We start from the raw sequence: 144,179 nt of genomic DNA on the forward strand, positions 1-144,179 counted from the left end.
CTAAGGTTCAAGTAGTGGAACATCACATTGAGCATCAACAACAAGTTCTCCAACTCTTAAAGGATAACCTTGTGTTGGTGCAAAATAGAATGAAACAATAGGTTGATCAACATCAGAGTGAAAGAAATTTTGATGTAGGTGACTAGGTATTCCTACGACTACAACCATATAAACAAATGTCCCTCAAGCAAGCTAAGAAGGATAATAAATTATCACCAAAGTGTTATGGTCCGTACAAGGTGTTGCAAAATATTGGTACTATGGCATACAAATTGGAGCTTCCTGCAACTTCTCGAGTGCACCCAATTTTCCATGTTTCATGTTTAAAGAAGGTTATAGGTGACAAGCTCCCAATTCAAACAATATTGACAAAACTTGACGCGGAAAAAAAAATTATATTGGAACCGAAAGCAGTCACCAAAACAAGAACTTGATAGCTATGAAATCAATCAATTTTAGAGTATCTCATCAAGTGGAAGAAGTTATCCACTAAATATTCCACATGGGAGGATGAAAATTTTATACAGAAGCATCCAGAACTACTCAAGCATTGAAGACAAAACTTTTTTTGAAGGAGAGGGGCATGATAGGTCACTGTAATACTAGTGATTACCCCATTAGTATTGTGGTTGTACCCCTATTGTCCCCATATTGTTATTACTGTGCCCCATAGAATCCCTTTATTGTTATTTTTGTACCTTTATATTATTATTGTTAGGTCTGCTTGGTTATATTGTGACCCCTTAGACTCCTAGATATAGAAAGTAGGTTTTGTCATTTCTATCATCCAAGAATTGTTCATTTGTGTAATGTAAAGGAGGTTTCCCCCTCAAAGAGGCTGAATTATAAGGCATTGATCATCCTTTTGTGAGCTGGTTTCATAACATGTAAACATCGAGGTGGACTGCTACAACCGATTATGATTCTAGAATGGAAATGGGAGGTCATTTTCATGGACTTCGTCATAGGGTTTCCAAGGATAGTGAAGTAACATGATTCCATCATAGTCATTGTGGATGTTGCACACTTCATTCTAGTGAAGTCTACATAATCAACTATTGATGTGGCACATGTGTTCATCATAGATGTGGTTAGAATACGTGGTGTTTCAAAGAATAACAATGTAAACTTTGAAAGGAGAACTATAAACTCAAAACGGAACTCAGGCCAAAAAACCCCGAAAAAACATCAAAAACAGTGCTAAAAACGAAAAGTGTTGATGCTGGAATAACACCTTTTTTTTTCCCTGGGTAAATTTTCAACATGTTTTAAAAATGGCAGTGAAAACCAATTTTTTGGGCAAAAATTGTACAAAAAACACCCTCAAAACGATGTCTTGATGCTCGAATAACATTTTTTTTTCTCAATGGTAAACTTTGTGCAAAAAACACCATCAAAACGAAAAGTATTGATGCTGCGATAACAAAAAAAATTTCAAGGGTGAAATTTCAACATTTCGAAATAATAGCATAAAATATTTTATCATGACCCCGAAAAACATTAAAATTTCAAAAAAAAATAATAATCAAAATTAAAATTAAAACAATGAAAACACAGAAAAAAACAAATAAAAAATAACAAAACACAAATAAAAATATATACTAAAAACAAAACATAAAATAAAAATAAAAATAAACAAAAATCAATCATAAAAATGTAAGTAAAAAAATAAAAATAAAAAAATTAACCTATAAAAAATAAGAATTAAAAAACTAGAAAAAAATTAGAAATTATAAACAAATAAATAGTAAAAAAACATATTTAAAAAAAAAATGGAAGAAAAAAAACAAATATGTAAACCATAAAATAAATTGGGAAAAGAGAAAAAAACACATTAAAAAAAACAATAAAATTAAGTAGGTAAAAATAGAAAAATAAAAAAATTATTAACCAAAAAAAAATGAAAATTAAAAACAAACTAGATTTAAAAAAAAAAATGGAAAATTAACAAAAAAAATCTAAAAGCTAGTGAAACTAAGATTAAAATGATGATTACTTAAAAAAATAAATGTATATATATATATATATATATATATATATATATATATATATATATATGAATGAGACAAAAAAAAAAAAAATGTATGTATATATATATATATATATATATATATATATATATATATATATATATATAGATGAGACAAAAAATAAATAAAAATTGTTTCAAAAACCATAAAAGAATTTGAAAAGAAATTAAAAAAATTTATATATATAAAATTAAGTAAAAATAGAAAGATTAAAAAAATCATTAACGAAAACTAGCCAAAAAAAAAAAAAAATTTAAACAAACTAGATTAAACAAAAATAGAAAAATTAATAAAAAAAATTAAAATTAAAAACTAGTAAAATTAATATTAAAAACATTTAGAAAAACTAAAAAGACATAAATAAGCTCAAATTATTAAAAAAAAAAAAACTAACAAAATATCGAAATTTTAAAAATATAGGTCTTTTCGAATTAAAAAAATAAAAAACATTTTCAACTTACAAGAAAAATGTGTTTTTGATTTAAAAAATATAACTAAATAATTTGTTTTTTTAAATTTTCATTATTTATTTGAAAAACAAAAAAAAAATTAATATAATTTTTTTTTAAACGTATTTTTTTTTATTTGAAAAAATAAATTCATTAAATAGTTTTAATAAAAATTATTAAATTTTAAGATTAAACAATTTTAAAAATTAAATTATTAAGAAAATTTATTAAAATATTTTAATAAAAATTAAATTAATTTTTTTTATTAATTTTGTTTTTATTAAATAAAAATAAAAAATTCCCCCCGGCCATGCCACCATCATGCAGCGGGTGGGTCGTGGGGCAATTCCCGGAATCGCCCCACGGCGCTCCCGCCGGCCGGTGGTGGCACAATCAGGGCCCGAGGGGCTGCGTGCCGGGGCCCCAAGGTCTGCGTGCAGGTCCTGGCCCCCGGCCGCGCCACCACCGGGCAGCGGGAGGGCCGTGGGGCAATTCCGAGAATCGCCCCACGACCCTCCCGCTGCCTGGTGGTGGTGCGGCCGAGGACCAATTTTTTATTTTTATTTTTATTTTTTAATAAAAGCAAAATTAAAAAAAAAAAAAAAAATTGATTTTTATTAAAAACATTTAATAAATTTTTTTAATAATGTAATTTTTATTAAAATGGTTTAATTTTTTTTTTATTATTAAAATTGTTTAATAAATTAAAATTTAATAATTTTTATTAAAATTGCTTAATGTATTCTTTTTTTCAAATAAAAAATAAAAAATTCGTTTAATAGATAAAAAAAAATAAAAATTATTTAATAATTTTTTTTTTAATTATTAATAGATTATTTAATAAAAACATTTTTAATAAACATATTTATAATTAAAAAATAAAATTGTTTACTTCGGGCAGAGGGCCACCAAATTTTTTTTTTTTTTTACATTAACTTTTAAAAAAAAATTAAAGACTTTTTAAATTTTAAATTAAAAATTTAAATTTGTTTTAAGAGAATTAAAATATTTTTTATGATTTTTATTTTGAAATAAATAAATAATTGTTAGTAATTTAAAAAAAAAAAAAAGATTGTTTAAAAAAAAAATGTAAATTTTAAATATTTTTTTTTAAATATAAAATGTAGGTTTAATTTTATTTTTTTTGAAAATATAGAATGTAGTTTTAATAATTTGTATTTTTAAATTAAAAAATATAATAATAAAAATGGTTTAAAAAAATATTTTTTTTTACTAAAAGAAAAGATTGTTTAAATTTTTTATTTTATTTTTTATTTTTTTTATTTTTAAATAAAATATGTATGTTTAATAAAAAATAATTACATTTTTTCTTTATTTAATAAAAACTAAGCATTTTTTTGGTTTTCTTTTGATAATTTAATTTTTTTTTTTTTTTTTTTTTTAATATTAATTTTACTAGTTTTTAAATTTTTTTAGTTAATTTTCCTCTTTTTTTAAACTAGTTTGTTTTTATTTTTATTTTTTTATTTTTTTCCCGAGTTTTTGCTAATGTTTTTTTTTTTTTTAATTTCTCTATTTTTACTTTTATATATATATATATATATATATATATATATATATATATATATATATATATATATATATATATATTGTTTCTTTTTTCCAAATTCTTTTATGGTTTGTGAGTTAATTCTTTTTTTACGTTTTTTGTTTTTTTTTAAATATTAATTTTACTAGTTTGCTTTTTAATTGTTTTACTAGTTTTTGCTAATATATTTTTTTAATTTCTCAATATTTAATTACTTATATATATATATATATATATATATAATTTTTTTTTATATATATTTTTATATTTGTTTTTTTACAGACAATTATTTCATGTGGATTGAAAATTTAAGTAACGATGTATAAATATGTAGAATATCAAAAATGCAAAATATCGACCTTCTTCTTTAAATATGCAAATCAATAAAAACCCCACTACAAAAAAAAATAAGAAAAATAAAAATAAAAACTAGAAAATATGAAGAAGAAGACCACTTCCAAAATTATTCAATTTACGAAATAACTGTTTACATTTCATACATTAGAAAATTTAAAGTCAAAGAATAGGTCTTAAGGGTTACGAAATAATTATTTTCATTTCATACAAAGAAAATTTAAAGCCAAAAAACAGGGCTTTTAAAAAAAGGGGGGTGATGCAGAATACTCACTTTTTTAAATCAGCATGAAAGTCGCTACCATTCTAAAATGATTCTAAAATGTAATGTACATAGAAAAAATTAAAGTGCCAAAAACTATGCTCTAAAAAAACATGTTCGTTCTGCATCACCCCTTTTCAAAATCAGGCCACTTTTTTTCTATCTCTACGAAACGGGCAACAGTATCAATTCCTGTTTCAAAGTTTACATTGTTGAATATTGTGTGAGACATGGAAGTGAAGTTCACTTCCAATTTTTGCAAGGAGATATTTGCAGATTTAGGCACATAGTTATCCTTCAGTACAACTTATCATCCACAGACAGATGGGTAGATAGAGAGAGTCAACAAGATATTGATGGACATGTTAAGGATGTATGTGATGCATCAGCAATGGAAGTGGGAAGAGTATATACCTTTGGTAGAGTTCACATACAAAAATGGTTATCACGAGTCTTTAAGGATGAGTCCTTTTGAGGCATTGTATGAGCAGAGTTTTAACACTCCCATTAGTTGGAGTGATCCAATTAGAAGATTATTGATTGGAACAGATATGTTGGGAGACATGGAACAAGAGATGCAGGTGATTAAGAATAATCTAAAGGCATCACAAGATAGGCAGAAGAGTTATTCAGACAGAGCCGGTTGTTCAAGGTATTCTAGGTTGGGGAACAGGTGTACTTGTGTATCAAACTGAAGAAGAGCTCCTTGTGGCTAGGATCATGTGACAAATTGGGACCATGGTTTTTTGGACCCTACAATATCATTGAGAGGATTGGGCCAGTAGCCTATCGACTTGGACTCCCTTCGATAGTGAAAGTCCACTTTGTTTTCCATGTATCTCTGCTTAAGAAGTATGGTAAGCATGTTGATCATTTGATTTACTACTCAGTATTGTAGGTGGAACCATATGGAGAACTCCAGCCACAGCCTCAGTGTATATTACAGAAAAGGTGCTGATGCTCTCGAACTGAGCAATCGATCAAGTTAAATTGAAATTGAAGCACTTTGGGCTCGACGAAACTACATGGAATATGGAGGATTAGATGTAGGTGATGTATCCTTCATTGTTTTTTGGTTGAGGCAAAGGAGCTTGACATGGTGGTTTGGTATTTTCTTATGGTGGTTTTGCATTTTCTTATGGTCATTTGTTATTTGCTTATGGTGGTTTGGTATATGCTTTATGGTGATTCAATATATGCTTTATGATAGTTTGATATATTTTATATGATGTTTTGATATGTGCTTAGATATGATGACTAGTCTATGTTTTTTATATGTTTTATTATTTAGCATATGCTTTGGTATCTATATTTATGGTGATCTTGTTATATATACCCATGTGTATGGATGTAAATACCATAACAAGTTGTGTTATAAAGATCCACCATGCGGTATGTGTGTCATGTCATTATGGTTAGGTTATCATGTTATTATTTTATCATGTGGTTATGTTATCAAGGTGTTATGATGTCATGTGGATTGGCACTCAGAGGGATGATCGTTGTAAATACCATAATGAGCTATGATATGAAGCTCCATTATGCGGTATGTTTTTATGTTGCCATGATCTTCTCTTGAGGATACATTTCATTGTAAATACTACATCGAGTTGTGTTATAAATCTCCATGATCAGTATGTTTTCTTTTAATAGGTTTCTAAGCTATATGTGTGATTGAACACTCAGGACGGTGTCCCCAAAGGGGGAGGGTTTTGTAACAGCCCTAGTGAAAATTTCATGTAACAAAAGTTAAAAAATTAACCATGGATGAATGGGTCACTTATTGCAAGCTAAATGTTTGGCACGACATCCTAGCGGGTGTTCATTTGGTCGTTTATGGCTAAGGAAATTGGAAAAGGAAATGGCTAAGACTTTACAAAGGAAAAATGGCATTTTTGGCACAATTATTTATGAAAATAATGGAAATTAGGAGAAAAAGGAGGTGAAAGGTCACATGTTTCATGTGAGGAGGAAAATGAAAGAAAATAATGGAAAATGGAGAAACTAAATGCATTATCCATAAAAAGGCTACTAAGGATCAATTGGTAACCTTTTGTTAGTTTAATGATGAGCCTCATCATTGAGTAATTATATGGGCCTTAATTGTCCTTAACTGACCTCCTAGCTTAGTCAAACCAACTATGAGTTAGAATTGGATATTTTCCTTTGTGGTCTAATGTGCATATAATGCAAGAATAAAGGATACAAGCAAGGAAAAATGTAGGCATAAAGGATAAAAGCAAGGAACTATGGCAAAGACCTTGGTCAAAACTGGAATGGGACAAGGGAGAGTAATTATAGGAGGTAAATCCTCCACATTTAATACCCCTCCATTCGAATATTACTCCATTAGCTTGGAGTACAAACAACCATCACTTGAAGGACTAGAAGACAACTGAGAAAGCAAAAGGATAGAACGCAGTTTATCAAATGTATAAGTAGAGAGGGTTAGGACCTCATTAGGATTTAGACTTTCATTGTAAAAATCTACTGTATTTCTTAGCCGCAAGAGACTTGTGATAGTTGTTCTATAATCCATAGTTCTCATAATGATAATGAGTTATATTTAAGCCATCTCTGAGTTAACTCAGAGGGCTGAAGCTCTTGGGTTAGGGCCCAACCCAAGCAGCCAATGATCCTCTTTATTGTACTGCTATGCTAGCATAGATTCTTAGTTTCAATTATTCATTTGCTTAAGTAGCATAGATTTCTATTTTTGTTCATTTTCTTAAGTAGTTGCACTTTCGTTACAACAGTATAGCATAGATTGTTCATGGTTTTTCTGTTCAGTTGCTTTAGTATCTTCATTTGCTTTAGTTTACCTCCATTTGTGCCTTCTTTCAGTTGACATGTTAGTTAGAGGAAAAATATCATTATCAGGTTGTGTGCAGGTGTCTCGGCCTCATCTCCTCCCTCTGGGACCATGAACTAAGGAAGGGACCCTTCAGCGACCCCAAAAAGACAGGTTTCTAGTTCTCACATGAGCTAGGCAGTTAGATGTTTGATGCAGTTATTTTTTCACCCACACTAGTTCTCTCTATCATTTTCATTAAAAACCGCCTTCAGCACATTCCTCATGCATCACTTTCTCACCCTCCGATCACCAAAAAACCTTCACAATCACCATCTGATTCATTATTTTCTCCAACTACTGCCTTGCATGGAGTCCACCACTTGCTTTATAAGGTTTAATCTCTGTCGCCAATCTGTCTCTTGATCTGATGGCTATCGCATCACCCGATCACTTTATGCACTTTAAACCCCCACCATTGATCTGCCTCGCATGATCTGATGGCTATCGCTTCACTCGATCGCCAACTAGCTTGGTCGATCTCCACCATTGATCAGCCTCATCTGATCCAATGGTTATCACGCAATCTCACGTGGATTAGTGCATGAGCATTATCTGTCCGAGAGCACGCAAGAAAAGTGGTTTTCTCATGCTATGTGTCGTGCAGTAAGGCTAAACGCGTGAAATTTTAGAATTCCACTTACGGCCTTCAGGGCACGGGAGAAACTACTTACCGTCTTAGAAACCCTCTCCATCATTTCCGCACATTCCCTTTTCACGTGATATGATCTCCGTTGTCCATCTCTTTATTTCACCTGCGCGATAAGATCTCAGTCGTACATCACTCCTATTAACGTCATCCATCCATCTCTTGACTTAATCTCTGCGATTAGATCTCGACCATTCATCTCGTATTAACCTCGTTCATCCACCCATTCACTTAATCCCTCATGATACGATATCCGTCGTTCATTTGCTTTGTTACATTGTTTGTCCATCCATTCACTTAATTCTTCGCAATACGATCTCTGCCATTCATCTTGTTCATTAACCCAGTTCATCCGTTTATTTTCTTAAATCCCTGCGATAAGGTCTCCACCATCCATCTTCTATTCATTGATGAATCCAATGGTCCCTATACAGTACTACTTCCTTACATCCTCCTCTCACCAATTTTGATCGCCGACTACTTTTTCAGCTTGAAACCCGATTTAGCGTATGCTTCCTTGCTACACTGTAGTATAGTTTAATGCTATTTTCTTCTATAACTTAGATAGAAACATTAGGTTAGTGATTAATTTAGCAATTATGGTTAGCATAACTATTTAATTGGTTAATTAGGGTATGGTGTGGTTTATCATTACATGTTGTTTTCTTCAATACTACAGTAGAAGTAGCTCTCCCTTACAATAGATTTGCTCCTTTTCCATCAAAGAGTTAAGCGTCTTTTGACCCTATATAAGTCTGGCTTAAAACCCCTGGGGTCCCTTTCCAGATGAGTAGTGACAACAGGCAATCCTTCACTTTTACTTGTACATATAGCATTGTCACCTCGAAGTTTGTATGAACCCCAGGTTGATAAGTAAAGCTAGTAGCCTTGGGAGTTGCAGCATTCTTGTTGCAATACCTAGGCTCATCATTTAGCTTTGGAGCTCTTTCATTATTCTCTCTATCGCTCACACTATTGGACACATAGATTTTTCCTAGAGAACTTTGGCATTGTAGCAAGAAAACAAAAGAAGGCAAGAGGAAGAAAAGATCTATAAGGGAAAGGCATGATCAAGCATCTACAACATGCTCCATTACAGGTATCGACTTGCATGCATATTTTCCTTTCTATAGGTTACATGCTTTTGTTTCTTTTCTACCATGGCATGGGATTTTCTAGATATGACAATAGTTTCATCTTAGCCTTTCCATTTCCTAATAGATTTGATGAGATGGGTTCTCCCATTCGGTTTGTGTGGGATGACTAGATTGGATTCGAAGATCAGTGAGGTGTATCTCCAAATTGACAAACACATGGTGTAGTGGTCCTTGAACATGACTGAGGACACACACAGCCACTAGAATATTAACCTATGAACCCAAATGTGGGTTGCAATAAAGCCAAATTGTGTGCCACGGTGGGCCAAGGAATCCTTACTGGTGAATCGCAGGATATATGGGAAAGCCAAGAGGTGGATTTTATCTCTATTGGGCCTAGTGATTCTGGGATGAAATGCACAATAAAGCCTGGAGAGTATGTCCCGGTGTAGGGCCCACTCATTCATGGATCAGACTATGCATGCATGGTAAATCCTGAGAGACTAGGAGGCACTGAAATTCCTCACGGTGTAGGAAGAGAACTTTGGTGCGAAAATTTTGGGTGCTAAAAGGTGTCTTTTAAAACTCCTAATTGCCTCACATTAATTATCAACATGGGTAAGTCTTTTTACTCCAAGAGTGTACACAATATGTGAAAGCTATAAATCCAGAGAGTAATACTTTAAAAAATGTTATTAAATTCAATACAAGAGTAAACGGATCAAGCCATAAATCTCAAGCTTGTAACTTCAAGGAAATTAACCTATTCAAGTATCAAAACTAAATCTTAATCTAAACCAAACTCAATCTTAATCAAGAGATTCTAATTGCAATTACATCAACCAAGTGCACCGTAGTAATAACGGAGCTCTTTCAGCTGAATCTAAACTACTGCATATAAATAAAGCATCTAATCTAATCAATAACACTTTGTATTTTTAATGAACAAGAAATAATTCTCATCTAATGATTAATTCATTCCACAACATAAATAAATGAAATCAATTGAAATAATTATGAATTAATAAAATTAATACACGAAATCCACACCAGTGAAAGTAAATCAACTGTAAAATTGTAAAACAAAATAATTAAACTTGCAGTAAATGAAAAGTAAAAGTATAAAATAGGAAATAGCAGTGAAATCCACCAGTGACCAGGCCCAACCTGCCAGCGAATACTGCTTAACTACTTCAGAATATCGCGAGTGAACAACAACTCAAATTATATATTATTCATCAAATCCAAATCTCATTACAACATAATGTCTTTCAAAATAACGCTCTGTATATTAGAATTACAATTGAAGTAAATAGTGGAAAAGTTCTCTCCCTATTATCTTCCATCTTACCCTTCATATTCCCCTCCTCTTTATGATATCTATTTTCATTTAAATAAACAGAGAGCAAAGAGGAGTTACAACAAAACTGATCACAAAATGATTTCCATTACAAATTTGGATTTTAAAAAACAAATTGATCCACAAGATCATATCTGAAATATCTTTCCATCAACATTCAATAGGAACAAGTCAAATTTGGTATTGCAACTGGAAGAATTTGGAAAATGGCCGCAACAACAAATCTAGGAAAATTGTCTTTGAAGAACCTTCCGTTTCTCATAATACAAACCGAATTTTGGAAAAATTCTCATTAAAAAATAACTCGATCCATTCTAGACAACACCCACGTTTTGGATTTTCCAGATTCGCTTTCATTTGTCCGAAACGTCCAATGAAAAACCGTCACTTTTTATTCCATCAAATTTCTGAGTTGGAATATTTAATTTCCAGTTGGAGATCAAATTTGCAATCTGGAAAAGATATTGGAGGCTAAAATCATGAGTGATGTTATAAAAAATCCATTAGTAAACCATCATTGGTAAAATCATGCATAATAATCATCAATTTATTAAAAATAAAGGAGAAGAAATAATATTTATCCATGAGAGCATAAATAATTATAAAATGAAATTGTATGATAAATTATGATAAATGACGTGATAAAGAATGATAGAAATGGGTGAAATAGGCGTTAAAAAGTGATAATAATAATGACAAATTAGCGGCCCGACATACAACCAGAGTGAATATGTTGCGTGTCCTCATGCAACCCCAAAGCCTTTGTATTAACCAAGCTATAAGAAATGTTCATCCCAAGTAATGAAAGCGATGGAACAAATGTGTTCTTCCTCAAATAATGAATATTCAATTTTAGCAATGTTGATGAAGGTGTAACAATTTTCACATTGACCTTCAACCATATGTATATGAAGTTGCGGAAAAATATGATATAAGTAACAACAAACTTCATTAACCAAAAAACTACAAATCAAATCGTTTTGATGCACAAATCATGAGATATAAGAAAAATGGTTGTAGGTGGCAGTGCATGATTTCTGAAATTTTACAATCTAATTTAACTTGAAATTTTATAGGTTTGTGTATTTTAATGGTACCTCTTTACTGTCCAAAAATTATAAGAATTCAGTTCACAATTTTAGAGATATACGCAAATCAATTTCTGGACTGTATAAAATTGAAATTTTATGCCTTAAATAAGAAATAAAGTACAAAACATCTATTATGTGTAGCAATTCCTCCTACAAACTGGATAATTAGCGTGCCCTCATGCAATACTAGAAAACAAATTGTAGTAGTTGCTACAATTGTGGCTGAAATCTATGCTTGGTGTAAAACAACATGGAATAAGAAAGGTTTCAAGAATTAATAAGGAGATCGATGGATGATGGCATGATCATAATAAAGAAATAAATGAAAGTAACACTCCCCAAAACTGAAAGCTTCTATGTCCGAAAAATGGGAAGTGGTAAAGATGTGGAGTGAACGATGATAAATAATGCTCAATAGACTTTTACAAAATTCTCCTAAAATTTTATTAAATTAGAAACTTATGCTATTTTACCTCAAGTTTTACCACTAGAAAAATGTGGAACAACATTTATGGACTGGTATTTGTTGAAGTTGATGTTGGCTGAGATGATGGTGAAAGTGATGCAAAAGGTGGAATCCATGCAAGCACATCCTATCTACGAGTTGCACGAGCTTCTTCTATTAGTTGCAATAGTGTGGACTCACTACGAATAGAGTTTCCCCCCATACTTGTTTTTCTCCTGTAAACAATTCGCTACTCTGCATGCAATTTTCTTGAATCCACAGTTTTAATTTTGAACAACAACATATAAGCTACATGCAAAGATTTCAATTAGAAAAAAAACTTTTGGATAAATGCAATATTTTTTCAAATCAGAAATTATGGCAGAGTTAGGTAATTATTATGCATGTTATCCCATAATGCATACCTTCCCCCCTCAAATCACAAAAGGGTGTCCATGATCATAAATCATAGGAAAAAAAAGGAAAGGGCGTTGAGGATTCATAAATGCAGCAGGAAAATCAATCAAAGCGGTGTAAATATAGCAAAGAAATTAGAGGAGTACAGGTCAAAAGATGTGAAATGCCCATAAAATAAAATATGGATTTAGATCATTATGTAAATAGATATTTACCATAGGTGGAAAAATATAACAAAAGCATGACCCGTGATAAATGTTAATGACTGGTGGTAGAGTGATTGGACAATAATGATATAATGCGTATAAGGATATATTTTACCATGCATGTGGGCTAACTGATCTAGAAATGTTGTTCAAATGGTAAATTGTCCTTTAGAAATGAATCCATAGGGGGTAATAGGATAGAGATTATTTGGCAGTGTAACATAGTACTTCAATACCACAAACAGAGCCACTGCTGCTAGTAGGCGTTCATAGCCTCGACATGGTCGCTTCTAAACCCAAAAATGAGCCAGAGTCCTCCATTTAGTATGTAGATGGTTTTGTGTTTTTTATAAAGAGACCACTATGATGGCATGGTAACCAGATAATCAAAGTGTCATTCATCAAGATATAACAAAGTGACCAGGCTGGCTTGTGATGAGACCCCCTATCCTTCTGATAGTTTTAACTATCAATAAGGTCATTACCTTGGTGTGGTGGCCATAATGGAATGTCGCCTGTTACACCCTTATGATCATGGTAGGCTGGCTCGTGATGAGACCGCCTGTCCTCTTTAAGACAATGCTTGTTACATTTTCGTATTTTTATCTTTTAATGCTTTTATTGTAAAGAGAGGGAGGCTCATTTACTCCTCAAGAGTCAGGGATGGCATAAGAAATAAGAAAAAAAGCCAGTGAAAGTTATGCTTTCCCCCCATATCATCATATCAAAGGGATTTATCCTTTTGAAAGTGTAAAATATAACCTAGCACGGTATTAGAATAATAAATGATTTTATGATGTGTCCAAAGAGAAGATATTCAACCATTCATTATATAGGTGCACCATGTCAACTTCAGAGTATAGATGACCATGAAAATATTTTGTAAGTCATAATGGTATTAATATTACTGTTTTTATTTATCTTAGGCACAAACCAAACCAGATGGTTTTTTTACTCAAAAAATAAGAGAGAGAAAAAATAAAAAATAAAATGACAAAATGACTAGCGATGAAAAAGTAAAGAGAAATCACAGTTATTCCTATAAAAACACAAAAAAATGTTGTTTAATCGATTGGACAATCGTTCAATCATTTGAACAACAAAAATAAAACACGCAAAGGTGTTCTTCTAAAGTTGAAACAACAAACACGGAAAAAGTGTTGTTCCAAAGTTGGAACAACAAAAATGCGAAAAGTGTTGTTCCAAAGTTGGAACATAATTAATGCAAAAAAGTGTTGTTCCAAAGTTGGAACAATAGAAAGAACGCAAAAAGTGTGTTCCAAAGTGGGAATAGCAAAAACAAAAAATTGTTGATCCAAAGTAGGAACAACAAAAAAGCAAAAAAATATTGTTCCAAAGTGGGAATAACAGGAATGAAAAAGTGTTATTCCAAACTGGGAACAACAAAAACGAAAAAATGTTGTTCCAAAGTGGGAATAAAAAAAACGAAAAAGTGTTGTTCCGAAGTGGGATCAACAAAAACAAAAAAGTGTTGTTCCAAAGTGGGAACAACAAAAATGAAAAAGTGTTGTTCCGAAGTGGAAACAACAAAAACAAAAAAGTGTTGTTCAAAAGTGGGAACAACAAAAATGAAAAAGGTCATGTTCTGAAGTGGGAACAACAAAAATGAAAAACTTTTGTTCCGAAATGGGAACAAAAAAACAAAAAAGTGTTGCTCCAAAGTGGAAACAACAAAAACAAAAAATTGTTGTTCCAAAGTGGGAAAAACAAAAATGAAAAATTGTTGTTCCTAAGTGGGAACAACAAAAATGAAAAAGTGTTGTTCCAAAGTGGAAACAGTAAAAACAAAAAAGTGTTGTTCCAAAGTGGAAACAACAAAAACGAAAAAGTGTTGTTCCGAAGTGGGAACAACAAAAATGAAAAACTATTGTTCCAAAGTGCGAACAACAAAAATGAAAAAGTACTATTCTGAAGAGGGAACATCGAAAACGAAAAAATGATGTTCCAAAGTGGGAACAACAAAAACAAAAAAATGTTTTTCCGAAGTGGGAACAACAAAAAAGAAAAAGTGTTGTTCCGAAGTGGGAACAAAAAAAACGAAAAAAGTGTTGCTTCGAAGTGGGAACAACAAAAATGAAAAAGTTTTGTTCCAAAGTGGGAAAAACAAAAGTGAAAAGGTGTTGTTCCAAAGTGAGAACAACAAAAACGAAAAAGTGGTGTTCCGAAGTGGGAACAACAAAAATGAAAAAGCGGTGTTCCGAAGTGAAAACAACAAAAACAAAAAAGTGTTGTTTTGAAGTGGGAACAACAAAAACGAGAAATGTTGTTCTGAAGTGAGAACAAAAAAAACGAAAAAGTGTTGTTCTCAAGTGGGAACAATGAAAATGAAAAAGTGTTGTTCTGAAGTGGGAACAACAAAAATGAAAAAGTGTTGTTTTGAAGTGGGAACAACAAAAACGAAAAGAATTATGTTGTTCCAAAGTGGGAACAACAAAAACGAAAAAATGTTGTTCTGAAGTGCGAACAACAAAAATGAGAAAGTGATTTTCCAAAGTGGGAACAACCAAAAAAAAAAAGTGATGTTCGAAAGTGGGAACAACAAAAACGAAAAAGTGTTTTTCCAAAGTGGGAACAACAAAAACGAAAAAGTGGTATTCCGAACTGGGAACAACAAAAACGAAAAAGTGTTTTTACAAAGCGGAAACAATGAAAAGGAAAAAATGATGTTCTAAATCTTGAACAACAAAAAAAGAAGTGTTGTTCCGAAGTGGGAATAGTAAAAACCAAAAAATGTTGTTCCGAAGTGGGAACAACAAAAACAAAAAAGTGTTGTTCCAAAATGGGAACAGAAAAAACAAAAAAGTGTTGTTTCATCGCCAATGGAGTGGAAACTACAACTTTGAAGGAAGAAACACCTAAAACACAAAAGCGTAAGAAAAATTATAAAAGAAACAGCACCTTATTTAAAAACGGTAAATAAATAAATAAATAAAGTTACAACAGCTATGATGTTATTTTCTAAGGGAATATCAATTTGTCAATTTAAACAAAAATGATCGCTTGGAAAAATGGTTTCACAGTAGTGACATGAATCTTCAAATGGAAATCAATTCTTAATTTCTTTTGTTATGAATCCATTAGGTAATGAATTGGATGAGATACCCTTATTTCATTAAATTTCTTTCAAGAATCACTCGTTCATAAATTGGCCTTCTTTATTCGCCTACGACTTGCAAAAAACGAGTGTATACCTGTAATAAAACATTATATTGTGGAGAAAGAGAGGTGATCGAGCTCCCCTAATCCAAGAATTATGCAAACAAATAACAAGTAGTTACTCTGTAAAACAAATCCATGGAGAAAATAAAAAAGTAAACTTAATGTATTACCTACGGGACAGTAGTGACCAATCATGCTAACCTGCAATGTTTTAATCATAAATTTTTTGTTTTTCATCCAATTTGAGTTATCCCAAAGCCAAATGAAAGTTAATTCAAAGATATATCTCTGATAAAAACATTTTTTAAAAATTCCATGATATGATATGTCAATGCTAGATAGAACAACCTGCGTAACATAGTCATTTTTGATTTCCCATCTTAGACCAATAGAGGATATATTAAGCTTACCTTTTTCGTTTCATGACGGATTGAGCTTATTCAAATTGGAAATGAAAGTAGATTCATTTATCTATCTCCAATAGAAATAGGTTTTGAAAAAAATAAGAATTTATGGGTCAAATACTTTAATGAACAACTAGAAAAACAAAGTTTTAAGAGTGTTGCTTTATGATAGACAGTCAGTATTTGGGTCATAACTTTCTCATACGATATCAAAATCAAGTGATTCAGATTGCTCTATAAACTAGATTCATAGAGGAATATGCAATAGAAACAGGATTTGAAAATATAGTCATTTAGGCCTCCAAAAATAGATTGTCCCAACTTCGTTCCTGAGCTGCCTAGTAGACGCCCTATCAATGTTTTAGTTATAATTTTTTCGTTTCAAATCAAAATGGAGTGATTCAAATCGGGTGGAAATTAGACATCAAGGGATGCTTAGGATAGAAATGGGGTTTTAAAATATTCACTTTTGGTCACTCAAAACATGACTATCCTGACCGTGTTTTTAGAATTTTCATCAAGCCTGCAAGCCAAAAAAATATGATATTCAAGCAATTTTTCCATATTAGTGATAAAAATGAATATGAGTGTTTTTAGAATAGGTATTTTCAATATAATACATCTACATATACAAATAAATTAAAATATTTATCACCGACGTTGATTTCCACAGTGTGTTGCAACAAAAACAACTATTTTTACATAATAAAAATTGTATTTATTTATGTCCTTATTTATTTTATTTTCTACACTAACCTACTCTGCTTTAAAAAATGAATATTATTACGTAAAATAGTACTTCTAGTGGAGCCATTTCTGAAATAAGGCCTCAAGTATGTACATACCCAAATTTGAAAAATACATGCTAATAAATAGTAGGGTATGAGAAGCCAGGTTCCCTTGAAAAGATGGTGTCAAAAATTGTTGAAGTATAGAGTGAGACTGTAAGCAAATGATGGAGTGAAACCAATCTTCAATATACCCCTTACTTTCTTGATTTTGCTCGAAGATTTCATCTTCTCCTTGTATCATATTGAAAATATCTTCATCGGCCTTGCAATAGTTTTGGTACTTCTTCAAGAATACGTTCTTCATGTCCTCTCATGTTTGGATGTAGTTCCCACCAAGGCTCATGAACCATTGGAGAGTTGCTCCTTTCAGAGTAAGAGGAAAAACTTTCAACCTTTGATCATTAGTATAATAATTGTATCCTCTAAAAAGTACTCCAAACTCAAATAAAAATGTATCTTGGTCTTCGTTTGCCAAACCATGAAAATTTGGTAGAGAAGATGGGGGGAATTATGTGGATTTGTGTTACTCCTCCTAGATCTTTGATAGGGAATTAAAAAGTATAAATGCAAGCCATTTCTTACCATAATAGAATATGTTCTTCATGTGTTTCTTTGAGGCTCCTCCTTCAAATGTTCCTGTCAATTGGCTAGTCAAATGGGTGTTGCTTACATCACCACTTAAGTGAAATCATGAGATTTGTTTTTCAAAATTTCTACCTTTTTTTCTTAGTCATTCATAAAAAAATACAAATGTTCATTTCTACCTTAAATTCATACACAACTTTGCTAGAAAGCAGGCGGAGGAGTCATCATTTTACTTGCTCATTACATAGGTTCTTACCTCCCATTTTTAATATCCAATTCTCTCTCAGCAGACAAACATCGAATATACATCACTTTTTGTAAAATAACAATACTCTCCTTGGCAATAGCGCCAAAATGTTGGGTGCTAAAAGGTGGCTTTTAAAACTCGTAATTGCCTCACATTAATTATCAACTTGGGCAAGTCTTTTTATTCCAAGAGTGTACACAATATGTGCAAGCTATAAATCTAGAGAGTAATGCTTTAAAATAAGTTATTAAATTCAATACGAGAGTAAACGGATCAAACCATAAATCTAAAACTTGTAACTTCAAGGAAATTAACCTATTCAAGCATCAAAACTAAATCTTAATTTAAACCAAACTCAATCTTAATCAAGAGATTTTAATTGCAATTACTTCAACCGAGCACACTGTAGCAATAACAAATCTCTTTCAGCTGAATCTAAACTACTGCACAGAGATAAAGAATCTATTCTAATCAATAACACTCTTTCTTTTTAATGAACAAGAAATAATTCTCATCTAATGATTAACTCATTGCACAACATAAATAAATGAAATCGATTGACAGAATTAAAAATTAATGAAATGAATACACGAAATCCACACCAATGAAAGTAAATCAACTGTAAAATTGTAAAATATAATATTAAACTTGTAGTAAAGCAAAAGTAAAAGTATAACACAGGAAATAGCAGCGAAATCCACCAGCGACCGGGCCCAACCCGCCAACGAATACTGCTTAACTACCTCAGAATATCGCGAGTGAAAAACAAGTCAAATTATATATTATTCATCAAATCCAAATGTCATTACAGCACAATGCCTTTTAGAATAACGCTCTGTATATTAAAATTACAACTGAAGTAAATGGTGAAAACGTTCTCTCTCTATTATCCTCCACCTTACCCTTCATATTCCCCTCCTCTTTCTGATATCCGTTTTCATTTAAATACATAGAGAGCAAAGAGGAGTTACAACAAATCTGATAGCAAAACGATTTCCATTACAAATTTGGATTTTACAAAGAAAATTGATCAACATGATCATATGTGAAATATCTTTCTATCAAAATTCAACAGGAACCAGTCGAATTTGGTATTGCAACTGGAATAATTTCAAAAACAGACGCAACATCAAATCTGGGAAAGATGCCTTCGAAGAACCTTCCATTTCTCATAATACAAACCAAATTTTGGAAAACTTCTCATCACAAAACTAATTCGGTCCATTCTAGACAACACCCATGTTTCAAATTTTCTGGATTCTCTTTCATTTGTTTGAAACGTCTAGTGCAAAACCGTCACTTCTTATTCCAGTGAATTTCTAAGTTGGAAAATTTAATTGTCAGTTGGAGATCAAATTTGCAATTTGGAAAAGGTATTGGAGGCTAAAATCATGAGTGATGTTACAAAAAATCCATTAGTAAACCATCATTGGTAAAATCGTGCATAATAATCATCAATTTATTAAAAATAAAGGAGAAGAAGTATTATTTATCCATGAGAGAATAAATAATTATAAAATGGAATTGTATGATAAATTATGATAAATGACGTGGTAAAGAATGATATAAATGGGTGAAATATGCATCAAAAAGTGATAATAATAATGACAAATTAGCGCCCCAACAACATCCATATTTATTGGTGTCTTTGATGTGTTTTTATGAGTCCCACATTCATGCTTGGAATATGGCACGGGGGTGATTGTTTTAAGAGAGACTTGGCTCAGCCAATCTATTGTCGGGTGGAACGTGGTAGTCCCATCACTAGTTAGTTTATTGCATTGATTAATGAGAACTTCATTCAATTGATTTTCATGTGTAAATTTACCGATGTATATATGGATTTTGATGGCTGATATGTTTATTGTATTTTTTTTCCTATTATGCTGGTTATATTCAAATTTTATGACAAAAGCTATGGATGGCTCTTAGCATGTTTTTACTTGTATTTGAATGGATATGGTATCTATGACCTAATATGTGAATATGTAGCAAATTTCATGAGGAAACAATGGTTTATAGTGATTCTCAGATAAGAATGAGATCCCTACACTTAATTCTGTTGTTTACACCTGTAGGTTACATGTTGACAATATGTTTCATGAAATGCCCTGTCATGGCTAGTAGGCGTCTAGTTAAGGTCTTAAAAAATTATTTAATATTACATCATTGTTTCCCTGTACTTTACTTGATTCTCAGCTTTCATTACATTATGGGTAGTGGCTTGGGATTGAAAAAATGGCTTACATCCCATGGTCACTAGCATATAACTGGTAACTTTGGTCCATAGTCACCTATAGGCAAGCCTATGAGAGCAACTTTGAGTTGTAGGTCACTCCCTTGCCCATAACATGAGAGAGACTATGGCCTAAGAGACTCAGAATAACAATAGGACCCAGGGACAGGTTGTCTGAGTGGCTAAATTGTCTTGTGAGGGATCTGTTGATGATGTTGAATGATTGTTTGTGATGTTCAGTTCATTCCACATCTTTAAGGTCACATAGGAGGTCGAATTTGATCATAGTAGCCTCTCGTCTCATTTTTACCATGGTTGGCATGGTTACTTGGGAAAATGTGGGAGGAGGTTGTTAGAGTAGTGGTCACAAATTAGCGTTAATACTAGGCATACCATTCCAGAAACATGTAGAGGACATTGGAAATTACACATCTCCCATTGCGTGGGGACATGAGCATACCACCTTCATTGCCTCATGCCCCACTAGTTGCGTTACATGATGATTCATATCTTGAGAGACTAGGTATGACCAAATTTTGTCATATGCATGTATGTGTAATGAGACCATCTATGACACTTGGAGGTTGTACGTCCTATGTGACATAGACAAAGTCATACATATGAAACTTTTGACTCTTGTCATCAAATTTTACATTATTTATATTAATACGTTTGTATCAGTTTGCATGTAGATTAATAATTTCATGATAACATGCATGTATAGACCAACTATATAGATGAGCTTCTGAGGTCATTTGAGGAGGGCAATTGATCAGCTAGAGTAGCCTCCTCTAGTTCATGTTTCGATGGCTCAACCCCCTCCATGTCCACCTCCACCTCATAACACTCATGGACTAAAGGTGATTTTTTTTTTCCTTAATATTTCAACATTTCCTTTTTTATTTTTTATTTTTTTCTAAGGCAAGAGTGGATCCTTATATTCAATTGAAAAAAAAAGAAATAGTGCACAAAAGGCTTAATGCCAAACAAGCCGTTAGATCCTAAGCTAAAGATCCAACAGATGAGAAACATTTCGGGTGGCCAACAAGTGCACCATTCAACAAGAAAATTGGACCCGATGAACTTAGTAGACCATAATTGATAATTCAATCGGGTCCATTTTTAACATAACCTTCATTCATTTTCACCTTCTGAAATCTTCCATATGCACGCGAATCTAGATAGGTCGTGTGAACAGCTCGAAACTTAACCTCAGTTTTGGACCCACCAACAAGCACGATTAATCTTGGCCATAGATTGACCACGATTTCTCCAATAGTTACGAATCATATCACTCGGTCTTAACTCATCGATCTTTACCACACAATGAGGGTGGTATTATCTCCCCACTTTGATCCACGTGTTGCGTGGTGAGTGGAATCGCTTCCAAATGACAAAAGTTTCTTCCGGCATGAAGGGGGTGTGATACACCGGAAACCACTTCGAGGGCAGTAAAGCTACCGCAGGCAAAAAAATTGGGGTTTTGCAGCTGCCGAAAAAGTCTGGATTTTGGCTCCTGGGCCAAAGGAAGATGAAGATCCCTTCTTCCAGCCATCCCCCTGAAAATTCTGGTTCACTGTTTCCAATCATAGACCCACATACCAAAAGCAACCTTACTTGTGTCATAACTCTGGATAAAAGTCAGCAAGATCCCATCTCTGTACCTCTGTTTTAGAATACCTTATTGTCCTCTTCCACTTGACTAAAACATTGTTCCCTTAATCTGTTCGAGGCATTTCTCGCCAGCTCAACTTGACCCTGTTTTTAGTGCAAACCACTCCGTGATTGGACAGAATGTCCGCCAATTTATTGGTCATCCTTCGCACATGAGTGAAACTCACTGTGCGTAAGTCTAGGAAGTGAAATTGGATCCTTTGAAAGACCTAGATCAGCCTCCAATGAATTGATACTTTTTATGGCTCTGTTCCATAGCAGATTCTTTTAACCGAGTTAATGATCAACTCATAGTCAGATTCAATAATAATATTCTGGAGATTATCCTGCTTCAGGAAATATAAACACTATTCAAGAGCCATTAATTCAGCCATATTGTTTATAGCTCTTCCTAGATGGCAATGAAAAATAAAAATAATACAGCCATTATCATCTCGTAACATTCCTCCAAAACCAGCAAGACCTGGGTTACCTTTTGAGGCGCCATCAATGTTGAATTTCATAAAACATTGAGGGGGAGGATGCTAATAATCTGGCTTATTTTCCGGATTCATAACCTTCCTATCCATTCCCTATGGTATAAGACCCTACATACCCAATTGACAAAGTATCCACATCTCATTTTCTGAAGGTGGATTTTTTGGGGAGTTTTGCACAATAGTGTCAACCGTCTCCTTGAGCTGTCTTAAGATCCACTCAAAAATTTGTTGGGTGGTGTTGTGAAAATTTTTGAAGATTCTATTGTTCCTTTCTTTCTAAACTTTCCAAATTATGAAGCCTGGAATTAAAAGCCAAGCCAAGAGAAGAAACTCATACTCAGAGAAGTTTTGTCTCCTGTTATTTAGGGTGTTGATAATGCTTTCTTTGTCCCTGTCCATCTGTTGGAAAATTGTGGCAAAAGTGTCCCGCAACCTTGAGGTGTAGATGCAGTCATTGAGAAGGTGCTCCATTGTGTCCTCTTGGGCTTCACAGAGTTGGCATATAGAAGGTCCCAGAACACCCCTCTTCCGCATATTTTCCCAAGTTAGAATTTTCTTATGATGAACCAACCACACGCAGAGTTTAATTTTCATCCAACCTTGATGCCTCCAAAGGTTCTACCAAACCCTATCCAGTATGTAGGAATCTAGCTCAAGGAATATCTTCTTTGATTCCTTAATATTGAAGGTACCTTCTTTATTGTTGCCCCATCTAAGTTGGTCATGCCCCTCTGAAACAAGAATCTTCCTTTGGTCCAAAATTGTCAGTAGTGCATCTGATTTTGCTTTCAAGGTGTTGTCATCCCAAAATTCTATATTCTTCCAGGTTCTCCACTTTTCTACAATACTATTTTGTTCCAAAAAATATTTAACCATGAAAACCCCTTTGGTATTCGTTTCTTTCTTGATGTCCAGAAAGTCCTCTCTTAATAGTATAGGTTCTTGTTGCCATTTATCCTCCCAAAACAGAGCAAGGTCTCCTTCTCTGATTTCCCAGAAACTATTATTCTACACCAAGCCCTATTCTCCCAGGCCTTATTCCAAATGTGGGATCCTTTTATGATTCCCATCATCCTTATGTGATCATTATCTTGCCAAGTGCTGGCATATTTTTCTTTCCATATACTAGCCCATTGAGCCTTTGGATATTTAACCCAACGCCACCATAATTTTCCTCCTAAAACCTTGCTGAGTACATTTGGATCATCCAATCCAAGACCCCCTTCAGTTTTTGGTTTGCAAATCTTATCGTAGGCTACCAAGGCCCATTTCTTTCTCTCCTCCCCTTTACCCCAAAGAAAGTCTCTTTGAATGGTTCTAAATTGTTGTAAAACTTGGAGCTGGAAGTGCTGAGAGCATGAAAATGGTCATTGATTGCAAAACAACTTTTGTAAGCACCAACCAACCTGCCAAGTTTAAAGATCTGATAGTCCATTTTCTGATTTTATCCTGCATCTTATTAATTACTGGTTCCCAGATGCTTTTGTGCAAAGATTTATCAGTCAGAGGAACTCCCAGGTACTTGGAAGGAAGGACCTCCCTTTGAAAGCCCAAAATTCTGGAGATATTTCTCTAAATAGAGATATTAGTATTAAAGAAAAAAAATCTTAGATTTGGATAGATTTACCTCCATACCTGTGGCCATGGCAAAGTCACACACGATTTGTTTATAAGCAAGAGCCTCTTTTACCATGGGGACTCCTTGAAACATAGTGTCATCAACAAATTGTTGATGGGACAAAGGCTGTCCAGTTTCAAAAAGTTGGGTACCCTTGATGTTACCCTCTTCTTTCGCATGCTTGATAGATCGCCAAAGTCCTTCCATCATGAGGATAAAGAGAAAGGGAGAGAGAGGATCTCCCTGTCTCAGACCTCTTGGAGTAAAGGTGTTGGAAGGAGAACCACTGACCAAAATTGAAAAGCTAGAAGAAGTGACTAGTGCCATAACCCATCTTACCCAATGATGATGAAAGCCAAAGGATAGAAGGAACCTCCTAATATAATTCCAATTAAACTTATCATAGGCTTTGGAAAGTTCCAATTACATAATCATTCCTGCCTTCTTATCGCTTAACAATGAATGCACCACTTCATGCACTTGAATGCTGTTATTGAGTATTTGTCTACCCTCCACATAACCTGATTGCTCCATAGAAACTAGAGTAGGGAGAAGGGGTTTGAGTTTGTTGGCAACAACTTTGGATATTATTTTATACACCACATTGCACAAAGCTATGGGTCTAAACTTATAAGGAGTATGAGCATTATCCTATTTGGGAATCAAGGAGATGAAGGAAGTATTGAGCGCCTTCTGAATCCTTCTATTCAACATGGAATCCTCCACTACATTCATAATATCTTGTTTAACAATGCCCCAACAGGCTTTAAAGAAATCCACATTGAAACCATCAGGGCCTGGCAATTTTCCATTTTGCATTTCCTTAACGGCCTCATTGACCTCCTCTTCAGTCATTGCCCTGTTGAGATTGAAATTATCCTCTCTTGATACTAGCTTAGGTATATGCCTTGTTAAGTCCCTCATAGAGTGATCTCTGTCTACAGTGGTCTCCTTCGTAATACCTTGAAAGTGTTGGACTATCACAGTTTCTATCTCTTCATGGGAATTGTGAAGATGACCTCCCTTGTCCTTGATTGAATAGATCCTATTATGGGATCTATTCGCCATGGTGGATCTGTGGAAAAAAATGGTGTTTCGTTCCCCTTCTTTTAGCCATTGAACACTAGATTTTTGTCTCCAATATATTTCCTCTTGTTTACATAAGTTCTCCTAGTCTTGATGAATTTTGGTCACTTGTTCATCTCTGCCTCTATGAAAGTCATCTATGATAAGAGTTTGATTGAGTGTCTCCATTTTATCTTCAACCTCTTTTTTCACTGCAAAAATATCGCGAAATTCATTCTTGTTCCAGTCTTTGAGTTTGAGATTGATGCATTTTATTTTTTTGTGGAGCAGAAACATTCTTGTTCTTTGAATATGCAGATCTTCTTTCCACCATCTTGTTATATTGATGATAAAATATGGGTGGGTAAGCCAGATATTCTCAAATCTGAAAGGTCTATTCTTGGGAGTACCAATGCCCTGTACCTCCATTTGTACAGGCCAATGGTCCGAGCCACCAAAGGGGTGAATTCTCACTATCATTTCCTTGTCTATGGGCATGAGGTCCTCTGAAATTATGAATCTGTCTAACTTTGAGGCTACTTGAGACTCCCCTCCTATCTTGTTGTTCCATGTAAAGAGGCCATTATTCATATCAGTGTCAACTAGCCTCATATTATCTATGAAAGTTTGAAAAGCTTTAGAGTCTTTGTTTAAAGTTGTTTTTCCCCCTTTTTTTCCGAAAGTGATTTGATGTTGAAGTCCCCACCCATGATCAATGGAACTCTTGCATGTCTATCTCTTAGTTCTACAAGAGAATCTAGAAATCTGAGTTTCTCATCCAGTCTTTGTGGGCCATAAACATTCGTTACCAAATAAATCTTGTTGTCTCCCACAGGCTGAATAACCATTGATAAATAATTCCTTAATGCTTTAGCATCTATTATACCAATATTTTGGAGGTTCCAAAGAGTGAGTATGCCTCCTGCTGTATTATCTACTCTAACTTCTAGAAACTCAAATATGTTGAGCCATTTGTGATGAATTTCTTTGATTTTTTGAATGGAACATATAGTTTCCTGGATAAATATCATATCCGGAGCTTCTTGTTTCATTCTATTGCTAAGTATTCTTCGTTCTTTTTTACTACCTAAACATCTGATATTTCAAGATCTGAACTTCATTAGTAAATATTTCTAAAGGAGTATCTAGATAGGTCTTTCATCTTACCTGAATCTATCATTAGCTTTCCACATTCCATCAATAGCTCGCTCTGCTTTTTCCTGCCTCTTTTCTTTCCTGGGTTTCTAGGAGCTAATCCTGGTGTGGTTTTCATAGTTTTCACTCCTTCATTGACCTGCCTTTCATTGTTTATTTTCCTTTCTAACCCTTTGGCCTGAGTTTTCCATAGGAACAGTTGTTGTACTCTGTTGAACTCTTCTTGAGGTAATGAGTCTACCCCTTCCATGGTTCCCTGTTTCAAGAATCCATCCAAATCTAGGTTTTCTCTTTCTAGAATTTCCTGCAGTTCATGATCCTCCATTTCCATCTCACTCTAAGTCATTTCTTCATCCATCTCAAGTTCTCCATCGCTCAGCATTGTTTTTTTCTGCTTAAAAGCATCATGTGCTTGTTCCCTATCTTCTTCTTTCTCATTCTCCCCTGCGCTTCCTTTCATTACCTAATTAGCTGTTGATATTCCTTCCTCTTCTTCGAGAACTTGGAACCTGTTCAGACTGGCCCGTTTCCCTTCTATTTTCTACTGCTTTAGCCCCCTTTAGCCCCATTTTCCTCTATGTCCCACTTTATCAAAGCTTTCAGTGTCTTTCATTGTGGTTGCTTTACATCTATTCTCTATTTCACTGAGAGTTCAATCTCTAAATAGGTGCCCATGCTCATGGCACCTACGACATTTGAAAGGAATGTGTTTGTAATCTAGTGTTTGCACCCATTCTTCATCAAAAACTTCCAAGATGACCTCATCTAGTGGGACTCCCGATAGGTCCATCTCCACACATATTTGTGTGAACGAAGTGTATTTTCCCCTTCTAGTGGCTTCAGAGGATTTAACAAAATTCCCTAGTTTATTTCCTATGGCAGATAACGATTCTGTTTGCTAGTAATGAAGAGGTAGGGAGTAGAGTCTTACCCAGACTAGAATCGAAGTAAAAATTTCTCACTTTGGGACAAAACTCATGATCCACGACCGCATGTAGAGGCCTGCTGCTGTGTAGAATTAGGGTCCTCCTTCAAACACCCTATCTTTGTCCTCAATATCTATAATGACCATAGTGAAGAAACCCTTTAACCGAAGGTGTAGGTCTATGCTTCCTTTTTGTTTCCAATGGATTTTAAACCATGCGTGTAATGCCTTTTTAGTGGGCCATAATCCCATGAATTTAAAAATGATAGCATAGGCCCACATGTCGTCCCTGTGTGCCTGCAGAGTAGGATCATTTAAAACTACTCAAGGAGTGACCTCAGCCTTGGGCTTACATGGATCCTTCTGTACCTTGTTTTCCGCTCCCTATTCCTTGTCTTCTTCCTCATTATCTTTTGTGCCGTTGTCCTCCCTTGCTTTGGTAAAATCTTCATCCTCTTCTAGATTCTTTTTCCTTTCTCCTGAAGGCCCTCTAATTGATTCTATATGTTTCTTACCTCGACTAGCCACTGCCTGCCTGTAGGAGGGAGTGGAGCTCCCTCCTCTGCACGCCTCCATGGATCTCATAAACCTAAAACCCTAGCTATTCATTCGCGTTAGTTGTTTGCTACCCTGGAAGGAGTTTGAAGCTATCAATCCAGCTCAAAATTCAACATTTCCTTTTTTTAATTTACATGTATGCATACTAATTAAATCATAAACTAATTATATTTTTTCTTTATCATTGTATACGTAGGCCTAGATGTCAAGGGGTGTTGATGTTGCAGTTATGTTGATACATGAGTGGCATGATGGATATGGAGGTACTGAGCCACATGTAGGAGATCACCAAACTTGAATTGATAAGACCCCCATCCCACATGAATTCTATTTGCATTTAACTGAGTCACAGGTAGGGGACTATTTAAATGCACAATTTAAAATTATTTATTTCCATATTGATTATATTTTTACAAATAATGTTTAATTAATTTGAAATTGAATGTGTTATATTGTAGTACTATATTATGGATGTTTACTCTATGTAGTGGAACTCAGATCACAGTTCTATAAGTGATACCTTTTAGAGTTGATCATAGATACTTTATATATTTTCAGGCCCATTTGATATGGCATATTCACATGTGGTGTACAAACTTTGTATATTTTCACACATGGACAATTTACAGATGCATGGACATTATTTCAGTTTATGGATGCTTATCATTTTAGTTTGTGGATGTTCATGCATATAATGTAATTTGTCTATATTTTCATATGGATAGTTTATTATCATACATAGCTAACAAGATAACAATTTTCACTTCTCAAAAAATAAACTAAGAATATAAGTGCAATCTTAGATTATCATGCAAGTCATTTTGATACTTAAAATGAACAAAAATATATGTTCATGGTTAAATTAAAATACACAAATATGATTGAAATGTATTTTAAATTAAATTTAAAAAAATGTCTTCAACTAGTAATGTTCAACTAATGACTTGTTATTAAATTTTATTTCTTTTGAGGTCATCTACAACAACCTAGTCATAACACATGATGTAAGCCATACATATTGGAATTTAATATATCAAAAACAATTAATAATATGTTTTGAGATAATCTTAGATAATTTTATGAACATTCCTAAATTTAGTAGGCTCTCAAATGTTTCAATCAACTTCTTAACCTAAGACATTCAATTAAGAACATTCAAGATATAAAATTTTACAAAGTATAATTTAAAATTCTACATTCATATACTAAGGAAATAAGTACAATTTTACTATGAAGCAAGTCCCTTTAGTACTCAAAATGAACTAAAATATATCATGTACATCAATTTAATATTGAATTTGTAGAAAGTGTCTTTTAGTGCAATCAATGTATGTTAATTTAAACAATTAATGATATGTTTCTATAATTTTATGCACTTTCCTAAATTTACTTGTCTATCCAAGTACTTAAATCTTTTTTTTATTATCTTAAGACGTTGAATCACATATTTTATCAAACTAAAACATGACACAATTATTATTAATAATATTAAAATATTTCAATGTTGTTCATAACCTAGATTGTTGAATTTCCATTTTAAGTAAAATGGAACATATCAACTTGGTTGTTACATACTGAAATGGATTTTCTAGAAACAAAACATGCATTACATGTATATAGATCTATAAAAAAATTTGCATGCTCAAGATAAATACTATACACATGAAATTTATAAAATTTAAGATTACATTCTTTAATTAAATCTAAATTTAAATCCCTATTGATTCTAAAGCACCTCCTTGAAATTTGGTGTACTTGAAAAAATTAAGGACCTAAAGGAAACTAAACCTTATATAACATATATGTACATCATTACGAATCCATCCTAGATAAGAGGGAACATTTCTATATTCAATAATACAAAATGGAAAGAGTATTCAACTTTCACATTTATAGATTACAAAAATCATACATTTGAGATCACTTATATGATATTAGATTACACTTGCATCATCTACTCATTTGGCTAATGGCTCATAGGAATGCAAATCTCCATAATACATTCATGGTCTGGTTGTATCATCTTCTATCTCGTTGGTTCACCTTTTTTATGTTTTCATTTCTATGAGATTGATTCGAGATGCTATGATTAGATGACTATATTGACAATATATATATTCAGGCACAAAATCTCTATAAATGATGTCATCAATATTTTTTTTAACCTTTTAAAAAAATTGGCCCATCACAACCATGTCACCAATTTTGTATGTGAATTTTCCATCTTCATATGGTCTTACCAACCTACTTGTCAATAGTAGGCCAGATTCTCTTTGTTTCCTATAGGGGCAGTGACAACAAAAATATCACCTATAACGACAATACAAATATGTATTAGTTATATACGTTCAAGATTTCAATTCATAGATGAATTTTTTAATTATAAATGAGCCACATACCTTCCCTTAAAAGGTCAAAGACTCGATCACAATCAAGTGAAATGATGGCCTCTTCATTATGAATCGCTTGCCATGTCGGAATTGGATGAGGTCCATTTTGATTAAGAGGGACATATTTCCATCCTTTCACATACCCATGTTTTTCATAGCGATCAAGTCTACATCCATCAACAAACATGAAAATCTCACAAAAGCATGCACGTTTTCTTGTTTCGATGGAAAATATTTCCCCCATATATTTCCTCCACACTGAGTGTAATTCCCTTGTTCCTTCTACAATATCACAATACCAAGGAATGGATCCATTCACATCGTCAAGTTCAATATTCCAGAATAACCTATGCACAGGCCTTGTAGATTCATGACCTTCATGTACTAAATGGGATATGGACCATTCGACCGCCTCTATTGATGATTTGAGTTGATATACATCATGACTCATTTGGTAGCTCCTTAGTGCTCCCTTCACATAATTAGTTGAAGCATCATCCCCACCCTTTCCATTTCATATTTCATAGCAGCTCCATGTACGCTAATGTTTTATCTTCTTGTGTAGTCATCTTAACCAATAAAAAGTGTGTGCTGACTTGAACTCTCCTGCATAACCATCTTACCATATCCAATGCTTCTTGAATGATATGCCATTCTTTTTTAATCATTCATAAATGAGGACAAAGGAATGTTTCATGAATAATGTGGCATGCTCACAATCATCATTGGTGTAAAATTGATACTCCTTAATAACATCACATGACTAGTCAGTGTTATCCCTACCATGAATTTTCAATTGTGCATGTTTGTACAAAACATGTACGAATGTGGACACTTGGTCTAAGTGATAATACTGACTATGTATCTCTGTCTAAGGAGAAAATGTGTAATTCTCAACAAATTCCACCAATGATAAGATTGTGCCTAGATCAAATGCCTCATGAGAAGCTTAAATTTAGATGCTTACAACCTGGACCTGTGTGAGTTATTGATATATTTATACATTTGGTTTTGAAATGCCCCCATGAATTGTGCAATACGAATCTCATCCTCAGCATAGCTTATCCTTTTAGGTGCTAGAGTTGAATAATATGGTTGATTTCCCATAACATACTCATCTTTCCTCAATCTGAAAGTGACATATGAGATCCTATATTGGTTGGGATCAATAAGAAAGATCATATGGAGAAATCAAAAATCACCACATTTTCTGCATCTTCTCTCACCTATACATGTTTTTTTGTAATACAACTTTTATGGCTCCCATCTGTACCATACAGATAAAAGAAAATCACACATTCTAGAATGGAGAGGGTTTTTATGACACTTCTTCTCGTAAAATTATCAAAGGGTGTCATAATGAAGCTTAAATTAAACATGACATCGAAAACAACATGTGTCATAGATTGTATTAGTCCTAATAAACCATGGCTTCAATTTCTAAAACATCCTTATGGATATCTTCACATGGCAATTTCTTTCCTACAGTTCCTCGAACATTGCAACTTCTCTGATTTCTAAAATGTTCTTAACGTGTTCCACATACTCACCTTTAGCTATGTGAGTTCATACAACATACTTTCTTTCTGTAATAGCATGGGAATTCCTCTCCCAAAAATATACCACAAATACTCTGATTCCTGTTCTAAGCCTACTTTGGTATGGTTTCCTAGTGATAAGAGCCCAACAAGTAGATTGATCATTTTCTTTCATTCAAACCCTGAATTTGGTATGCTTGTGGAAGGTTTTTCTGGAGACATTGAGAAATTTTTATATTTTTCCAAAAATGTATTTTCTTGATGTACTTGGTGCAACACAATAGTTCTAATTTCCCTATGCGCATCTCGAATATCGAGTTTTATTGATTTTCCAAACATAGTGAATGTGTTTGATATAATTTCAGTGAAATTCTTATTCGTCTTCTTTTTTTTAGCATCTTGGACACCCAAAACCTTTATGGCATGTTTTAGTTTCTTATGTTTGATTAACCCATGTAGTATTTGAGCTTTTGGAACAACTCATTTTTTCTAAAAATGTTTTTGAATCATGTTTTTGATGTAGTATCTAATAGTGGGAGTAGGGATAGGATCCCCAAGGTCCTATGTTATGGCTTCATCCCAATTTTCTACAAACAGTCTACCCCTCTACAAACCATTTCAACTCTCTATTGTTTTGTCAACTTAAGAGGACAGAATTTCCTCTTCCAATGGTTGATAAACTTGATAGGGAAAACCTTCTTCCTCCATTGATTAATTAGCTTTAAATGGCACATATAGTTCCCCTAGTGACATTTGATTAGCTTGATAGGCCACATATTCCTCTAGTGGTTGATCACATTTGTACAGTACATCTTCATCATTATTTGGTTGATCAGCTTGATTGAACACATCTTCTCCTTCATGTGGTTCTTCAATTTGCATACCTACATAGTGGAATACAAAATATACTTGTAATTCAAGTTAATCATCATCATAAGACAAGTGAATAGTAAATCTACACAATTTTATTTAAGAAATCACCATAGCTGGAAGGTAATGATATGATTTGATAGTAGGCAACTAGGTAGTGGAAGCTGATACAGATCAATGGTTATAAGTTGAAACCTGAAAAGAAAATGGTTTTTAGCTTAGTGGAAGATGGGTCAAAGAAAAGTACACCAATAAAGTTATTGGACCCTGTGTCAATAAAAAATGTGATGTAAAATATGATGAAAGATAAAAGCATTCATCGTTAATAAAGAAAACTCAATTTGGAAACCATAGGGTTCTAGTCACAAACCATAGGGAAAATTTAAATGAAAACCAAGTTTACAGTTGCAAACTAGGTAGCATAAGTTGACATGGACCAAGGGTTATAAGTTAAAACATGGAAATAAAAGGGTTTCAAGCTCAGGGAAATATGGGTTGAAGAAGAGTGCACTAGTAAAGGTATTAGTCCCCATGTCAACAAAATTGGTGCTATAGAATATTATGTAAGATAAAAGAATTCATCCTCAATGAATAAAAATCAATTTGGAAACCATATGGTTCTAATTACAAACCCTAAGGAAAAGTTAAATGAAAAAAAAATGAAATTTGGAAACTAGGTAGCAAAATTTGACATGGACCAAGGGTTATAAGCTGAAACGTGGAAATAAAAGGGTTTCGAGCTTAGGGAAAGACGGGTCAAAGAAGAGAGAAAAAATAAATGTAGCGGTCCTTGTGTCAACAAAAAGGGTGATGAAGAATATGATGAAAGGTAAAATCATTCATCCTTAATCAGTAAAAAGCAATTTGGAAACCCTAAGGTTCTAGTAACAAAACCTAGGGAAAAGTTAAATGAAAAACAAGTTGACAATTGGCAACTAAGTAGCAAAAGTTGTTTGGACCAAGGGTTAGATGTTGAAACATGGAAATAAAATTGTTTCGATCTTAGGGAAATATGGTTCAAAGAAGACCACACCGGTAGAGGTATCGGCCCTTGCGTTAACAAAATAGGTGATTTAGAATATGATGAAAGGTAAAAGCACTTCTCCTCACTCAACAAAAAGCAATTTGGAATCTCTAGGATTCTAGTGGCATCAACGAAGGGTTCTAAGTTGGAACATGAAAAGAAAATGGTTTTAAGCTCAAGGAAAGATGGGTCAAAGAAGAGAGAAATTCAATAAAATTATCAGTCCATTATTCATATCAGTGTCAACTAGCTTCATATTATCTACGAAAGTTTGAAAAGCTATAGAATCTTTGTTTAAAGTTGTTTTTCCCCCTTTTTTTTCAGAAAGTGATTTGATGTTGAAGTCCCCACCCATGATCAATGGAACTCTTGCATGTGTATCTCTTAGTTCTACAAGAGAATCTAGAAATATGAGTTTGTCATCCAGTCTTTGTGGGCCATAAACATTCGTGACCAAATAAGTCTTGTTGTCTCCCACAGGCTGAATAACCACTGATAAATAATTCCTTAATGCTTTGGCATCTATTATACCAATATTTTGGAGGTTCCAAAGAGTGAGTATGCCTCCTCCTGTATTATCTGCTCTAACTTCTAGAAACTCAAATATATTGAGCCATTTGCGATGAATTTCTTTGATTTTCTGAATGGAACATTTAGTTTCCTGGATAAATATCATATCCGGAGCTTCTTGTTTCATTGTATTGCTAAGTATTCTTTGTTTTCTTTTACTACCTAGACATCTGATATTCCAAGATCTGAAATTCATCAGTAAATATTTCTAAAGGAGTATCTGGATAGGTCTTTCATCTTACCTGAATCTATCATTAGCTTTCAACATTCCATCAATAGCTCGTTCTGCTTTTTGCTGCCTCTTTTCTTTCCTGGGTTTCTAGGAGCTAATCCTGGTGTGGTTTTCATAGTTTTCATTCCTTCGTTGACCTGCCTTTCATTGTTTCTTTTCCTTTCTAGCCCTTTTGCCTGAGTTTTCCATAGGAACAGTTGTTGTACTCTGTTGAACTCTTCTTGAGGTAATGAGTCTACCCCTTCCATGGTTCCCTGTTTCAAGAATCCTTCCAAATCTAGGTTCTCTCTATCCAGAATTTCCTGCAGTTCATGATCCTCCATTTCCATCTCACTCTAATTCATTTCTTGATCCATCTCAAGTTCTCCATCGCTCAGCATTGTTTCTTTCTGCTTAAAAGCATCATGTGCTTGTTCCCTATCTTCTTCTTTCTCATTCTCCCATGCGTTTCCTTCCATTACCTAATTAGCTTTTGATATTCCTTCCTCTTCTTCAAGAACTTGGAACCTGTTCAGACTGGTCTATTGCCCTTCTATTTGCTACTGCTTTAGCCACCTTTAGCCCCCTTTTCCTCTATGTCCCACTTTATCAAAGCTTTCAGTGTCTTTCATTGTGGTTGCTTTACTTCTGTTCTCTATTTCACTGAGAGTTCAATCTCTAAATAGGTGCCCATGCTCATGGCACCTACGACATTTGAAAGGAATGTGTTTGTAATCTACTATTTGCACCCATTCTTCATCAAAAACTTCCAAGATGACCTCATCTAGTAGGGCTCCCGATAGGTCCATCTCCACACATATTTGTGTGAACGAAGTGTATTTTCCCCTTCTAGTGGCTTCAGAGGCTTTAACAAAATGCCCTAGTTTATTTCCTATGGCAGATAACGATTTCGTTTGCCAGTAATGAAGAGGTAGGGAGTAGAGTCTTACCCAGACTAGAACCGAAGTAAAAATTTCTCACTTTGGGACAAAACTCATGATCCACGACAGCATGTAGAGGTCTGCTGCTGTGTAGAAGTAGGGTCCTCTTTCAAACACCCTATCTTTGTCCTCAATATCTATAAAGACCACAATGAAGAAACCCTTTAACCGAAGGTGTAGGTCTATGCTTCCTTTTTGTTTCCAATCGTATTTAATCGATGCGTGTAATGCCTTTTTAGTGGGCCATAATCCCATGAATTTACAAATGATAGCATATGTCTGCATGTGGTCCCTGTGTGCCTGCAGAGTAGGATCATTTAAAACTACTCAAGGAGTGACCTCAGCCTTGGGCTTACATGGCCCCTTCTGTGCCTTGTCTTTTTCTCCCTGTTTCCTTTCTTCTTCCTCATTATCTTTTGTGCCGTTGTCCTCCCTTGGTTTGATAAAATCTTGATCCTCTTCCAGATTCTTTTTCCTTTCTCTTAGGCCCTCTAACTGATTCTATATGTTTCTTACCTCGACTAGCCACTGCCTGCCTATAGGAGGGAGTGGAGCTCCCCCCTCTGCACGCCTCCATGGATGTCATAAACCTGAAACCCTAGCTATTCATTCGTGTTCGTTGTTCGCTCCCCCAAAAGGAGTTTCAAGCTATCAATCCAGCTCAATATTCAACATTTCCTTTTTTTAATTTACATGTATGCATGCTAATTAAATCATAAACTAATTATATTTTTTCTTTATCATTGTGTACGTAGGCCTAGATGTCGAGGGGTGTTGATGTTGCATTTATGTGGAGACATGAGTGGGATGATGGATATGGAGGCATTGAGCCACATGTAGGAGATCACCAAACTTGAATTGATAAGACCCCCATCCCACATGAATTCTATTTGCATTTAACTAAGTCACAGGTAGGGGACTATTTAAATGCACAATTTAAAGTTATTTATTTCCAAATTGATTATATTTTTACAAATAATGTTTAATTAATTTGAATTTGAATGTGTTATATTGCAGTACTATATTATGGATGTTTACTCTATGTAGTGGAACTCACATCAGAGATCTATAAGTGATACCTTTTAGAGTCAATCATAGATACTTTATATATTTTCAGGCCCATTTGATATGGCATATTCACATGTGATGTACAAACTTTGTATATTTTCGCACATGGACAATTTATAGATGCATGGACATTATTTCAGTTTATGGATGCTTATCATTTTAGTTTGTGGATGTTCATGCATATAATGTAATTTGTGTATATTTTCATATGGATAGTTTATTATCATACATATCTAACAAGATAACAATTTTCACTTCTCAAGAAATAAACTAAGAATATAAGTGCAATCTTAGATTATCATGCAAGTCATTTTGATACTTAAAATGAACAAAAATATATGTTCATGGTTAAATTAAAATACACAAATATGATTGAAATGTATTTTAAATTCAATTTAAAAAAATGTCTTCAACTAGTAATGTTCAACTAATAACTTGTTATTAAATTTTATTTCTTTTGAGGTCATCTACAACAACCTAGTCATAACACATGATGTAAGCCATACATATTGGAATTTAATATATAAAAAACAATTAATAATATTTTTTGAGATAATCTTAGATAATTTTATGAACATTCCTAAATTTAGTAGGTTATCAAATGTTTCAATCAACTTCTTAACCTAAGACATTCAATTAAGAACATTCAAGATATAAAATTTTACAAAGTATAATTTAAAATTCTAGATTCATAGACTAGGGAAATAAGTACAATCTTACTATGAAGCAAGTCTCTTTAGTACTCAAAATGAACTAAAATATATCATGTACATCAATTTAATATTGAATTTGTAGAAAGTGTCTTTTAGTGCAATCAATGTATGTTAATTTAAACAATTAATGATATGTTTCTATAATTTTATGCACTTTCCTAAATTTACTTGTCTATCCAAGTAATTAAATCTTTTTTTTTATTATTTTAAGACGTTCAATCACATATTTTATCAAACTGAAACATGACACAATTATTATTAATAATATTAAAATATTTCAATGTTGTTCATAACATAGATTGTTGAATTTCCATTTCAAGTAAAATGGAACATATCAACTTCGGTGTTAGATACTAAAATGGATTTTCTAGAAACAAAACATGCATTACATGTATATAGATCTATAAAAAAATTTGCATGCTCAAGATGAATACTATACACATGAAATTTAAAAAAATTAAGATTACATTTTTTAATTAAATCTAAATTTAAATCCCTATTGATTCTAAAGCACCTCCTTGAAATTTGGTGTACTTAAAAAACTTAAGGACCTAAAGGAAACTAAACCTTATATAACATATATGTACATCATTACGAATCCATCCTAGATAAGGGGGAACATTTCTCTATTCAATAATACAAAATGGAAAGAGTATTCAACTTTCACATTTATAGATTAAAAAAATCATACATTTGAGATCACTTATACAATATTAGATTACACTTGCATCATCTACTCATTTGGCTAATGGCTCATAGGAATGCAAGTGTCCATAATGCATTCATGGTCTCGTTTTATCATCTTCTCTCTCCTTGGTTCACCTTTTTTATGTTTTCATTTCTATGAGATTGATTCGAGATGCTATGATTAGATGACTATATTGACAATATATATATTCCGGCACAAAATATCTATAAATGATGTCATCAATATTTTTTTTAACCTTTCAAAAAAATTGGCCCATCACAACCATGTAACCAATTTTGTATGTGAATTTTCCATCTTCATATGGTCTTACCAACCTACTTTTCAATAGTAGGCCAGATTCTCTTTGTTTCCTATAGGGGCAGTGACAACAAAAATATGACCTACAACGACAATACAAATATGTATTAGTTATATACGTTCAAGATTTAAATTTATAGATGAATTTTTTAATTATAAATGATCCACATACCTTCCCTTACAAGGTCAAAGACTCGATCACAATCAAGTGAAATGATGGCCTCTTCATTATGAATCGCTTGCCATGTCGGAATTGAATGAGGTCCATTTTGATAATATTGACTCTGTATCTCTGTCTAAGGAGAAAATATGTAATTCTCAACAAATTCCACCAATGATATGATTGTGCCTAGATCAAATGCATCATGAGAAGCTTAAATTTAGATGCTTACAACCTGGACCTGTGTGAGTTAGTGATATATTTATACATTTGGTTTTGAAATGCCCCCATGAATTGTGAAATACGAATCTCATCCTCAACATAGCTTATCCTTTTAGGTGCTAGCATTGAATAATATGGTTGATTTCCCATAACATACTCATCTTTCCTCAATCTGAAGGTGACATCTGAGATCCTAGATTGGTTGGGATCAATAAGAAAGATCATATGGAGAAATAAAAAATCACCACATTTTCTGCATCTTCTCTCACCTATACATGTTTTTTTGTAATACAACTTTTATGGCTCCCATCCGTACAATACGGATCAAACAAAATCACACATTCTAGAATGCAGAGGGTTTTCATGACACTTCTTCTTGTAAAATTATCAGAGGGTGTCATAATGAAGCTTAAATTAAACATCACATCGAAAACAACATGTGTCATAGATTGTATTAGTCCTAATAAACCATGGCTTCAATTTCTAAAACATCCTTATGGATATCTTCACATGGCAATTGCTTTCCTACAGTTCCTCGAACATTGCAACATCTGTGATTTCTGAAATGTTCTTAACGTGTTCCACATACTCACCTTTAGCTATGTGATTTCATACAACATACTTTCTTTCTGTAATAGCATGGGAATTCCCCTCCCAAAAATATACCACAAATACTCTGATTCCTATTCTAAGCCTATTTTGGTATGGTTTGCTAGTGATAAGAGCCCAACAAGTAGATTCATCATTTTCTTTCATTCAAACCCTAAATTTGGTATGCTTGTGCAAGGTTTTTCTAGAGACATTGAGAAAGTTTTATATTTTTCCTAACATGTATTTTCTTGATGTACTTGGTGCAACATAATAGTTCTAATTTCCCTATGCGCATCTCGAATGTCGAGTTTTATTGATTTTCCAAACATAGTGAATGTGTTTGATATATTTTCAGTGAAATTCTTATGCGTCTTCTTTTTTCTAGCATCTTGGACACCCAAAACCTTTATGGCATGTTTTAGTTTCTTAAGTTTGATTAACCCATGTAGTATTTGAGATTTTGGAACAACTCATTTCTTCTAAAAATGTTTTTGAATCATGTTTTTGATGTAGTATCTAATAGTGGGAGTAGGGATAGGATCCCCAAGGTCCTATATTATGGTTTCATCCCAATTTTCTAGAAACGGTCTACCACTTTCCAAACCATTTCAACTCTCTATTGTCTTGTCAACTTAAGAGGACAGAGTTTGCTCTTCCAGTGGTTGATAAACTTGATAGGGAAAACCTTCTTCCTCCATTGATTAATTAGCTTTACATGGCACATATAGTTCCCCTAGTGACATTTGATTAGCTTGATAGGGCACATATTCCTCTAGTGGTTGATCACATCTGTATGGTACATCTTCACCATTATTTGGTTGATTAGCTTGATTGAACACATCTTCTCCTTCATGGGTTGTTCAATTTGCATACCTACATAGTGGAATACAAAATATACTTGTAATTCAAGTTAATAATCATCATAAGACAAGTGAATAGTAAATCTACACAATTTTATTTAAGAAATCACCATAGCTGGAAGGTAATGATATGATTTGATAGTAGGCAACTAGGTAGTGGAAGCTGATACGGATCAATGGTTATAAGTTGAAACCTGAAAAGAAAATGGTTTTTAGCTTAGTGGAATATGGGTCAAAGAAAAGTACACCAATAAAGTTATTGGACCCTGTGTCAGTAAAAAATGTGATGTAAAATATGATGAAAGATAAAAGCATTCATCGTTAATAAAAAAAACTCAATTTGGAAACCATAGGGTTCTAGTCACAAACCATAGGGAAAATTTAAATGAAAACCAAGTTTATAGTTGCAAACTAGGTAGCATAAGTTGACATGGACCAAGGGTTATAAGTTAAAACATGGAAATAAAAGGGTTTCAAGCTCAGGGAAATATGGGTTGAAGAAGAGTGCACTAGTAAAGGTATTAGTCCCCATGTCAACAAAATTGGTGCTATAGAATATGATGTAAGATAAAAGAATTCATCCTCAATGAATAAAAATCAATTTGGAAACCATATGGTTCTAATTAAAAACCCTGAGGAAAAGTTAAATGAAACAAATTTTAAATTTGGAAACTAGGTAGCAAAAGTTGACATGGACCAAGGGTTATAAGCTGAAACATGGAAATAAAAGGGTTTCGAGCTCAGGGAAAGATGGGTCGAAGAAGAGCGCACAAATAAATGTAGCGGTCCTTGTGTCAACAAAAAGGGTGATGAAGAATATGATGAAAGGTAAAATCATTCATCCTTAATCAGTAAAAATCAATTTGGAAACCCTAAGGTTCTAGTAACAAAACCTAGGGAAAAGTTAAATGAAAAACAAGTTAACAATTGGCAACTAAGTAGCAAAAGTTGCTTGGACCAAGGGTTAGATGTTGAAACATGGAAATAAAATGGTTTCGATCTTAGGGAAATATGGTTCAAAGAAGACCACACCAGTAGAGGTATCGGCCCTTGTGTTAACAAAATAGGTGATTCAGAATATGATGAAAGGTAAAAGCACTTCTCCTCACTCAACAAAAAGCAATTTGGAATCTCTAGGATTCTAGTGGCATCAACGAACGGTTCTAAGTTGAAACATGAAAAGAAAATGGTTTTAAGCTCAAGGAAAGATGGGTCGAAGAATAGAGAAAGTCAATAAAATTATCAGTCCCCATATCAACAAAATGGGTGATTCAGAATATGACCAAGGTAAAATCTTTATCATGTATGAAAGGTAAATGAATTTTCATGATAATGTGAATTTTATGTAGGATGCACTTAAGGATGATATAATTCCAATGAAAAATGTAACTAATGACGAACATTCTATTTTGAGAAATATATTATTTGGAAAGAAAGGAAATAAATCAACAACACCTAAGACCGTTTCATTTGTAATCACACCTCAACACATACATTTTGTCTAAGAAAACCAAATGAATCACATACATAAGATAAATAAAAAAATAAATGGTTAATTTGCCTTTAATTTAAATGTATGAAAAAATCAACAAAAAATGTTTATCTAATGTTTTTCGTATGAGAAAAATTCCTTAAAAGACGAAACGCCCTTCCACTCAAGTAGTAACTGGGCCTTGTGGATGTTTTAGAATAGAGTAGTGGGGCCACATCATAAATGTCAGTGGTGATTCTTCCAACAACCAAAATGCAGAGGATGGTATGGAGAGGGTTATAGTGTCCAAACGTACTAAGGCTATGACTCGAAATATATGGTGGCACTTCTAGTAGCCTGACCAACATCATCTCAAGTCTAAGTGCTCCCGCACCTCAACCTATAGGGAAATATGCCACAAGATTAGGCCACTAAGTTACCTGCGTCCAGTGGGAATGGATGAATATCAACTTATGGTTGTCAATTTTGGACTCACAACCCCCACCAAATGTTGGGAGACAAAATGAAGGTCTGTGATAATCCTCCATCTAAGCCTTACCCACTTCACAGGTTTCTCTACATGTACCATTTTTTCATTGGATGATGTTGTATTTTAAGCTCCCTAAAAGAAAACTTTCTATGTTTCAATATGAAAAACAACCATGATGGATTATTTTTTTCCTATCACCATGGTCTTAGCCTTGAAACTATAAATTATCTTGTGCTCCTGTGTGGAATTTAGTGTAATCAGGTTAAGATGAATTTTAGAAAGGCTTTTCTTCAGTTACGTTGTGCAACAAAATATATGCTCTAATAAATTATGTGCTAATATTCCATGAAGAGGATACCCTTTATATAAAGTTTAATTAAGCTTAATGTGTGGGGTGATTTTGTGTGCAAGTGGAATTGTGAGCATACACAGTGTGAATTGATGTGGATATGCAATGATCCTTTACAATTTCCTTAATTAAACTATGTAATGTTTGTTCCTTGCAAGAAAATAAATTATGTGTGGATGATGAGCCACTTACTTATTTCCTAGTTATACTATGTGAGCATATCTTTGTGTGCGAAATTTCAAATTAAAATATAAGCAATTAGTCTACTTGTAATGCTTAATAAATGGAATTGGTTAGTAGTGATGGTGTGTGCAAGGTGAATCTAGTGCACATTCAAAGTGTTTGAATTGGAAGTATGTGGATATGTGGTTCATGATCCTTTAATACAATTCCCCTAATTAAATTATGTGATGTTTGTTACTTGCAAGAAAAGAAATTATGTGTGGATGATGGGCCACTTACTTATTTTATAACTATACTATGTGAGCATATGTTTGTGTGCAAAATTCCAAGGTAAAATAATATGTCTCAATTACTCCACTTGTAATGGTTAGTATAGAGAACTGTTTAGTATTGATGGTGTTTGCAAGGTGAATCTAGTGCACATACAAAGTGTTTGAATTTAAAGTATGTCTGAAATATATGTATTATATAGTTATAATTTGTGGTTAAATATATTTCTATAAACGGTTAATAAAATACAATATTGTCAATCTTTTATTAATTTAATAGATCATAAGAATATTGTCTCTATTTACTAAGTGAAGCATTTGAAGTTTTTCAAAATTAGTTATTCTTAGAAACAATTTATCATTTCTTCAAGAGACTATATAAATCCTAGACTAAAAGTGAGTTCTGAAACAATGTGAGGCATTTCAAGACCTTTTTGAGATTTACTTATTCTTAGCAGAATTTTCTTATTTCTTCAAAAGAATAGATATACATTTAAAACTAAAAGTAAACCCTAATGTAATGAGGAAAGTATTATATTTTTGTTCAAATATAGAACATGTGCAAAACATTTCAATTATCTAAATCCAATTTCAATTATTTAAATCTACTCATTTGTATAATAATTTGCAAGGTTTTTGAACTAAATCTACTAATAGAAATTAAGTTCAAATTCCCATATAGGAAACTTCTAAATGTACATATTTCATAGGGAATTATTACTTGAAGAAATTTATGATATGACAAAACTTTTGAATTTGAGAGAATGTGAGATTCTTGAAAAAACAAGCTAGTGATTACCAAATTCAAGGGCCAACTTTATTTCATGAGGCAAAACAAAATATATATCTATAAACTCATACAAATTAATCGAATATAATATAAATTGTGCCTGAAAAAACATACAATACATGAATACACATTGCATGATATGATAAGGAACATATTCAACTAATTTTTAAGTATGTTAATAATTGAAAGCCTACTATGCAAAATAAAACTAGTTGGAAACAAATGTGTTCATTAGAAGCACCATATCATTTAAAATTTTAAAACGTGTAACTAAAATAAACCATAAAACAATAGTAAGAATATATTTCTTAAAGGAAGAACTTATCATGTAACTATAGGTCGTTTCACACTTCCAAATAAAAAGTGGAGGAAATGTGGGATGAAAAGGATAATGAAATTGTTTAAGAAAACAAAAAGGAATCAAGAGTTAGAGGTTTTAGGTGATCTAGAGGAAAAGGAAGATGCTTGAAATTCTTATCAGCAATGAGTGTACATTGTTATCATTTGCGGTGAAGAGGTGCACAAATGATTTGAGTGTTTTTTTGGGAGAATGTAAATCAAAATTTTAGCACAACAATCAAGGAGGTCACAAGGAGGGGTATGGGGATTTAAAAAACTATATGTTTCTACAAGGAACCATTTTTACACACTTGTAAAGATTGTTATCAAATGTATTTTATGTTTTCAATAATTTTCATCAAATTTTGACAAATTTTAAAATAAAGAACTCTTTTTTACTTCTGAACCATATTTTGCAATATATTTCTTGATTAAATATGTTGAGAAACAACTAGATGAATTTAATCGACATTAGATTGCCAAAGTCGAAGAAGATTAACATTGTAAACATTTCTACCATATCATCAATACATGCATGCTAATTTATTTCTTTTGAATTTATTATTTAGGAATTTAATGTTGATTAATCATATGGGTCTTCCATGGAGCATTTTATTTATATGCAATAATACAATCCCTTTTTTGCAAGCACAAATCTACACTACACTTTTTTGTCTTTAAAAAACTTGTTATTTTTAAAAAAATTCTCATAACCTTCATGTGATAATTGAATGAAGAAACTTGTGAGGTTTTCAAAGTTAGCGATCATCATTTAGGATTCAAAGAACCATTAAATTTTATATATGATGATGCATGCTATGAAATTTTGATGTTGTTAAATATATGTTTAACAAGGAATGTCTTCTCAATTCATGCACATTGGAAGTAGTGATATACTTTCTCCTTATAGATCTTTCCACATTTTCTCTGTTCTAACTCTAAATTTGGATATCAAACATTGATCAAACTAATGTTTATAGGTTTTGGAGCACCTATTTGACAACCCGTTTTATTAATCCCTCTTGTAAATAAATTTCCATTAATTGTAATTCACGTAAATAACATATGGAAATTATGTTCCAATGGTTTTCTTTGGTTAAATTATATCCTTATCTTTTGTGGCTTATCTTAAACCATTACAATTTAAATATGATTCCTAATTTGCGTGAATTCAAGTGGTTTCAAAAAATTCCAATAAACCACGGTTTCAAGTAGCTTTCAATATTTTTCATCATTTCAAGTTGTTTTCAACATTTTGTATGCTTTCAAGTGGTTTTCTTCAGTTGTTGTTACATCTCATTTTTTAAGTACATGGTAAATTACTTTCAATGCTAATTTTATCTTAATTTTATTGTTTCATTCTCCATTTCTTTCTGGTTTTCAATCATATTTCTTAATGCATACAATATGGAGCAAGTAATATGAGAAGTGAGACAATTTGAATTACATGTATTTGCATGAAATTATTGTTCTCTCAATGTTTGATGTCTTTTTCTCATCCTTTCTCTATATTTCTCTCATATTTCCTGTATAGACGGAAATTTATTTCCTTTTCTAGATCCAAATATCCAATTTCCAATGTTCGTTGTGAATCACTTTGTAATTTCCATGCTCTATTATTTATCTATGAAGGAATGTTTGTTATTTCTTTTTCACAATCAAATTTAGAAACTAAACTATTTGTTCAATGAAGAGGCTCAATCGAACCCTTGATCCATATGATATACCGTCAATACTATTAAGAAAAATTTGGTAAGGCTACTAGTTAGTTGTATTTTTAATTGATCGATCGAGCCTATGACTTAGATCAAGACGATGGATAGCCACAGATGCCACTCGATCGAGGTTTTATTTAATTCTCAATCAAGAAATTTGAATTTTTAATTTAAGCGCTCATTAGAGCGTTTAAAGTGCGCGATCAAGCTCTTGAAGTCCTAAAAATTATGGTTTCAACACCTCTTCTACAAATTTCTCTGAAAGCCCATTTTGTCTACCAAATTTAGGGAAAAAAAATTCTTAAGCGGAAGAGATAATCACATTGGATTCGTGAAAGAATCCTCTATCCAGAGGCATATAAATTTAAAACTTTTGAATTCATATGATATTTTTCATCTAATTTATTTTAAACATAATGCTTGAAATTGTTTTGGACAAATTCAAAGGGGCTGAATAAAAAATAAATAACATAAATATACATGATAAAAAATATTCAAAAAATTCCACTATGTTTCTTTACGGGTCCTCTTCAAAAGGGTAGTCTTTTTTTTTTCAATTTATTTAAAGAGTTGAAAAAATGTTGCATGAACACCTTTGTCTCCAAAATGCAATTTAAATATTACTTCGCCAACTTCGAAAAATAATAAAAAATATAATTTTGCATAAAAGATAAAATTTTAATATGAAAAAGTTAGTTCTATACATGTAGATCAGGCTCATATGGATAATTATTTTAAATTACACTTTTAACACTAAGTTATGCTATGTGAAAACACACATATCTCCTAAGTTTTGCAAAAATGTGAAAGGAAATGTATTACATTTAAAGGAAAATTGAGAGATTATACGACACTATTTTTTTTTTTCAAAAAATATCATTAGTCCAACAACATAATTCTCCAACTATTTTATTTTTACTCCAAATCAAAATTCATAATTCTTATATGAATTTTGAGGAGTGCAATTCGATAAAAGAGGAAAAACATGAAATTTCATTGTCACATTTGGCCCAAAAATGTAACCCATCTTCATGCTTTCACCCCTAACAAGAAGAATTTTTTTATCATCATACTTAACTCCCTCCAAAGAAATTTTCTAATTTCTTGGGCCATCATTGAGTTAAATCCAATTGGTGCAAGAAGAAATGGGAATTGAAATAGTGGACGAGCATACAATATTGATTTGATAAACATCATCCTCCCTACCAAATTGAGCAACTTCACAAATTTTCCCTTGAACTTCAAAAGAGGTGGGTTCGAAGAAGAATGGGGAAAATGATTCACACTTATCAAAATGCTGAAGTATTTGAATTACTACATATTTTATAGGAAATCCCAAAAATTTTAGAATTTGACGTTGGACCGACTCATTGAATACCATTTGTACTTCTCCTTATTAGTTAATCAACATAAATCTACAAAATAGTTCTCCAAGGAAATATTAAGCCCTTAGGAAATCATGCTCAATGCCCGACCCATAAGTAAAGTATCATCCAAAAATTGCTAATAGTTAATGCTTGTTATGCTTCATTTGAGTATTATCTTGGGGAGAAATTTGATACTTCTCTCAAATTCTAAATTATTATTTAATGGTTAAGTAGTTAATACATATAGTATGGAGGAAATGAGACACTATGTATCAACCCCCTAAAGGCTTCGAAAATAATTTTCCACCTCCTATTTACTAATGGGGAGATCTAGGGTGCATCTATACAAGAGGAGACCCATTTGATCAAACACTGCTCAAAACAAATTTTCTCATAACACATAAGTAAATTTTCATCCACAAATTTCTAATGGTTAATGATTTTTATAACTTTTATGAATATTATCCCATAGAGATATTTAATCTATCTCTCAAATTCTAAATTCATTGTCAATGATTCAACAATTAATATTACAGAATGGGTGAAATAGGAAAAAAATCCAGTCGACCTCCCATTTAATAATGGGGATATATAGGGTGCATCTATATAAGAGGAGATCCACTTGATAAAACACACCTCAAAACAAAATTTTGTGATAATATCACACAAAAATCTATGATTAACTTAATCAAATGAATTTTCCATATCTAGCTTTATAGTCAACACTTTCTCTGCTCTACCATTGTTATAGTGGATATCTTGTTGTACCAATATATTATATATAACTTCCTAGTTTCGAACAATCCCATGTTGGTTCTTAGGAATTGGTTTAGGGTGTAGAAATTTAAATCTACTAGAGGCAATTAATTTTCATGTAATTTGATAATAAATGTTGCAAATGGATATATATCTAAATCTAAAAAAGGATGAAGGATTTGGCTCTTTTGGAACAAGTTCTAGGAAGAAAGAGTCGATACCCACAATTTTCTTGTGTCTGAATACATGATCGATTACTCTACAAGGATCATATTTGATGATATGCCAACATTTTTTTATAGAAATGAGCAAAGATCCCATCTAGTCCTTGTGACCTACCAATGTTGAAGAAACTCCCAATTTTACATATTTAATTTTTGGTGATTTGGTGAAGAAGGTTCTCATTGCCCTATTTCATAAATAGCGTTGGTATTTCTTGTTCCATGATTTTGGAAATCTCTTCATTGTTTTCTCCTAGATATGTGTAAAAAATCATAAAATGCTCAACTAGGGTGTCCTTGATTTTGTCATATATATAAATACTTTCTCCATTAAGATGAATTGATTTACGTTTTTTCCACTATCTCATATTATCTTGGCTATGAAATAATTTGGTGTGTATACCAACTTCTCCAATCCATAAGATCCATTACTTTAATCTCCATAAATCCTCTTCAACTTTCAAAGCCTTATGATAGAGATTGAATTATTTTTCTTCTTCTTATTAAATTTGTTAAGTCATTTTTTTTGTTCCACCCTTTTGTGTATATCATGTTGTCTAACATCTTTACCACATTCGCCAAATTTCTCCTTAACCCATATTTTTAGAATAAATTTGGCTGCTTTGATTTTTTTCCCAAATATATACCAAGGAACTCGTTATCCATTGCCGCCAAGCTTCAGATACGACTTCAAAAAACCCTTGGGTACTCATTCATTATAGGTTAAATATGGAATGAAGTGGCCCATATTCCTCACGATGTTGGAGAGATATTCATATCAAACAATGGTTATATCCACTCCATGTTAATTATTGGGAAAAGCTATGAATATTTTATACAACAACTCATTACGTTTAAGGGAAACAATCAATCTTCTCACAATATTCCCTAGTGAAATTCTTGTATTACTACAAGTATATTTACTATTGTTAGGTGTAATATAAATGAGCTCCTTAAATGAGATGAGATCCTCCATTCTTTCTTTCGATGGATAGTTGACATGACTGCCTCCTTTTTTCTCCCAAACATGTAAATTTGTAATTAAATCCATCCCAAAAATATAACATGGTTTAGACCAAGAATCCACAAGAGTAGGAATAGAGGACTATAAATATTAATAATACCAGGTTCCTCCTTACTAGTAGTGTGATGAATATGGATGGAAACCCACCAAAGTGATTTCTTAGTTGGATGAAGAAAGAATGATTTGCATCTTTTGGGCCAAAATATTGGAAGGAAGTGTTGATATGCCCCTAATTTTTTTGTTTATGAAGAAAAAAATTATTACTCTATAGTTATTGTATCTAATGATGTACCAACACTTCTTATAGAAATGAGTGGATAACCCATCTATTTCATGTGGATTTTCAATGTCAAAGGAGATTGAATTTTTCGATACTTTATATTGCGTGATTGGGTGAAGAGGGTGCCCACTATCCTCTTTCATAAATACCACTAGTATTTTCTCTTGCATAAATCTTCCCACCTCTTCACACTCTACTCCAAGATATGTATACAAATTGATAAAATACTCAACTATGGTCTCCTTGATCTTGTCATATATATAAATATTTTCGCCATTAACCAAAATGGTTATACAATTTTTTACTATCTGACCTTATCTTCGTTGTGAATAATTTGGTTTTTCTATCCCATATTCTATGCCATAATCTCCAAGACATTAGTATCCATAACTCCTCTTCAACTTTCAGATCCTTAAGATAGTTACTGAATTATTTTACCTCCTTATAGAAATTCTTAGGATATTTTTCCCTGTTCCATCCTTTGGTGTGTTTCCTTTTGTTTTATTTGATGGTTTCTATCATATTTACCACATTCTTGAAATTTTTCCTTCACCTATTTTTTAGAGTAGATTTCGATCCATTTATTTTTTGTTCCTAAATATATACCAAGGAACCAATTATCCATCGCCCCCAAGCTTCAAATACCACTTCGAAAAAAAATTGGGTACTCATCCATTGCAAGTTAAATATGAAAGAAACCATCCCATAGTACTCATGAGGCTAAAGACATAATGATATCATACAATGGTTATTCCACTCCATGCTAGTTTTTGGGCAAAGAAATTTAATTTTTAAACCAAAAATTCACTACCTATAAGGAAATGATCTAATATTGTTGCAATATTCCCTATCCCCACTCTCATATTACTACAAGTATATTTAGTATTGACATGCATAATATCAATGAATTCCTAAAATTTTATGAGATGCTCCATTCTTTCATTGAATGGATCTTGAATAAGAGTACCTCATTTTTTCTCCCAAGTATGTAATGTTTTATTGGAATCCCTCCCAGAAATACAACATGGTTTAAACAAAAGATCCCCAATAGTTATAATACAAGACTAGTAAGATATCTTCTCTAGATAGACCACTGGAACTAAATATTAAGAATGTTATGTGCCTCCTTATTAGAAATTTGAAGAAGATGGACTCCGATCCACTGAAGTGCCTTTTTATTTGTTAACAACTGAAACACGAAAGAGGGATAGATATTATAAATACTCTTGGAGGCCTCATAAGAGCCTATTTCCATTACATTTCTTCCCTATAAATGATGCCACATTTTTTGAGGGCCTCATGGCCACACAAATTCATCTCCTCTTGTAGGAGGAGTATAGGTTTCAATTTTTTAACCAAGTTTCTAACTTTGATATTCTCTTGCCATTTCCTAATACCCCACAATTCCAAGAGACTATAGAGATTGTTTTATACTAGGGAGAAGATCCATAGTCTTGCACTCAGGCATCAACTACCACATTATCTTTTCCCTTGATGTATGGAAATCCAAAATCGTAATCACTCATGAATTCACTCCATCACCTCTATCTAGAATTCAAATCCATTTGAGTGGATAGATGCAATGGGATCTCATAATGAGCCTTTATCTCAAAGCTTCTCCTGATGAGGTAGTTCCTCTAATGTTTCAGAGCTAGCATCTTTGCTACTAGTTCTAAATCATGGGTAGCGTACAACTCTAAATTTTTCTTCAACTTCCCAGATGCATAAGAAATTACTACCCTTTCTTTCACTAATACAACTCCTAATCTTTTCTTTTAATAATTAGTGCAAATAGTGAATTCCTTCTCCATGTCATGCGCTTGAAGGATTAATGAACTAGTTAGTAATCTTTTCAATTTCTTGAATGTAGTTCCACATTCATTAATTTATACATACCTAACTATATTTCATTTAAACTGGTGATGGGTTTTCAAATATTAGAAAACCCTTCCATGAATCTTAGATAATATTCTAATAACCCAATGAATCTATGCACCTCATGAACATTTTTCAACACTCACCAATCCATTATGGTCTTCACCTTTTTAGGGTAAACTAAAATTCCTTCACCTGAAATGATGTGCCCGACATAATGAAGTTCCTTAGGAAGGAAAGAGAATTTTCAGAATATTTCATACAACTTATCTTCCCTTAAGCATGTCAACAAAATCCTTAAGTTCACTTCATGCTACTTTTAATTCTTGGAATACATGACAATATCGTCTAGAAATAATTGCATAAAATCATCAAGATACTTTCAAAACATACCATTCATGAGGTTCATGAACACTTATGCTCGCTTGGTTAACCCAAAAAAAGCACCATGAACTCATAGTGTCCAAGATGAGTTTGAAAGGTGGTTTTTGGGATGTTTCCTTCTTTAATCATTATCTGATGGTATTCATATTGCGGATTAACTTTTGAGGAAGTTGTTGCTCCCTTCATTTCATCAAAGAGAACATCTATTATGGGTATTGGGTAGCTATTCCTTATTTTGAGTTGATTCAAGTCCCGATAATATATGAAAAATATTAAGGATCCATCCTTCTTGAAAAAAATCACTACCGCACTCGAGGTTGAAACATTAGATCTAATAAGTGAAAAAATCCAAAACTCTTTTAACTGCACCCATAACTGACAAAGCTCTAGAGCCATGATCATGTAGGGTGTCTTGGATATTGGCTCCACACTAGGTTTTAAATTGATTTTTAAATCAATCCCCCTCTCAGGAGGAAATCCTAAAAACCCTTTTGGAACAACATCCTAAAATTATAACATAATCAAATGATAGTCTAGGGAGGGTCACCTCATATGATTTACGGTCTCGACAACATATAATTTAAAACTCTACTTGAGGTGACATTTTACAATCATTGTTGAAATGAATTGTACGGAAAATTCCCTCCTAAAACCGAGGATCTCAATTGATCTATGTTCATCATCTAAAGAAATAACTTTATTTTGAAGAAGTCCACTAAATCTCGATAAGCTGCTAGCCAATCCATTCTAATGATTACATCATATGTTAACAAGAAACTAACATACAACTTCAAATTGTTGTACACACCACGAGCATAAAAAAACACTAGTCAACGCTAGGTTCTACCACATTCTTGACCCCATACACCATCTCAATATTTTTAAAGTCATCACGCTCATAGGCAGTCAATCCATGTTTTGATAATGAAAATGGTGAAACAAAACTATTTTTAGAATCAAAACCAATCAAAATTTATTTTTTACATGATTTATCATATCTAGGGTTTCCACCATAGGGGATTGGTGTTCACCATAGTAGTTATCAACTGCTACATAGATTTTATGGTCATTGTCTACTCTTCCCATTAGTTTATTTCCTTCTTTATGGGTGTTGCAAAGTTGTGATTTAGGGTAGTCATGTTGGTGGTGAGGTCCCCCACATCCCTAACAAGTGATGTGAGGTTTTTTTCTGGATAACATTTTGTGGAGACCTATGAAATGAGTTTCTTTGCATAGAAGCTTGACAAATGCCAGGACAAATGCTTGCATAACTCACTTCATTGTTAGAGGATGATAAGGGAACCCAAGCAATGGAACCAATTTTCCAAGAGCTATGGTTGGCACCATTCAAAATACCTACATAGATCAATAAGAACTTGACATATGTCGATAAATAACCATCCATAAGTGAATGACCAAGGAATGAAACTTAAAAACAAAAGGGAAAACAATCCACCCCCAGGCATAGACACCATATATAGGAACGAGGTAGCAATGTGACTTATGCATAGTAATTTCTTAGGTAGAGTCCATTGCAAGGCTTAGACAATGGGTTACCATCATAATACACTTATTCATAGGTCCCTCATTTCAGAACATGTTTGAAAACATAAGTTCCATTCGAGAGAGTTTATAATATACCTATTGCTAACTTGTCATGATCATGATCATAAAACATAATGAAATCACCTTTCACAATGAAAGAGGATGAATTGATTTACCATATGGGATTTGACACATTTTTTTATTCTCATCAGCTATTACATTGTAATGATTTTTTTCATCAAGGTTAGCCAAATATAGGAGATGCTCTTCCTTAGAAGAAGTGTAAGGAAATAGTTCTATGACTAGTTTTAAAGATGGTATTTCACATTCAATAGGTAACAAAACCTATACTCCATAAACAAATTGGAAAAAACTAAAGGCCATAACATTTTTAATCAAGTTTTAGTAGGTCCATAATGTGAAAAATAACATAAGACTCCAAATTGACTTATGATTCCCTACCATCCAGTAAGTCATGGCTTTCAGGACATGTTTTCTGATCTCTAAGTGGTCATTATCTTGGGAAGAATAACATGTTAAGTGTTCATGACAAAATCCCAACTTAGTAGTTATCTCCATCATCATCCCATTCTAAAAATGAGAACCGTGATATGTTATGATAATTTTGGGTATAATAAATCTTGCAATGATGTCATTGAACAAAAAGAGTGTCACACTAACACCATGATTAGTGAAGGTAGGCATGGCCTCAACTCCATTGGTAAATTATTCTGATGCCATGTTGTTAGGCCCCTATAATACTAGTGTGACGCCTTATTGTTATTAGTACAACCCCCTTATTATATTTTTGTACTCATGTAGTCCCCATATTGTTACTATTGTGCCCCATAGAAGCCCACTATTGTTATTATTGTGCCCTTACATTATTATTGTTATGTCGGCTCTGATTATATTATGACCCCTTAGACTCCTATATATACAAAGGAGGTCTTTTAATTTGTATCATCCAAGAATTGTTCATTTGTGTAATGTAAAGGAGGTTTCCCCTTCGAAGAGGCTGAATTCTAAGGTGTTCAACTATCTTTTCTATCTTTTTGTGAGCTGGTTTCATGACATTTGGTATCAGAGCTTTGGATTCTAGGGTTTCCCTACTCCAAAAAGGTCATCATGGCATTTTTTCTATAACTTTTTTCTGCAATGTTTCAGACGCTAAAAACAAAACCTGTTTGGGTTAAAATCGTTTTGAACCTCGGGTCCGAATTTTATAGCTTTTCCTACTATATTTGCAGAGATATGATCTGAGGAAGTTGGCCTTTATGAAAACTCCTGAATTACATTCCAAATAGGTGACCTGGGGAAAATAGTCATAACAAAAGTTATAGAAAGAGGACATCTGTAGTTTCCTGTGTATATTTTTCAAATCATAAGGTCAAAACATTGACACGTGGCACTTCATACAGGTTCGCTCTTCTGAAAAACTATATAATCTGGTCATCTTGGGAGATTGTGCATAACTCTTTCTTGAAGAATCTAAATTCAATTAGACTAGTGGCATTGGAAAGAGGACGTAGACGGCTACTGCAAGTTGCAATCTCAGAACTTAAAGATCCAAAAGTACAGAGTTGCAGTGGTTTCAAGATTGAGCTCCTAAAATCAAGAAAAAGCGAGATGAGGAAGTTTGATGGCAAGGATCCTGTAAATTGGATACTACAAATCGAGAAATATTTTGATCTACATGGTGTACCACTATTACAAAAGGTATGTATTGCATCTTCATATTTAGAACAAGACCAATTTTTACGGTATAAAGGGCTTTGTTCTCATAAAAAACTTGTTACATGGTCAATATTCATGGAAGAAATTATAGCACATTATGAGAATACAAAGAGAAACACCTTCTTTAGAGCAACACCACAACAATTGGAAGAAAATAGAGAAAAAGGGCTTTGTTACAAAGTGGAAAGCAAAATTATGGCAACAAGGAATTCTACCCCTCACAACTATAAATATGGAAGTGTTGTTTCTCCTAGCCTTCCACACCCAACAAGGGTTACACAACAACATTTGGAAGAAAAAGGAGAAAAAGGGTTTTGTTACAATTGTGATAGCAAATGCACTAAAGGTCATAAGTGTGCTAAGAAGAAATTATTTTACATAGAGTATGAAGAGGAGGAAGAAAAGGATCAAGAAACATCAAAAGAAGAGGATATACAGCAAGACCCAACCCCGGGGAAAGAAAAAATGAATCCGACCATATCTTGTAAGGCATTGACAAGAATTACCACTACTCAAACTCTCAAGATAGAAGGACATATCAAGAAGAAAAAGGTTCAATAAGTGAAGGATCACATCAAGAAAGAAGAAATTAATCCAACCATATCTTATAATGCATTGGCCGGAATTACCACTCCTCAAACTATCCAGATAGAAAGACATATCAAGAAAAAAAATGTTCGAGAAGTTAAAGATCACATAAAGCATCAAGAAATGGATCTGATCATATCTTGTAAGGAATTGGAAGAAATTACCACTCCTCAAACTCTCAAGATAAAAGGACATATCAAGAAGAAGAAGGTTCAAGCACTGAAAGATCACATCGAGCATCAACAACAAGTTCTCCAACTTTTAAAGGATAACGCCACTTTGGTGAAAAATCGAATGAAACAACATGTAGATCAACATTGTAGTGAATTTTTTTTTGATGTAGCTGATTGGGTATTTTTACTGCCACATCTCGAGCAAACTATTTATGAGAAGGAAATCTTGGCAATACTACATGCACTTAAGAAATGGAAACCTTACTGAATGGGAAGACACTTCAAGGTAAAAGTGGATCATGATAGTCTTAAATACTTTTTAGAACAACTATTATCTTTAGAAGAATAGAAAAAATGGGTCAGAAATATGTTGGGTTGTGACTTTGACATCATCTATAGAAAAGGGAAGCAAAATTTTGTTGCAAATGCACTCTCAAGAAAGGATGACGATGTGGAAGCATTGTTTTGTGCTATTTCTACTATCCAACCAGATTGGATAAATGAAGCAAGGGATGAATTGAAGAAGGATGAAGAAGTATGTCCACTCATTCAAAAGTTGCAGAAGATCCCAATTCAGACAATATTTCCAGAACTTGAAGAGGAAGGAAAACTCAATTTGGAACCTGGAGCACTCATAGAAACAAGAACCTGATGGCTATGAAATCGATCAATTTCAAAGTATCTCATCAACTGAAAGAACTTACCCATTACAGATTCCACATCAGAGGACAAGAGTTTTATACAGAATCATCAAGAACTACTCAAGTGTTGAGTACAACACTTTTTGAAGGAGAGGGGCATGTTAGGTACCTATACTTCTAATGTAACCCCTTATTGTTATTAGTACAACCCCCTTATTATATTTTTGTGCCCATGTAGTCCCCATATTGTTACTATTGTGCCCCATAGAAGCCCACTATTGTTATTATTGTGCCCTTACATCATTTTTGTTATGTCGGCTCTGATTATGTTATGACCCCTTAGACTCCTATATATAGAAAGGAGGTCTTTTCTTTTGTATCATCCAAGAATTGTTCATTTTTGTAATGTAAAGGAGGTTGCCCCCTCAAAGGGGCTGAATTCTAAGGCGTTCAACTATCTTTCCTATCTTTTTGTGAGGTGGTTTCATAACACATGTTGATGTAATTATGTCCATCGACTAAGCTTGGCTTACACTACATAAAGTTTATGCCCAATTTAGAAAAGGTATTGAAGACAACCACAGGTTGAAGTGGATTAAGGTGACAATCTATTTTATTTATAAATATATAATAGGGGTGCCACTTTTATACAATAATTGTACAATTGTTAAAATTTAAAGGTTAAAATTAACTAGCATGCCATATTTTCAAGGTAGTAGAAAATGTAGAGATATGGCCAACACATGTTATTGCGTGGAATTCATTCAAAAGATATTCAACATCATCATGAGTAAGGAATTCATGTAAGGACTAAATCAACTTTGTGGCCAAAACGGTATCATTGATAATAAAATGGTTCTTAGTCTAACAATGTATTCATTGTTTCTCATCATGATATAAATAAGGCTGAAAAACGTTGAGTCTGAATATATAACAAGACATACTCATAACATGGATCCAAGGAGCTGACGTGGAAAATAAATCAATAAGAAATGAATCACCATCCATGGGTTCTTCATTAACTTGGGGAAGGTCAAACATCAACTCTGTGAATGCTAATGACTTCGTGGATTTGGAAACAACAAATCAAAATCAAACTCTTGAAGGTCAATGATCCATTTTGAGTACTTGAGCCTAACGATTTGATTACTAAGGATGTGTTTCATGGGGTTGGCATTGACAACAAACTTTATCTTTCACAAGAGTATGTAACGTTGTAAACATTGGACAACATAAAGAGTTTTTAAAGCCATATTTTCAATATGGGAATATTAAAGCTTGAGATTTACAATGACATGTTCATTATATATTGGCATCCTCTTCTATGAGAACCGTCATAATGGTCTATTCAAGTGTCGTCAGATAGAGAAAAAAGTCTCAATTTTAGTTGGGAGGACCTAATAATGGGGTAAGTAATAATGTTTGCTTCAAATAATAAAAATAAATATGGTCTTGGTCATCTCAAATGAAAGTTACACCTTTCTTCAATAGTTGCATATAACCCTTAATTATCTTAGCATAATTGGCAATAGATCTACACAAGAAATTTGTTTTCTTTTGGAAACATTGAAGTTTGAAATGAATATGAGAAGGAGTAAGATTAATTATGATCTCAAACTTTGAAGCATAAACTTTGATAAACCCTAATATTGTTCTTAGATAGGATGAGATCCAATAACCTTTTGGACACCATGCAAAAGACACACTTATGCAAGTTAAAATGAATCTTATAAAAATGACATTGAAAAAAATCTCTTGTAAATGGAAAATATGGTCCCCTCATTAGGGAGACCATGCCATAAGGTCATCCAAATAAGTAATTGGAAAGTGGCACTAGCATTTTTTAGAGGAAAAGAAATCTCCTATAAGTAAAATTACCAAAGGGAGAATAAAGGTGGTCTTATGTTGAAATTTTCGTTTGATCTCTATTTTATTAAACCTAAAAAATCGATATATGAAAGTGAAGATAATAATCTAGGCATAAACATCGAGAATCTAATCGATGAAAGGGGTTGGATAATTATCCTTTTGATAAGCCAAATTGAGATCTTTGCAGATAATAGAAACCATGATCATACATTGTTACTTAGTGGTTAGAAAAAGTTTAGGAACCCACTTCATCAAGTTTACTGGATAGATATAACCAACATCTAAATATATGGACCTCTGCTTAGATAACAACTACATTATGAGGAGTCAATGGCTTGAGCCTTTTCCAAACTGGTTTGGCTCCATCATACATCTTAATCTCACTTTCGACTATCCAAGGATCAATTCATGGCATCCCTTCATAAGAGCAACGAAACAAATTGCGAAATTCATTGAAAAAGGCAATGTAAAGTTCAATTTCTTAGATAGTACAATCAACACTAATTATAATATTTTCCATGACCCCTGGTTTCTTGGCAATGTCGATGGGGACAATTTTCAAAATTTTCACGAAATTCCCCTTCAAGAAAACAATATGTGATATGATGGAGGACTAGGATGACTCAATAGAGTGAGGAAAGCCAAAATTTTCGGTGACGAATCCAATGATTCAAGCCAAGGAAGAAATGATGAACGATCATGAAGTTTCTCCCAAAGATGATCAATAATAGATATAACCTCCATAATAGCTTGAAGATCAATGTTATCACACAAAAAGTGACCACCTAACCAAAATCATTGGGTGGATCGAAATAAATCATGTTAATATGAGTTTTATACATTAAAACACACTTAAAATATCTAGGTTTATGCTCAATAATTTTTCCCAACTTTTCTTGTAAGAAATAAGTTACTTTAATTTATAATATATTTTGTATTTGTTTCTTAATTAAAAAATATATAGTATCAAATATAAAAAAAAATACTTGAAAATTTTATGAAACCTATTTATTTGTAAAATAAGAATGATCATCCTTGCACCAACTTAATTGTTAATGTATATCAAATTGTAAAGTTGTACATAGTCTATCTCATCTAATTTTATATTTAAAAATAAATATTTAAAAACTTCTTATAACACTTAAATTATTAGTCTATAAAAACGACACAATAAGCTATTACCATAACACAATAAGCTATTACCATGGTATCAAATATTATGTAAACTATAAAATTTAAAATTCAAATATGATAAATAAAGTCAACTAAAAAATATATAAATTATTAAAATAAATATTTAAAAAGTTAGTCTAATCAAATAAAATCAAAATATTTATTGAAATTTGGTATTTAAAATCATAATATATTTATTTGTGCATTGAAATCATCCACAAAGTTGGAAAAAGTGGAATCTATTTAAAATATGTCAAGTGATAACGTTTCTGTTGTCTTGAAGAATAATTTTGTTAAGTCATGATATGGATCTCCATGCGCGCACTTACGGTAATTAAGTATTTGGGTATCCTCGTATCCGCGCCCACCCACATTCTGTGCCGCTGATCTCTTTTGACTTGAATAATCTCCATGGCCATCAAGATTGGGCTCTTCAAGATTTCAGATGAATCATACACGGCGTCACCGCTACCGCGTCTCCTCTTTTTTAGCCTTTAGAAAATGTCGCAGGACTCGATTCCTGAGCCCCCACTCTCCCAAAAGACAATGTTAGAAAGAACGCAAGTGGTCGGACTGGCGTGAGACTCAAGACCTGCCATCTGTTGTGTCCTGCATAGTTTTCTTCGAACACTCTTCAAAACTATATTGGCGAGTGATTGAATTTACTAAAAAATTTCCAAATATTCCAAAATCTACCATTATGTTCATGGCCACGAACCATCTGAATCTTGTGTCATACAGTTTCTCTGATTTCAGTGAAGTGACACATATAGTTTTTAATGCTCACAATTCAGCATTTTGTTCTGTAATCTTCCCAGAATGTTCCCTGCCCAGTAAGCCAACAGCATCAATATTATTCTGGCATTATTCAGATGCTAAATTTGCTTATATTTGACGAGAGAGTGGTCCTTTGGCGCATCAACAAAGGTCTTCATTGTTTCTTTTACCCTAAAGGATTCACATCAAAACCGGTTTTGAATGGTTGAAATGTACTCATGGTAATGACAATTTTTTTATATAGAAGTAGACATTCCCTTTTATAATGTTTCTGAATTGAATAATGAAGAGTCCTGGTGTTTATAATATTTTACAGGGAAATGGGCATTATCTTTGCTTCTTCCCGAAGCGCAGAGCCACAGCAGCTGCCAACCATCGGATATAAAAATAATACAGTTTCCTTACACTGGTGAGCCGTAAGAAACAAAGCAATACCTATAACAAAACGGTATCCCATCATAACGACGTATCGATTACCACCCTGTAAGGCAGGACAGGATCTGCAGAAGAATGCGAATTATGAACCATGAAAATAGCATCCACTGTGGATCCATGAACTCTTTATGTTTTAGTGGGTATTATTAACTTAAAATCTTTATGTTTTTAAATTTTCCTAAATGTAACTTTTCAATGGATTATCGTTTCAAATTTATTTGAAAATTTAGAAATATAATTAGATTTATTTAGCTTTTGTAAAATTATATACTCTGCTAAACAATATATTTATTATTAATTATTCTAGGTTACAGTTTAAGAAAAATTTTGCATGAAAAAATGATACTAATAAAATGTAAATAAATATATTTAAAGATAATGTCTATCATTATTAAAATTATAAATTTTGTTTTAAAATATTTTTGTATTTATTAATTATTATTAGATGAATGGCCTTAATTTAACTTTCTTTAAATTTTTTTAATAGTAATGATAGATTAAACATTGAAATTTATCTAAAACATGATTATGTTTTTTTATCTTTATTAATTAAATTAGTTAATTAAAAATGTCATATAATATGTGTTATTTTGAATTTTTCTTCTTTTTAACTAAAATTGATTAATTAGAAAAATTTTATAATAACATATGTCATATGAACATGAGTTATGTGTTTTGGGCATGTGACATTAGTAAGTTATGGTAATAGTGGATACTATTGTAATAAAGTCCATTTATAGATTAAAAATCTTGATAATCAAGTGACCGTAATAGTGATACATGTTGTTCCAAAGGTGTATATTCTTATCTCATATATTAATTCTTTGTATAATTATTGTTAATAATAATAAATTTAAAATAGTTCAATATTTAAGGTTTTCTTAAATCTTAGTAATATGAGATGTACAATGAAGTAATTGTCTTTTATGCCAATTACCAACCATTTAATATATACAGCTGAGTTAGTTTATGCATTACTAGAAACTTTAATAAGTAGACGTAAAATATGTAAATGTGCATAGTTACTAGTCATCACTACAAACATAAATTTATGCAAAGTAGGAAATTAATTTTTCCACTTTAAAAATCAATTTTTATGCATTACTGGACACTTTAATAAGTAGAAGTAAAAATGTAATGTGCATAGTTACTAGTTAGTAATGGATTTCCCTCCTCATCACTATTATTTATTTTTCAATATTATTCAAAAGATATGTTCTCCAGCACATACTTAGTTCATTGAGTTAATTTGAACATAATAATTTTAAATGCATTTTTCAGAGTATAATTTCTAATTTGAGTGACATCGATTAAGCTTCTCTACAATACTTTAAAATTATTCTTGCTTCGATATGAGGTTGGATTTGTTGTACAAAAGTACAAACATGTCACCTCAGATCTTGAAAAAGTGAAAGCTTACCTCCTTACAAACCATTAGCGTTGACATGATTTTCTTTAAATAATATTAATGAGTGATAAATTACCTTACATTTGTAAATGTAACTATTATCTCACTTATTAAAATTATAATAATTTTTCTTATAAAAAACAAAAAAACATCAAACTATATTTAATTTTATCACTATACTAAATCTACTTTATATCAAAATTATTCAAACAATATATGTGTACAATTTTACCAATAAATACATTATTAAATTTCAATTATTATTTAAATTTTTAAAAAACCTATAACATTTAGACTTAATAATGATTTAAATAAACCATAAAAAAGTAATTATCAATACAGGTTATTAATACTGTATATAACATTTAAACTTAATAAAAAAGTGAAATAAACCACAAGGAAATAATCCTCGTTCAATTTTAAAATTCTTAAATTAGAGTTCGTATATAATTTCTGAAACATATTTTTAAATTTTGTATGATATTGCAAATTTTATATATATATATATAATTAATTAATTAATTATTTTTTTTAAAAGTTGTAATAAAAGAATTTATTTTAATTAGAAGAATATTAAGAATAGTTTTATAATTGAATGGAATTATGTTGAAAAAGAAGACGATTTTATAGTTAGAAAATCGTGATAAAAGAGTTAAAAATCAACCTTAGAGATATCATTTAATTGTGGATTATTTTGTTACTTTCGTTATCATTGTGGAAAAGTGTTCCAATAACATACTATATCTTTGGTGTTTTTTCACTCACTTTAGAAATATTTTTGAAATCATTTATAGGAAACAATCTTCAAAATGACTAGAAAAGATAATGATTCATCTAGAATTTAAGGTAATTTGTATTAGAAAATTATTGCCAAATTTAAGATCATTTAAAGTTGTTTTGACAAATTTAAGATCATTTAAAGTTGTTGTGACAAATTTATATTAGAAAATTATCACTAAATTTAAGATCATTAAGGTTTGGTCAGAAAAAATTAGCTCCAATATCAGAGTGAAGCGTGAGACTCAAGACCAGCCATCTGTTGTGTCCTGCATATTTTCAGAGTGAAGCGTAAGACTCAAGACCAGCCATCTGTTGTGTCCTGCATATTTTTCTTCTATTACTATGTAAAACTATATTGGTGGGTGATTAAATTTACTAAAAAATTTCCAAATATTCCAAAATCGGCCATTATGTTAATGGCCACGAACCATCTGAATGTTGTGTCATACAATTTCTGTGATTTTAGCGAAGTGACACATATAGTTTTTAATGCTCACAATTCAGCATTTTGTTATGTAATCTTCCAGGAATGTTCCATACCCAGGAAGCCAACAGCATCAATATTATTGTGGCATTATTCATCTGTTAAATTTGCTTATGTTTGACGAAAGAGTGGTGCTTTGGCTCATCAACCAAGGTCTTCATTGCTTCTTTTACCCCAAAGGGTTCACATCAAAACCGGTTTTGGATGGTTGAAAGGTACTCATGGTAATGATAATTTTTTATATAGAAGTAGACATTGCCTTTTACCTTTTTCAAGAGTCACAGCTTCCAAGAGCGACTGCAGCTGTTACCCATAGCATATAAAGAGAAAGCAGTTCTGTGAGTATGGTAAGCCGTATGAGACACTGCAATATCTACAGTAAAATGATCTCACATCAATAACGATATATAAATTATTATCCTGCAAGTATGGTGAGTTCGACAGACAAACTGATCATATATAACGATATATACATTATTAGCCTGCAAGTATGGTCAGTTCATGATAGACCAACTGATAATATATTCTTGAGACAGAGAACTATTTCTGGAATTGAATAGTGAAGAGTCCTGGTCATTATAATATTTTATAGGGAAATGGGCATTATCTTTGCCTCTTCCTAGAGCGAAGAGCCACAGCTCCTGTCAACCATCGGATATAAAATTAATACAGTTTCTTTACAATCGTGAGTCGTAAGAAACAAAGGAATACCTACAACAAAACGGCATCCCATGATAACGACGTATCGATTACTACCATGCAGGCCAGTGACAGGATGAGCAGAAGAATGCCAATTGTGAACCACGAAAATAGCATTCACTGTGGATTCATGTACTCTTTAGGTTTTCGTTGGTATTATTTACTTTTTACTCGATTTTGTTTCAAATTTAATTGAAAATTTAGAATTATAATTAGAATCATTGACCTTTAGTTTTTCTTTCCATGTGAGTAATTTCCCTCCCGGTAAAACTATATAATCAAATAAATAATATAAGAAAAGGTAAAAATAAGATATAAATAAATATATTTAATTAAAATTTATTGTGATACTATTGAAATATAATTTTATTCAAAATATTTAGTTAAATTTTATTCAAAATATTTAGTTAATTATGTAATGGAGGGTAGCATTAATCAAATAATTTTTAATATTTTTAATAATAATGAAATATTAAAAGTTGAAATTTATCTCAAATATAATTATATGTTATTTTTCTTATTTAATTAAATTAATTAATTAAAAATTGTAATATAATATGTATTATTTTTAACCTCTTTTTTAGTTAAAATTATTAGTTAGAAAAGTGTCTTATAATTATGATTTGTGCTTTTTGGGCATTAGTAAGTCATTGTAGTGGAATATAGTATTGTAATAAAGCCTATTTGTAAACTAAAAATCTTAATAACGAAATGGGTGAATATCTATAATAGTGTTACATGTTTTTCTAATTTTATGTATTCTTAACTCATATATTAATTCTTTTTATATGTAGCAATTTCCCCCAAAGGTGCAAAGATACACAAAAGGAATTGAACATGCCCATGATGTTACTGCAAAAATGTTGCAACAAAGGAAAGATAACAACCTAAAAGGTGGAGGATGGACAGGAGGAAATGTGTTTAGGCTTGCAATAGTATGCATGTTTGACAGATGTAACTCGAACCAAGTGGCTAAACCATTTCTTCCAATCATACCACTATGTCAAAATCTTATATACCTATTCTATCCAAGCTATAACATGAAAGGTAATGAGGAGAAACAATACCATAGGTCCTCGAACCAAGTGGCTAAATCATTTCTTCCAATCATACCACTATGTCAAAATCTTATATACATATTCTATCCAAGCTATAACATGAAAGGTAATGAGGAGAAACAATACCATAGGTCCTCGCTCCAAAAATGTGTGTTGATAATGACATCAAGTAAAGAGCATCTTTCATGACCTTCACATTCCATGATATTCTGCATAAAGAATGTTTGTTTTAGAAATTTCACTATCTCCTTTAAAAAATTTAAATTAATTTGGAGTCATTTTCCTCAAACCATTAATTCCAGTTTTAATTTTAGATTTAAATTTTGTCTAGCAAAGAGTTGTTGGAATTACAAATTATGTGGTGTATTTTACACAATCGAAGTGTCCAAGTAAACTTTCAACGCATTGTAAACATTTATGCCTTCAAAAATACAGTTTTAATAATGAAAAGTTACACATGCTATATGCATATATAGAACTAATACATATCCATTTTGAACAGGATTAAATCTCTTGAGGTGCATACGTTTTCTCAAGTTTTGCACTCTAAAAGAGGTCCCATAGGCTATCTTTAGCCCTAGAGACGTTAAATGTTTTAATCTTTCATTCTCATCTTTCTAGAAGTAATTACGGTTTCTTTTGCGCAACCTGTGCGCGTCCAAGAATAACAGGTAACCATGTAGGTTAATAGTAGTTAAGAAGTCTTGATGTCAAGGATGATTATTCCTAAACAAAAAAATACCCAATAACGTCTCAGGTTGAACATGATTTAAGGTGGTACTTTATCATAATTAGTTAAAGAAATTTTGTGTCTTAGTTATCTTAAAAATACCAAAGCCCAAATTTCTATAGGAACTTGACAAAAAATTTAGATATTTTATTTTATATAAAAAAAATGGTTAGGTTATGATCTAGGTATAAATTGGTTGAAAAAAAAAAGAATCAAACCCATTTAATTTTTCAGTGAAACATTTAATATTTTTCTACCTAAAAAATCCCTTAAACACCTAAAAGAAATCTTTAAAAATAAATAATTGAATGTAAATCTTATCATATTTATTAATATGCTAGCATCAAGAATAGTATAAAATATCATGCCGAAAAACTTTTGTTATAATACCATGGGCGGAAAAGCCATAACCCATTTCATATAACATTTTATTTAATTAATTAATTTAATTAAAAGGATAAAAAAGACATAACTACTTTGGAGATAAATCTCAATCTTTGATTTGTGTATACTACTATGAAAATTCTAGAATATTTCATGGAGGTTAAATCCTTACCATCCACTTAATAATTATTGATAAGAATTCATAACTGGTTAATGTGGACCTCCAAGTGACCCACTTTGAGAACATGGGTGTCTTATCTTTATGAACACAATATCAAAACTAAGAAATATCCAACTAATGCATTTATGAATTTGGGGTTGATTTTTTTTATGTTTTTTGTTACCTTTTAGGTGGCATTGTGTATCTTTGTATGTTGTGTTATTTGACTCATATATGAAAATGGATATATGTATTCTTATTTCTCCATAAGAATATATACATATGCACTTATTTTTGTATGTAAACTTATACTTTCATGAGTGATGTGGTGAAATGTTTATCAACAATTGTAGTGTATTACACAATTTGTTATGTTGCATTGACTTTTAATAATTTAAAAAAATTATATTTGTGTCACTTGGCTCCCACCCACCAATTCCTTAGGGATTTGAGATTATTCCAATTCTAATAAGTTCCTTCACGATAGGTTCCTCATTATTATTTATAATATAAGCAAATTTTATTTAGCAAAATGATCCATTACATTTAATAAATTTAAAAATTAGATTCCTAGCTCCCCACCCACCAATTTCCTAGGGATTTGAGATTATTCATATTCCAATAAGTTCCTCATTATTATTTATAACATTCATTTATATATAAGAAAAAAATATTTAGAAAAATGGTCCATTTTACAATAGGATGTGTAATTGCTTCTTTTTTTAAGTTAAAATTGACCCATTTCAAGACAACAGACATACAAATGCCAAATGGAGATGAAAAATGTAAACAATGGCTAGGTTGACCATTTTAAAAAGTGTTGCATAATAAGTTCCTCATTATTATTTATAGCATCCATTTATATATGAGCAATTTTTATTTAGCAAAATGGTCCATTACTTTTAATAAATTTAAAAGATTAGATTCGTGCTACGTGGCTCCCCACCAACCAATTTCCTATGGATTTAACATTATTTCAATTCTAATAAGTTCTTCCATGATAAATTCCTCATTATTATTTATAACATTCAATTTTATATAATAAATTTTTATTTAGCAAAATGGTCTATTTGACAATAAGAATTTTCAAAAGAGGAAGGCCTTATGTGTAATTATCACTAATAGTAATAATTAAAAATAATTTAAATCTTAGTAATATGAGATGTACAATGAGGTAAGTGTTTTTGATGTTTATCAACATTTACTCTCACTTCAACTTATACAACTTGGCCATTTTATGTGTTCCTAGACACTTTAATAAGTAGAAGTAAAAATGTAAATGTGCAGAGTCACTACTTAGTACAAAATAAATTTATTTGAAGTAGGAAATTATTTTTCATTTTAATTATCAATTTTTTAGTGTTGAGATTTTCTGTTAATTAATTTTGGAAAAAATCTCATGAATGTGACAACAATACGATTTGTTGCTAAGTTAGCTCCAGTTATTCCTGAGGAGGAGTTATTGCTTCCTATATTTGTTGTGAGAGAATTTATGATTCAGTTTTCTACTCCCAACTATAAAATGTAAGCCCGTAGAGGATGTTTGAGCTGAGAGGGTGTGAGGAATTATGTGTTGTAATCTCCTGTTGAATAATAATATTGTCGATGCCTCTGTTTGTTGGATGTAGCCCAGATTGGTTGGGTGAACCACGTTAAAATCTTTGTTTTTTTTATGTTGGTTTGTGCTGTGTATGCTTATTTAGTTTCTGTTGTGAGATTGTTTGCTCCAACAATTGGTATCAGAGCAATGTTGTGGAGTTGGTACGTGTGACAGAGACGCCAAGTCTGCTGCACCAAGTCTGCTGGAGGTTTGAACTGTTGCCTGTGCCCAAGTCTGCTGCGTGTGACAGGCGGTGACTCTGAATCAGCGCACATACACAGTGTTGTGGCCTGTCCGACCGTGGTCCATTTGTCTGTGTGTAAGCTGGTTACGACTGCGACCCAGGCAGCGTTGAACAAGCATTGAATTGCTGCGTGTGACAGAGACCAGGCAACGTTGAACAGGCATTGAAGTACCGCGTGTGTCAGAGATCAGGCAGCATTGAATAGGCGTTGAACTGTGTGGCCAGGTTGTCAACTGCTGGAGGTTCTGCAAATACCGAAATGAAGCTAGGCAAAGCACTGTTAACTTCAGCAAATTTGGAGCGATGAAAGGTAGCGTTGAACTGTTTAAAATGTCGTTCTTTTGACACCAATTCAATGCTCTTCTGTTGAAATACAATATTGAGATGAGAACAGAGATTTTAATTCAATGAAACCGATACTTTTATTGGCATAAATGTTTTTTAGAAATTTCATATCCGTGAATATACAAAATGTGAGTTGTTAGAAACTTAAAATGTTTCACGAATTGCTCTAATAAGAATCAGCGAAATGGTTTATTTTGTTCAAGATGCCATCTAAATAGTGAGGCGATTTTTCGTTTGGTTTAATTTTCAATTACATTGGCCTGGAAAGCAATATATATGATTGCATATCTCTGTTATTAAGGCTTGGGAAAGGGTCTTTATGAGAGCATGATTGGGTGTTATATAATATTATAAGGCAAAGGCATTTTTTAAACAAAAACTTCATTTATTAAAAGTTGGAATTGGAGATTTTATGTGTTACAACATGGCAAAAACTCAAAGTGCTCGTTTTGAGATCGAGAAGTTCAATGGAAAAAACAACTTCGAGATCTGGAAAGTGAAGATGTATGATTTACTTGTACAACAAGGCGTGGCGAAGGCATTGTTGGGAAAAGCCAAACAGCCTTACACCATGAAAGATAATGAATGGAGTGACTTGGATGAAAGAGCACTAAGTGGGATTCGATTGTGTTTGGAAGATAATGTTTTGTTTAACAACGTGTCAGAGAAAACTGTTGCTCGTTTGTGGACAAAGCTTGAAAAGTTGTATATGGTGAAATCCTTAACCAATAGGATTCTTCTGAAGCGACAGTTGTACAGTTTGTGCATGAAGGAAGGTACATCTATTACTGATCATTTGAATAGCTTTAATACTCTCCTGGTGCAATTAGAAAGTACAGAAGTAAAATTTGAATCAGAAGATAAAGCTATAAATTTATTATGCTCATTGCCTGAGTCATGGGATCATTTTGTTACTTCTATAAGTCTTAGTTCATCATAAACCCTTGAATTTGATGATGTTGTTGGAGCTTTGTTGTCCGAAGAAACAAGGAAGAGGTCAAATTCAGAAACTTCTACATCAGAAGCAATGATGGTCAGAGGTCGTTCTAAAGAAAGACGCTTCAGTAAGAACAACAACTCGCGTTCAAAATTGAAAGGGAAGAAGAGTAAGGTAAAGTGCTGGTTTTGTGGCAAATCAGGACATTTGAAGAAGGACTGTTGGAAGAGACAACAAACATCCAAAGAAGACTCTTCGGCAGAGAAGAAAGAACCAAACACGACAGATACAGGTTCGACATCCATTTCAGGTATGAGTGATGAAGTGTTATTAGTTATTTTGTCTAATCATGATCAATGTTGGCTGTTAGATTCTGGTGCATCAAATCACATGTGCATTCATAGAGAATGGTTTAAAACTTATAAATCAATCAATGATGGAGTAGTTTACATGGGAAATGATGTCACATGTAACATTGTGGGAATTGGAAGCATCCAGCTTGAAATGTTTGATGGGACAAATAAAATTCTAATTGATGTAAGACATGTACCTGAATTAAGAAAAAACCTCATTTCACTAGGAGTAATAGACACTAATGGATATAAAAATTTTATTCAAGGTGGAGTAATGAAAGTTTATAAAGGAATTTTACTATTAATGAAAGCAAAGAAGGTTGGAAATATTTTTCAGTTAGAAGGAAGAACAGAGTCGGATCATGTTTCTACAGTATCTAAAAATGGCAGTAATTCTATTCGTTTATGGCACCAAAGGTTGGGCCATATGAGCGAAAGAGGTTTAAAGATTTTATCTGATCGTAAGTTACTTCCTAATTTAAAGTCTGTTAAGTTAGATTTATGCAAACATTCTCTATTTGGGAAACAAAGCAAGCAGAAGTTTAAAACTGGAAAAGATACTAGTAAGGGAATCCTTGATTATATCCATTCTGATGTTTGGGAGCCATCTCCTACAACCTCATATGGAGGATCGTCATATTTTGTATCTTTTATTGATGATTTCTCTAGAAAAGTGTGGGTCTACATGTTAAAGAAGAAGTCTGGTGTATTCACAGTTTTCAAACAGTTTAGAGCATTAGTTGAAAACATCACTGGAAGAACCATTAAATATTTAAGAACTGACAATGGTGGTGAGTTTACTTCAAAGGAATTTTATAATTATTGCAAGGACGGTGGGATCGAAATACATAAAACCATTGTATATACTCCACAACAAAATGGAGTTGTTGAACGCATAAACAGGACTCTTTTAGAGAGAGCAAGAAGTATGCTTAGTAAAGCCAATTTGTAGCAGGAATTGTGGACATAAGCGGTTTCTACAGCTTTCTATTTGATAAATCGATCACCATCAACTGCAATAGGATGAAAGATTCCTCAAGAGGTATGGAAAGGTCATCCTTGTGATTATTCTAAACCTAAATTTTTTGGTTGTGATGAATATGCTCTAGTCCTGAAACATCAACGTTCTAAATTAGATCCTAAATCAAAAAGATATATCTTTGTTGGATATGGTGATGGGACTAAGGGATACAAATTGTGGGATCCTACTACTCAAAATATCATCATTAACATAGATCTTAAATTTAATGAATCTTCACTTGAAAATCCATATGTAGATGATAAATTGAAACAGGATAATGTATCTAAGCTTCAACACATTCAATTTGAAACCAGTTCAAATACTGATGATAGTCAAGATGAACAAGTTTCAGATGCAGATCATGAACAAGTTTCAGATGCAGATCATGAACATGTTTCAGATGCATATAATGAAGAAGTTCCTACAGATAATAATCAGCAAATTGTGGAAGTGCCAGAAACATCTTTAAGGAGGTCCACAAGAATCAAACGTCCTCCTAAAAGGTATGATGATTATGTTACTTCAATTGCTTTAACTGCTAATGATGATGAACCTTTATGCTATCAGGAAGCTGTAGAAGGTTCTAAAAGTGAAAAGTGGAAAGAAGCTATGAAGGACGAGATGATGGCATTAGTCAAGAATGGCACATGGGATCTAGTAGAACTTCCTAAAGATAGAAAAACTGTGGGATGTAAATGGGTTTACAAATTCAAAAGGGGTGTTGATGATATAGAGGATAGGTACAAAGCAAGGCAGGTCGCAAAAGGTTTTTCTCATAAAGTAGGCATTGATTTTCATGAGATATTTTCACCAATTGTAAAAATTGTTTCAATTTGAGTTGTATTACCATTAGTTGCTTTACTTGATTTGGAATTACAACAACTAGATGTTAAAACTGCAATTTTACATGGAGATTTAGATGAGGAGATTTACATGGAACAACCGAAAGGGTTTGTTCAAAATTGCAACAAGAGATTTGTCTGCCAGCTCAAGAAATCATTGTATGGTCTGAAGCTTTTGCGTCGACAATGGTACAAGAAATTTGATTCTTTCATGATGAGTCAAAATTATATAAGAAGTGAATATGATCATTGTGTTTACTTTAAGGAATTAAGTAATGGCATGTTCATTATCTTAGTGTTGTATGTTGACGATATGCTTTTAGCAAGCAAAATCATAATAGAGATCAACAGGTTAAAGGCTCATATGGCTATGACATTTGATATGAAAGATCTAGGAGCAGCAAGATAGATTTTGGGCATGGATATTTTCAAAGACAGGAGCAATGATAAGCTGTGGCTATCACAACAGAAGTATATTGAAAAAATACTCTTGAGGTTTGGTATGAACAATGTGAAGCCTGTTTTAGTCCCTTTAGCTTCCAATTTTAAGCTTTCTTCTAGTTTATGTCCTAATAAAAAAGAATAAAAAGAATATATGTCTCGAAATCCATATGCTAATGTAGTAGGTTGTTTGATGTATGCGATGGTTTTTACTCGACCAGATATCTCACATGTAGTTGGGGCTGTCAGCAGGTATATGGCAAATCCAGGAAAAGAACACTAGTTAGCAGTGAAATGGGTGCTTCGGTATTTGAGAGGCACAAGTGATTATTGTATCACTTATAACAGGAGTAGTGAATTTGTTTGCGGATATGTTGATTCCGATTTTGTAGGTGATTTGGATAAGAGAAGGTCAACATCAGGGTATGTCTTTACTCTTGTAGGTGGAGCTATTAGCTGGATGTCAAAGCTACAGAACATTGTTGCTTTACCCACTACTGAAGCAGAATACATAGCTGCTTCACATGCTTGCAAAGAAGCGATTTGGTTGAAAGGTTTGTTTGGTGAGTTTGGTAGGTTACAGGACAACATCAAGTTATTTTGTGATATTCAAAGTGCAATTCATTTGGCTAAGAATCTGGCCTATCATAGTAAATCAAAGCATATACCTATCAAGTACCATTTTGTAAGACAGGTTATCACCGAAAGGGGAGTCTCTCTTGAAAAAGTGAATACAAAGGAAAACTGTGCAGACATGTTCATGAAACTAGTTTTGTTAGACAAGCTACGTTGGTGTCTGGATTCTCTTGGCTTGCATAAAAGATAAAATAATAAAGGAACAAGGTATCAGGCTAATTGTTGTCAAGGTGGAGATTGTTGAGATTTTCTGTTAATTAATTTTGGGAAAAATCTCATGAATGTGACAACAATAGGATTTGTTGCTAAGTTAGCTCAAGTTATTCCTGAGGAGGAGTTATTGCTTCCTATATTTGTTGTGAGAGAATTTATTATTAAGTTTTCTACTCCCAACTATAAAATGTAAGCCTGTAGAGGACGTTTGAGCCGAGAGGGTGTGAGGAATTATGTGTTGTAATCTCCTGTTAAATAATAAGATTGCCGATGCCTCTATTTGGTGGATGTAGCCCAGATTGGTTGGGTGAACCACGTTAAAATCTTTGTGTTTTTTATGTTGGTTTGTGCTATGTATGCTTATTTATTTTCCACTGTGAGATTGTTTGCTCCAACATTTAGTCCATATCAATAGTAGTAGATTTCCCTATTTCCCACTATTACTTTAATGTTGACCAATATAAATTAGAATGTTTAATTTTAAAAAACAATATTTATTTTTCAACATTATTAAAAAATATATTTTTCAACACATACCCATTTCATTCTGAGTTAATTTGGACGTAATGATTTTATATGCATTTTTTGGAATAGAATTTCCAATTTGAGTAATATAGTTTTCAACACATACACATTTCATTCTAAGTTGATTTGGACATAAACATTTTATATGTATTTTTTTTAGTATAATTTCTAATTTGGGTGGCAGTCATTAAGCTTCTCTACAACTTTAAAATGTTTTTACTTTTATATGAGCTTGGATTTATTGTACACAAGGAAACATATCATCTCACATCTTGAAAAAGTGAAAGTTTGTTTCATTACAAACCACAAATAATGGCATAGTTTTCTTTGAATAATAATGAGTAATAATTTTTCTTAAACTCCCAAATATGACAGTTGTCCTCACTTATCTAAATTATGATATATTTCCTATTATTAAAATAAAACAACATGCAACTATGCTCAAAATTTTCATTTAATTTTATATCAAACTATTCAATTTAAAAATATAAAACTACAGTTTTATTAATAATTATATTATTAAATTTTAATTATTATTTAAAAAATAACAAACCCATAACCACTAAACATGATAATTATTATCTATAACATTTAAATTTAATAGAGAATCAAATACACTATAACGAAGTAATCCTCAATCTATTTTATTAATCTTCAATATAGAGTATAATTTTTTATATGTATGTTTTAAATTTTTATGAGATTTTAAATTTTAAAAGTTTTATTTATTTTTATATATATATAATTCGCATAAAATATTTTTTTAGTTAAAAGAATATTAAGAATAGTCCTGTGTTATTTTTTTTAGTTTTTTAGTTTTTAGGTAGACAATCATGATAGAAGAATTAAAGATTAAATTTGGTTTTGGATATATCATTAAATTAGTGACCACTTTGTTGTTTTTACTATCATTCTGGAGAAGTGTGGCACGACTTTGTTGTTCTTACGGTCATTTTAAAGAAGTGCGGGAATAGTATATCAATTTTCTTATGTTGTTTCATTTACTTTGGAAAATCTTTTGATATTATTTGTTAGATAAGTTTTTCAAAGAGGCTAGAAGAGATAATGGTGCATCTTGATTTGAAGGTTTTTGTGACAAGTTTGTATGAGAGAATTATTGCCAAGTTTAGAATCATTGAGGTTTGGTTAAAATTTTTAGCTCGAATATCAAAGTGAAGAAAGGACATCCTTTTCTGCTACACTTTTTGGCATACACGTTGATAAGCTAGAAGAGCGTTTGAAATAGGCAGGTTTTGCCTGCTCCTCCTCAATTGTATTGTAATCACTTGTTTTTATTTTGGTGAGGAGTCCTTACAATATCTTCCACCTAGGATTTTATGAGATTTATTCTCCAATTCGTGTATGACTATTAATACTAACAGAAACAATATCTTGATAATTAAATCTAGAAATGTTACATGTAATACAGTCATTTATGAAAACAACCTATTGGAGGAGTTTCCTTCATACAAATATCCTATATGTGATATCCTTAATAAGATCAATTTGAATTATATCATTGACAAAATGATAAATTTAGGATGGAATGTTTATTATGGGTTTGAAATCAATTGTAAGTTATTGAATATTTAGATATGAGATAAAAACAAACTCCTCTTTGAGACTCTTGTGACTTTTTTATTTTATATGGCTATAAGCTTTGGGGATGCAATATCTCTAGAGAGTTGTGGTGGAATATAGAAAATATATTGAAAACATTATATAACTTACAACCTCAAGATTAAACAAAATACCTATAGTATCCTCTCCTCTAAGCAAGCTTTTCCCTCATTAATATCATTAGTATGACTAAGTATCTTATGACTAAGTATCTTATGACTAAGTATCTTATGTCTAAGAAGAGGTTAAGCACCTTGAAAGATGGGATGTTTTTTTTTTAATTATTTCTAACTCTTGGAAAAACTACCACCTTGAACTCAATAAGGATGGCATAAGGATGTCTGGTTTTGGCTAGACCACTACAAGATATAGAAGGAGATCATTTCCTAGAATAAGGATATGTTAAAAGTAAATTTATGAGGAGGTAAATAGTTAGAGGGAAAAAGTAAATATGATATTATAAAATGTGATCCGCCAAAATCTTGAAAATAAAAAATATCTCTATCTTAACTACGTTAGAGAGGAAAATAAGCATTATTAAGACATGAACAAATTCTCATGAAATTCACAACAAAACTTGATATTAGTCAATTTTCCAATTACTATGAAATAAAAAAAGCATTTCACCTTTGTCATACTAAAAATGTTGAATATAAAAAAACTCTTTTAAATTGTCTAATTTATAGTTAGATTAAATGTAAATTTCAAAATATTAATTATTTGTCCAACCTACTTGACCTTCTAAAACAAAATGATTCTCTTAATTAATTCTTTTATAAAAATAAAATTAAAGATATTTAGTAATCTTTAAAATTGAATAAATTATTTTGAACTTAAAATGTTGATAATAATAATAATAATCATGTCATTCTTTTTATAAAACTCAAAAATATAATTCAAAATTTAATTAATCATTTAATATATATATATATATATATAAAAGCTGCTACCAAACTTCCTTGAAACAAAATTAATATAATAAATCACATTAAAATATATATTAAATGGTATATTTTTTTAATGTATTTTTAATTTTTTGAATGTAAAGCAATGCATATATGCATATTCTTCCTTGAATAAATGCAAGACAAAGTATATATACGCAACCCTCGAATGATGAGTGTATACTGCGGGAAAGTGGTTCCATCCTCTTTCATTCATTATTTTCATAACTTCGTTGATTGATGTGATTGGATTTGCATTATGTGCCGAAGGGTTACGTTTTTTATTTAACGGGTGGTACCAATGGTGGTTTATGTTACTTACAAGAGATTGGAGATTTGGTTTATTTGCAGTTTATGTGTATCTCTGAATCACATTCATAAATTCTGAGCTTTTATTCCCATTAGATTACTAGAGGTATCAGTTGCTGCATTAATAAATTAATTAAACAGGGGCACCAATTGTTGTATTAATAAATAAAATGGATAGGGGCGTTACTTGTTGCATTGATACATATATTAAGTGAAAAAAAATTAAAAGGGAAAGAGAAAATATTAAATATAATTTACACATTCATAAACTTTGGGCTTTTATTCCCATTAGATTAGTAGGGGTGTCATTGCTGCATTAATAAATAAATTAAATAGGGGTACCCATTGTTGTATTAATAAATAAATTGGATAGGGTCGTTTCCTGTTGTATTGATAAATATATTAAGTGAAATAAAATTAAAAGAGAAAAAAAATATTAATTATAAAATAAATTATAATAATTATTAGAATAAAGAATTATTTAGAGGGGTGAATTAGTAATGATAAAGTTTTTAAAAGATTAAGAACAAATTTTTATTTCTGAGCGTATTCATATTACTATATAGATAAACAACAAGATAAGATATTTATATGTACACACAAATATTGATATCGATTTTTTTTACATGGAAACTCAAATGGAGAAAACCACCAATCTATTTGTTGTTATGATATAAATTAAGCACCTACTTAATTACATCAATTTGTTTGTGAACACCCACTCACAAGAGATCTCAACCCCTACTTGTCAAGAGGCACCAACCCCTTATGGATACATGCAACTACTTTCTCTAGCCATTATTCTAGTTTCCATACATTTTTTAAAATGAAAACAAAGGTTGATACATATAAACAGAAATATAAATCTGATCAACTGCAATACCAACTCATTTCCCTTCTCTATGCAATTGTCCTTTGAACTGCGCTCTCTACTACTCAACCAACTCTGGTCTCATCCCTCTACTACATTGTAACTCATTTAAAACTTGGTTCCATTCATGTTTTTGTTTTGCACACTCACAGAGCTGCATTATGCAACTCACAACAATTCCACATTCCCATTTTGTACAACATCATTGCACTATTTTTTTCCTTTGTTACACTAGGAACGATGATGTGTCTATAGTGCTTCATGTTGTCTATGCTACTTTGTACTTGATAGTGTGTTTCAGCATGACATTATCTATTGTTGTTCCATCAAAAAATTCTAGGACACTAAAACTCTATTAAATATAACAATGGGTCACCACTGGATTGTCCATACTGTGAATTGAATCTCATTCTCCCCAGCACACTCAATAAGAACCTTCATTGAATTTGGCCTGCGCATATCAATTGGTCATCCTGCACACTCTAGCAAGGCTTCCCATTCATTAGAGACCTGAGTGTACTGAAGGCATGTCTCTCTTCCCTGCAAAAGTTGAACTACTCTGTCAAAGCCCATAGATTTACTGATATGATGTCCTCAAGAAATTATCTTCATTTATTTCTAGGTGGCGTGCGAGTAACTATCAGAGGAGACTTGCTTAAGCTCAAGACTAACTTTAGAGTCACTATTAATCAAACGACACTAACCTCTCTGTGTACATTTACTATTAGTTGTCGACTCATACATCCTTTGTAAACTGTGCACTGGAGCTACCAACTCATCCATAAAAGTGACAGAATATCAAATATGACACATATGCCAAAGTTTCCAACTCATCCTTTAAGCAGATGCCGCTACATGAGTCGGATCCTAGATGTTCTTGTACCCATAACTTTTCTTAAATACAATTTCATAAGATTTATGGGCTTCCAGGCACTCACCTTCCAAGGTGCACTATTCTTGGTTCCTTTCCTTTGATTTTGGCACACACTCATTTAAATTCTTTCCCGTGGTGGTTTTGAATTATTAATATCCTGAAGGCCCTTAGTACATGAAACTGCCACAAAACATAGACCTAAGTGCATCATTTGTCTTTTGACAAAACTCTCCACTCCTAGCAAACTCTTTGGCTCTCGACACACTTTACCTAACACTCCATTGAAATTGTGTCTAGGTTTTCCACTTCTATGCAATTCTTGTTACAGTTTCTATCAACTGCTAATTCTTCAATTGTTTTCCCATGCTCACTAGGCTCCTTGCCATCTTGAAACACCTTTTAAATAAAACTCATTTTTTTCGAGCCTTCTAGGGTTTGGGGTGTGGGATTCCTGCTACTTCGGCTCACTATCATCCTGTAACACTTTGAAATAAACCTCCAAGATTTTGGGCCTTTAGGGGTTCCGGGAGAGTCGCTACCCTTGCTCACTGCAATCCCATTATACTTTTAAGTAAACCTCGAGGGTTCTAGGGTGTCCACTACCCCCCTCGCACTACAATCCCATAACACTTTTAAATAAACCTTCAATATTCCGGGCCTTCATAGATTATGAGGTTTTGGGATTTGATACTGAGGGCTTCAAAGTCCTTACTTTTGTTGATCACAAATTTTTATCTAGAGGCCCATTCGCATGATTCCACATATTGTTGGAAAGATATTTCTAGGAGCTTTCCAACTATGTCCATTTCAGGAAGAACTGAGCCAATTTATTGAGATAAGATGTCCTCCAAGGTTTGGGACTTCCTAGCCATCATAGTCATATTTTTATGGCTTCTCCACCAATCCTGATACTATGTAGATTCTCTACAGAACAATGCAGCAACCATAGGAATTCCCTTGAATTAGCATTCTTATTAATTCCAAAATTTTCTTACTTTAACTTCACTGTTGTTCTGGTTATCATTAATTTTAACATACAAAGTGACACCAATCATTCAGACAATGCCAATTGTCCAACAATATCCCCTTTGGCATTAGTGACAACACACTAAGCTTCCTCTTAAACCAGGAATGGTTTCCTTCATCATTGTTCTTCTCCTTAGCACTTGTAATCTTCTCCCCCTTTGTCATCAATGGAAAATGATCCTTCTAAAGTCTACCCCTGAAATAATAAAGCCTACTCTTCAATTAATCGATTAATTTGAGTAGCTTACAAAACTCATTGTAATTTATTAATTTGGGAGGAGGAGTCACAACTCCTATCTATTTTCAGAGATACGCAAAGATCTCTGTTGCAAGTGGCTTAGTAAATATGTCTACAAGTTTCTCTTTAGTGGCCACATATTCAATACAAACAACGCTAGATGCAAGATGTTCTTTTAAGAAGTGAAACTTGATAGGAATTTTCTTTGTCTTTGAGTGCATGACAATATTCTTAGAGGGGTTGATATCACTAGTGTTGTCACACATGATTGGAATTGGATAATTCAACTCTACCTTAATGTCCTTCAAGGTCTTCCTCATCCAAAGAATTTGTGAGCAACAAGTGGCAGCTACAATATACTCTACTTCAGCAGTTGATAAAGAAATGGATTCTTGTTTCTTGATGAAACAGGACACTAAGGAGTTTCCCAAGAAGAATTTTGCACCACATGTTCTCTTCATGTCTTCAATACTACCTACCTAATTAGCATCAGTGCAGGAATTTAATCTAAAATCTCGGCTCCTAGCATACGACAACCCATAATATGTTGTTCCTTGCAGATATTTAAAAATCCTTTTGACAAAAAGGACATGAATTTCACAGGGGTATGGTTGAATTCTGGCTACTAGGCCTACCACTTGCATGATATCTGATCAATATGTTGTGATATATAGAAATCTTCCCGTAATCGATACATAGAAAATTTTATTATCTTCTGTGTCTCATCTTCTTTTCATAACTTATATCCTGTAACCATAGTGGTGCTAACCTAATTGCAATCATCCAATCCAAATTTTATGGTTTGTGGTAAGTATTTGGATTGGGAGATATATATATCCCATCTTTTGAGTCACAAATTTTTAATCCTAAGAAAAAGGTCAGTTCTTGTATGATAAACATTTTAAACTCAGTATGCATGCAATTTGCAAATTGATGTCCCAACTGCTTGAGATCACTACCAAATATTATGTCATCCATATACACAAACAGAATTAGTAAGTGGTCATCTTCAAATTTTATATACATATTATTGATTACAGTGCCCATCTCGAAGCCTTGTTGTTGGAGGTATCTATCTAGTCTTGCATACTAGGCTCTCGGGGACTGTTTGAGTCCATATAAGGCCTTCTTCAATTTGCACACAAATCCTTCATTTTCAGTGAGAATGAACTACATTGGCTGCTCAATATAAACTTCTTCTTTCAGATCCTCATTGAGAAATGTTGACTTGACATCCATTTGATACACCTTGATGTTTATGTGAATGGAAAAAGAAAGAAACATTATGATAGTTTCTAATCTTGCTAAAGGTTCCAAGGTTTCTTCAAAATATAATCCCCAATTTCGGCATATCCTATGCAGACTAAGTGGGCCTTTCTCTTAACCACTTGAACTTGATCATTTAGCTTATTTTTGAGGGCACATTTGGTGCCTATTACATTTTTTTCTTTGGGTCTTCGAAAAAGATCCCAAGTGTCATTCTTCGTGATTTGATCTAGCTCTCTAGTCATTGCCTTACTCCAAGATTTATCCTCACTTTCTTGACTCAGATTCGTAGGCTCAATCTAAGATAACAGAGCTAGATTTACGCATCTTGGGCTATAGGGAAACCTTCTCCTAGTTTGAACCCCAAGTATATGATCACCAATAATTTTATTGTCTAGATTTTGTTTTTGTACATACCTTGAGGGAGTTTTGGACCTTGGTGTTGTACCTGTTTCTTCATCTTGATCATATGCCTTTGTTTCTACTTGATCTTAGATTTTGGTGGTTCAACCTTCTTATCCATCTGAGTTCATATCTCCTTTGGAAGACTTGAATTTTTGCATTACTTCATCCAATACTATATCAATGTAGCCCTCAACTCTCTTTATTATTTTGTTGTATCACTTATATCCTTAGGGTTGAGTACCCAAAAAATATACACGTGTCAGCACGCGAATCAAATTTCCAACCTTTTTTTATCATTTTTCTTGATAAAAAAATTACCCCCAAACTCCTTGTAGTGTTTTATTCACACGGGTCTCCCCTTACACAACTCATAGGGATTTTTATCACTATTGGGTCTGAGTTTTATTTTGTTTCAAAGATAGATTGTTGCTTGTGCTACTTCTACACAAAAGGTATGAGGTACATCTACTTCATCCAACATAGCCCTGGTCATCTCCTTGATTATTCTGTTCTTTCTCTCAGCTACTCCATTTTGTTGTGGAGTTATGGCTATAAATTATTGTCTTGTCATGCCATGATCTTCACAAAATTATTCAAACTCTCTTGAGGTGTATTATCCTCCTCTCTCTCATCTTCATAATTTGATCTTTAGATCCTCCTCATTTTCTACCTGAGATTTACATGCCTTCAAAATTTTAAGCGTTTTGGATTTCTCTTTTAAGAGCATGATCCCTGTGGCTCTAGTAAAATCATCAATAAGAGACATAAAATATCTCTCTTCTTGGGATTTTTTTTCTGGTTGGGCCATAGATATCTATTTGAATTAGCTCTAGTGGACTAGATGAAGAGATTTTTTTTCTTGAAATGAGTCATGGTCTGCTTATCAAATTGAAAAGACTTTCATATTGAATTATCAAGCTTTGATAGGGTTGGAAATCCTCTCAAATCTCCTACCTTGCTGACTTTTATCATACACTCAAAGTTCATATGACCAAGCCTCCTATGCCATAACCAGGTTTCATTTGTCTTTCTCAAATAATAGGTTACTCTAGAGTCATCAAAGACATACGCATTATTATAAGTTATGATTTCCTTTCCCACGAGCTTTCCATTATTTTCATGACGTATCTCACAATATTTGGATCAAAATATCATATTATAGCCATTAGCACAAATCTAGGTTACAGTAAGTAAGTTGTGCTCGAGATCCTCTGCATAAAGAAGATTTTTAGCATTAGTCTTTTCATCAAGACTCACTATTCCCTTGCCTTTAATTTTTTCTAAGGCAATGTTATCGAACATGACATTGTTCCCTACGTTCTTTTCTTTTATAGAAATATATTTACTTTTATCCCCAGTCATATGATTGGAACAACCACTACCCACATACAATATGTTTTCTTGATCATCTGCCAACATAACAATTCCACATTCCATGCTCTTTCCAGACTTACGTTTCCAATTCTTCTTACCCTTTTGAAAATTTGGATGCCAAGCATTCTACGTCCTAGATGAGTAATAAAATATTCTTTTGTATTCCCTGAGCTTGTGTCCAAAATTATTACATTTGAAGCATTCAACATCATTCATTAAGGGAAAGAATGAATTTTTATTTTTAGAGTGATATTTTTGAGATATATAATGTTGAAACTTATTGTATATGAAATTTTTATCTCTTTCAACTTTGACTCTTATACAATCAACAAACTTATGTCCAAAGATAGGAAACTTATAATAATGACCATAAAATGAATTAGAGTAGCTAAAATTGGAAGGTTCATGAGTTTGCACATGATGATACCTGTGTTGTCTTGTTGATTGATTCATTCTCCATTGGTATGACTCCTTTGAGATGTTGAAATTATTATTCCAATGGAGGGTTACACTCTTGCTTGCTACATTGATATCTTCTCCAATTCTTTCTTGATGCACTTTTCGACAGCTCTTAGGTTCCTCAAATCCTATGGACCTGAAGTTCATCTTCCTCATATAATATTCTTGTGGACCAGAATATCCCATAGTTATTTTGTTCTATGGAGACCTTTGATAGCTGAGAATATGATTTAGCCTTCTTGTCCCTTCTGCAAACTTTTCATTTACACCTTTCTCGGTTTCCAGTCTCTCAATATCCATTCTTAGAGAGTCAACGTTTGTCTCGAAACTCTTATAATTTTCATCCATTCATGGGTCAATTCATTAAGGACTTATTATTTTCACTTAAATTCTTCTAGTTGGACTCTTAGGAATATAATTTCTTCTTTCCATGTCTCTAATATCATCTCCTTCTTTACTTTTAACATCTTCTGCTTTAGATGCATGTTAGTTTCTAACATGTTTTTTGTTTTTCTTCTAGTCAAAGAACTAAATTGTCTTTAATTTTAATGTTTTCTTCAATTTTTTCTTTTTGATTAACAAATTCATCATTGTTTGAGTTACAGATACCTTCTTCAACATGTTGTAGTTGTTCTTTTAGTTTCCTATTCTTTCTTTTGGCCTTCTTTAACTCATCAGGAGCAATGATGAGTTCTCCTTCAAAGTTCACTACTACTACTTATTTTTCTTCTTCAGAGTCTGTAATATTTTGTTTCTTGGAGTCTACATCAAATTCCATTAGGAACCATTCAATTGACTCATCCTCTAAGGAGTTTTCACTATCCATTTCTACAATTTAGCTATCCTCTTTAGAGAATAAACCATTATTCTTAGAGGGTCTCTTCTTTTGATGTTTTTGAGCTTTTCCTTTGAAATTCTGATCATATCTATCTTGTATTATTCCTTGTTAAGGGAACTTGGATGAAAATTGTCCAACACTTCCACAACCAAAGAATTCGAAGGGATGCTTCCCTTTATGCTTTCTTCAGCCACGCTTTAGTTTCCTGAAAAGGTGAGCCAACTCCTGATCAGATTCACAACTACAAAAATATTGAAGATTTTGGTGCTCCTTATCCTTCTTAGACACCTTAAAAGTTGCCTACTTTGGTTCAAAGTTATATTTTCCTATTGTCATCTCATAGGCTGTGAGAGTACCACGCAGTTGGTCAATTCTGAGACTCTTCAGATCATACATCCCTTCAATGGAAGATCTTTTGGCCTTAAATATCATAGGCAGAGATCTTAATACCTTCAAAACAATTATATATTCTTTGATGGCTTAACCAAGTCCTCTAATCATATTAGTTACTTCATTGACTCCAAGGAAGTATTCTAATATACTTTCTTCTTCACTCATTTTTAAGCTTTCAAACATGATTTTGAAGGTTCGAAGTTTGGCCTACTTGACTTTGTCACATCCTTCATGACTTTGACTGAGCTTCACCCACACTTCCTTGGAAGACTTATAATGCATAACTTTTACAAGCTCAAATTGATTAAGGCCAAACAGAATGGCATTCTTGGCTTTAGCATTATTTCCATACACCATTTTACTATTTGCATTTGTGGGAGGGATATTAGGAACACTATAATATATCAACATGAAGCTCCAAACATCAACCCCTAGAGACATAAGATGGGCTTCCATCCCAACTTTCCAAAAAACACAATTTGTCCCATCGAAGACAGTTATCTTGTTGGAGTAAACATCCTGGCTGTCTTGCCTAGACATAATTCCTTGTGGATCTACCTTCTAGTAGTTAAACTGTACCTGCAAGAACTTAGTACTGATACGAATTGTTGGAATAAGGACTTATTGAGAGGGGGGGTTTGAATAAGAAACTATGAGGTTCTTAAAATTTTAAGAACAAAACTTTATTTCTTTTCACTACTTCCAGTTACTTGTGAGTTCATTCATACTAATATGTAAACAAATAACAAGATAAGTCATTCATATGTACAGAAAATCCATCAAAAGAACATCAAACACATATTGGCACCAATATTTTTATGTGTAAAACTAAAGGGATAAAACCTCAATTTTTTTTGTTGTTATGATCTAAATTACACACCTACTTAATTACATCAATTTGTTTGTGAGCGCCCACTCACAAGAGGCACCAAACCCCTTCACATAGCAAGCTCCTACTTGCCAAGAGGCACCAACCCCTTATGAATACATGAAACTACCTACTCTAGCCATTGTCCTACTTTTCATAAAATTTTTAAATTGAAAAGAAAGGTTGATACATATACACAAAAACATAAATCCGATCTACTGGAATACCATCTCCTTTCCTTGAGCTCTACATTTCTCCTTTGAATTGTGCTCTCTGCTACTCAACTAGCTCTTGTCATTACCCTCTGCTACATTATATCTAAGTTAAAACTTGGCCCTAGTTGCCCTTTTGTTTTTCACACTCACAGTGATGCACCATGCAACTCAAAAAAATTCTACATTCCCCACTTTGTGCAACCACACTCCACTGTTTTGCTAGGAAAAATGTTGTCTCTACAGTCCTTCATGTTGTCTTTGTTGTTTCTTTTATCTTTGTTGCTTTGTACATAGTAGTTTGTTTCAACATGGCACTAAATTATGTTGTTCCTTCAAAAAATGTGATGCCACTGTAGTTCTATTAAATATAAAAATGGGCCTCTTATGGATTCTCCATACTGTGAATTTAATCTCAATCTTTCCTGTACACTCAACAAGAACCTTCATTGAATTTAGCCTACACAGATCACTTATTCATCCTAAACACTCCAGCAAGGATCCCATGCCTTCTTAACTACTTGTCAGATACCTAAATGTAATGAAGGCATGACTCTCTTCCTTGCAGTGCCATCACAAATCTGTCATATCCCATAGATTTACTGAGTTGGCGTCTTAGAGAAATTCTCTTCATTTATTTCCAGGTGGAATGTATGTAATTATCACAGGAGACTTGCTTAAGAATGGGACAAACTTTACAATCGCCATTAATTAAACGTCACCAACCTCTCTATGGGCATTCACTATCAGTTGCAGACTCATACATCCTTTCTAAAATGTGTGCTAGAGTTGTTGACTCATCCATAAAAGTGAAACAATGCCAAATATGACACATAGACCGAATTTGTCGACTCATCCTTTAAACATATGCCACTACATGAGTTGGATCATGGAAGCCCTAGTACCTGTAGCTTTTGTTAAATACAATTTCACAAGAGTTATCAACTTTCACGGTTCCGAGCACTCACCCACTAAGGTGCACTATCCTTGGCAAGGAAAATTTTAAGGATGGAAAATTTTCTTGAAGTTTAAAACATTGGCGAATCTCACTAATCCCTAATATGAAAATTATAAATGTTTATTGATATATTTGTAAAATTAATCAAATTTATAATTATTTTATATATAGTCTCTATATAATGTTGGCGATTTTTAAGGTAAAATAATTTTATATTCTAAAATTTGGGCGAATCGTCTTTTATAAAATTGGAAATTGGCGAATCTTTTTTGTGGAAAAATCATGGAAAATTAGCCCACTGGGCGAACATTAGCCCCTAAAATTTTCCCTGATCCTTGGCGCCTTTCCTTCAATTTTGGCCTGCACTCCTTTAAATTCTTTCCCACAATGGATTTGCTTTATTAATAACCCGAAGGCCCTTGGTCACCAAAATACATGAAACCACTGCAAAATCTGGACCTGAGTGTACCTTTCATCTTTTTACAAAACTGTCAACTCCCAACACGCATTGTCTCTTAACACTATTTAACCAACACTCCATTGAAATTGCTTTTGTATTTTCAACTTCTAGGCAATTTCTGTTATGGGTTTTGTCAACTGATGATTTCTTAACTATTGTCTCATGCTAGCTCGACTTCTTGCCATCCCAGACCACCTTTTAAATAAACCTTTGGGGTTTCGGTCCTTCCGGGATTTTGGGGTTTTGGGTCTCCCACTACCCTAGCTCACTGTAATCTTGTAACACTTTTAAATAAGCCTCCAGGGTTCTGGGCTTTTGGGTTCCCATTACCTCTGCCCACTACAATCATATAACACTTTTAAATAAACCTCCAAGTTTCCGAGCGTTCCAACGTTACGGGCTCTGCTACTAAGGGCTTCAAAGTCCTTACTTTCGCTAATCATAACTTTTGATATAGGGGCCCATTTGCATGATTCGAAATATCATTGGAAAGAACTTTCTAGGAACTTTCTTACTGTGCCACTTTCAAGAAGTATTGATCTTATCTCTTGAGACCTGATATTGTTCAAAGTCCGTGACTTCCCATCCATCATAATCATCTTTCTATGGCTTCTCCATTAAGCCTACTACTATGATTATTCTCTAGAGAATACCGCGGCAACCACGAGACTCCCCTTGAATCAACATGCTCATCAATGCTGGTCTGGTTGTCATCAATGCCAACATACCAAGTGCCACCACTCACTAAGACGATGCCAACTGCCCAACAATAATAGATAAATTATCTTAATTTAAATATAATAAAATAAAAAAGTGCAAATTATAATATTGATGAGATATGAAAATTTTGTATATGAAACTTATAAATCAAAGTTCAAATTTAAAATAAAATAGATAATAAAAATGGAAAATTAAAAAAATATAAAGAAATGTATATCTATATACCTATACACTTACTCGTTTTAGGATTCTCTTAGTCTTGGGTTTATAATAAATTTGTTTCAAGTTTAAAAGATCTTCGGTTTATAATAAGTTCGTTTTAAGCTTAAAAGATCTTTCATTAGTTTGGCTTTTTAGTTTGGTGGTAAGGAAATACAAATGTCCAAGTGTCCTTAGTAATAAGACATCTAGTTGGAGGTCATTAATGCTTTTATTTGAGGATGGCCAAATATTACAAAGTAAAACATAACATGAAAAAAACAAATTTATAGTCGTGCGCTTTTGAAGTTAGCCTCCGAGGGATTTTTTTGATGGAGCTTTCCAAAAAAACCTATTATGTGTGGCATTGCGGTGGTTTTGTTTATGAAAACACATCACTACATACATTTTGTATATTCCCATGGTCAAGGAACAAATAAGAAGGGTGAATTTCTAGGCTTCTATATCTTGCTTAAGTAGAAAGAGACAACGGTTTAACGAAGTTTAAGTTTTTTCCTAATTCCAAATAGGAAAATAAAGATAAATATTGGTTTGGGCACTCTTTTATGATAGCCTACCTAAAGAAGCCCTTGAGTTGTTAGTTTGTGAGAATCTTTTGATAGGGAGATGATAGAATTTATGGATATGAGAACATAAATATTCCTGTTTTTTCTTCCATGTTCCGTGGTGTCCGTTTCTGCTCGGTGCAACTGAGCATTTTGTACTCTAATGAGACCACGTTTTTCGTTCTTAAAATAATAGAAATTTTTACACAATTTTGAGAATGTCGGGCTGAAATTGTTGGAAATCCAGCGATGAAGCTTTAAAGTTTTGGTAGTGCTAGTCCATTTCTACCATTTCTCCACAAATTCCAACTATAATTTCCCCATCTGGCCAAACTGTGGCTTTGTTAGACAACGCCTCAGAGATTTTTGATACTCTCTAGACCAGTCACCATACACATTATTTTATTATGCTCTTTTTCGCCATAGTTGTTCTCCAATGTTGCCTCGTGTCCTTTGCGATTGACTAGTGTTTATTTTAAGCTCTCTCTACATATCGACAATACTCTTTTGGCATTTTGGGTGGATCATACCACCGCGTTTTTTTCGATTTTCGGCGATTGGAACAGGACTTAATCCACGTCGCGAAAACCTAAATTATCCGAGGAAGCGCAACTGGTGGACCGTAGCGAGACGAAGAAAAATTGCCAACTGTGAAGATACAATAGTTGATTCACAACACTCAGTGGACACAATTTCAGAGTCAATTGGAAAACTTCCAACTTCGGGATAAAGTTGATTTACTTCAACACAATGATTGAAAACTCTGGTGAATACTTTAATTTTAATCAGATCAACTGCTTTCGTCGAAAATGCTTTTCCCTATCAAACAGAAATTATGACAGCGAGTAAAAAGAAATTACACCTATTGAGAGCATTATGCTCTGTTCAAATTCGGCATTGCCTCTTTCTCGTTTCCTAATTTCGTCATGGTTCAGTAGTGGACCTCTCTGTTCCGACGCAAGTCAACGATTAAATAAAAAACAACTCCAGAGGCCCGAATACATTGGATTCCAAAGTATGTATATATATATATATATAGAAGTGTAAACATACTGGAATCTAAATGAGATAACCAGACGTTAATTTCTAGTGGAGGTATGGAAGTTCAATTCCATGTCGGTGTCCGGGCACGGGCACTGTTGATGACTATCTGGGGTTTGTTCTGCAATACTGGGAACTTGTGTAGTGCATCTCGCAAAGACAGCGTCGTGAATATAGGCGTTCTCTTGAACTACAATTCATATGTGGGAAAAGTGGCGAAAACCGCAATTGAAATGGCGGCTGACGACGTTAATAGAGACAACCAGGTACTAAACGGCTCTCAAATGGTTGTTGAATTCCGTAACACAAAAGGTGCCGGGATTCAGGGAGCTTCGGCTGGTAATTTGCTCTTGAACTCTTTTTTTCATCCAGATATAAATAGAAAACCACGTCTTTGTTTGTTTGAATTCACTCTTGTTATAATGAATGAATGAAGCTCAGTTGGCACTGAATACCCATTTTTTGGATTGGGCGATTTTGTAGCTTAACTTACCCACGGGAAATTTATGAGTATGCTTAATTTAAAATATCATGCGTTTGTTTTTTGTTTTTTTGGGGGGATACAAGGTGTGTGGGCAAATGTTTAAGGCTTTGGGTTTTTATCAACACCATCTTATTTTCGAAAACTTGAAGAGTTTTTGGGTTTTTGATAAAAAGCTTCTTATTTTCTAAAAGCCCCAAAGTTAAGACGGAGACAATCCAAAGTCCGTGAAAAAACTTTCTATTTTCTAAAACCCTCGTATTTAAGACGTATAGACCGTCAAAAATCCATGAAAACGACATCTGGTTAGTGCTATAAGAGCTCTCACTCACGTTTTAACACTTGCCTGGCTAATAAACTTCAACACTTTTTTGAAAAGATTCACTTATATATATCAAACATTCGAATAATTTTATCCAAAATACCCAGTACTTCAAACTCGATGAAAATGACATTATGAATAGCGACAATGCCGTCTCCTTTTTCACCAAAATTCCTGTCTTAAACGTTTTGAACATTGTTTCTGATCTTATAAATAATGAAACCCTTGAGCATTTCTTCCACTTTCTTCACCTTTATATAGATTTTCTATGAACAGATTCAAGGCATGGATATGGAAACGTTTTTATTCCGAGTGACTAAGACAATAACTGCATGGAGCACTTTGAACGGCTAGCCTGAAATCCTTCGTTCAAACACCCAAACACTGGTATCAGTTTATTGGTGATACAAGTGTGATTTGGCTTCCTATCACCCTACCTTAATCTCTTTCTTGAAACGCCTTAATATCTTTCCCCATATCAAGTTTATGATGGAAATCTATGAAAATAACTATTTTCATTTTCTTAGCAATTTAATGTCTTTCCCCATATCAAGTTTATGATGGAAATCTATGAAAATAATTATTTTCATTTTCTTAGCAATTTAATGTTACTCGTATTTATCAAGTTTATAAAAAAAGTCTCATGCTGATACATACCTTCATTCCCATTCCAATTCCCACTATCACCTTAATCAAAAATCTATTTTTCTTAAAACTCTTGCAACTCACGCTTTTTGCATTTTTTAGCCAAAATTTACCTAAAAAGAGAAATCTCATCCTACCGAAACTTTTAGGTAAAATGGCCTAAATTTACATAAAAAGAGAAATCTCTTCTTACTTAAGCTTTTAGGGAAAATGGTTACTCTTATGCTCAAATTTAAAAAGTTTTCGCTCTCTCTCTTAAAGCTAGTTCACCCAATTGCAGTAGGGCTTCACCACCTTCAACCTACTTCACCCTTCCCCAAATTTCTAAGATACTTTCCAAAAAGAATGTTAAAAATATTTTTAAACTTTCAAAACACTAAGAGCTTTTTAGAACTCTCAAAGCTGGTTCAACCCTAGTGTTTACTAAATCCCTTGTTCTTGTGAAAAATCATATATTGTACAAATGGGTAGATCTTTTAAAGCTTGTCTCAAAGAGCATACCACTAATATTGTCATAGCAATACCTCCAAATATATTACTATTGAATATTATCATAACTTTGAATACTCGATCTTGTTTGACCAAATCCAAATTCTAGCCACTTCTTTATATTACAGAGCTTGCTTGATAAGAGAAGATATGGAAACTAAAAATCACCTTAATAATTTCAATGGGGAAAATAGCTACAACCTCAAGTCTTGAAACTAATAATTCATTGGTTCATTCAATAAATTTATTTATTTGTCCTCTTTTGGGTCATTTTTCTATTCACTTTGTTATTCCACTTTCTTCTTTCTATTTATTTTTTATCCAAAATTCACAAAAGAAGAGAAATTTCATCTTACCAAATCATTTAGGGAAAATGGGTACACTTATGCTCAAATTCAAAAATCTTTTCCTCCCTCTCTCAGGCTAACTCACTCATCACTATTCATTGCCTTCAACCTCCCCCAAACCTACCTCATCCTTTCCCATATCTAGGCAACCACTATCAAATTTCTAAGATTCTTTCCAAAAAGAATATTTAAACTATTTTTAAACCCTCAAAACACTAACACCTTTCTAGAACTATTAAACATGTTTCCAATCCTATGCTCAATTCTAGTGTTTACTGAATCCCTTATTCATCTAAAAAATCATACATTTCACAAATCAGTAAATCTTTTAACTCTTGCCTCATAGTGCATATCACTAATACTTGTCATTACACTACCTTCAAATCTGTTATAACACTTGATATTGTTTTACCAAACCAAAATTCTAGCCTCTACTCCGTATTACTGAGATCATCGTAAGAGAAACTCTTAAAACTGAAAAGAATTGTAATAATTTCAATAGGGAAAATATCCACAACTTCATCAAACCAATAACTTGTTGACCCATTCAATAAATTTATTAAATTTATTTTACCTCTTTTGGGTCCTTTCTCTATTAGTTTTGTTAATCTCCTATCTTCCTTCCTCCTTTATTTTTTAATTTTTTTTTCGGGTTATTCTTTCTTAATGCTAATCTTGCTCCTTTTCTATCTTCTTCCCCTTTAAGATCTTAGTTAACTCTTTTGTCTTCCGAGAAAAGAAAAGTTGCTCTTGTTTTTAATTTCTTACTTTCATTTTTAATCTCAAAATTCTTATAGTTTTTATATCTATATTGTTTTTAACCCTTTTTATTTTTATTTTTTTATAATATATAAATATATATATATATATATATATATATATATATCCTTTTAAACTTTGTAGGGGTAGATAGCCTATCTTACTCTCAGTAAATCCAACTATAATTAGGGGATTTGAACCTTATATCTCTTAGTTTTCTCAACACTCACATTACTCCAACCACCAATTAACTTGCCCCCTTGAGACACTCATTACTCAATTTAATTTAAGTTCTAACTTTTATTTATTTACTTGACATCTTTCAATTCAACTATTAATAACCTTTTCAAACTCAACATGTCCTCTGTCTTTCTTAATAGCTAATTTTCTTATTTTTCCCTATATATCTAAATCCTATTACTCTCTCCTAACACTTTTAATAGTATTTATTTTTTCCACACTCTCCTTACATCTGTATTAGTATTTATTTTATTTATTAGTGGCTAATAAATAGAGTGTTTATCCATCCCCATTAGCTTGCTTTCTAACTTAAATCATAATAAATGATGTATTTATCTAAAAAAATTAATATTTATATCAATCAACATAGATCAATCTAACTCTTGATCTAACATGAGTAGAGATGGATCAAATTTCTTCAAGTGCAAATTTTTTTAGAGTGCAAAATATAATGTGTAAATAAATTGATACCCACATAAATTTGTTAACATAGATATTCAAATTAGTTAAAAAAATATTGGGTTGAAATGTTTTTGAAAGATATAAGGATTAAACATCTTACTCACACATTTTTTCTACTTCTAATTTCTTTACGTGAAATTATATTATGTCATATAGATAACTAACTAAACATATATAGCATATTAATTTATGTTTTTTTATTACAACCTAGATTATTTTTTTATTTAGAGTAGTTTATTTTTAGTTTATAAATATTGATTATAGATAAACCGATCCAATCTATCCTTATAAGTTGTAAAATAAACCTCTAGAGGCAATAAACTCATTAAACCTCTCCACTCCGTACAAAAATTCTATGTTAAAGATCAAAGATTTTATTACATTAAAGCTATCAGATAAAAGCAAACTAAGCCGTTCAAAATTCACCACACATAAAACTGCAAGATCGTTTGTTGAATTGTTTTTCATTAATTTCATCTCTCTCCTTAGGCATTAGATTTATACTAATTATTATTATTACATGTTTTTGGAAAATTCAGCTCTTGATCTGTTTGAGACAGAAGTAGTTGCGATAATTGGGCCACAAGAGCCCGAGGTTGCAGAGTTCATATTACATTTGGGATATGCCACCCAAGTCCCGGTTGTTTCCTTTTCTGTAACTAGTCCCTTAGTCTCCCACCACAGATTTCCATATTTCGTTCGTATGGCACGGAGTGATGCCTTACAGATGCACCCCATTGCAGCCCTCATTCAGACCTATGGCTGGAGAGGAGTTACAGCTGTTTACTCCGACGATGAATTTGGTGCCGGTGCGGTTTCTTCATTAAGTGACGAGCTTAGGAATGTTGGGTCAGAATTAAAATATAGATCGGCAATATCCAATACTGCCGACCAGCAAGCCATAGGAGAGGAGTTAAACAAATTAATGACAATGCAATCAAGAGTTTTTGTAGTTCATATGCAATTTTATATTGGTTTAAAAGTCTTTACAGAAGCCCATAAAATAGGGATGATGGATAGTGGTTATGTCTGGATAACCACAGATGAATTTGCCAGCCTTTGGGATGTTATGTTAAATGATTCTACCACGGTGTCTATGCAAGGTCTCCTCGGAGTCAAAACGTATATCCGGAATTCCAACAGACTTGAAGAATTCCGTAGAAGTTTTAGACGCCGATTTAGAGATGAAAACCCCGATGAAGAAAAGACTCGGCTTAATCCCTACGGTTTATTTGCATACGATGCGTTGTGGATGATAGCTCTTGCTATCCGGAATTTAGGAAACACTAGTTTTAATTTCTTGAAGCCCTCGATCTCTCCACCATTCGGCGTTGAAGATACAACTGATTTCACAAAGCTTAAGGTGTTTCAGGAAGGACCAGAGTTATTGCAGAATCTCCTGGAGACAAATTTTTGTGGTTTAAGTGGGCATGTTCAGCTGCAGGATGGAGAAATGATGGGTTCCACTTATGAGATAGCTAATGTGGTGGGTAAAAGCTACCATGTTATTGGGTATTGGAGCAACGAAACTCAGCTTTCCAAACAACATCCCTCTTTTGCAGCATCACCATCTGGCCAGAATAATACTATCGACAAACTTGGAACCGCCATTTGGCCCGGGGGATCAACAGAAGTGCCTCGTGGTTGGGTACAACCAACGACTGGTAAGAGGTTGAAAATTGCAGTACCCATGCAACATGAGTTTAACCAATTTGTCGCAATAGCATTTGACAGTGGCAGTGGCCAAAGCAAAGTCACTGGTTTCTGTAGAGACGTTTTTGACGCGGTTCTCAGTCGATTGGACTATGCATTGCCATATGATCTCATTCCCTACCATGTAAATTCCTATGATGAACTTATCTTTCAAGTCTATCTGAAGGTACGTCCCATAAAACTTTGAATTAGAGTTTTAATTCTTTTTATTAGAAAGAAATGCCAAACGGTTTTTTCGAATTTTCTTGGCAGAATTTTGATGCAGTTGTGGCGGATACTACAATTTTATCAAATAGAAGTAAATATGTAGATTTCACACAACCATTTACAGAATCGGGTGTAGTGATGGTCGTACCTATCAAGGCAGGTGAAGCAAATAATGTTTGGACGTTCATCCAGCCTTTAACTGTGGCCATGTGGTGCACAACAGGAGCATTATTCATATTTACAGGATTTGTGATATGGCTTCTAGAGCACAGGGAAAATCCTGAGTTCAGAGGAAGACCCAGAGACCAATTGATGACTCTACTATGGTATTTTTCTTCCTGCAGTTATGTATTTTACGCAGTTTTATTTCGTTTTCGTGGTGTTAGAGCCCAATAACCTGTCGCTATCACTTTTTTATTTGCTCTGCTGTCACAGGTTTTTGTTCTCGACACTGTTTACCACACACAGTAAGTGATTCTTCTTGGACATGAAAGGCTTGTTTTCTCCTCTCGTTCGAAAAATGAGAAAACAGAATGTCACCATTTGCATGGTTTTATATGATATTTTGCCTCGTTATGTATTGTACTACAGGGGAGAATTTAGTGAGCAGTTTGTCTAGATTGGTGCTTATGATCTGGCTATTTGTAGTTCTCATTTTGAAATCCAGCTATACGGCCAGTTTAACGTCTATGCTCACAGTGCAAAAAATGAATCCCACTGTTAAAAATGCTGAGACTCTCCGTGAGAGTGGAGTAGCTGTAGGGTATCAGAATGGCTCTTTTGTAGCTGATTACCTGCACAAGGAGTTTGGCATAGCCAAGGAAAATATTAGAACATATTCAACACCAGAGGAAGCTGGCTATGCTCTCTCCAAGGGTCCAAATAATGGAGGCGTTGCAGCTATTTTCGACGAGATTCCTTATATCCGCGTTTTTCTAGCTTCACAGTGCGGATATACGATGGTCGGACCAATCTACAAGACTGGGGGCTTGGGCTTTGTAAGTTCCTTGAAATCCTTTATTATGTTTGTAAACTACAACGCATTTCAAATTTTCAATCGCTAGTATCTCACTATTAGGGCATCTGCACAGGCATTTTCCAAAGGCTCTCCACTGGTCTCCGACATTTCTCGAGCTGTTCTGTCGCTCTCAGAGGACAAAGAAATGCAAGAGATTCAAGACAAGTGGTTCAATAACACTGCATGCACAGACTCCGGAGAAAAAGTGCATACCCATAGGTTAAGCATAGACAGTTTCTGGGGACTCTACTTGATTACTGGAACTGCGTCATTGACAGCTCTGATCATATTCTTTTCCCTGCTTCTCTACGATTACAGGAGGGATCTTAATGTTAAAGCTAACAATAACAGTGAAATGGATGATCCATCAAGTAGGAAAGCTTCAAAGAGTTTGTCAAGGGCAGTGCAATTGTTCATAGAATGCGTTGACCAGAAGGAGGGTTCAACCTCAGGTCCAAAGCCAAGAGTATCAGAAGTTAGCGTAGGCAATAGTGGATACTCTAGGCCCGGGTTCAAAAGTAGCCCTTCCGATCTTGAAACGGGCTCTTTCAGGACCAGCACGCTTTCCAGGAGAAGTTTCTGCTTCTTGAATCATGAACATAAACATGTGGGCGGTGCAAATGAAAACTCAACTGCTCAATTGTCATCAGTTTCATCACTTGATCAGATAACAGAGCACATACCACCAAACGAACCGTAGAATGCCTAGACTTTCCCAAAATTTTATGCATATAGCCTTTTCTAAACGAAACAAAAAAAGTTTTTTTTTTTCCCTGCGTATAGCCCTAAGAGCTGCCGTCTGGGTTGTGGCATGCCATTTATCTATTTTTATTCATGTGATATGCATAGTTTTTTAATGCCCTGAATTGAGTTCTTGGATCTATCATCTTACCAAGTTGTTCCATACAGAGGCAGGAAACAGTGTGAATATTTTTCTCGTATTATAGAGCAGAATATGTCACTATCTGTAAGAATAGGCTACCTTCATAGCTAAGAGATGGAATCGAATCACTTTAGATTCGCTGTTATGGCACTGGAGCACGGTGCTTTGCCGTATCAACAGAGCTCCTGATTGCTTTCTTTGCAGGAGATGAATATCAAATTTTAGTTTTTGAAACTGAACATCTTTTTCACCAGAGAGTATTGAACAAATAGTTTGCATGGTTCAGGTGGCCTCATTACTATGACAAACCTATATGGAAATGGGAATTGCCTTTACCACTTCCCAGAGCGATAGCAGTTATCAGCCATCAGACATTGGACCTGAATAAGTCATGGTGGTGGCTATTGGTTACGAAGTTTGACTAAAATTGATCGATTGAAAAATTGTCATATCATATGTGTTTATATTCGGAAAGTTATCCCACATGTAAGTGTTTACAGCAAAGAAGACTCACGATTGGTTTGAACTAGATCATGTAGATTAGCAACTCTTCCCGTTAACCAATTGTAACTAAGTGCATCACTGTGTCACGTATAATGGAGCGTGTATAAGTCCTCCAAGCATAGTGATAAGTCCTCCAAGCATAGTGAGTGGGTTTTAATTTTATTTGGAAGGGTATATATTTACTTAACTCAAGGATGAAAAGTTAAAAAAAAAAAATTGTAGTTCTATTAACAAGTGTATATTAAATAAACTCTTTATAAAAAAAATGCCAAAACCAAATGGTGTCTTTCTAAATTTTTAAAATGTAAAAAATGGCTACATTAAAACACTATAAAATCTTATATAGGCAAACATTTTTCTCAAATTTTATTAAAAAAAGTTAAACATACAATTCTTCTATTCATTAAATAATCTTCAAAAGTATTTGAATTTACATCATTGAAAATATAAATTTATTTGCACAATGGAAAAAGTTTTTAAGTTTTCATTTGTTTCTAATTTATACTATCTGTTGTGTTCAACTTGAAACAATTTAAAGGAAACCAAAAAAACAAATATATACCTTCAACAACCAAAAGAATTGAACTTTTCTCTTAACATTGCTCAATCAAAGAACACTATCAATAGACTTTCATCTCCATTAAAAACTTCAAACTCTATAGATTAAAAAAATTAGGTCATTATAAGGAAATTTTTCCATATCTAAAGGGAAATATTGTAATATGTAATACACATGTGCAGTGTTGTTGTTGTATGGCTTTCTTGGTCATTCTTTTTTGTTTAAGAATGGTTTTCAAATTTGGTCCCTACAATGCATTCAAGTTTGGTTGATATTTTTTTTTTTCTAATAATGCTGTTTCTTTTCATTGATGTCCTTTTCTAATAATATGATTTCTTTTCATTAACAATGTCATTTAATTTTTCTATGATTTGAACATCTCCTTAAAAGCTCTTCATAGCAGGGGCTACATGGACACCCACAAGCGCAACTTATTTCCTAGAGGCCGAATGGAGAGAATGAAGTGGAAGACACAATAGTAGTTGTATGGATAGCTATTAGCATTTTATATCTTTTGGTAAGACCAACCGGAAAAATAAAATTAAGTTTTAGCCGTATAGGTAGACCAATCTTCTGTTGTGTAGTAGTTGTACGGATAGCTATTAGCATTCTATATCTTTTGGGAAGACCAACCAGAAAAAGAAAATTAAGTTGTAGCCCTATAGGCAGACCAATCTTTGATTGTGTGGTTATTAATAGAGCCCTGGAGTTTCATTTTAACACTTCTCCCTGGTTCAAAACTCTACATAATTTTTTGGGAAGCACACTTACTATTTCTCATTTTTTTATAACAGTAATTTCTATGTTTCCAAAACCCAGAGAGTTAATAAAGATAAATGTTTTTTAAGATAAGAGAAGAAATACGAGTTTTTAAATAAAGTTTGATTTTACAAATGCTAGGCTTAATAGTAAGCTTGATTATAGTAGGTCCAAATGGAAGCAATGATAGGCTTTTGTAAGCATTATGGTTGTCAGTCACATAATCCTCTATAATAGAAAATAGATGGTAGTAGTTATTTACAAGAATATAAAAAATGATCGTATCACTAAGCATAGTTACCACCATCTAATGGGGTAATTTCACAATTGAACAATCTTGTCTGAATGGTTGGTTGACAAGAAAGAAAGAAATTTTTGCAAATTAGGAAAGAAAATGAAGATACAAGAGAAGATGTGGTTATGATGTAAAAATGTCTATATTATCACTTTAATCTATTTTAAACATGATAAAGTTACATCTTTAACTAATTTTTTTCATTTATTACTATAAAATGAAAAATTATTCATTTATTACTATAAAATGAGAATGTATTCATTTATTACTATAAAATACGAATTCAAATTAATAAAGAGATTAGTCTATCTATATATCGATGTTTGCTAAAAATAAACCCAAACCCTATCAATATTATTATGCTATCTCAAGATTTCCATGTCGAACATCAGAGTTTTAAAGTAATCATGTCTTCATGGAAAATGTTGCTATCTCAAGATTTCCATGTCAAACATCAGAGTTTCAAAGTAATGATGTCTTCATGGAAAATGTTGTTATCTCAATATTTCCATGTAGAACATCAGAGTTTCAAAGTAATGATGTATTCATGGAAAATGTAAGGAATCCTATCGACCTGATTATAGTATGTCAAGATATCTATCTGGAACATCAAAGTAATATCATGCATATGTCCCCATAAAGGTAGGATGGAAGTTGTTTTCATAATGGTAGGACGATTAGTACTCGAATATATTTGGGCATCCTCGAAGATGTAGTAGATGGTAGTAGTTATTTACAAGATGAAAAAAAGGTTTGTAAATCAGTAAGCATAGTTATCATCATCTAATGAGGTAATCTCTTTTTTGTTTAGGTAGGTAAGCACCCACGGTTGATTTGAACCAGTGACCTATCGCAAGGAGTGCCTTAACAATGCACCCATTCACCGTCAATCCGTAGCATGTGGGCCTCTAATGGGGTAATCTCATAACTAAACAATCTTGTGTTAATGGTGGGCTAACAAGAAATAATAAAATTTTACAAATTAAAGAAGGAAAATGGAGATACAACATCAAATGTAGTATGTGTTAATGATGTAAAAATGTCAATATTGTGACTTTAATTTACTTTTAAGCGCTGGACAAGTATCTAAACTACATACCTGTTGAAAGCCACTGATTGCGACCGTGAAATTGTTTGCCTTTATTGATGCTTCACAAGATTCATAACTCCCATTGCAATCCCCTGGAAAAATGAATATATGAAAAAATATGAAGTGAAATACTTCAATGGATTGATTTTTCAGAGTTTAGCAGAGCAAGATAGAATTACAAGCAGAAGTAAATATAAGGAGACACAAATCCACATCAAACCTTTAGGCTAAATGGAAAGATTAAAAGATTTAGCTTGATATGGAGTGTAACCTTGATGATTCTCAGTCTGCAGAAATTTCATCATTTTCTCCCCAGGAAGGGAGAAAAACCATCCTACAGAAATTTCATCATTTCCTCCTCAGGAAGGGAAAAAAGTCGTCTGCTTTGCTCAAAGACTTAGTCCAAAAACTCTTCATCAATGACATGATGGACGATATAAAAAATAATCCAGAGTCTACACATGACAATATAAAGATCAATAAACCATTCCATACATAATAATTTTTAATCGGTTCCGCCTAAATCAATGAACTGAATGAAAGTCAAACTTGTGTTGCACTCACCGTAAGGTTGGGATTGGAAAAATCGATGCAGGCAAGATTCACAGGTTCAGAATAATCTACCTCAGTCATCGTTAATTCTTTCTTTTGTCATTTGTTTCTTCTAAATCTCTGATACCCTCAAAAAATGCCCTGTTCATGGATACCAATACATAACTACTTCTCCTATGCTATCAATGAATGCGAAAAGAAACCTTTGTTATCAACGAATGCAAACATAAACCTCATATCATGACTACTAACTGTATCAGTGTTGCCATTACGACTCATGGCCTCGGAATGGATGAATAACCTCAATTATGCCCCATTGCACTTTCTTGAGTGTTGTTAGAACCTCCTGTAGACTTTACAGTGTTACATGAGCTAGAATTTTTTGAGATGTCCTATGGACATGTAGCCCTTCATAGGGCATTTTATAATATTATTTAAATTTTCAACAAAACCTCTAAAAGTAAAAAAAATTGGTGCTTTTTAACCTACTTTCAGGGCATGTTATAATATTATTTAAATTTTCAACAAAGCCTCTAAAAGTAAAAAATGTTGGTGCTTTTTAACCTACTTTTGGAGCGGCTCTGATTTGAAACTCGTTTATGAAAAGTTAAAAATATTATTTAAATGACTTTAAATTACAATATTATTAAATTTTTGTATTAATAATGTATTAAGTATTCAGTTTTAAGGGTATATTAGTTTGTTTTTAACCAAAAATTTATATAGAGTTTAATATTGAGAATTTAGTTTTTCTTTTTTTATTATTATTTAAATTTATTCATTCGTAAGGTGATTGGTTGAGGTCTTATTATGAGTCGTTTAGTAACTTCTATTTCTATTAATTATTATTTTTTTGGTTTTAGTTTTATTTTTTTTATTTAACTTTTTTATTTTGATTTTTTTCACTTTTTGTATTATATTTATTTTCCCAAATTATAATTTTGTTTCCATATTTTCAATTTAAAATGACTTATTATCATATAAAAAACATATTTTAATAATTTTAACTAAAAAAAAATTATATATATTAATAAAAATTAAAACACATAAATATTATTAAAGTGTATATATGTTAATATAAATAATGTTAGTTGTTCATATTTTTAATTTTTGGTGACACATTCAACAATACAATACTTTATTACTTGTTTTTTTTTGTGATGAAATTTTATGTTTTTTTTTTTGTTTTTTAAGTTTAATTAAGCTATATTTAAACTAAAATGCATGTACTAACAATTGTATAGCTCTTCTTAAATTTAATTTTATAAATTTCTATTTAAAAATTTATAACTATTAAAAAATTTACAAAGGAGAAAGAGTGAAAAAGATATTGCCAAATATAAGGATGGAGATACGACCATCTATATCATTTATAGATTAAGACAAGTCTCTAAGTTGGAAGAAAGGGGAAATGAGAGAGGGAGATGGAGTTATAATATTATAATATTTAAAATATTATTAATAATTTAATTTTAAATCTATTATTAAATTAATTATATATAGAGAGAGTTAAAGTTGTATAATTCTATTATATATATAGTTAAGTTGTATAATTTTATTATGATATTTGTATTCATTTTATTATTTAAATAAAAAAATTATAAATTCAATTAAATAAAATTGTATGTTAATATTTTTTTTATAATCACATTGGATGAATTATAATGGAAAAGAAATTCCAATCATAAAATGGGTCGAATTTATTAAAAAAGTGGATATAACAACAATAATAATAATATTAATAGGCATGTCTATATTGGAATAAGACTTTGACAATTTTAATTTATTTATTAATAATTATAAGGTGGATGGTAAAGATTTAATCTCCATAAAATATTCTAGAATATTTTTAGCAGTATACAAAAATCAAAGGATGACATTTATTTCCAAATTACTTATGTCTTTTTTGTCCTTTTAATTAAATTCATTAATTAAACGAGTAGTCATATTTGTTTTGGGCACAGGCATTGAAAAGCCATGGTATTGGACCATGGTATTGTAGCAATGCCTATTTACATATTAAGATTCTCCATGATAAAGTCGAAGTGAATCTTCGTGGTTAAGAATCTTGTTAGATGTTTTTAAAGTGTATATATGTTGAACTCATATATTAATTCCTCCATTCACTCTAGGTGTTTCATAGGAATTATTCCATAACATAGCTCATGGAAATCCACCCAGGTGTGGAGTGGGTATAGTTCTATTTATCACACATTCCTTCTATGTTCAAGTTACATGTTATGATGCTTGCATTAAAAATGATAAGAATCCAATAATTACAATCCACTTCGAGGAGGAAAACCCGTGTACAATAAGTACACTAAACAAGATAATATTTGATGATCCTAAGACTAGGTCTCCTTACTGTGTGTGTGTGTATATATATATATATATATATATATATATATATATATATATATATATATATATATATAATAAATTGGTACCATGAGTTATTCTAGCCTACATAACAGAATTACAATAGAAACGTAATCACTCAATATCTAGGGATTAATAAGGAGTTTTGTTTCTTAACATGGGATTTATACAAAGCTATGCTTCTCCCCTTCAATGAAGTGGTGTCCTCAACACTTGACTATCTCTGGGTGTTTTTGCATGAACAATGCATCTTCCCATGTCACTTCTTCCATTCATAGGTTCTTTGATTTAATGAGGTGCTTATTAATTGCTTGATTTGTATGTTTTTTAGCCCTTGTTTCCCGAATTGCTTAGGGTTCTAATATTATTTTCCATTCTTCATTAATGTCTTGTAGAATAGGTTGGATTGGGATCTTATCACCGATTACCTTTTATAAGAAAGAAACATGGAAGACTAGATGTACAAATGAAGACGGGGTAAACATCAATTTGTAATCCATACTTTCAATCCTTTGTGACACCTTATAGGGGACATAATAACTTAGAGATAATTTATTGTCCTTATTTTGTTTCTTGAGGGTCATGTGTTTATATAGTTTTAGTCTCAGAAATATCCAAACCTCCACTTCAAATTTCCTTTCATTGTGATGTTTATCTGCTTTTTTTTTGTGCCATAAGCAAGTTGTCATTCAATAGGTTGAGAAAATCTTATTGGTGATGTGTGTCGTCCTGTATTACTTGAGCCTTTATGGTCACTTTCAAGGGCTATGTCATGAATAGAGGATGATGTCCATAAAGTGCCACAAATGGTGATATTTTTTATGAAGTATCAAAGCATGCGTTTTACCACCATTCTGCCAGGGAAGCCATTTGACCCATTGTGTCTATTTATTAGATGCAAAGTAGTGTAGATATTGTTCTAAACGTCTATTCACAATATCAATTTATGTATCAGATTGAGGATGATAAGATGAGTTGTGAGCTAATTGAGTACCCAAACAAGAAGATAATTCATTCCGAAAATGTCTACTGAAAATTGGATCTCCATTAGTTGCAATAATATTTGATATTCCATGTAGATTTTAGTTTATTTCTATGAATACTTTTGCCACATTTCTTGCTTTAAAAGGATGAGATAGAGAGTAGTATTGGACATACTCTTTCATTCAATATACCACTAATATAATGACACTCTTTCATTTATATTTGAGTAAACATGTATTAAAATCCATTGGAGCTTCTTCCCAACACTAGCTTCGTATGGCTAATGGTTGAAAGGGCCCGAGGATCTTGATAGTCTCTCCTTTATTTTGTTGGTATGCATGCATTTCGACACAAATTTTCACATATTCTTTAATAACTTCTAGAAAAAAATTTATTTCTTGCTCATATGGTATGTCTTAAAGAACACTGAATGTCCTCCTATAGGATAAGTGTGTAATTTGAATTCAACCTTTTGTTTGAGTTTAGAATTCTCACATGAGTATAAGCAATATTGACACATAAAAAATCATTTTCCATGTAAATTTTTCTACTACATCAAGGTCCTCCTCGATTTTTTTAATGATGTTGCATATCTTCTCATCTTACTTCCATTCTATCATTGCTTCTTCTATCTAGTTAGCTTGTGGAATGGAAATAACACATAATAAACCATTTTTGTCTTCTTGTTTCCCTAACAGTGCATATTCCATAATATCTTTTTTTCCATTTTGTAGATAATTTCAAAGTCATAACAAAACATTTTTCATCACTCTTCAGAAGATATCTTTTGATCTACAATTTACTTTAGACTATCACGAGATTTTTTACTCTAAAGTGTCTTCCTATTAGGTATGGATGACATAATTTCTTAACTAGATGTCATATGGACAACATTTATTTTTCATAGATGGGTATAAGTTCATTCTTTCCTTGAAGTTTTCTACTTTCAAAGGAAAGGGGCATTCCTTCTTACATCAAAGCTACACCAATCCCATGGCATGAGGCATCAGACACACTAAATAATAATTTCTGAAGTCAGGTGTAACCAATATGGGAGTTGTACGCAGCTTCTTTAAGTTCTTCAAATGCTTTGGTTTCTTCTTTAATCCAGGAAAATGCTTATTTCTTGGCTAATGTTTTTATAGGTCCTACTATTTTACCATAATTCTAGAATAATTGGTGGTAATATCTTATCAATCCTAATAATCCTTTTATTTTATTCAAGTTTTTTGGGATTGTCCATGTCCTCATAGCTTTTATTTTGTTAAGATCCTATTGTAGCAGCTGTAACACCCTCCAAAATTTTTTCTTGCATCCAAATTTTAGAGCCCTCCTTGGTTTTTAACTTGATGGTTGCAAAAACTCGAGCTCATCCCATGAGCTCTTATTGAGATTTCATACCCACTTCGCTTGATTGATCACTAGCCAAATTTTGGCATGTTGATCATGATGTCATACATGCGAGTTTGTTCTATCATTTTGAAGGTTCGTTTTGGTTTGCATAAGTTTTTTCACCCTGTCGACATTGGTTGCACTCACACACTAAGTTGTAACCACTGTCGCACAAGTGTCATCATGGTTGTTCGAAGATATATTCGAACTGTCGCACTTGTCACTCTTAACCTTCAAGTAAGTCTCACTGAGCACATGTTGTCTTGTTGGTTTTAGGTTTCCTATCATCAAGTTGTGATAAGTGTGTGATTACATTCTCGTTTTTTCACGAGTACCCCTACTTTCACACTTAGTCAATTTTCTTGAAAATATGTCTACCGAATAGCCCTCCGTCAACTGGACCCGATTTTAGTGACCTTGCACTACTGCCCAGAACTGTGCAGAGATTTGGGTTGTTCTCTAGGCAGCCTGCTCTGCACAATTCTAGAAATGAGTTGGCTGACTCACTCCTAGAACAATGCAGAAGTTGTCCCAGAAGCCAATCAACCTTGTGCTTCCCACAAGATGTCACGTCAAGCCTCCTGTTGGTCAACCAGAGAAACAACTTGAGATGTGACCCCCGGTTTTGCTAAGCTCTAGAATTGCAAAGAGTTTTCCTATCCTGGTCATCCTTGTTTGCAACTCGCTCAGAAAATGCACAAATCTGTCCAGCCAACCCTTCTTGCCTGCTCTGCAAATAGTGCAAGAATTTTGCAAAGTTGTCCTGACAGTCAACCCTTCTTTCCCTCTCCACAAACAACTCAGGAATTACGCAGAGATGTCGTATTTGAACCTTTTTCCCCACTTTGCATCCAACTTAGAAATTGCACATAATTTTCCAGGACCAGAATGTCTCTTAGGATTGCACAGTTTTGACCAGTAGCTCTCGTAGACCGACTTTGTTCTCCTCTCAAAAACTACACAGATTTTTTTGCCAATGCATCTTATTGCTTGCACTATTCTCCCTTGAGAAATTGCGTAGATTCCATCTGGGTGACCTACCTAGTGCTCCCCTGAAAAACTACGCAGATTGGCCCAACAACTCTTTGACACCTCACTTGGCCTTCCTCTTAGAAATTGCATAGTTCTTCCTCCCATTAGTGTTTTACCCCACATCTATCACTGCTATCTCATATTTTGAAAACCTTTCTCCTAGTGACATCTGCATAGTTTCTCCTGACAGTGCTCTGGAGCCCTGCATCCCAACTTGTGTTGTGCTCCTGCAGTCTCATTGCCTTGTCCCTCTCTTGGTCACCTGCACCATAGTGGAAAATAATGCATCATGGTAGACTAGGAGATTATTGGATTTGAGGTCGTCTCATCATGAGTGTTTGCAGGAACAGGTACATCGATGAAACATGGTATGACAACAAACGGGATGGAAGAGAGGTGCATGCTACAAGACTTGTTTGTGGTCAAATGAAAACATGAAGCACATCGAGCAAGCAAGCAAAATGGACACATGAACATGCACGATCAAGAAAAGACCAACGCCATTTAAGGCCTCGCATAGTTTTCCATGCAGAGGTTAAGACATGTTACACCGAGATCATATCATCACACAACAACACAACATCTTGACCATGGACAATTTAAGCGGATAATATTCGCAAGTGGGCTAATTCTCCATGATTTTTCCCGAAAAAAAGATTCATCAATTTCCATTTCTTCTAAAAATGATTTTCCCAAATTTTACAGTACAAAATTATTTTACTGTAAAAGTAGCCAAAATTATATGGACTCTACCTATAAAATAATTAGAAATTTGGATATTTTATAAATATATCAACAAAAATTATATAGTTTGCATATTGGACACTAGTGACATTCACTAAGATTTATAAACTTTAAAATAAATTTCCATCCTTAAATTTTTCTTTGATCTTGATAGAGACACCACAGTTAGCCAGTACATGTCAACAGTGTCATGTCGAGTTGTGTCATGAGTTGTCTCAGCCACATCACTACTATGGCCATACTTGTTGAAATGAATGTAATGTAAAGTGGAAGTCCAAGAGACCCACATATGAAATTGAAGAGTCATGTAATGTAGAAAATTCTTAGGAAGCCAAACAATCATGAGGGAAGTCGAAGAGGCACAAGGGTTAGTTATACCCCCTTCGCTATATATACCCCCTCATTGTACGAGAAAACGAATTTTCACCTTGGCTCCTCCCACATAGACTTGAGATTATGTAATATGTTCTTTGAGGAGTGAGGAATGGTTCCATTGTCCCGCTACTAGGACTAGTGATGTATGATGCACAGATGTGTCTTCGATCTTTTTCTTAATTCAGAAGGTTGCCTCAGGTCAACACGTTTTCACGCATGTTTTGTATCCGTTTGTAAGACTACTCTTTAATAAACATTTGTAATGCATGTTTGCTTAACCTCTACTGAGATAGTTGAACTAATTCGGTTAGTTTAGTACTCAAATTGTTGAGGATGTGTTATATTGTTTATCACTACTACCTCTCCATGGGGACTAGTCTGTTGACATTAGACAAACCATATTTGTCTTTTCTTGGTATTAACGATCGTCGCCCCCATGTGGACTTCTTTGCAGGAAGGTGTACATGTTTTCCCTTGAGCTTTGGTTTCTCACAATTGATGCATCTGCTGTGGACTATTCCACTAGATGCCAGACATACCCTTCTTGTTGTTCAGTTTTGTTTCTTCTTGGGTTGGGACTATTCCCTGTCATTAAGAGGCTCACTTTACCTACCCCTTTTGACAGTAAGAGAACTTGGACATGGAGTTACATTACACACTCAATAGACATACTCACCTCTCTTTCTTGAAGTCACAAGCATACCACTCCCATGTGCTGAATAGAAAGAGCTAAAGAAAATATCTAAGATAATGGCAACTAGATCATCGTACCAGATGAGACTCCTACACCAAATGATGTGAGTTCTATTTCGGAATTCATACAGGGAGATCCCCTGAATGTTGGCAGGTGCAACATTGTCAACATTTTTGGCACTAGAAGGAGGGCATCTAGTTGTTTATGGCTGAATGTCCTCTCAACCCCGTGCATCTATCATATAGTCAAAGGAGCAACACGAACTCCCTCTCTCCCATGCACAACTCTAAAGTTGGTTACTCCTCACCTCCCAGACCCGAACAAGAAATCTCATATCATCACCTTCGTTGAGTCCGTCCCATCACCCATCACTTTTCCAAAGTTGTTGGACTTATCCGAGGAGTACACAACCTTCTCTCCTTGTAGAGGAAGAAAAAGACTGCACCCATTGGAGTGGTAGCCTCGTATGTTGAAGAAGTAATCCTTACCACTCTTGAAGAGTTGGCTGAAGCTATTGAGAAAAAAGAGGAACCTCTTGTTTTCTTACAAGGAGAATAAGTTGGTAACACACTCTTGGCCTCAGTCTTTGGTGGAGGTAGTGAAAGGGGAAGGCAGTGAAGGAGGCAGAGGTGGAGACAAATAAACAGATTCAGAGGTTGAACTGTTTCATTCAAAATAAGACGAGGAGTATGAAGAAGAAGAATACATGGCTAATCAAAATTTGGAATGGATGACCCAGATCCCATTGGCACTCCATGGTGCCTTGCACAAGATGCCAAGGAATAGAAAGAACTTGTTAACGAAATGTGACCCCGACAGAGTAGTGAAGGTGGAAGACCATCTAGACACATTCTACTGACATCTACAGACACTCGAGGTAGGTTATGATGATGTAGCATGTAGATTGTTTCCATGTACCTTGGATGGAAGAGAAATTGTATGGTACCACAGCCTTCCTATTAGCTCCATTCATAAATGGGGATGCTCAGAAGAATTTTCCTTGAAAATTTTGTTCATGAAAAAATTTGTTGAGTAGTCTTAAGATGGATCTGAATGAAAAAGTGAAAGACTTCAACCAGAGGTTTAACATATCCAAAACAATTTCACTGCAGATACTAAACCTCGTGACTCCATCAAAGTTGAATACTACACATATGCACTACCGATCAGTATTGCACAGTGCGTCAAGCGAGCTGCAAAACGAACATTATCCGAAAAATGCCAAGAGGAAATAGATGTGGAGAAGGACCTATGCATGATTCGACTCATTATGGATGATGAGCCAATGAAGGATTCCAAAGACACATGCAAGAATTCCCAAGATGTTATGAGAAAGGTGAAGGAAAAAGAAACAAGTGAAATTGAGACCCTTACTTGTCTCCTTAAGTCCTTGACGACTGTAGTAATAGAGATTAAGAAACATACAAAGGAGATAATAGTTAGCAGCGGACCTTCTAGTTTTGTGCGCAGAAGAGTGGGACATCAGGTAGCAACAACAGTCATCGGGCTAAATCTGCACAACATTCAAATCTTTTGTTCCAAGTGGAACAACTTGGTAAGGATAACTTCTATGATTTCTACCAAGTGTGGCACTCAGATAATACATTGTACAGATTGGAACCGAATTGTGGGATCTATGGCTTCAAGAATGAATGATCATCGTAATTCCAGTGAGAAGGTTCAGTCGAAAGATGAATATGACGAAGAGGATCCTGCGTTTGATGAAGCTCCCCATTCTGGGCATGTGGTCAACATGTAACAGTGTCTAAATGCTTCCTAGAAGAAGACAACCACCAAGAAGGAGGCCCAAAAATAAAATCTTTGATATAACTTAAGAAGTCAAGGGCCTCCTACTGTGATTGATGTACCGAAACAGAAGTTCAAGCAAATGTTTAAAAAAGTTGACCCACCGGTACCCTCAACATAGAAAACACAAAACAAGTCTAGCAAGATAGCTCCAATGAAAGATATGTCCATAAGCAACTCACTTCATAACACTCCACCAGAAAACACAAACACAAGTCTTCCCCTAGATAGCTTAGTGAGCCTTCTGACTCTTGACTATAATATTGTCGACAACGTGAAGAAGACTCGTGCAAACATCTCTCTATACGAACTCACCAGACTCACGGGTCAACGAGATATTGTGTTGTATGCAATGCGGCAAATATCCAAAGGAAATGATTCCTCTTCCAGCAATGGATCAAGGAAGTCTTTGGGATCACTTGCATCTATACTCAACATGCTTCACATAAAAGAAGAAAACTCACATTGCCCACCATTTTTTTTATTTTTGGAAATTTTCAACTTCAATGTCCAAAATTGTTTCATTGACTGTGGCACATCAGTCTATGTCATGCCACTCTCCATTGTTAAAAGGATCAATGCACAATGGAGAAACACAACCACAGAGATCACCCAAATTGATCGAACATGTGTACCAGCCATTGGTGAACTATTAGATGTGATCATCTGGTTATCTTCTGATGAATGAGTTCACCAGTGCATCAACATTGTGAAAGTGGACATACTGGAAGCATATGGATTACTGCTCAGTAGAGACTGGTCGAGCAAGTTGCAAGGATATTTTTCTATAGATTGGTCACATTTATGGCTTCCGTATCAAGGCAGAAGCAACTATATTCGATTTTTTTCCTAGTGCTATATGAAGCACAACGTTACTCCCTTCGATGGTCAAACTAAATCACTAGCTTTCATATAAATTTTGTCTAGAAATTACTTTCTGGAAATGAAGCTGGGGTGTTGTTGACAATGCTTTACCCGCCAACATGCCAGGTGATCTCCCCAGTAAGAAGTCCCAATTAGACCTCAGACCGTTTGGTGTAGGAGTCCCAACAGTGGGTCATATGGTAATGCCTTGACGAAGGTTTTGCACAAAGGCAAGTAAGATGTTCCTGTTGGTAGCAAGGGTGTGACATATGTAGTAAGTCAAGGAAGGTGCATGAGTGGTTCTAACACATAGAGGGTGAGGTGAGTGCACCCCTTGGAAACCTGTGATAGCACGGAGTTAAGAAGGGAACACATGAGTAAAGGTGCATCACAACATGGAAAGAAAGTAAGCTAGCAATCCAAAGTGATGGTTAAACCGACAACACATTTTAGAAATATTCATACATACATATACTGAAATAGCTACACAAGAATGCGTAAGAAAATAGATACATATATCATTTAGAGTACTCAAGATAGCTGAAGCACAATACAACATATGCCTAAAACGTGTTGGCTCTATTATATTAATAGGTGTAAGTTTGAGTCATACAATACATCCATGTCCAACCACTAGTTCCGACAATGAAACATTACATCCACAAACGCCTACTCATCTAAAGAGATATACTAGCTCTGGGTAGTGGAGAAGCCAAGGCTCGTTAGAATACTATCCAAGCTCTCTCTAAGATAGTGTTATCAGAAGCTTGGCTGCCCAAAAGCCTGTACAATGAGTTATGAGGGACAATACATAGAAAATGGTGGGGTGGACCTTGACATTCCCCTTTATGATAGTTCATCTACCCTCATGACTCTTCATCTACTCTATTACTATTATATCCAACTATCGACACTTGAACTTGCACTTGACAAGACGTTAAATTAAAATGCACATGTACCCATGTGAGACAAAATGGCTTGAGAAATCCATGCAAGACATCATTATGACTTAGACAAACGTTGGAAGACCAACTCTTCAACATCCTCATAGTGGTTGACAGTAGCGAACTGACGCCAAGCTTGTTAGTCTGCGATGGTGTCCCTATACTCTCAGGTGACATCTTTCTGCAAATGAACTATTGCCTCCATAGAATTTGGGTACACTGCCCGGGCTCCTCTGTTCCGACTCGTCTGATAGCATGTGCATCATTGTCTTGAGTGCGGATGTACCAACAACATACTTGTGCCTTGTGTCTACGCTGATTGACATGTCTAGGTTGGTGTCTATGTGCATCAACTCATCAAAGTACGAGTCTAGCTCTTGTCGGACTTGTGGCTTTGTCTTCGCCTGGGTGAGTGTCCCAATAGAGGGGATCTCATGTGCACACACAAAAACATCCATAGTCTTGAATACACATGCATGTGAACCTTGTAGACTAGTGATGAGCGATAGGAGATCTTCATAGTTCCAGATCTGACTCTGGATGCATGCCTCTAGCTTGACCGCTCTAGGCTTCATTATATTAGGCAAATGAAGTTGGGCTCCCTTGTATCCAAGCCTCCATGTTTGCATGTAATTAAAAACAACATGTATGTTGGACAGTATATGTGCTCTTCTAGGACATTGCTACTACCAGCCATTGAGATGGATGACTGCCTTATGCATGATACCAAACTTGGAATACAATGCCCAGATAAATGTGTCAAGGGACAATACTTCATCCAGTATTTATTTGGGAGCATCGTCCAATGCTGGTGGATGTTTCTGCACGTCAGACACAATCACTCATTCCTCAAACTTCATAAGAGATGTATGATCCTCTGTAGTTGACACTCTGTGATATTGCACAACCCTATGTTGAGACTCATCTAATGAGATGTTGTGCATCTCTACTTCCAGGTGATATCCAAGGATCTTAGTATCACCTTGGTCACTTGGGACTTGCTCCTCTTCTGGAGACCATAAAGTGGGTGGGTCGACCTCTTGGTGGTGAGGCATGAGGTTGATGTCATGCTCTTGTTAGTGCCAGTATCTTCATCCCTCCGTTAGTGATCAAATTCTCTTGTTGCATTGCATGTTAGGTGTCTCACTCAATCAATTGCATTCCATTAGGGCCATGGATCATCTGGCTGTAGTGGCTTATTATACATTTTACCTCATGTGTTGGCTCATTTTCATTCATCTAGGTCATCTGCAGTCAATTTTTGTCTTTATATCTGTAAAAGTCATGTTTAGGGTTTTAGCTCTCATTAGGTCTAGGGTTTTTGTCAATAAGGTCTCAAATGCTCAGTGACGGTTAGCAGGCACATGAGGAGGTGAAATAAAGTTTCAGCAACAATAATTTCCACAATCACTCACTCAGTGATTGATTTTTCCTCAAAATCTTGTTTTGAGGAAAAATAGAGCATTATATGTTTTTATGTATAAATTTGATGTAATTTCAGTTCTTTCATATGTAAATAACTTCAGTGGCAACCCTGGTCACCTTGCCAAAGCTTCAGAAACTCTATCCCCCGCAAGGCAAACAAAAAATCAAATTATTCAGTTCATTAAAGGCAAAAATAAAGAAAACTGCCCAAAAACAGAGTTTGAAAGGTAAGTCAAATGCAAACATTACAAAAGTGGGTTTTTATGAGTGAAAAATTAAAGTATCTTGTATATAAATCATTTTTCATGTTCAAAGAGATCATTTGCAAGTTTCAGGGGCACGACGCATTGGGTCGTGGGCGCGACGCATAGGGCTGGCGCGACGCATTGGGCCGCCCTCGACAGTGTAAAAGGTACACAGGCACGGTGCATTGAAGTGTCGTGGCGCATTCGGTTTGTGGTGCGATGCATTGGGTTTCAAGCCAATTTTCACCCACAAACTCTCCCAAATTTCAAAATTCTCTCAATCCTTAGGTGTGCAAGTAAGTCAAGCATTCTTCCACTGCTAGTGAATGAGTTTCTCTTAAAGTTTATGGTGATTTAGTGAGAAAAATTTGAAACCCTACCTCCTTGCAATTTTTTCCAAAAAACAGTTGCATAGGGTTTATAATTTGTGTTTTTGCTACCAAGTCCACTCCATCATTCCCTCACTTTTTTATTCCTCCAGTTTCATCAACTCATTCCCTAATTCCCATATCCCTAAATTCACTAAACCCATATGCCTAACTCCCACTATCCCAAACCCTAGTTACAAATTCCTAAACTCTAATTGTTGTCCCTAAGCCTACAAACTATTCCCTAAACCCCCTATTTCCCAAAAAACTTGTCAACAACATTCAAAAAACCCCTCATATCCTCTCCCTCCATAGTCCCTCATACATTCTCATCCTTGGTAGCAGAAAACTAAAAACACCATAAATCTCTTCATACTCATCAACGAAAATCACACATTGGTAAACATGGAGTCTAATCCTTCCTATGACCTAGATGAGGAGACACTCGATGATTCTCCTAGAGAAAACCATGCACCAAGGAGACCTCAGAAGGGTGGTAAACATATATGAGAGGATCCTAATTCACTTACCGAGATGCAGGCCTTCCCTCTTGCTGTCACATGCTTTCAACACCAATCTTGTTATAAGTTCTGTGAGATGGTAGAGAGAGTCCAGTACCATCATGAGTTGGCCAAGTTATTTTTGCTCCATCTTCATAATGGCCAAGTCACTCTAGAAGGTGTGACATTCACCTTGACACCAGAGTCTATTTCTCTAGCAACTACTGTTACACTAAAAAATGTCACCTTGACTACTTACAGTTAGTATGGCTCAAATCAACAGTCATGCTACCCTCTTAGGCAAGTCTCATGCCTCTGTTATCCATCTCAAACTCAAAGAAGAGAGAAAGTCTTGTAAAAACTATGTTTATCTCTGGGGTCGCAGGTTCTCTCTAGCCTTACCTGCGGGGACGCTGACCATGTTCACAAAATCTGCGTCCATGGACGCTCTGTATGTTAAGGGACAGGTGCGTCCCTCTGTAAAAGGCAAAATGCGCGAGTTTTATCTTGAAAAAGTTACTTGTGGTTACTTCTAGAACATTCTAGAGGTCGGTTTGATGAAATGGATGCGCCTCCAGTTGGTTCATGTATCTCTATTAAGGGGGAACTTATCCCATCAATAAGGGAGCTATCCCACCCAAAGAGGGGGATGATCCCATTGATAGTGGACCTGAATAACCTCTTTACAGCACTATAAATAAAGACATTGAGCCAGAGGGAGAGGAGGTTGGAGCTATACATTTTCTTTGGGTAAATGCTGCAGGATTTAGGTCTTCCATTAGAGCCTTTGTGAGGAGAGATTGTCTTCACTTGATTCTACTTGGAAGAGGGTGAGCTTTGTCAAAGTAGAGGAAAACCCTTGATGGACCCTGGGAGGAACTTGCACAACACCAAGGCCAGGTTGTAAGAGTTTCTTTGTTTCGTTATTAATACAAACTGGTTTATTTTTCTCAATAGCTTGTGTTAATGAGTTATTTCATGTGTTCCTTGGTCTGCATGTTGAATATATGTTTTATTATATGAAATGCAAGTGCTTGGTAATTGTTTGATTGTTTGTGGTTGCAGGAATTGACTTGAAGGAGGAGCTCATCCGGATCGTCAAGAACGGACTTCAACAACAGCGTTTTGGAATAAGGTAAGCCTAAACACTTGTAGTTTTCATGTTGTAAAAGGTGTATTTAGAGAAAGATCACTCCATTTTGTCTTGTTTGTCATTAGAATGTCTTAGACTTCTAGGAAGGTCAGTCGTGTCCGCACCCTTGACCAATTCCGTGTGACAAATTGGCGACTCCGCTGGGGAATCCATTAATGAGAGAGTCTTTTCCTTTATATGAACTTTGCTTTGAGAAAATCATTTTTATTTTCTGGTTTTTGACTGTGAGAATTAGTATTTGGGTGGCTTAGCTTTAGATTTAGTTAGATTTGGTTTTTCTTCATTTTTCCAGAAGGACGCACCCTCTGAGTACTGCACAGTGCGTCTTTGGACGCGCTGTTTCCGTTTGCACAGAGCGGGGCCGCACCTGTGACAACGGGTTGCCTGCGTCTTCCTGTAAAATTTAGGAAAATTCCATTTTTGCTTTAAATTGCTTTTAGATTTTGATTTTCCTTAGTATTTTCTGCCCAGATCCTTTAGTACCCTGTCAAGAATTTTCACCTGAACTTGTTTTGTGAGCTTTGAGTGTTTTAGTGGTTTTCAACGAAGTTTAGACCTAGGGTTTGATTTTTGGATAGGTTTTGTAGTGACTTTGATAGTAGAAAGTTGTCCAGCCTTAGATCTCTCTGGTTAGTCAACCTTCTTAGAAGTCGGGCCTGTCGTAAAGTCTCCTTGTGTGAGCAACTTGCCATTTGAGTTGTTTTGGGTCAAATTTCGAATTGCTTGTTTATAAAGTATTGATTTCCATTTTACAAAAAGAACAAAAAGATTAGAGTTTTGTTTTGGCTAGTTTTTGGTTCTGCAATAAGCTAGTCCTTGATTTGATTGTGATCAAGTAAAACACCTTAGAAATAATCATTGTTAGTTTTGGCCTCGTTAAGATTGCTTAGAGTAAATTTGCCTTTAGTTTGCTTATGAGTGGATTTTCATAGATTTTAAGAGTTGTTAAGATTGATTTTTGGTTATATTAGATTTATTTGCTTTATTAAAAGAAAAATACAAAAACATCTTCTTAAAAAGTCTTGTTTCAAGTAGCTTTTTGTTTTTGAAAGAAGAAAAGAGTTTTTTTCGTGCATGTAAAGAGAGGTTATGTTTTTATGCTTGGAAAAGAAAAACGAATTGTTTCTTTGATTGTCTTCAATTAAGAAGTTGCTTTTATAAAGATTGCATTCTCTCAACTTTTTAGTTAAGCAATTCATCGAAAAAGTAAAGTAGTGGATAAATCATTCTAGGTGCATTTTGTAGTGGTTTCGAGTCGAGTCAACACACCACTGGTTTCACTTCCATCACCTTTTGACTTAAGAAACAACCTTAAAAGTAACGCTTAAATTAAAATCAATCTAGTAATTTTTATTTTTCTAGGGCTCTGAAACACCAACATAGCTTAGGCTAGGGTCTTGGAGTAGGTGAGTACTTAACTCTCCAAGACTACAAAACCAAACAGATAGTCTATCTTGAGTAGAACAAATCCAATTGTTTCAGTTACATTCTGGGAAAGCTCCTCTTAAAGGAGAAGCACGAGCTCGTGTCCGAACCAGTGAGGGGATCATTCCTCCCTCGTTGGGAACGACGCCAGGCAGTACGTATTACAAACGGTAAACCTCGGATTAACCATTGTCGAGGAGCCAGGGGTCACTTATCGGTAAACCTTGGATTGTTGTCAAGGAGCCGGTAAGGGGATTGGAGCTTGCTACTCTGCCCTTGCGTGCTGTCGGAGTTTAGACTGTTCCCCCAGGTGTAATTGTTGTGATTGGTAACCTTAGTGGCCATAATATCTAGGATTCTACCCAAGGTGACGGTGGAGGGAAGGTCCCACTGTACCTGGAGCAGACGTCGGTTATACTCACTTGGATTTTCTGGGGGGTTCACTTCACTTCGAGACGGTTAAAGTGGAGGAACTTGTGCCAGTCTATTCATTAAGCAGGTTGCCGGGGTAACTGTTCCACCCGCCATTTCTGTACTGAATCCTGCGAGGTTGGGCCTAATCACCAACTAGCGCTTTTGGTCCGGAAGACTACTGTTTGTGTGTGGTTTGACGCTCTAGATTATTTAGGCGTGTGCTTCAAATTTGTTTGGTTCTTTAGAAGACTTTAGGTGGTTTGATTTGAAATTTTTACTTTTTTTCGTGTGTTTTAGTTAAAAATCTTTAATTGTGGCGGAATTACCGAGAAGGTCCCGTCGAATTGCGGGCCAGTCTCCTGAAGTTGTTTCTGTGGCCGAATTGTTGAGAAGATCCCGTAGACTTAGGGGATCCCCTCCTCGAGACGACCCAGGTAATTTAGAAGGGTTAAAGGTCCTTGTAACTCCTCCTAGTGGCAGTAGAGTAGGTTCACCTGAAGAAGGAGAATCTTCCTTGGTAGTCCATCCAGATTACCAAAGATTAGAAACAGGTTACAATCCCGAAGCTGTTACAGTTTCCGAGCTTGCTGGTAGTTTTTCATCTGCCAGTGAAACAGGCGAAGAACCTGAAATTTCCGAACCTGTTACTCCAACTCCTAGTGTTCCTGATTCACCAAGAATAGAAAGAATTATCACCGAAAATCTTCCTGTTGGATTAATTGCTATAGAAGAACTTGTTCCAGAGGAAGAAATAGGCGTTTCTGATTCTGAAGATCTAATTACCCTTGATCTAAGGGAGCGTGAATCCATCTTTTACAGTCCTCCTAGAAGTGAATCTTGGTACCTTGCATTAACCAATTTTTTAGACAACTCAGTAGGTTTTTCTACACCTCGTACTCCTATTCCACCTAGAGGAATTCATTCTCCTGTAAATATGTCTGGTCAGTCATCTGTGTTTTCACAAAGTCCTGAATCATTTTTACATGGCGGTCCTTCTGTTCCTACTGGGTATCAATCACTTTCTGGTACCTTTGCGGGAGCATCTCCTCAACCCATTGATCATGGGTTATTAGTTGGAAACAGTGGTAATGTACCATTGAGTATAGGTGACGTTTATATGATGTCAGGTTCAACTCCCATTAACCAACCTCAAGGTGGCCAATTACCGCCTGGGGGGCAACCTTCGTTAATGCCTGGGGGGCAACCTCAAGGTACTTCATTCGTGACTGGGGGGCAACCTCAAGGGTATCAACCCCAGCCTCAATATGTACCCCAAAGTCAACCTCAGTATCAATATCAACCTCAAGGATGGCAACCTCAAGGATGGCAACCCCAAGGGTATCAACCCCAAGGGTATCAACCTCAAGGATACCAACCTCAAGGTCAAGGTCAACCCCAGTACTCGTATTTACCTCAAGGTTATCAACCTACGGGTCAATACCCTGGTCAAGGTTATCAACCACCTCAAGGGCAATCATATGGGACTGCACCTTACAGTTATCAACCCTATCCTCAATACGGCTATGGATCTCAGTATCCTCAACCTGTTACGAGTCAATACCCTGGAATGTTAACATGGGATCCGTCACAGGGTCAACAGATGTCGCAACCAAGTATACAGTCGGTACCTCAAGCAGGACAACCTGCAGTTCCTGGTCCACCCCAGCAACCGCAACCTGTCCAGTCAAGTGTTCAGACCCCTGTAACTTCCGTAGTTACTCAGCCGCCAATTGCACCTGGTACTCCACCTCACACGGCTGCAGCAACTACCGCTTCATCTACCATGCTTACTTCTGGAGTATCGGCAGCTCCGGTTTCTACTGTCCCTGTAACCACTCCTCAGACATCTGTACCGTTGTCTGGACCCACGGTTCAAACCACAGTCCAGATGCCTGTAGGCCAACCTGGTACAAGTACGGTTGTTACTACTCAACCTCAATTTGTTCAACCTCCGTACCAGGGACAGTATCAACCTGGGCAAGCTGCCCAACAACCGGTTTACCAGTATCAACCGTATCCTGGGTACACTTATCAACAACCTCAGCAACCCCAGTACGGTCCGGTTAATCCTGGTTTTCCAGGAGGATATAATATCCCAAATGCGACTCCTGTTCCTAGTTATCCTGGATATCCTCCTCCTGGGGCTGGTATTGTGACTCAGAGTTTTAGAGATCCTAACCGGCAGTTACCATTTATTGCGACTTTAGATTTACCCGACTTGACGCGCCTAACGAACGATCCAATTCAATATCTTCAGTTCTGGCCGCCAATGCCAAATAAGTTGCCCAGCGATATACCCAAGTTCGAAGGTAAGTCTGGAGAGGATCCGTCTAATCACGTGATGACTTACCACCTCTGGTGTGCATCAAATTCCATCTCAGATGATTCCATCCGCTTACGTCTTTTCCAGCGTACACTCATTGGTCTCGCAGCCAAGTGGTACATTGAGTTACCACGGGCCTCTTTTTACAACTTTAGCCAGTTAGCTACCTCGTTCTTAACTCATTTTCAGTTACCAGTCAGATACGATAATGGTACAGAATTATTAACTTCGCTAAAACAATCGACATCCACGTACATTTCTGATCACATTCATGAGTGGAGACGTCGAAGGAGATTAGTGAAAGTTTTTATCCCGGACCAAATCTTAGCTGAATGGTTTGTCAAATCATTATTACCAAGAATTACTGAAGATGTAGCTAAGGCCGGAGTAGTTACTGAGGAGCAAGTCATTGCTCAGGCACAATACCTTGACTTAGTTTACACTCAGTCGGGTACGTTACACGAGAAAATTCCGGATCTTCCAAAGTCAAACCAAATCGCTGCTGCTCCTTCGGGATCTCATGCCGCTGATGGTATGATTGGTATCGTGACTACGAAGAGTAAGAAGAAGTCTTCCAAGGCCTCCAATACTCCAATTATCACTTTGCCTGATTCTCCGACAGGAGAGTCTTCTCCTCCTGAACTTACCGCCGACATTCACGCTGTAGAGTCATCTACGGCCAAATCAAAAAACGGTGGAAAGAAGAAAGGAAAGAAGAAGGCTAAAGCAGACAAGGCTCCAAAGGAGAAAACGGAAAAGTCGGAAACCAATGACGAAAAACGCAAACCTCGATATCCTTGTCTTATTTGTGAAGAAGATCATTTTACGAGAGACTGCCCTCATCGGGCCGAGGTAGTGAAAATAGTCAAAGGTTCTCCCACTCCTGCTGTGTTAAAAAATCCATTTCCAGAGCAGGAGAATAAGATGATAGGTTCTTCTTCGAATGCCAGTGAAGAACCCATTTTGATGATGTCTCATGTCAGGATTGCGACTCGATCGCAAGATTATGGTAGTAAGGCTCCTGTTGATGGTAAGGAAGCAGAATCTTCTCACTCTAACCCATCAACCTCAGCTCCTGGTTCCGATCCACTACAGATCGAAAAACCTAACCCAGACTTAGTGATTAAGCCGCCCGCCAAGGGTGTACTTCGAAGGTCTGCTTTCAATCCACATGCGAGAGCAGCCCAGAATTACAACATTGTTGAAGACTTAGCTGTTTCACCTTCAGCAATGTCGGCACTCGAAGTGCTGCAATCATGTCCAGCGCAACGAAAATTGCTTTTGTCGGCTATCGGAGCTGTCGATGTTCAGGACCCGAACCTAATGATCTTTGATCTAGAAAATAGTACACCACGTCTCCCCCATCAAATGGCTTTCCAAATTCCAGTGATAGTCAAAAACAGGCCTATTCATCGGACTGTGATTGATGAGGGAGCTTCTACGTGTATTATGTCGATTCAATGTTGGAGATCGCTTGGTTCTCCTTCGTTGAACCAATCCCCCACCATCCTTAAGGCCTTTGATGGCCGTGGGTTCCGTCCGTTTGGTATTCTACAAGAATTGCCTATAGGGGTCGAAGGTAAAACCGTTAGTCTGGATGTGGAAGTGGTTGATGCCCCTCTAGACTACAACCTTCTTTTGGGTCGAAGTTGGTCATATGCTATGACAGCGGTCGTTTCATCGGTCTTCAGAGTCATTAAGTTTCCACATAACGGTAAGATCGTGACTATTGATCAGCTGACATACTTTTCATCCGACCCAGCCTCTTCAGAAAGTATCCAGCATGTTGGTAAAACGACAATCCCTTATAGGGACATTGGTGTAGGTTTAGTTAAGGATTCCGGTTTACTGGGAACTTTTCCTCTCCCTCCACTCAATGCAGACCCTTCGTTTGCAACAATTCATATGATCACGTCAGAAAACATTATTTATGATGATCCTTGGTATGTTCCATCTGACTCTGAGCTAGACTCACTCGGTGATGTTATGCCGTTGAGTCCGTATGAGATTGCTTATGAAGCTCTTATGTCTTTTACCGATTTTCATTCAACCGAAACCGACCAAATGAATGTGGTCAGTGAAGAGTCACTTTTCACCTCACCCTTAGAACGGATAACGTTTCCCGAAGAAGTGTCATCTGACGAACAACTTCGCGAAATCCTAAGTGTAGATGATCTACCATGGGAAGATCTCCATCACAGATCTTCGTTTTTACCTAAGGGCGATGCATTTGAAAATGATTTTTCATCTATCTTTACCGCTGAATATGTCAAAGACGCTCAGGATCCAACGAAACATTCTGATTCAGAGCTGAATTTAGGGAATATTTCTCGTACTATTCCCATTGATATTTCAGTGAAGCCCGGAATCGAGGAGAACATTCATATAGGTGCCGCATGTACTGAAGAAGAAATCCAAACTTACAAGGCCCTATTCCAAGAATTCCGCGACGTGTTTGCCTGGTCTTACGAGGAAATGCCGGGAATTGATCCTGCCATTGTTGTTCATGAAATCAAAACCTACCCGGATGCTAAACCCATTCGGCAACGGTTGCGTCAGATTCACCCTCGAAAAGCGGCTGCAATTAAAGCAGAAGTCGAAAAGCTGTTGAAAGCAGGTTTCATTTATCCGATCCCGTTAACGGATTGGGTATCGAATATTGTTCCCGTCAATAAAAAACAAGGAACAATAAGAATCTGTATCGACTATAGGGATATCAATCGAGCTTGTCCAAAAGACAACTATCCTACGCCTTATATCGATCAAATTATTGATGATTGTGCCGGAAGTGAGATGTTTTCCTTCATGGATGGTTTCTCAGGCTATAATCAAATCAATATTCTACCTGCCGACCAACCAAAAACGGCATTCATTTGTCCATGGGGGACATTTGCTTATTGCAAATTACCTTTTGGGCTTAAGAATGCCGGCGCTACTTTTCAACGGGCGATGTCTTATGCATTTCATGACATCAAGCACATTGTGCAACCCTATCTCGATGATTTGCCTGCTCATTCTTTACATCGAGCTGATCACCTTGTCCACCTACGAGCAATCTTTATGAGGTGTAGGCATTATCGAATTCGGTTGAATCCCCACAAGTGTGTTTTCTGTATAGAAACAGGTCGATTGCTGGGATTTGTTGTTTCAAAAGCCGGCATTCGCGTCGATCCCTCGAAAGTCGAGGCTATCATCAAATTGCCTCCTCCTTCGAGTTTGCGCCAACTCCAAAGTTTGCAAGGGAAAGCAAACTTTTTACGCCGATTCATCCCAAACTACGCCGAGGTCACTAAAGGTTTTACACGGTTGTTGAAACAGAACGCACAATTCTTTTGGGACGAGATTGCCCAACAATCTTTTGATGCACTTAAACACGCGTTGACCCATGCACCGTTATTGCATCCTCCCAACTACAACCAGGACTACTTCTTATACCTCGCAGCTTCGCATTCCACCATTGGAATGGTGTTAGTTCAAGAAGATGAATTCGGAGCAGAGCATGTGATATATTATCTTAGTAGAACCTTAAATCCCACTGAGTTAAAATATTCGCATGTGGAGAAATTGGCCCTGGCAGCCGTTCAAGCTGTCCAGCGTTTTCGTCACTACATTCTTCTTCGCAAAACTACGGTTATTTCGGATTGCAACCCTATGATTTATATTTTGACAAAACAACTGCTAGGGGGCAAGTACTCTAAATGGATTGTTATCCTGCAAGAGTTCGACTTGGAGTTCGAGAAGTCCAAGTCTAAGAAATCTTTAGTTTTTGCGGAATTGATGTGTGATTTCCCGAGTGCTGACACAGAGACTGTGGCAGAGGAGTCCATTGCGGACGAATCTTTGTTTCTTATTAGCACTTTAGATCCGTGGTATGGGGATATAATCATCTATCTCCAAACCCAAACCTTTCGGCCTGAAGCTTCCAAGGAAGACCGTCGAAAAATTCGGTTTCGATCCCAGCAATACAGAATTATTGGAGATACACTTTATCGCCGGGGGGCAGACTTAGTTTTTCGACGTTGTTTAACTCACGAAGAGGCTGAGAGAGTTTTGAATGATTGTCACTCTGGAGCATGTGGCGGTCATATGTCTGGGTATGCCACAGCTCAGAAGGTGTTGCGCGCTGGCTATTTCTGGCCGTCTATGTTTAAAGATTGTATCCTTGCCGTCAGAACATGCCACAACTGTCAAGTGTTTGATCGAAAGATGCGCGCTCCACCTGCTCCTCTCCACCCTATAATTGCCGCTGGTCCATTCGCCAAATGGGGCATTGACTTTATTACTTGTAACCCTCACTCGGCCGGGGGGCATGCGTATATCATCCTCGCGGTTGATTATTTTACAAAATGGGCCGAGGCGATGCCTACATTCGACGCAAGCGGCAAGACAGCTGCAGTTTTCGTATTCAATCATATCATAACTAGGTTTGGTGTCCCACAAGCAATCATTACTGACCATGGGAGCCATTTTCGAAATGTCATGATGACTGAGCTTACAAGCCAGCTTGGTTTGCGCCACGATAGCTCTACTCCTTATTATCCGCAAGCCAACGGTTTGGTTGAGTCAATCAACAAAGTTCTAGTCATCATGATTCGACGGATCATTGGTATCCATCGAACGAATTGGCATAACATGTTATTTTCGGCGCTATGGGCATATCGAACTTCAGTGAAAAATTCAACAGGTTTCACCCCTTTCCAGCTAGTTTATGGCTTAGAAGCTGTGTTACCTATTGAATGCGAAATCCCATCACTTCAAATGGCTGTCGAATTACTTCCAGCTACTTCCGAAGAGGAGAAACGGTTATTATACTTGGCTAAATTAGATGAGACTCGACGTGACGCTACTTTAGCTATCGAGACTCACGCGAAACGAATGAAAGCTCAGTACGATAAAAATGTAACCCCTCGAAGTTTTTCGGAAGGAGACCTAGTACTATTATATGATCAAGCTAACGATAAGCTAGGTGCCGGAAAATTCGTTCCCATGTGGCATGGGCCCTACATTGTAAAGCGAAAGCTAGCAAAAGGGGCTTATGAGTTAGTTGATTTTGATGGGGACTCTTTGGGTAAACCCAGAAATGGACTTTACCTAAAGAGGTATTATGCTTAAAATGATGGGTATGGAGAAATTTTTAGATAGGTTAGATTTCCTTTCTAGCTAGCAAGTGTGTTAGTTTAGTCAGTGTGCTTAGCTTAGCGAGTGTGGTTTTTCGTCATTATTCTGGCTTATCTTGGTTTTACTCTTGATATTGTAGATGTCGACGCCTCTCCAAACATACATTGGATTTGCTGATGGTGCTTGTCGTAATACACGGAATATCTCTTCCGCAGCTTGGGTTATCTATTCGCCCTCTGACGAGTTAGTTTCTATGCATGGGGTAAGCCTCGGTCAAACAACGAATAACATTGCAGAATACAGTGCAGTGGTTGAATTATTATCCGAATCTATTTCATTTGGAATTCGACGTTTGATAGTGAGGTTAGATTCTGAACTTGTTGTATTACAGCTTAATAGAGTTTATGCCATTAGAAATCCTGTGTTATTAAGGTTGTTTTTGAGAGTGCGTCTCTTGGAACGTGAATTTGATTACATTGAATATCAACATATTCCAAGGTCTTTGAATACATTAGCAGATGCAATTGCTTCTCGAATGTTGGACAGACATTTATAATAATCATGCAAGTAAATTTAAAAACATTTCATCATACATGTTAAACAAGATAAGCCGGTAATAGTGATATATATAGATAGAAGTGTGTCAAAAATATATACATCGTCTTCGATCATAGGTTGAAAACACCTTATGATCGGCAAAATGATAGTACAAAAAGTCAAAAATGTCACATGTGACTACAAAAGTGACTAGTCAATCACTGGTGGTGCTCTCTGTACGACACCACTGCGCGGGCTACCTTACGCAAAAATCTCCTAAACGGTCCAGGGACCGCGACTACGAAGCGCTGAAGCCTGATAGGAATGTCGTCCATAGTAGTCTCAGGTATATCTGCCGTGAGACGCTCTAGATCATGCTCCAACTCAGCTAGTACTTCTGCTGTCGCATCCTGTGGGGCCGGTACCGGTGCAGCTGGATGTAGTCTATCAAAAGGCCGGAGGTTGGCTGGACGCTGTGGACCAACATCTGCATTTTGAAAGTTTTACTATTAGTTTTGAGACGATATATATAAAAAATACAAAAAATACATAATTAGGAAACTTGTGAAAATAAAAGTACCTCTGTCGTCCCATTGTTCTCCCTGTGGAAGAACCATGTCCGGATCACCTCTGAAATCCATTCCGGCATACGGAAAGTCCTGTATCACAAAAAGCTGGCCCTCTAACCAGTCAAAATAACTATCTGAGAATCGAACTACTGTCGCGCCCTCGTCAGGATGCCGGGCCATCACCGCAACCCATCGTATCAGCTTTGGCTGCCGAGGACCCAAGATATCAACAGTGAGTTGCTGAGGGATCAGCATTGGAATTCTCTCCAAGGCAAAGCTCACGACTATAGGCCCATATCCAAAAGTCTTTAGTCATCCGTTCTTTGCCTTGGTCAGTTGGCTCTTCATATGAGCCGACACAGCTTCACACCAGTTGAAAATGGTGCCTTGGTAACAGTCAATTGCCATCCGCATTTGGGATCCGGAAGCAATGTGTAAAGCGGCCGCGCCGCAAATTTGGTAACCGTGAACGCTATGACTTTGAGTTCCGGTAGAGTGATGTGTTTTATCTCTATGCCTTTTGAATGGTGAGCCCCACGTGTGCACCAATCCTCGCGGAGACTATCAAGGGATTGGCCACCCGGCCTAGTCCCCGCAAGACTGAGTTGCTCACCTCTGTTTGGCAAGCCAGTGAGAAAGTATACATCCGAGGGCTCTATCTCGAGCTGGTGCCCTCCTATGTAAAAGCATTGTTCTTGTACGTTCCATCGCTCAACCAGCCATTCCAAGAATCTTACCTGGCCCCTCATGCCCGGTATGGTCCAATATTTGTATAATCTGCATGCTCTTAGGGCATCCAGGGAAGGTTGATGATTTATTGCAGCTTCATCTTCCTCTACATGCTCTCTTTCTCTCCAGTCTAACATGATTAATGCCCTGCATATCAAAAATAGCAATTAGAAATTGATTTGGGAATTTTTGGTGGTTTTTTGAGAGAGTTGGGGTTTTGAAATGCGCGTTTCTCGGAAGACGCACCCCGGCTTTGTAGCACAGGGCGTCCGGACGCAGCTGGCCTGAAGGCGGGCTGCGTCTTCCGACCGTTTTCCCGTATGAGAAAAAGTCGGGGGACGCAGGTCACCCGAAGGGCACCTGCGTCCGCCGAGAGGCGCATTCCAAAACCAAAAACCCCCCCAAAAAATAAAACTAAGACCTAAAAATTGATTCTAAACGGATAGAAATGCAGAGTAGGATGTGTAAAATACCTGGATGAGACGGCGTTCGATTCCGACGGTCAGATTTTCCGCAGCGACCACGGGAAGTTTCTTGTCAAAAGCTCCTTTTTCAACCTCAACAGTGAAACGGTAAAAATGACATGGTAAAAGGTCTTTTTATAGGTTTTTTGGATGAATTAGTTCATTTTTTACCATGAAAAGATGTTTTTGAATGTATTTTTGCCTATTTTAAACAGGTATGAGTAATGTGTTGCTTTTGTGCAGGACAAAGGGATTTCGAGGGAAATTGTAATTTTTTCACAAACAAAAATATCAGAGTCATCTTTTAAGCCCTTTTCTGACTCCTAAAACATGAAAAGATCGCCGAGCGTTTCTTTTACACTCGTTAAAACGGAATTAAAAGACGGTCCCCTTTTAGCTCTTTTCTGACCGTAAAATCAGGAAAAGATTGCCGGGTTTTTGTCGTTTCAAACTCGATAAGGAAATAAAACGACGTGTCCTTGATCGCTTTTTACTTTTCAGGTTGATGACACTATTATGAAAGTACTCCTTGGTCGCAAGATCAAGCAGTTCCCCCAGGTATTATTTTATACTTTTTCGGGCTTGAGGGACACAAATATACGAAAAAGTTCAACGTGGAGTCTCCTTTAGTTTTTTCAGACTCTCTAAAATTGAAAAACGCCGAGTTTCTCCTATAATGGGCTCGTTAAACTTTTACAGTAGGGGACCTGTTCAATTACAAACAGGAACGAACCACTCCTTCCTAGGGTTCGAATTTAAACTAGGTTGGACTCGTCCGAAGGATGAGCTTATAATCAAGCATATGTTATCCTCCTCAAGCTTGTTAAAAATAAAGAGGTACTTGCCAGAAATGGTGGGGGAAAAGAGAGAAGAATGAACCTGTTTGTCACCCTTTATCTCAGAAGAAACTTTATTACCACTCTTGAACAGGACACTTTTCATTCACCTGGGTTGGGAAATCTTTTACCTCACAGTTGACCAAACCACTTTGAAAGTCTTTAATCGGGTTCCGGGGATTAACTTTGAGTTATTCGTCACCAAGCCATCTGTCGTGTCGTTATGTGTTCAAGAGGTCTGCAAGCAAAACTTTCATCTGCAAAATACTTGTCATCCATTTGACCATCCCTGAGTCAGTCCTTAATGGATTCCCCAGCGGAGTCGCCAATTTGTCACACGGAATTGGTCAAGGGTACGGTCACGACTGACCTTCCTAGAAGTCTAAGACATTCTAATGACAAACAAGACAAAATGGAGTGATCTTTCTCTAAATACACCTTTTACAACATGAAAACTACAAGTGTTTAGGCTTACCTTATTCCAAAACGCTGTTGTTGAAGTCCGTTCTTGACGATCCGGATGAGCTCCTCCTTCAAGTCAATTCCTGCAACCACAAACAATCAAACAATTACCAAGCACTTGCATTTCATATAATAAAACATATATTCAACATGCAGACCAAGGAACACATGAAATAACTCATTAACACAAGCTATTGAGAAAAATAAACCAGTTTGTATTAATAACGAAACAAAGAAACTCTTACAACCTGGCCTTGGTGTTGTGCAAGTTCCTCCCAGGGTCCATCAAGGGTTTTCCTCTACTTTGACAAAGCTCACCCTCTTCCAAGTAGAATCAAGTGAAGACAATCTCTCCTCACAAAGGCTCTAATGGAAGACCTAAATCCTGTAGCATTTACCCAAAGAAAATGTATAGCTCCAACCTCCTCTCCCTCTGGCTCAATGTCTTTATTTATAGTGCTGTAAAGAGGTTATTCAGGTCCACTATCAATGGGATCATCCCCCTCTTTGGGTGGGATAGCTCCCTTATTGATGGGATAAGTTCCCCCTTAATAGAGATACATGAACCAACTGGAGGCGCATCCATTTCATCAAACCGACCTCTAGAATGTTCTAGAAGTAACCACAAGTAACTTTTTCAAGATAAAACTCGCGCATTTTGCCTTTTACAGAGGGACGCACCTGTCCCTTAACATACAGAGCGTCCATGGACGCAAATTTTGTGAACATGGTCAGCGTCCCTGCAGGTAAGGCTAGAGAGAACCTGCGACCCCAGAGATAAACATAGTTTTTACAAGACTTTATCTCTTCTTTGAGTTTGAGATGGATAACAGAGGCATGAGACTTGCCTAAGAGGGTAGCATGACTGTTGATTTGAGCCATACTAACTGTAAGTAGTCAAGGTGACATTTTTTAGTGTAACAACTAGAAGTCCAAATGTAGGTGAGCAGTGGAATAAAAGGCAAAAGATTGACAGAGAACATTATGAGCCTTACATCAAGGCTGGTTGTCAGAGACATCTCAGCAGAGTTATTCCCTTCCGGTATCTAAAAGACTCATATGCTCCCTTGATGAAACTCATAATTAAGTATTTCAACTGTGAGGGTCAGTTTTCTCTCCTATACACTTATCATATCAGATTCTTGATGCACTTTACTAGGGTGAGAATGACGAATCTCCCCTACTTTATTTGTCGGAAAATTGAGGAGATGACCACCTTAGTGCACAGGAAGACTCCTCAGCAGCAGTATAACAACATATATCATTTTGCACTAATCAAAATTGTGGTCTTGAATCAGCTTGGTTTCCAGAACATTTAATGGGAGGATTTCATTTCACATGAGGTGTTACACAAAATATTGTCACCATGACTATTTGCAGTCAGTATGGGTCTATCATCATTCATATTGTCCTCCTTAGCAAGTCTCAAACCTCAGCTCTTCATGTCAAGCTTTGAAAATGAGAGAAAGTCCTTAAAAATCAATAAATCTCTGGTTCCGCACTTTCTCTTACTGTTACCTATGGTCCCGCACCCCATGGTCATGTTACCTGCGGACCTGCCTGCTCTGTCTCTAAAGGAGTGGGTGCGAACACCTATGAAAGTCAAAAAGGTGCAAGTTTATTCTTAAAAACTCACTTGTGGTTAATTCTGAATGATTCTAGAACGAATCTTGACATGGATGGTTCGCTCCTAGGTGGTTCATGCATCCCAAAACTAAAGGAGCTAATCCCTTGATGAGAGGAGCTTATCCCTTTGAACGAGGGCTTTATCCCTTTGAAGTTGGACCTAGTAACTTCCCTTCATTGCACTATAAATTAAGGCATTGGGCTGGTTGCTAGGGAGGTTAGAAGCTGAACATTTTTTAGGGTAAATGTTGTTGGAATTGAGACTTCCTAGTTAAGATTGAGAGGAGAGATTACATACCTTTTGGCTTCATTGGGAAGAGAGTGAAACTTGTCAAAGTAGAGGAGATTCTTGCTGGACCCTGGGAGGAGCTTGTACAACATCAAGGCACCAAGGTTGTAAAGTTCTTCTTTGATTAAAGTTAATACAATCAGATTCATTTTTCTCAACAAATTGTCTTATGTGATTTGTTTAATGAATTCCTTGATCATCATGATAAATATGCTTTATTATATTGGTTGTCCAGGTGCTATTTAATTTGTGTTCTTGTTTGTGTTTGCAGATTCTTTATAAGGGAGCTCATTTGGATCAACGGATCGTGGCTTCCACAAACTTGCACTGGACCCAAGGTAGGCCTAAAACACTTGTTTGCCTTTATTTATAAATTGCATATTTAGAGAAGGATAGAATTTGTTTGGTTTGCTTGTCGCTAGATATCATTAGATACTAGGGAGGTCGGTCCTGTCCGCAAGGACGACTTATCCGGCGGACAAAATGGCGACTCCACTGGGGACTTGAATTTTTTTATTTTTTCCTTTGCTTTTACTTTGACTTGAGAAACTGTGTCTTTGTTTCTGGTTTGATGTGTGTGGGATTGGGTAGGTTTAGTAGATCTTGAATTATTTTTTGTTTTTCATATTTTTGGAAGAGGACCGCACCCTCTGCTTGTAACACAGTGCGAACATCCCCGCACTTTTGTTTTACACACAGAGCGGTACCGCACCTGGGTATACTAGGGGCTTGCGGACCCTGTCAAACTTTTGAAAAAATTAAAATATTTTCATTCAGTTAAGCCTAGGATTTGTTTATATGTTTTAGCCTCTACCCAGATCTGTATGTGTTCTGTCAAAAAGCATTGTTTATGAGTTTCTTTCAGCAAATTCTTCATCTCATCAATCTCCATTAAGTTAATTGGGTGTTTAGAGTCTCTTTTTTGAGAAATTCTTAATTTGATTTCCTTTGGTCATTACTTGGAGGTTGGTCTCAGTATTTTCACAATTTTGCATCTTTTTCCTTTTGTTTTTGGGCTAAATTGTGTATCAGTGTTTATCGCCTTTGAGTGTTTTTATTTTTGATCTTTGGAACTCTCACCCAATTTTCTTGACTTCCACTTGATTGGTTCTTAGATTACATTATAATCATCTTCTGTTTGAGAATTCTCTTGCATAGATCACATTTTCATAATTAGAATTCCCATTTTCAGAATATGAATGAAAAATGTGCATAGATTACATTTTCATACTTTTCAAATGAATTGTGCATAGATTACAATTGCATAGTTTACATTCTGAAAAATCAATGGAAGATTTAGATCAGCTTTCTTTGATTTGAATTTACATATTTTTATGCTTGTTTTTAACACATAAAAATAAAAATAAAAATTGTTTTGGAATTGATTTGCATTAGTTTTTCTTGATGAAATTAGTGCATTAGAGAATTTGTTATATTTTCTCTTAGTGATCAATTTTTTGCATTGTTGGAAGTGAATGGAACCTCTCTCCTTAATTTATTTAGGATTCAGTGAATTGAAAAGATTACATTATCATATTCGATTGAATTTAGTTTTGGGTCAGGTCATAACACCATTGGTTTCATATCTATTTACCCTTTTAAGTAATAACAGCCTAAATAACACAGCGCTTAATTAAAATTCATCTAGCAATTTTTACATTTTTAGGGCTCTTTCCACCAATCTAGCTTAGGCTAGTGTCTTGGAATAGGTTTTAGTTAACTCTCCATGACAGTAAAACAAACAAGTAGCTATATCTTGCGGTAGGAAAGAAATTCCAATTGTTACATATATGCTCTGGGAAGCTCCTCTTAAAGGAGTCAATCACGAGGTCATATCCGAACCAGTGGGGTAATCAACCATTCCTCATTCGGAACAATAGCAGATATACATGTATTAGAAACGGTAAACCTCAGATTGACCATTGTCGAGGAGCTTGGGGTCACTTGTTGGTAAACCTTGGATTATGTCAAGGAGCCTTCAAGGGGATTGAGCTTGCTACTCTGCCCTTGCGTGTATATCGGATCACAGACTATTCACCTAGGTATATTTTTTCCTGTTGGTAACCATAGTGACCATATTCTATAGGATTCTTTCCTAAGGTGACGGTGAAGGGAAGATCCCACTGTACCTGGAGCGGATGTCGGCTAGACTCACATGGATTTTCTGGGGGGTTCTCTTAACTCAAGACGGTTTAGTGGAGAAACTTGTGCCAGTCTATTCATTAAGCAGGTTGTCAAGGTAACTGTTCCAACCTCCATTTTTTTATTGAATTCTGCGATGTTGGATTTCATCACCAACTAGTGTTTTCGCTACGGAAGGTTACTGTTTGTGTGTGGTTTGAATCCTAGATTTGATAGTGCATGTTAATTTGTTTGTTTTTACTATTAGAGACCATACGTGTAAATTGTGAATTGTTAATTTTAGTTTTAAATTGTTAATAAAATTCACTGAAGTTGAATATAATGGCAACTGTCCCGGAATTTACCAACCAAGGAACCCCTCTTAATGAGAATCCTAGAACTTTTCCTTACTTTGGAAATGTTGGTCCTCCTTATATGGCTACTTTGTCATTACCTGGATTTACAATAGGTTTACCGATATGGTTATTTTCAACTTCGTTGGCCCCAAATACTCCAATTGTTCCACCTCAACCGAATGCTTCACCTCAACAGAGTTCACCATCTCAACATCACCAACCTTCTGTTGACCCTTTACCTTCTTTGCCTAATTTTTCTTCCTCCATTTCTTCCTCTTCGCTTGGTAAAAGCCTTGACGCTAGTAACCAGGTGGCTAAGAAGAAGAAGAAAGGGAAGAAGAAGAAGAAGAAGCAAGATAAGAAAGAATTCAACCAACCAACCATGGCTATAAGTGTTAGTTGTGTTGAGGAAACCTCCAACATGCATCGTAAACCAAAATACCCTTGCAGGCTTTGTAAGGGTGACCAGTTCCTTATCACTTGTCTTGTTATTCCAAAGGTCTTGGAAGTATGGTCAGAAAAATCTCATCAACTTTTCATTGATCCATCAACCAGTGATAGTCAGGGTCCTAGGAAAAAGGGTAAAGTTACGTTTCCTTGTAAGTTATGTAAAGGGATTTATCAAACTCACATTTGCCCTCACATGGATGAAGCCTAAAAATTGTTGGAAAACCTTACTGTTCCACAGCAAGAATTTCCAACTGGTTATTGTAAGCTTTCTCCCAACCTACCGTCAATTGATGGAGTTATTGATCTAATTTCAAGTACAGTCGATCCCACTCTTCCATTGGCGAGTGAAATTCATATCACTCAGGTTGATGATCCATTAGTTGATCAAGTGGCGGATTCAATTTCACATTCGGTCGATCCCACTCTCCCTTTAGAGGGTGAACTTCATACCGCTCAGGTTCTTTTTGTTACATTAGATTCTTCTACGCCGGGGGGCATTTCACCTGTTTCTACAGAACCCCCTCCAAGTACTGAGGTCTTTTCCTTTGATTGGAATAGATTGACAAAACCTCGTCTTCCTTCCTCCATCCCCTTCCAAATCATTGTCAAGGTTGGTGGTAGGGACATACACCACACATAGGTAGATGAAGGTGCTTCCGTTAGTATTTTATCCTCAACTACTTGGAAAAATTTGGGTTCCCCTCAGCTTGTGCCTATTACGCAGAATCTGAAAGCCTTTAACAGAACCATTAGTGAACCTTGAGGGATCCTTCCTAAGTTTTCTATTACCTTGGAAGGTAAAACTATCTGTATTGATCTTATGGTAGTTTGAGGTCCTTTGGATTTCAATGTACTCCTTGGGCGAGACTATGTTTATGTAATGAAAGTTGTCGTATCGACACTCTTTCGTGTGATGTCTTTCCCTCACAATGGAAATATTGTGAGTGTGGACCAGCTTTCGTTCCCTAGTCTTGTTTCAACTACCAATAATATGACAGCCCTAAATATTCCTGATTTTAAAGTGGTATCTACCCCGCCACGGGTTAATTACGTGGAAACTAGTCCCATGTTTTCAGTTACCGATGTAAGTGAGCCTCTCACTGTTTGCTCATCTTTCTTTGATTTAGATCCGATAATTGACATGGAAAACTCTACGGGATTATTTGAACGCGATGTTCTTATCCCTTTTGAGTCCCTTGACATGTGTTCCTTTCAGAGAACTATTCTTCCTTCTGATGAAGACCTCTTGGAAGCCATGATGAAGGTGTGTCCATTGACATGTCTTTCTTCCAGTTGGAATCCATAATCAGTTGACGAGGATAGTTTTTTCCTATATCAACCTCATTAAAAAATGAAACAGGCTGCCTCGAGGAAAGTTCCTTTTACTATGTCGACCTCGCTAAAAAATGAATCAGTGAGCATGAGGACAGTTCTTTTCCTGTGTCAACCTCATTAAAAAATGAATCAGTCGGTTAGAGGATACTTCCTGTTACTGAGTCAACCTCACTAAAAAATGAATCAGTTGGTCGAGGAAAGTTCCTTTTACTGTGTCAACCTTGTTAAAAAATGAATCAGTGAGTTCGAGGAAAGTTCCTTTTACTGTGTCGACCTTGTTAAAAAATGAATCAGTGAGTATGAGGACAGTTCTTTTCCTGTGTCAACCTCGTTAAAAGAATGAATCAGTTGGTCAGAGGATAGTTCTTGTTACTCAGTCAACCTCATTAAAAAATGAATCAGGTATGAGGACAATTCTTTTCCTGTGTCAACCTCATTTAAAAAAATGAAACAAGGAGTCAGTAGGTTATATAGATGGATTGTAGAAGAGTAAACACGAGGATAATTTGTTCCTGTCTCAACCTCGTTAAAAAAATGAAACAAGCAATCATGAGCATAGTTCCTTGTCTTGTGTCAAGCTCGTTAAAAAATGAAACAAGGAATCATGAGCATAGTTCCTTGTATTGTGTCAAGCTCATTAAAAAATGAAACAAGGAATCATGAGCATAGTTCCTTGTCTTGTGTCAAGCTCGTTAAAAAATGAAACAAGGAATCATGAGCGTAGTTCTTTGTCTTGTGTCAAGCTCGTTAAAAAATGAATCAAGGATTTTAGAGCATAGTTCCTTATCTTGTGTCAAGCTCGTTAAAAAATGAATCAAGGATTTTAGAGCATAGTTCCTTGTTAGGTAGATTGTAGAGAGTAGTTATGAGCATAGTTCTTTGTCTTGTGTCAAGCTCATTAAAAAATGAAACAAGGAGTCATGAGCATAGTTCCTTATCTTGTGTCAAGCTCGTTTAAAAAATGAAACAATGGTTTTGAGGATAGTTCTTTTCTTGTGCCAACCTCATTAAAAAATGAAACAACTCCCTTTTAGAGTCAGTTTTTTCCAAGATTTCAAAAGTAAACCTTCATTTCAACCACCTGGTTGAATGCAATGAAGCTTGGGGGGCATGTACCTCGATTTTCGTCATTATGCTGGGGGCACGCGAACTTATAACAAGCATAGTTTTTTCATTTCAAGCTTGCGTAAACATGAAACCGAATCCGAGCATATTTCTTTTCCTGTGTCAAGCTCATTAAAAAATGAAACAAATTCTCCTCTAATTGAGTCGAGAGTTTGACTAGATCTCATAAATGTTAAGTTGTATATTTAGGTTAGTTATTTCAGCTTTTTGCATAATTTTCTTACAGTTTTAGGTTGGGTCTTTCATATGATCTCGTAAATGAACCTTCATTCCATCCAGCAGTGTACTTAGTTGAATGAAATGAAGCTGGGGGGAGCATGCGCTCTAGCAGTTATGCTTAGGGGGCATCACGCACAGTTTTCTCTCTGTTTCAAGCTTGTGTAAAAATGAAACTACTTTGAAGCATAGTTTTTCTCTGTTTCAAGCTTTTGTAAAAATGAAACCTATCTCGAGTCAATTTCATTTATTTTCAAGACTCGTTAAACTCATGAAAATCCCGATATTATTTTTCTATCTTTCATTCTCGTAAAACAAATGAAAATGCCGAGTTCTTTCTGTCTTTTCTTGCTCGTAAATTAAATTGAAAGTCAGCCATATGAGTACATTTTTATCATTTTTTTCGAACTCGTTAAAACTTACGAAAAAGTGAAACCGTAGAGTCACCTTTAAGCTCTTTTCTGACTCCTAAAATATGAAAAGATTGCCGAGTTTTTCTTTTTAAGATCGTTAAACCGGAACTAAAAAGACGGTCCACTTACAGCCCTTTTCTGACTGTTAAAACATGAAAAGATTGCCAAATTTTTGTTGTTTCAAATTGGATATTGGTTATAAAACTACGTGTCATTGATCACTTTTTTACTTTTTCGGATCAGAGACACTAATTATGAAAAGTATTCCTTGGTCGTAATGATCAAGCGGTTCTCTCAAGTATTATTTTATACTTTTTCGGGCTTGGGAGACACAAATTTATGAAAAGGGACAACCATGGAGTCTTCTTAATTTTTTTCAGACTCTCTAAAATTGAAAAACGTCGAGTTTCTCCTATACTGGACTCGTTAAAATTTAACAGTAAAGGACAAGTTCAACTAAAAACAGGAACGGACCACTCCTTCTTAGGGTTTGAATTTAAACTAAGTTGGACTCATCCAAAGGATGAGCTTATAATCAAGCAAATGTTATCCTCCTCAAGCTTGTCAAAAATAAAGAGGTACTTTCTAGAAATAGTGGGGGAAAAGAGAGAAAAATGAGCATGTTTGTTATACTTTGTAACCACTCCTGAACACGACACTTTTTATTCACCTGGGTTGGGAAATCCTTTGACTAACAGTGATCAAACCATATTGAAAGTCTTCAGCCAGTTTCTGGGTATTAACTTTAGGTCAATTGTCACCAAACCATCTGTTGTGTCGTTATGTGCTCAAGAGGTCAGTGCAAATAAACCATTCATCTGCAAAATATCTGTCATCCATCTTGACCATCCCTGAGTCAGTCCTTACAACTATATTTATTCAAACTTGATCTATTATTTTGTGTTGTAGGCTTGCCTACGACGGATCGCTTTCTATCGACTTCATCTCATTATCTAGAAATATGATCTAGAAATCGTCAGTACCTTGGGATCTGCATGCCTCAATGGCAGGTTTCTCGCCTTCGACGATAGGTTGCATCATTGATCTTCGATCAAAGGATTCTGTGACATGTTCAACATCAACACATCTATTCACATCTCATGGATTGTACTGAGTACTTTGAGAGCCATTGACATTACTAGTGGTTTCTCTCACACTTGTTAACAGTTTACATCATTGACTGGTAGTCAAGTGGTTTCTACCATGTTCGACTTCAACACATTCATTCACATGGATAGAATCCTACTATTTCGGGAAGTAGAAATCAAGACCCTGGATCTAGTTTCCACAATCTAGGCTACGAGGAATTTTGTATTCATTATATAGTGGACTATTCATAAACAGATGGCTGCATGTGTCTATACTTGTGATGTATTACAAGATCATTCCTATATCAAAGCAGTTTAGTTAGTTTTCTATTCAGTTATGCTCTGAGTATGGGAATGCCTACCTCAGCGATGATATGATCTCATATATATATATATATATTGTATTGAATGTTTTTACAGGTTCCAACCGGGCTCTCCACAAGATGATCCTCGAAATGATAAAGTACTTCACTCTTCTTATATGATAAATGAAATCCTCATCTACTACAGACTTCACACTTTAGGGGGCAATCTGTTACACAAAATATTGTCACCATGACTATTTGCAGTCAGTATGGGTCTATCATCATTCACACTGTCCTCCTTAGCAAGTCTCAAACCTCAGCTCTTCATGTCAAGCTTTGAAAATGAGAGAAAGTCCTTAAAAATCAATAAAGCTCTAGTTCCGGATTTTCTCTTATTATTACCTGCAGTCCCGCACCCCATGGTCATGTTACCTGCGGACCTGCCCACTCTGTCTCTAAAGGAGTGGGTGCGGACCCATGTGAAAGTAAAAAAGGCGCAAGTTTATTCTTAAAAACTCACTTGTGGTTAATTCTTGATGATTCTAGAAGGAATCTTGACATGGATGGTTCGCTCCTAGGTGGTTCATGCATCCCAAAACTAAAGGAGCTAATCCCTTGATGAGAGGAGCTTATCCCATTGAAGGAGGGCTTTATCCCTTTGAAGGTGGACCTAGTAACTTCCCTCCATTGCACTATAAATTAAGGCATTGGGCTAGTTGCTAGGGAGGTTAGGAGCTGAACATTTTTGAGGGTAAATGTTATTGGAATTGGGACTTCCTAGTTAAGCTTGAGAGGAGAGATTACATACCTTTTGGCTTCATTGGGAAGAGAGTGAAACTTGTCAAAGTAGAGGAGATTCTTGCTAGACCCTGGGAGGAGCTTGTACAACATCAAGGCACCAAGGTTGTAAAGTTCTTCTTTGATTAAAGTTAATACAATCAGATTCATTTTTCTCAACAAATTGTCTTATGTGATTTTTTTCATGAATTCCTTGATCATCATGATAAATATGCTTTATTATATTGGCTTTTCAGATGCTATTTAATTTGTGTGCTTGTTTGTGTTTGCAAATTCTTTATAAGGGAGCTCATTTGGATTAACGGAGCGTGGCTTCCCCAAACTTGCACTGGACGCAAGGTAGGCCTAAAACACTTGTTTGGCTTTATTTATAAATTGCATATTTAGAGAAGGATAGAATTTGTTTGGTTTGCTTGTCACTAGATATTGTTAGATACTAGGGAGGTCGGTCTTGTTAGTAAGAATGACTTATCCGGCCGACATGAGGTCTTCACAGGTCCTCAAGTACCTCCAACATCTTTTCATGAGAGTGGTGGACCTTCACATCAGCAGGAGCTTCATGAGACACAAACCACTAGTGTGCCAGTGTTTGTCACTTATGAAAAGGGAACTAGAAGGTTGTTTGCAATGGCGAAACAAGTATTATCGCCACCCGGGGTGGAAGGGGTCTCGTTTCTTCCATCATCAGAGCAGGTACAGGACAAGGGCAAGCGACCATTGCATGATGAGGGGCCTTCAGGAGGGCAGGAGACAGATTTTATTCTTATTCAGGATGATGACACCGATTTGGGCTCACAAAGCTCAAAGCTTAGAGAGATCATCCAGGAGCAACAAGATGACATTCAACATTTGTCTCTCAACCTAGAAAGAGCCAAGTGGATAATCAAATATATAGAGCAAAGAAACAAATAGCTAGAGGATCAAAAAACCATAATGGAGCTACAAAACATATGAGAAAATCGGCAAGCTGCCAAAAGGAGGAAAGTCAAGCTCACAACACTTGAACAAGAAATTAATGTTGATCGTGAATCTTGGTTGGAAAGGGAAACTATCCACTTGGAAAAAATGCTAGAGAAGGCCAACCGATGGAAAAATATGTTGAGGCACATGGCCCATCATTATTTGGCAAGAAACAAAGTGTGCAAAGGCAAGAATCAGAAACTTGAAGGCCAAGTTGAAGAAGGCATCAAGGAGGCAAAAAGAGCAAGATAGATTTCAGATCCTGGTTGAGGCTTCCTTGGCCCAACATAGCATTTGATGAGAGACACTCAGCCCAAATTTCAAGAAATTTGGGACACTTTTTGCAATTTTGGAATTTTTTCCTTAAAAACGAGGTTTTTCTGCCTGATGCGTCGCGCCACCTGGCGCTCGCTTTTGATGGGGACCTACTTTTGAGGAAAATTCAGCATTTTTAGATTTCTCATGAAAAAATATGCATGCTCACAAATGGCCAAGAAATTTTGACAGGTTTTGAGCTTCCAAGAAGTTAAAAAAACACCTCAAAAATGACCTTTCTACCCCTTTTTGGACACACGGGAAGTAATGTTGGGAGAACTCAGTTTTGCAGAGGCAAATGGAGGCCAAATTCAAAATTCTAGTTGTGCTAGAAATTAGACAGGTAGAAATTTCTAACAATCCCACTTGGAGAAAATTTGGACACCAGGAAGGCCTCCAATATCAGCTGCAAAAAGGTGCTACGCATAGGGAAATCAACGCGATGCATTAGAGGAATTTTGCTCATTTTTGGCCAAAAACTCTGTTTTTCGCCTAGTTTTTTCACAATTTGACTTTTTTCCTTCTAATTGTCAAAATCATGATGTAATTTAATGTGCCATGATGTATTTTGATGTAATTATGTTAAATTTTCACTCATAGAGGTAGATTCATCCATCAAAAGGTAGTTTGCAACTGAATGAATCAGTTTCCTAGTTTTTAGAGGCAAGTTGTTCCACTGCCTACTTTTTAGTTCTCAGTTTAGATTTTGTTGGAACAACTCCTAAGCTTATGAGCTCGACCCCTAGAGGCTAGGATGAGTTCTTGCTTGCCTATATCTTGTAATTTTTTAGTCATTAGCATGGTTGGACTTTTGTGAAAGCTTGGAGCTTATTGTATATTCATTTCAGCGGTTGGCTAAGGAATAGATGAGTGGTTTGCAGCACTTTATGGGATTCATGTGCCATCTTGCTTTGGTATTGTGTTTTCTTTTGTAATTGTAAGTCTACATGTGTTTTATGTATGTCATCATATCTCTTTGCTTCATTTTAACTAAATCAAACAAGGATAAAGGTAGAATACATTGAAAGTGCAGTGCTCTACCTAGGGTTTGTTTAGTTATCTATGTTTTTAGCTATTTGAAAAGGATCGTTGAGTTTTTCATGCCCTTTTCAACTCCTCACCTATCTAAAAGCTCTCCATCTCACTCAATTTGAAGTATCAAATCACTTGCCTACCTTGCCCCATAGAGATCTTTGCAAAACTGAGCCTCATTACCCGGACCCAAATCTGCCTTTCAAATTTTAGCCAACAAAACATCATCAAATTCAATCAAACACCTTTGTACACATACCTAGCCTAAAATCAGTCACTACATCAGTCATCTCAAGCCTTCATTGGCCATCTTTTCTAAGATTGACAAGGAGAGAGCCCTCTCCCGACTTGGTAGGGATAACTACGAGGTTAAGCGTGGTATGATGTTACCCTAGATCCTACCGTTCTCAGCCTGAGGTAGATTTAGGCCCTAACAGCTCTGACTCCTGATTCCCCTTATCTATATGCATCTGTTTAAATGCTTTCTCTATCTCCTGAGCGAAGTCCTACTCATCTGGTGGATCACCTTGTCTGCCTAACGCCAACTGTTCTGATGAGTCTGCTATATGTACGGGCACAGTTTCACCTATCTGCACAAATTTCGCCTCATGCTATACCTATTCCAGTTGTGCGTCCTTCTTCTATCTGTGCATCTACGTTTCCTTCTGGAGTTGCTCCTTCAACTCATGCAACTCCTTCTTTGCTTCCTCCATTCTTTGTTTCTCTCTCTACCTTTGCGAGTTTCTCTTGTCGCATTGTTGCCTCTATAACTCTATCGCAAAAGCTACTTTCTACACAAGTGGGTTTGCTCGAGACTTGCAGTTTTTCTCTTCCTCCATGTGTTCGAAACTCTTCCATTTTCCCTTGTCGCACACTGGTATTTCTACCTCTTTTGTTGCAACTTCTGGTGCTCTCCGGGATGCTGCTTCACACTGATTCACTATCCATTACACAGGGAGGCCAACAAGTTCATTGAGTCTGGAGGAGGTGTAACAATATCTCCATGGGTCTTCCTCAACCCAATGACATGCCCCATGGATCCAGTTAAACTGTACTATCATGTAGTGGTCTTTCAGAATACAATGCCGGTCATATGGATTGTAACTTTTGGTGTCGAACGTATATTTATTCATCTGTTCTCCTTCAACATCTGCATGCTTAAAAGGTTGTATCTCGTAAAACCTGATTTTTAATGAAAGAGTAGGCCAAGGTGCCTTCTTCTTCCGGTGCAGCATAGTTGATAACCCTATCGAGATGTGATGTACCACTTCCTACATTACGATTTTGTCTAAGTCAAATTTTTCTAGAACATGTGGAGGCTTCTTCCCATTATATATTTGTATGAAGGTGCCGAACGGTGAGACATACCAATCAACTATGTCGATCGGTGCCTCCATTGTTGCCTTCAACATGCAGGGTGGATCCTGTTCGAATATCATATTGTAAACTAGGGTGAAAAAATCATCAAAAAATTGTGTGATAACTCCTCTGAAGCTGCATTTGGACAACATCTTATAATAAGTGTTCATGGAGTTCTTCATTAGTGTCCACGCCCACTTCAATACTGGGAACTCCTGACAAGCACAAATTACATCCAAGATTTAGGTGGACATGTAGATTCCTACTTGCATACCTTTGGGCATTTTTCAAGCCCTTGCCACCTGTTCCTTCAGCTAATGAGACAACATGTCACACCAGTTGCATGCTTTGCCTTCTATGGCTAGTTGGTCCAATGCGATCACCCAACTCTCTGGTAAGGTTTATGTGCTTTCTTGTCCATACAAATGACATGCAAAGATGACCAAGTATTGATACACCTTCCGTGGTATATTCGTCTTGTATACCTGGTTGGGTGTCATCCTCAATTTAGAGAGCTCATTCATGCAGTTCTTCAACATATCTCTGGAGTTGGCATTGCTTCTAGGTATGCTAAAGGGAGTCTCGATGATGATGATAGGTTTTGACATCGGATACATCTCATCATAATCCTATTTCCTGAAGGTAGAAATCTTCGTCCCACTGACACTTCTCAATGTCATCGTCTCAAGATCAATGTATGAGATGGTCCAATGTATCATGTCCGCACATGGGAACATGGGATACTTGCATGCAATCTGGTACAAGCCGGACTTGTGGATGTTCAAATAGACTTAGCGGTCTTCGAGGTTGTTGTATCTCTAAGATGATGAAGGTCAGCTATCATGCCAGAGAATCTAAGATATTTGTTTTGGGAGTTTTGTTTTAATTTGGAGGACCAATGTATGAAACAGATATAAAACAATGATGCCCAACCTTTTGAATAATAATAATATTAAAATAGAGGGCCTCTATTAAAATTCACACAGTGATATAGATTGTATGTTGTTGAGAAGAAACAAAGAATGATATGATTTTTACAATATTAAAATTGAACATCAAATAGTCATAAGTATGAAAACCTTTAAACCATGTTCACAAGGTTTAATAGAATATTCTTAAGTTTACATAAGATGTTGATGATTTAATAATTAAGAGGGAATTAATTAAATAGACAGTTAATATAATTCACTCTATTTATAGATCTTCAATTCAGAAGCTTATAGGAATAGATTGAAACTCAATTATTCCTACCTAGTTATCTCCGTAAAACATAAGAAGATGAAGGGAAACACTGTGAATATAACTGGAAAAACTTAGAGGAAAAACGAAATTGTATGAACAAGAATTCAGAATCCTCAACTTTGTATTAATTTTTCAGAAAATTCAAGTACATTTAATGTCTAGAAATGCATATTGAAGGGTGCAACCCTTAATAACTCGTGACAAAAAGTTATTTATACAATAATACAAATAAGAAAATATCTCAAACTGTTTTACAAAAATAGATGATTACAAAATCAAAAATATAAACTACTAGTTGATGTGGCACTATTTTGTTGCTGAGTTGTTGATCAATGTTGCTGAAAATAATTAAAATTGTTTAAGCTATGCTGACTATTCCTTTAAAAGATGAATGTTGTTATATCACCCTTTGGTCAAGTAATTTTGTCAATACTTCTCAACGTTTCTTTTCTGGGATAGATATCTTAGTTACTTTTCTGTAAATTTCATCCATCTCTGTATATTTGGTAAAAGTGGGTTTTACTAAAAATATGTGTCTGATTTCATTCAATATAAAGAAACTATCCCTGAGTGCATTTATTATAAGTGTTGGTGTTGTTGCACCTCTTATGTTTGAAATTGAAGCTCCATGTTTTCCCACCTTTGTCATCTTCTGAACATAATTCTCAATTGGCATCAATTTGTCGTTAATCACAGGCATGGTGGGTAAAACCTTGCTAGTCAAGGGTTCTATCCTACTGAGAAACTGTTGAACTATGGTATTGACATTGCTGCACTTTTCTACCATTGAAGGATGAGGTTTATCTTGGTGATGATCTTCTTTACCTCCAATATAGTTGTTGTTCTGTCACTTATGCCTAATTCCTCAAGCTCATAGTTGTCTTTGGAATTCAGGAGCTTGATGACATCAGAAGAAATTTCCAGCACGTCGTCAAGCTACCCAGTAATAGTTTCAAATGCTTCCTAAGATTTCTCCAAGAGATCCTTCTGAACAAACACTATCTTGATATAGGGAAAAATATCCTTGATTGATTCTATAATTTCTTCCCACATAATTTCCTTTTCCAAAACTAATTTGTTTCCAATGAAACATTCCATGAGTTCCATTTGTAGTACTTCAATATGACTTTTGACTCTGTGCCACTCAGCTGCATGTGAATTGTCTGCTACTGCCTTCATACGCTATAACTACTTGAGTTCATCCTTCAGTTTCTTAATTTCTCCTGTCTGTATAGACATGTTCTGAATAG

The 144,179-nt window shown here is 34.8% G+C and overlaps 1 protein-coding gene across 1 annotated transcript; it reads left to right on the forward strand.

The window, feature by feature from the left end:
• Positions 1–2,800: 2,800 nt before the first annotated feature.
• LOC149139503 (glutamate receptor 3.3-like) lies at positions 2,801–96,175 on the forward strand. The gene is made up of 7 exons (XM_089450746.1): positions 2,801–3,006; positions 88,842–89,131; positions 93,077–94,416; positions 94,503–94,783; positions 94,893–94,924; positions 95,049–95,455; positions 95,549–96,175. The coding sequence occupies exons 1-7, from the start codon at positions 2,801–2,803 to the stop codon at positions 96,173–96,175; spliced, it is 3,183 nt and encodes a 1,060-aa protein (XP_089306872.1).
• The last annotated feature ends 48,004 nt before the right edge of the window (positions 96,176–144,179 follow it).

Source organism: Pinus tabuliformis, chromosome X (genome assembly GCF_031772625.1).
Source record: "Pinus tabuliformis cultivar Carrire ecotype Pingquan chromosome X, CPIR1, whole genome shotgun sequence".
NCBI classification, from domain to species: domain Eukaryota; kingdom Viridiplantae; phylum Streptophyta; class Pinopsida; order Pinales; family Pinaceae; genus Pinus; species Pinus tabuliformis.

Coding starts and splice junctions, on each gene's coding strand:
- LOC149139503 (XM_089450746.1), top strand. CDS start 2,801: ATGCAGCGGGTGGGTCGTGGGGCAATTCCCGGAATCGCCCCACGGCGC. Junction 3,007..88,841: donor CACGACCCTCCCGCTGCCTG/GTGGTGGTGCGG, acceptor GTTAATTTCTAG/TGGAGGTATGGAAGTTCAAT. Junction 94,784..94,892: donor CAATTGATGACTCTACTATG/GTATTTTTCTTC, acceptor CTGCTGTCACAG/GTTTTTGTTCTCGACACTGT.